The following is a 121826-nucleotide window of genomic DNA, read 5'->3' as shown; positions in this document are numbered from 1 at the left end:
ATGGGCAAACCAATTAAGTAGGGTCCAAACTCAAATTCTTTTCCTTTCATGGCCTACCAAACTTTTCCCTACTTAAAAATCCTTAACATATATCTCATTTTTCTTTTATGTCTGACATTCTCTTTCTCTCTCCACTCATTAAAGCTAGATAGGTCTATGGGATGTGTCTAAACCATCTCTTTCTCTCTCTCTGATTATTTGCATAATGGCACTTGCCACGTGGCTAGTTAGTTTCTTATAAAGGCAATCCATTATTATCCCATCCAGATTGAATAATGGCATGCTCATCCCAAACCGATTTACCAGACATCATACAAACTCACTTTTTGCAGCAACATATGACAATTGGGTGGGTTTGCCAGAAGGCCCAGAACCATTAATGGAGTGAGAATAAAACCCTTTCTTAGATCACTCAGATCTATTACTTGGACAATCATCTAATTTAAATAATTAAGCTCAATGTTGACTCAATATAATTTTTAAAAATTTTAGCACACTCTTTATATTCTGTATAATTATTTTACAATATTTAATTGCCTTTATAATTAAAATCAAGGGTTAATTATCTTTACCCCCTATAGGGATTCGATGACTAATCAATTTCACTTTTAGTTGACCAAAACAAAAGGGTGTATGAGGAATAGTAACTCTGTATGCAGAACTGTTTTCATCAGTGAATCAGGGATTGAACGGTTCAATTGTTTGGTTTGATCTTTCAACTTTCTCAATTAAAGATTAAAAAAAAAAAAAAAACAATATTTCTCATTCGGTCCAACCAGTTCAGCCATTCAAACAGCCCTCGGTTAGAATGTTGAGGGGAAACTGTCGAGTCTAACCACTTGTTTGTTTTTCCGAAAGTGTAATACATATCCCCCACACTTCTAATCTAATTTAGTTAATTAGCTTCGTTCAATTAGTTTAGTTACCTTTGAATCCATTGACAGAGAAATTAATCGATTTTTTTTATAGTGCAAGAAGACACAATCTGATGGATATCATCAATGCTTTGATGACCCAGATTGTTGAAATGTTTGAATCAGCATGCTGGCTTCAAATTGGGTGAGGTCAACATCCAATCTTGATGTGGTCAAACATTTGATTTTTTATATATGTTCAGAACTAGTTGATCATGCTTGGAGATCAATTTTTTATCCCCAAATATTCTTGTTAAATTTATGTTTCTTAGATTTTCATGATTGAACTCACCTTGGAATCTGGATCTCCATCTCTACATCTCTAGCCATTAATGTCCATTTAAACTTGGGATAAACAAATGCTCGTCTTTAGATCATATGAAGGGTATTGAAAGTAACACATAATACCTTCAAAGGATTACTCCCCTAAAAGTAATTAAAACATATCAGTCACTCTCTCTCTCTCTCAACTTTTTGCACATGAAATGCTGTTCAACTAGTAGCATGTGATGGGCAAAGCAGGATTCATGTAACCGACCCCGACCCTACATGATTAAAACAGGGCTTTGAAGAATGGAGTTGTATCACCAATCCAGACCTCCTCCCCTAAAATTAGCTATACTTTGTGGGCCTTTTATTAGGAAATGAACAAATATGCTTTATTATTAAGTAAAATTTGTACATGTCCACTGCTACAGTGACATGTTGTGCTTCATCACTCACCGGTGACTAATGCTTGGTTCAATGATGAAATTTTGGGTTGACGAGTATATATGGAATACAAAATCAAGTCTAAAAAATGTTGTGCAAGCCATAAACCCTCATGGTCTCATGATGTTGGGTCTAGCCTGGTCCAGCTATATATGTACAACTGGGTTTGGATTAAATAGTGTGGTGGCACATCCAGTCTGACTTGGTTCCTAGGTGCATGGAAGCAATTCAATGGTAGAGGCTTTATAAACCCCCCCCCCCCCCCCCCCCCCCTCCTCCAATAAGGGATTTTCTTCTTCTATCATCTTCTTATCCTTGTTCTTATTTTTCGTATTAATTTATAGTCTATTAGAGCTAAATATATCTGATACTTGATTTGTATCCCTACATTTACTATTCAAAAGGCTGTTTTTGGTTTGATAGAAAATAAGAGAAGAACATAAAGTGGGTAGAAAATTCTCAAGGAATTGAATTTGATAACAAATTAAAATCCTCAAGAACTTTTCTGCTTCTCTCTCATTCAACCTAAAAGTCATTTTTTTTCTATTCTATTCTCTCCCAAAACTTGTTACAAAGCTTATTAAGACATATGATGATAGAGCTGATCAAGCAGTTTCTTAATAATAAAAGAGAAGCTCCAAACTATGAAGTTGAAGTTCTGGTAGACTGGTAGAGCCTCTGGCACCATATACAATAAATGAATAAATAAAATAAATTAAGTGGAGAAGCAATTAATCCAAGTTGATGTGGAAAGGTCCATTCATTTTCACAGTTTTTCCTCATGATCAGCATATACAACGTAGACCCTTTAATCTCATTGCCTGTCTAATCAGGGTGGCGGACACCACGCCTTCCCTCGCTTATTTATCACTTTCTTGCTACTTCATATCATCTAATTAAAGTCCTCCTCGTCGTTTTCATGGTCACCATCGCTACCATCAAAAGCTGTTAATTTAACTAAACCTTGTAACCTTGTATGTTATTGAACAGATAAGAGCTCTAACCCTTTTGCATCTCCATTGCTATTTTGTGAAACAGCTTTCAGAGTGATTTGAACTCACCATTTTAAAGAGGGTCCCCTAGGTCTCCATTTATGCTTCTCAAATCAGTCCAACTTTCCTTAAAAACTCAGTCCAACTTGAATCACTAAGCTCCTAACTTTTCTTCTGAATGGGCAATGGTGATTTTGTATTAGCTAGTCGTTAGAATGTTAAGAGAGAGAGAGAGAGAGAGAGAGCGCTTTGCCAATTAACCAGCTGGCATCTTTGCGTCTCTTTTACTTTTTATTATTGTTGGGAGTTGATGTTGGACAATTCAAAGGATCCGTTAGCAGAACAAATTCTTTGAATTGATGGTACATTCATCCTCATCAGACAGCATTTATTGAATGTTTCTCAAGTAACTTCTGTTGTTGAAAGGCTTCATTATTTCAAGAAGAATGCTGCATGCTCGTAAATAACAAGTTTGTGCAAGGATTGTAGAACATGGTGAGACTCATGAAAAGTCTATATATATATATATATATGTATAGATAATTTTGCAAAAAAATAAAAAAAAAAGAAGTAATGAATAAAAAGAGGAAAATGCCAAGCTTGCAATTCCAAGGTCACATTTAGGGATCTTCTCATGTCAATATCATCATTATTGTTGTGAGAAACAAGTTTTGCTGCATGAACACGGTCTATATAACCATGAACAAGTCAATGTTTCGAACACATAGGATTCACATGGGCTCATCACATGTGGATTTCACATGTACACTTGTGATTGGTTGGTTATATATAGGGGTGTCAATTGGATTGGATTTGGTCCAATCCGATCCAGTTCAATGTTTGTCCATTATAAGTGCACAGATCAAATCCAATCCAATGAATATTTTTCGATCATTTTGGGTTGTTTCAATCTAATGCATGGACCATCTAATCTGTTCAAATTCATTTTGATTTAGATTGGTTTCCAGCCAAATCCAGTTCATTGACACTTATATTCTTATCTTATATTAATGGATCAGATATTGGCTTAATCCAATTCAATCCAATCTAAATTTATTACGGACGGACCAGGTCCATTCCAATCTAATAAATATTTTGGACCTGATTGGTACAATCCAATATGTCTTATTGGTCTGTCCAATCCACCCAAATTGATTTTGGACTGGACAGGGTCCAATCCAAAACCAATCCATTGACACCCTTACTTATATAACCCATTTTGCATGCATGTTGTATTCACAGCAGATTCCAGAGCTAAAGCAGACTCATACCTTAAACATTTCATCTTGGTACCATCCGTGAATTTTGATGAATTTTCATTGCTTAGTGTAAATCTTTTAAGGTTGTATTTGGTATCATTGCTCTTTCTACCTGATTCGTTTTGAATTGATCAATACATGAATCCTATTTATCAAGGTCCTGTCAACTTGATCTTCTATCACATTGACGGAGTTTCATCTATGAAATGAAGTATTATCTAAAATTAACATTGGGTGGAGTCAGGAGCGTTCTAATCACTCCATCTGATTGAACCCTACTCTCTAATCTTAATTTTTCTTAGCCACCTAAGTTCACTCTAAAGATCAAATGGATGGGATCTTGTGTGGGCCCAACACTAACTAAACAGTCTACAATGACGTGTTACCATCAATGCTAGTAGAAAAATCCATAAGCTTTGGGAGAAGAAAGAAACATATTCGTGGGCCCCTCTCAGAGTTTTGAAAGTGACCCAGCAAAGCAATGCATTTGCATATTCTAGGGTCTCCTACAATTGAAACCAATACCAGACCAATGAATGAAGCCGATAGTGCAACAATTATAGTTTAACATATTAGCATATAGACACTAGAGATGCCAAGACTTTAATGGGGTTAGGCTGTTATAGGGGCCACAGTGTTTGGGGCCTTTTGCTTGGTTAATTACCTATAATGGGCCACAACTACCTATATGGGCCTAGCCCTTCTTTATCTTCCAAATTCCAATGGGTTGGGTTTGATTCAAGGTTGTAATTTATTTTCATTATTGTTAGAACCTTCTAACAATAATGAAAAGTTGAAAACCCTAACCCTGGTGAAGAGGGGCCCATGCAACACATTGGTGGATATGATATTAACCGAAAAAAAAATCCAAAACGTGCAAAAGAAAACCCTAACCCTAGCAGCTCCTTATAAAAAAAAAGTATTTAGAATATTCTCGATCCTTCAATTATTTAACAGAGAGGCTGAGAATCATCTTACATTAATCAAATAAGAAGAATAGATAGAATTAACCTCTGTTGAAATTTGAAAAAGCAGTGTTTTTCTCCATAGTAGTGGTGACAGCTAAGTCTAAACTCCTAGTATCTCTACGCCCCTATTGATGATGGGAAAGTGATTTTGAGAAGATAAGGATGAAATGACTTAATGAAAACGATTTGTTCCAAATTAGAATTCCATCTTGACAAGAGTTGTTTCTTAATAAGTGCTTAAGCAATTGTTTCTCCAATAAAACCTCCAACAAACGAGTACCCACCCAGATGGAATTCATTCCAATTCAATGTGGGTATTGAGAAGCAGTTTTCAGTGAGCCTGGATCTCTTGCCTACGAGAACCCTATTCATATTTATCACAGTTACATATGGAGAACATCTCATCTTCTACATAATATTATACAAGGGGAGATGTTCTCAATTCACGGGGGGTGGTGTATTATGAATAGGCGTGAGCAGGAGATCCGGAGTCATTTTCAGTGGGATTCGTATCCCATGGTCTCCGGGATTGAGGGAAGCTCATTGGCCTGTTGGCCACGAGGTGTTTCTATCTTTCTATCTTCTCAGCCCTCCCTCGTTAGGTAACAAATTTCTGGTTTTTTCACAAGGTTGGTGGGCAGTGGGCTTCATTCCATGATAATTCTGACCACTACAGTTTCAGGTTTTTTTCGTAATGAGTTTGATGGATAGCATGTCTGGTCTGGGTTGGGTTGTGAATTGTGGAATTTGCCAATTTGTAAGAGAAGGAGGAGGAATATTCTTTAAGCCTTATTCAGATAAAACATTGTTTATTTACCATAGCTCAGAGGAAAATCTTGTTAATTTGAACCATACAATGCTATGTACATTATATATTTAATCCCTTTGTATTCACTTGATAGATCCCATGTATCTCTTTGCCACTTACACATGCAGAGACAAAATAAAAATAAAATAAACAACAAAACCAAAATTCTTTGTTCAGTTAATAATTCTATAAATGGACTTATTTTTCCAAAAACAAATAACCTAATTATAAGTAGTTAAAAGCATATAATTGCCCTGATTTTTCTTGTTGAACACCTTGAATTTTTAAGAACTATATGAACCTTGAAATGGTAAGGCCCACAGTACAAGGAGATTGAATGCAAGATCAGAAACCACTTAATTGGAGTCCTAAGTCTATTCCTCATTATCTGCCTTTATCATTTTCTTCTTTGATTCTCCAAGGCTGTGTTTGGTTTGATAGAAAATAAAAGAAAAATAGAAAATGGAAAAAAAAAAAAGAAAAAAAGCTTCTGTTCTTAAAAGGAATTTTACAATTTTTGTTAAAGAACTTTCCCTCAATTTTCTTCTTATCTCTTACTTTTTATCAAACCAAACATGGCTCAAAAGTAAAGGCTTTTTACTTTTAAAGGCAAGTCGACCCGAAACAAAACTATGGTTCTTCTGTTAATAACACTATTTTCTTGTATTGATATCAGCATTTGAAGGGACAAAACTTGAGAAATGCAAACCTCTCCATACAATAATGCACCTTTAAATGATAGGAGACGTCTAGTCAAGAAAATTATGAGAGAATTCTTAGGCTGAGTTTGGCATGAGTGCAAATACAAATTTGCTCAATACAAAACAGATGGAAGTTAAATGTACTGAGCCGTTTTGTTGTACATTTGTACTGAACAAATTTGCATTTGCACGCTTGCCAAACGCAAAATTTTCACAGCTCAGTCCCAGCCCACTTGCACCTATATAACTCCGCTCAAATACAAATTCTTATAAGTAGGCGATACTAGCTTCAGAATTAGTCTTTACAACTTCTTTTGTTAGTGAAGCCACAAAAGGTTTTCCTTGCAAATTATCTAGCGGGGGTTTAAATTGTGACTATGACAAATCAAATGATCCTTTATGGGCTTCTCTCTTGACGAGTTCATTGATTGTAAAATGCATATGACTATGACCCATTTGGCAAGTTATATCGATTCTTGATGGGCTCAAATTTGCCTTTGTTTCATAAGGCAAAATGTGCCCTTTCAATTGGGTTGAACAGTTATAGGGGCCAGGTTCCTTGATTTGGTTTAATTGAATGGACAAATGCTTAATCTGTTATAGAACAAGTCATTAAGTAGAGGACAAACTCCTTAGGCTATGTTTGGAAATGATGTAAATAGAGTGTAAATCCCGGTTCAGGATAAATTTGCACTCAGGTTCATTTTTGCTTGTGTTTGGCAATATTATATTTATGCATTGACAAATGATAGAAACCACATTTTCCAATGCATATATACATTGATAATAAGATGTAAATGTACATCAAATAAAAAAGAAGTAAATTTGCATTCAAGTGGGCTTTTGATAAAAAAAAAGGTATATGTTTTACTGGAATTCGTCTTTGCATCCATTACAGTTAAAAGTCTGTTAGGTAAGAAGGTAAATTTGTCGATGCAAAATTAACCCAACTTTGAAATATATGTATATGTTTGGCATCGATGCTGCAGATACAGCACCGTTTTTTGAGAAAATGGTGTCTTTTTTTTTGTCTGGAAGCATTGCTGCCAGGTAGGGCGTTTCCTGGAACAAGAACACCTTCCGTTTGGTACCAGTGCTCCATATCTATTTTCAGCACTGGTACCCATTATAGGAAGTCCACGTCACTGCCATATCATATCTTTGTTGGTAGAAACGAACTCCAATATGAAAAAATGTAAAATATGGCGTTGCTCCAAACTACGCCTTCTTGATTTCCAAGGCATGGCTTGGAGCACCATTTTTTATAGAATAACGATTCCAAACATATTAACATTTCCTGAAGCACCATTTTTTTCAACGTAATACTAATGTATCACCGTTTTCTGGAGCAATAGCATCGATACCAAACAAAAGCTATATGAATCGTTTTACACTACATATTTTCATTCACACTTCTTTATATCGTTTCTAAACGCAACCTTAATGGCTGAATGAATTAGAGAGCTGGCCCCCTACTGAATGACAATGACTTGTTTTATAAAAGATAGAGCGACAATCCCCTCAGTTTACCTAAGTTAATTAAGCGGTTATCAATTGTAATGAGCTCCTCAATGCCTGTCACAAATCTTATGTTGGAGCGTTAGAATATTGTACAGACACTATAACGCTACTCGGTTGTAGTGTTGACTTCATAGTGCTCACCACCACATACATGGGTTTGTTCCATTAAGATGGTATTTGGTTAGTTCATGTTGTTTTCACATGGTTTAAACTTTAAAGGTGATCTCTCTCTAGTTATTGAAAAAGGCACTAGAATTTATGCCCTTTGACATCTCACATGAAGCCAAAGTTCCTACAAAATAGCAATTGACCTCCATGTAACGTGTCAAATGCTAGAAATTCTAACAAAGTACTACTCCCTGATAGGTATAACAATATATAGCTATAGGGAGTCACTTATGCTGCCACTCTCCATTGCTTTGGTTTTGTTTTCTCCAAAAACAGTTAGCCACATATTTACCTCTTGGTTATTTCCACACACACAAAATCATCCATAATATCCTATGCATAAGTATCATTATGAATTTTTAAGCTACAAATTAGTAAGCAAGAAACAAAATTTCACAATATATCGATTCGTATTGGCTGATACATTGTTTTTAGGGTTTTTTAAGTGTTGTTTTTAAAAGTTAATAAACATCCTTTAAATTTTGAAAAAGAAAACTAAAAATATAAAGCAAAAGGTTCAAAGTACCGATACTCCTTTCCGCTATCAAAAAGTTATTTTTCCATTCTTGGTCCCGATTCTGAAATTAACCTTCACCCCCATCTCCAATCCTCGTCGAGGATAAAATTTGTCTTCCATCCCCGATCCCTGATAGGGATGGGTTCTCCGCAGGGACCCGAATCCTCAGAATTTTTTTAGATAACATTATTTTTTTGAAAAATAAATTTACTTAAAATAAATAAAAAAACTTAATTATAAATAATATTTTAATATATAAAAAATAATATAATAATATATTTAGTATAAATAACATTTGATATATATATATATATATATATATATATATTCATAGTTAGAGCGAGACGGAGACCTCAATCCTCGTTCTTGATCTCATCGGATTGGAGAAATCGGGTCCCATCGAGGATGGAAAAAATTGCTGTCCCTAATAACTTACTATTAAAAGGACCGATGTTGGTCTGTCTGTCTATCTAGTGTCTTGGGCTTGGAGGGATGGACTTAAACCTATATTATCACCATTATCAGCCTCGAATCATCAAACAATCATCCGTATGAAATGACAACATAAGCTTAAGACACAAGCAGACAAGGATTGGAAGCCCTAACTTTTAGCTCTACATATTCTCCAAATGACCAAGAATGGGCTACACCTAGAGGCAATTATTTTCAGCCCAGCCCATATAAATATTTTGAATCTATTAACGAGTTACGACATTTAAAGAAGGATAATTATAATGTTTTTAAAATCTAAGGCTCAGTTTGGGAAGAGTACATACACTGAAAATATAAGATTTTCAATACACTTTAGAAGTTTTTTCACTGTATTTGTATTTGTACAAATTTAAGGTTCATTTTCTTTTTTTGCCATGTTGATTATTCAAATATTTGAATTTGAGTCGAGGCATTTAAAAAAATATATATATAATAAAAAACAAAATCTAATTGTCTTTTCATATTTTCATTTTTTATAATATAATATATTAGAAATCATAGGCCTAAAAGGCTAAAACAAGCCCGTGCCTGAGCCTAGAGTAGAATTCTTAGTAAGGGTGATAGGCCCAGCCCATCCCATCCCATTATCAACCCTAGTTACTTACACCAGGCAAATGAACCTCAAAATGCCTGAACAATGATATAGATGGTATTTGGTATCGATGTAGCTTTTGGAAGAAATAGTGACAGTTCAGCATTGGAGATGCTTTTAACAAAAAAATGCCTTAAAAGTTATTTGATTAAGCTGTTTATCTGATAAATGGCTTTCTCGAAAATCGTGTAAATCGAATATTAAAAAAACATCAATTTTGACGTTTTTCATTTTTAAGACCGATTTTCATTGTTTGACTTATATGGTGTCTAATGGCACTGAGATGTACAAAAATCATACAAAACATTTAAAACAGATTTTATTTCATTTTTAAAGACAAAATCATACAAAACGATTATCTTATAAACGCCATGATACCAAACAACCTCCTAGTTGATGCCTAGTTTGACAAAATATGTTGATTCCAAAGTAGGGAGATAGAGAGAGGAGCATCTGATTAGTTATTACATGGGCGAGTAAGCCTCAAAAAGTAAATTGGGTCCCACAACAAAAAGGACTGCCAGTTCTGAAGGGTACTCTCCATATGCCCAATTTAATCATAGAAATTTTGGATGGAAGGCTAGAATTAGATACAAAGTCACTATAGAAGATTCCCTTGGAAGACAAGAAATATATTCATAAGTTTGAAAGAGAATTTAGGAATTGTTGCGAGGATTTGTCTTATATAAATTTTTGTGTATCATGGGACTCGTAGGGGCGATATGAATCATAGAAATTGTCTTAGTTTTCCACCCCTTTTTATCGATGCAAATTTCATATAAGTTGTTTTTAAGCAAATTTTGTATTTGCATGGAATGCAAAAATTTGATGGAAATTCAATTTTGCTCTTTCAAAAGATGATAAATTAAGGGGTCGTTTGGCAAGGTTTTTTGAGAAGATCTTTTAATAGTTGTAACAGTTAAAGATGCATTGAGATTTTGCATGAAGACCTGAGTAGTCCTAAACTAGCTTGGCTACTGCATGTCTTTCCATACAAGAATAAAGTGGGAAAGATGCAAAAAACTCCATTTAGAACTTCCCGAAATTAGTCCAAAATGGGTTTTTTACGTCTTTTTAAAATATTGACTTTTGGCCACTAGATCTATTACGAAGCAAAAGGAAAAAGACCGCATAGAAAGACACGCCAAATAAGATCTAAATATTCAAACAAACAGCTGCAAATTTAAATCAAATACAAATTTTGCACCTGGTCAAGATTTGTACTCTAACCAAACGCACCCTAACCATTGGAAATGTCAATTTGTCCTACACCCTTTTATATATTTAGCTTTATCACTGTGGCCCTAAAATCAATAGGTATCCACGAAGGATCAAAATTTTGCATGTATCGACTCGTATCAATTGATACATATCGCATAAATATGGGTTTTTTTTTTGGAGGGTTTTGGCCCATTTCAGAAGGTAGATAAGTCTTATACCGACCTCTCTGACCAAGTTTTTGAGAAAAAATAAAACTAATGTGTATAATTAAAACACCTTATACACCCATTAAAATTTTGAACTTTGATATCAACCGATATACACCGATACATTGCAATAGCTTAAACCTTACTTTACAAATTGCTTGTTCACCACAAATGAAAAAAAAAAATAAATTCAGTACATTTACTCATCCAATAAAAATTAACCCAGTTTATATTGACATCTCTTTATAATGAAATTTGGTTACTTATGTTTCAGCCCATACAATCTTTTGTAGCACCAATCAAACTAGTCTAATTTCTAATGGTGCGACCAATTTTCTTTAATTACCCATCATCATCCATCACCCGCCTACCAAAAAATACTATCCATCACCCATTCGAATTTAGGCTCCCCGTAAATAAACAAGAAAAAAAAAGAGGAGATCGGATCTGCTACTCACACATGGCATCTCACACCGATCTCACAGGTACATCCCACCATATATTGAGAACATCTCCCGTAATTATGTATTATTATTTATGAAAGATATTAGAAGTAGGATGTGCCTGTGAGGTCATTGTGAGGCGCCCTCTGTGAGGAGAGGGTGTGGAGGCAAAGAGTCTAATTTTAATTTTTGGTCGCCAAACGTGCGTTCCCACTATTTCTTTCTCACCCCTCGCGCCTCTCAAGCCATATGTTTGATTTGATCTTGGGAGAGAGCAAACCAAGGAGAATAAAGGAGCCATCTCTGTCTCTGTCTCTCTCCCTCTCCCTCTCTGTTTCTTGACGAGATTGTCTGAGACTGAAAGTCACCGAGGGAGAAACCTTATTTCATAATTCTCTTTGTCGTCCATTTAGTCCATTGTTGCTCTTTGTTCTTCCAAGGTTTCCGTTTGTCTTCTCCCACTTCAGGTATAGGTATATAGGCATAGTCTCATTTCTCTATGCTTCTTGATTTCTTTTACCGTTGCAGTGTTCGTTTTTTTTTTTTCATTTTTTTTATTATAATGCATTGCCACACACTAACTAGTAACTACATTCATATGCGATTTTGTATTCTTTTGAAATTCCATCCACCAATTTTTTTCTTCGTCTTCAGATTTCATCGTTTTCTTAATTGCGGCATTGATTTTTATCAAATTTTTCATGCTGCTCAAATAAAATTTTGTCATTTTCTCCTTGTATGATTGATCGTTTTCTCTGGTTATTTTATTTGTTAATTTTAAACCTCTACATAGTTCGATTCTTTTTCTGACCTCGAACCCCCCACACGCACACCATTTTCTTTAATTTATTCTTTTTTTTTTATTTTATTTCTATTGTCCCTTTTCACCCTCTTCATGTTTCTTTCTGCATAATTTTCCATAGTGACGGCTTCTCTAGCCATCCATCTTGTTCTTTCTCCAATGGACATGTGATTTTAGTTTTCTGGATTAATATGTTGCTAATTTTAGTTGTAGAAATATGTTGTCGTTCCGTTTCTTGTGATAATTTATATTTCATTGATCGGTTTTGAACTTTCTTTTTTGATTCCGGTTTCAAGGATTGTGCTTTATAAATACTCTCATATCACAAGACATGAATTAATCTTGATTTTGTTTCCAGATACTGTTGTTGTTCTATATTCGGCTCCATCTTTTTTCCAGTTCCGAAATTTTATTCTTCATCAATTCCCCAGCGGCCCTCTGCAATCTCTCCTCACTTGAAAATGTTTGCGTTTATGAAAGCACCCGCTAATAAGGTCACTAAGCAGAACTCGGTTGACACAGGATCCAACCCTTTCGATTCTGACTCTGACTGTGACACCAAACAAAGCCTTAAACCTTCAAGAAGAACCTCTTCTGAATCTTCTCTTAATGTCAATGATGGGGATGGAAAAGGATCCTCTTCCTCTTCATATACAGTTACTGCGGCACAAAGAAGCAAATATAAGAATGATTTCCGTGACTCGGGAGGATTAGAGAACCAGAGTGTGCAAGAGCTAGAGAATTATGCTGCATACAAGGCTGAGGAGACTACTAGTGCGGTCAACAATTGCCTGAGAATTGCTGAAGATATCAGAGACGATGCTTCTAGAACTCTGGTCACCTTGCATCAGCAGGGCGAGCAAATTGCAAGGATCCACAACACTGCCGTTGATATTGATCAGGATCTAAGTCGGGCATGTACCCCATACCCTTTACTTGAGTCGTGTTTTATCTTTTTAAATGACAAACAATGGCTTCCTGAACTAATATACTCTGGTTGTGATTATTACATGAGATTTTGTTTACTTATAAGCTGTGTTTGGTTTGAAGGAAAAAGTAGGGAAAGGAAGGGAAAGGCAGGGAAACCTTTACAAACCTTGTATAGGTTTCCTTACATTTCCCTTCCTTTCCCTACTTTTTCCTTCAAACCAAACATGGCCATAATGTTTTTTTATCCAAGGAAAAAAGGAACTATGATTTGAGAAGCAACGCAGTCTTGAAAACCATGCACCTTGATGGAGTATCAGTGGTTTTTCTTTCATTTAGAATGTGAATTTGGAGACTTGTTTAAACCTTAGTGTTATTCTCTTTCTTTTGTCATCTCTGTATCAGGTTAGTTTTAGGAAATTTGACCCTCGTATTTAAGATTCCTATTGCAAAAGCTTTAATAAAATTAGATTTGATGTGTAATGGTTTTGTTGAATTTCGTGTTTTCCTAATACTTTATCATTCATTTTTTTTTATTTGAGTTCTCAATGCCATTTTTTCAATCCAAAACTAAATATGGAAACATTTGGTTTTTAGACTATACCTGTCACAACTTGTTAATATATCTGATATATTAGAAAACTCTCTATTTAGAAAGTAAATGCTTTTTTTGTTTGGAGGGGCTGAGAAATAATCATGCTAATATCTTTTTTTCAATATATATTTTAGACTTTTGAGACAAAACTGATATTTTATTATTAAGGGCATTTTGATAATATAGTTGGTTTTTCCTGTTTTAATTCCATCTTCTGTTAACAAAGTCCCTGTAGTTTCATGGTTAAAGGGCGCCGCGGGGGGGCGAGGGGTGTATATCCATATAAGTTAACAGGTAAGCCTGAAGGGAGGTCCTCCTACAATAAATGTATAGCCAGGTACGACAGAGAAACTATCATGTAGTTAGTGGCCCATACACATATGGGGAAATTTAGAGCCACTGTTTAGTGGGTTGGACCCAAAAAAATCTTCCAAGATCCCCTAGGTTAAGAATCAATTGTATCATATAGTTGTTATATAAAGAAAAAAAAAAAACACAACCATCAGAACTTTTCTGATTGTTCTGTGGACAGCCACCAGGAGAGAGATGCAATGCAGAGTACTGTGCTATCAAGGATATCCAAGTCTGTAAATGAAAAAATCTGGTTTAATATCTTGTTTTACCATCTAACTTTTGCTTGGTGAAGTAGTTGACAACAAATACAAACAATAATGAGGTCAAAATTTTGATTTTGTGAGTGAGATCTTGCTCCTTTGATGCTTAGGCCTGACCCTTCTCACAAATGTGGGTTGCCTGGGAGCATTCAGTTACAGTAATGAATAGATTTTTCTTGTTGATTTCAGGGTGAGAAACTTTTGGGAAGCCTTGGAGGCATGTTCTCTATAACATGGAAGCCAAAGAAGACTCGTGAAATTACAGGACCAGTAGTCACAAAAGGTAAATATCATCTAAGCTTATTGTTGGTCCTTGTTTAGCCATTAGTCATCATCATCAGCGTCAAAGTCTTGTCTGAAAATATGGGGTTGGTTACCAAAAAAAAATATATATGGGGAATGGGGTTGGCTACAGGAATTCTGTTTTGCCATTCTGTTCTGTTCAATGCCATATCCATTAAATATATTTGTTTAGTCAATGGGTTTTCATTTATTTATATATTTGTCCACCGGATTGGTTTGCACATTGCAGATAATCCATCCAAAAAGAAGGCCAGCCACTTGGAGCAAAAGGAGAAGTTAGGGATAAAACCATCAAAGGGAAAGTCAAACTCTGAACCAGCTCCTGAACCCACCACTGCACTAGAGAAAGTTGAGGTTCGTATTTTGTGAGGAGTGAATATTAAATAAAATTTGTAAAATTATTTACTGATGTATCTGTGGTTTGCTGAAAACAGGTAGAGAAGGCAAAACAAGATGATGCGCTCTCGGATTTAAGTAATATTTTGGGTGATCTGAAGGGGATGGCCATTGACATGGGAACTGAGCTCGATAGGTTAGTCCTATTGCTTTTCTTGTTATACCCTCAGTTTTCCGATGCTGTATTTAGGTTGTGGGCCTTATATGCACAAGGGTATTTATAAAGAAGAAACAATAAAATACCATTAAACAATCCTTTGCAGCAAATAATAATAGTAGTAGTAGGACCATGTAGCCCATTCAGGAGCATCAGGGATCTGTATAATTATCAGATCAATTGATGTGTTTACTCATGATTGGATTACGCAGCCCATTGTGCACATCTTGTTTGTAGTAGATCCAGATTAGATTTCTTGTTCTTTTCATTTTGAACCAAGACATTCTCATTCTTTATATTTATGTTTCACTGATCAATGCAGGCAAAATAAAGCTCTAGACCATCTTAATGATGATATAGACGAACTGAATTCCCGGATGAAAAATGCCAACCAGCGTGGGCGTCGTTTGCTTGGAAAGTAGAAGATTGTTTTGTTTTTTTCTTTCCAGGCCTGCTGTCTAACAAGCACATTTACTGAACTTTGTGAACGTCTGCCCCCCATCGGCTTCAATGGTTCCTTCTCTAATGTATTAATGACTGTGGACTTACTGAATCCTAATACCATTTTCCCCCCTCTTCTTGTTTTGTTCTTCTATCTAAAAAGCCTTCTTTGTAAATTGTACAGAGGCTGAAAATATTACATAAATTTACCTTTATTTTGTATTTGGTTACTTGACTTCTTCCTTTGTACACTTTGTATTCAATATTTTGGAGCCAATGAGTAATGTAATGAACACGATAAGTTTCAATTCAAACGGTTTACTCCTCGTTGTTTTTCGAATTTCACCTCCCCGTCATAAAAAAATGAGGCCCATTTGCCTACTGAAAAATCGAATTTCGAGAGAGGGTTCATTACGAATAAAATGATCACATTTATTGAATTTGGGCTGTCAATGGATCAATCAGAACGACCTGGACCTGGACCTGGACCTAGTAATGCACTTGTCACGTCAGGTTATTCACTCCTGCTAAGTGCTATCTTACACGCCTCCCTCCTCTCCGATGGCCAGTAGCAGAATGGATATCAGCCTAAAAACAACAGCTCCAGTTGCTGTACCTGTTGTTCTACTTATAGTTGCATCTCATCCCATCCATCATCTGCCCCTCCTCTTCAACCTTACCACCCACGGACCCTCTCAGTTCCTCCGATCTTCACATCAACTACGACAACACCAGCGGCAACAGCAAAACCAACAAAGACCTGCCCTGAACTTGGCCGTTAGACAAAGACCCCCTCGGCCATAGAAGACATTAAATTATTACAATACCCTACTAAATTTTCTCTATTTTCTTTTTCTTGCCATCACTTACTTTCCATTTCTTCAAATCTAACAAGTCAAAACAACACTAACAAGACATCTACGGAATTCCAACCCCTCCAAATCTTTATCGACTCGGACCATTTTCAATCCCCCAAGCATTACCCAGAAAAAAAAAACAGAAAAGAGCAAATCTATAGTGTCTTCAACTTTCTTGAATAGAAGAGGCAAGGATTTGGGACTGTTCATTTTTTGTCAATGTTTGAATAATTAATAAATTGATGACACTCGAAAGGTATTTGTGTATTTTTCAAATGTCACGTAATGGCTGTTTAATGATAGGTGCTAAATTGGCACATTTTGAATGTTCAGGTACTGAATTGTTGCATTTTAAAATTCAAGAACCAAAGTAGCACTAGGCCAAAGTGCAGGGTACTAATTGAGAATTTTACCTTTAATTTAAGTTATTTGTGGGGCGGCAATCCAATGGTTAGGGATGGGAAACGGTCTATCAGCAGTGAACTGATTCACTTCTTATTGTTCCTAGACAGGCTTTCCAAAGTAGCACTAGGCCAAAGTGCAGGGTACTAATTGAGAATTTTACCTTTAATTTAAGTTATTTGTGGGGTGGCAATCCAATGGTTAGGGATGGGAAACGGTCTATCAGCAGTGAACTGATTCACTTCTTATTGTTCCTAGACAGGCTTTCCATGAAAAGGCAGGAATTTCCTTCACAGCAATTTAGTTCGTCTGCTCTTCAAATAACAGCTCAAAATTCCATTTCCAAGCAGAGGAATCACCAAAAGTGGCATTAGTTAAAATTTGACGGGTGAGTAGAGAAATTTAATGGATAACTTCGGTGACCAAGTTAAAGAGGTCCAGCGCAATTTTGGGAGAGACCAAATCAGCCCCCCACAACATCCCACAACACATCACCGCCGTGTATTGGAAACATCTCCTGATGATAATCCCAAAAATAATAATGTCATCATCAGGAGATGCTCTCAATACACGACCAAAATGTGCTGTGGGATGTTGTGAGGGGCAATCTTGTGGGGGGCTGATTTGAACTCATTTTGGGAATGATGAGGGAGCACAAGTTGAACTTGAAGTGTTCCATCAAATTAGTGACGATGGAGAGAACCAGGAGTACAAATACAAATATGTACAGTGCAAACTGAGCCTGAAGATTTTAAAATTTTGAGAAAATTCCTGATTAGTATCCTATACTTTGGGCCTAGTGTCACTTTGGCCCCTAAACTTTAAAATGTGACAATTCAGTACCCGAACTTTCAAAACATGACAGTCCAGTACCTGCCGTTAACTAGCTGTTAATCAGTCGTTAAGTGACATTTAAAAAAGACACAAATTCCCTTCAAGTGTCATCTAATATTTTTTGTCAACCATCTAGACATTGACAAAAAATTAACAATCTCAAATCCTTGCCTCTTCTATTTAAGAAAGTTGGGATCACCAGAATGCCCATTCCCATGCACTTGTACTAATACAAATAAATTCGCACTGCAACCAAGCACAGCCTTAACAAAGAGAAATGGAGAAGTGCCTGATCCAGATGAATGTGTCTTGTTAGGGATGAATATCAACCCAGACCCTTTGAAAACAACCGGGAGGCTGTGTGGACCCAAATTGGCATTCTTCAACATGACATTGAAGCTTCTGAGATGTCTCTATGCTTAAGCCCTCCCTGTTGCAATAGAAAACAATTGTATAAATGTACAGTCAGGGACCTGACCAGCTTAGAGTCAGGTTCAAAGAAGGTTGAACCTTTTCTTCACATATTCATGAACAATCAAAATATCATGGTAAATTAAAAGAAAGGCATCAATGCTGATTTGCAACAAACAAATACCCGAGGTGGAGCCCATAAAAAAGGGTGGGTCCCCAATGTCACTTATCATTAAGTAATCAACACATGTAATTGTCACATACAACACCTTTATGGCACATCAAGTTCACAATAATTTGGATGGACTACAATGCAAGTTAAAATTTACAATCTCATATTAGCTGTTGATCAGTTACAGTAACTCCCCCATGCATCTTGAGGAAGCGCACCCTTGTTGCAAGCATGTCATATAAGATACCTTGAAAACAGGCTCCAGATTTCTTGTTTTACGAATGAAGAGAAGAAACAAATGCCCAGTGCCCACTTCCATAAAGAAGAAAAGAAGTCGGGTACGTATGAAAGCATACCTCAATCATCTGATTTTATATAAGTTAATATGGCAAGTACTATGGCACTTTTCCGGTTTCTAGCCACCCACCGCAACCAGGAACTTCCTCTTGCTGGTTGGTTCTTCATGCAAAACCACAATATCTTTTACCTTGTCAATCAGCTCCTCCAGCTTGTCCACACCCAAGCTCATGTAATCCAATGATTTCTTGTACCTTTGGCGATATATTTCTTCAAAACAACCTAGGAAGATACGACATGAGTAGCTCACAAGAAGCTCCTGTAGTTCCTGCTTAAATTGTTCAAGATGTTTGTCAATTTCTGGGTCCACCCAGGGGACAGTCTTTCCACTCCTCTCCTCGTGTTCCAACTTTTCATCATCTGAAAGCTCATCTGAAGAGCACCCTACAACAGCATTCACACTAATATCTGGATTATTCTCCTCCTGAGGTCCCTTCCTCTTCTTATCCTTCCTTTCTAGACATGATGATGAATTGGGGCCCAATTTTCCTGCTCGATCAATGGGGTTGTTGAGGTAGACATACTTCCTGTGGCCCTTGCCCTCCACAGTCATTGTATCTGCCATCTTCTTGAGAAGATTCACAAGCTTAAAAGCTCCATACTCTGCCACATACAATGGCCGTCCAAAAATCTTATGGTATTCTGCAGGAACACGGACAAGTGGTAGGCTCCCACCTGACAGTTCAAGCAGCTTTACCAACTGGCCCTTTAGGCCATTCAGATCTCCAGGTTGGACCCAAAATGTTGGTTCATGTGTTTCATTCTGGTCACCACCAATGGGTCCTGCAGAAACACTGTTCAAACCACAAGGGAAACTCTGGGACCTTGATGTGGGGAAGGAGGGCATGCCAATTAAATTACTGTTATATTCAGATAAAGAATGTGAGGTCCTTGAAAAGTCCCCAGAATTAAAACGGTAGAACTGGTTAGCGTTGGACCACACAGTTGATCCACTTTGTGAGATCCCTTTGTACACAATAGCTTCTTCATCAATTTGGCCATCTGCATTGTCACCAAAATGGCAGCCCATAAGATATCCAGAAATGTCAGCCTGTACACGAGACATTAGACCCTTGGGGGGCACGAATCCTTCTCCACGGGCCACACTAGGCCAGTCCCAGACAAACCTTCCAGCATTACTAAGGGCAGATGAGACACCCACTCCAGCAGGAATAACAAGGATAATGGTATATCCACGTTGGCCCAGGATGTGCAATGCAGGAGCAAAATCTACATCTCCTGAGATAAGCATGATTGAAGATGGTGGAGGGTTGTCAAGGGCAAAGAGAAACATGTCAATCAGGATAGCCTTGTCAGCAGCATCTTTTCTTCCATTTGGAACATCTATGAGTTTCACTCCAGTTCTCTGACAGCCCTCTCTAAGCCGCCTGGGGAATGCATTGAAATCTCCATAAGCAGAGAACATTGTAACAGCTCCTTCAAGAACAGGGTGGACACGCAACGCCATTCGTATGTTTCCAGCTACATCTTCAGGACGGACATCACTTGGGACAGGGCAGTTCTCAATGTCCCAGAGGATGGCAATTGAACCCTGTGAAGAGGTCCTGCTTCGGTGGAGGCTTACATTTAAAGTCTGAACTCCGTTGACGTCCAAAGATTCAGAAGACAACACCATTGCAGATGTGTTTGAAGTAGATATCATGGTAGGGTCATAAAAGAATCAAGTTTCCTATACATGATAGAGATATAATATGAGTAATATATAACAAAACAATCACAAAAATAATACAGGAAACAGAACAGAAAGTTCACCAAAATAATACAAACACAGTAAAGAGAATTTCACAATGTAATATACTCTGTGCAGTATTATCAGGTGCCATTTACATAAATGTATGAGAATGAAAAACTAATCCACCCTCTCCCTGGAAAAGTTTTATAATACAGCAATTCGTCAAACAAATTATTCAATATAGGCTTCACAAACTTTGATCAGTGTCAATCATTGACTTCCCTCACCCGCTCCATATTTGCTCCACATTCCCCTCCATCCTCCAATTGTTCTTGCACAAACAAATGAACACAGCACACAATAATAAAAGAAAATAAAATTCAGTAGACTTTGTATAAATCAATCAAACTTATTTGAACCATAAGTCGTCCCAACTATATGGGGTCGGCTATTTAGTTTCTATTTACATGAAGACCCTAAAAAAATCAGGCTTCAATGCTGGCAGTGAAGGTTCTGCTTCTTGATATCTACATAAAATAGGAACAGAAGAAATATACACAGAATATATCTGACATCTTTCTCCTGACAGCAGAACAGGTCAAAGATTCTTTAATTTACTTGATAGGTCAAAAATCAAAACTCTGTTCAGTTCCAAAATGGTTACGATCACTTTTCATCTAGTTTTTGGTGTTGACAAATAAATCCTTTCCCATGTTTATAGGTTGGCACTGCAAGTCCCATTCCTCAATTTCATTCTATTTAAAGCTATGATCTGTAGACATGGATACAAGTGGCATGTTTTAGTCTAGCAATGTAGTGTCAGACACGGAAAACCTGCTAAATTGGAATTGGACACGACATACATGTATTAAGTAGGCGCATATACATGTATGTGTTTCAGGATCCGTTAATATAGAAAAAAAAATTACCTGATAATGTCTTCACATTCTTCCTTTTTGTGGGGTAAATATTGTATGATTAAGTTGTATTTTTTGTGACTATAGGCTATAAGTCTGCACCTCAAAGGTTCTATTTTGCTGAACTATAAGACACCCCAAATTGCATAGAATCATCCTTTAACTGAATAAAATTAAACAGAAGAGTGCCAATTACATGCAATCAACAAAGCTAATCCCCCCAAATGATAAAAGAAAAATGAACCAAAACAAGAATGTCAAGGAGAAGGTAGGATAAAAAAGGTCAAGCTATTCACAACAAGTAAAATGTAAAGTAGCTTAACCTCAAACAATAACTCATCAACACATAACGCAAATTCATACAGATATGAACACATCCATTGAGACGAAATTCTTGGAAAGAACAAAACTTAGTGCAATAAACAATCATCACCAGACCCTAAAAACCTTATTTATTTTCTTCTCTTTTTGACGAGAGAGGGAAAAAAACCTTAAGCGATCGAAGATATTATGATGGGCAATCTCCCAACTCTCGTTGAACCCCAAAATAAGGAAGAACAATATATAGCTTGCAAGAACAAAACTGAGCGAACCCAAGACATAAGAAATGAAAAAGGAAAGAAACAATTATAGAAGGATTCAGCTCCTTAAAATCCATATAAACCGATAAATTATTCGAAATACCTCGGGAACAGAACAAGCCAATAAAATTTAATGAAAAAAACATAAAGTTAGACCATCAAGGCAACAGAAACCAGATGAATTGCACCTCGAGGGTGAGAAGAATCGAGGAAGATCTTACAGAAACTACGAGAATTGTGACTTACCAACAACTAAAGCTGATCGAGCTCCAAATCTTAGCGATCGAAGCTAATGTTGGTGGATTTTCTTTTCTTTTTTCTTCTTTTTTTTTGGGGTTTTCGTTTTTTGGCGAAACAAGACTGTTGTTAACCGTGTGGATCTAGCGGACACCGACCTTAAGATTGACAGAGTATGAAAACGAAATCAAATCTCCTCCGACTCCTCGCCCGCTCCTCTTTTTCAGTTTTTCATCTGTCTAACAGTAAGGGCAGTTTGGTCATTTTGGTAAATGGTTAAAAGGGAAGCAGAGCAGGAGAGAGAGAGAGAGAGAGAGACTCGGAATGGAATGCCGCCAGGTTTTGTTCAGAACTTCTCTCCAGAGGCCAGAGCCCCAGACATCTCATTTGGATTTGGATTTGGATTTGGATATGTTCGTGCGATACGCGTAGCCGGTACACCATACAAGTATCTGGGTTCGGGTCGAATTTCTTAATCCGAATGCTGAGTAGAAATTTGGGTTTGGGTTCGTTGACCCTAACCCGTTTCAAAAATCCAAATCACATCTGCACCATGTCTTCCTTGAGTCCGATCTGCTCCTCACGTAGTCACAGAGCGTGCACCTCACAGCATGTCCTGGCCATACATTGAAAACATCTACTGTACTTGTATTTATTATTCATGAAAGATATTTCCAACATAAAAAGGATGTGGCTATGAGGTCGGTGTTAGAAGCTCTATCTGAGAAACAGATCCCAATTGGTCTCTTTCTGTTTGGTGGATGATGAGTCTTTTTGGATTTTTCTTCTCATCCTACTCAATGGTAATTTTGGGAGGTTAAAGAACCTAAGGCTACGAAGGGATCGGGCCAAATCGGATAGAGGGTAATCCAAGTTTGATTTGTTTATATTGAGATTCAAATCAAATTTAATTTGTCACATTTATATCTAATTAAATTCAGATTTGGATTCCGGTTGCGTTTGGATATTGAATAGCATTGATTAATTAGAGTAAAAATGATCAAAATATTTATATATGATATAATTAATAGGGAAAATTCCTGATAGATACTCTGTACTTTAGGTCGAGTGCTAATTTAGTACTCGTACTTTAAATCATAACAATCTAGTATCCAAACTTTCAATTTGGGACAATTTGGTACCCAAACTTTCAATTTGTGACAATTTGGTACCCGATGCTAGATTTTCGTCAGTTAGAAATTCACGTGCAAATTAAAAATTTCAAAAATACCAAAAATACCCTTTACAAAAAACCCTTCTTATTCCCTTTCCCTAATCCCCGATTGTCTTCGGTCTGGGTTGAACAAACGATGTCTTCAGTTTGGGTTGAACGAACGAAAGAGGAGAAGAGAGTCGACCTTCCTCTTCATTCCTAGCATTTCCATTCCACCCTTCTCTTCAAAATCGGTTGGAGAAACAATAGAGAGGCCGGCGAAGAAAGGTTAGAGAAACGACAGTAAGGCCGACGAAGAGAAGAAAGGTTGGAGAAACGACAAAGGGGGCCCCTCCCTAGTCCCAGCAATCCGACAGCCCCATGGAAGAGGCCTTTGTTCCGGTGTCCACATCCGAACATGACATTCTCAACTTTCTGGAATTTTGATTTTCCGATTGGTGATGTCAAGTTCACTATGAAGGTCACCAGGGCAAAATCTCCGGTCGTGTTCGACCGATCACCGTACCAATAGAAGTAGGGGCAGGATTGGTTATCGGCCTTGCAAGGTTGTGGGGGATCAGGGGAGGAGACCAGCTGACAACGAGGATCATGGCAAGTAACATTCCGGAAGGACGACGATTCCAACGGATTGTATGGGGGGCCATTCTACTCGAAGCAGTCATGGCAGGGAAGACATTGATGTATTGATTGCTTTTTCCCAGCTTCATCTCCATGAGTCATCGATTTGTGTTTGAGGTGGATCTTCATCGTTGGTTTACTGGATGGAGCTTCTACTATCTTATCTCCGCCGTCATCACCATCTTCTTCCTCTAGAATGGTTGCTTCTGTTGGTTTATGCGAAGAAGTCTTTGTCTTTGTGAGACGACACCCTGTATTTTCCGAAGCTGTGACTAAATTGAAGCTTAGGTGATTGGGAAGTTCAATACCAGCAAGAATAGAAGAACCATTGGACTTAAGTCCATGTTGGCTAGAAACGGCGACAACGACACTGAAGCAAATGATAATCAGGATGAAGAAAATCTTGGAAAACACCATGTTCTCTTCTTCTTCGTTTACAGAGCTCCTCCTACATGAAAAGCTTCAAGGGGAAAAAAGTAGACCAGGTAATTAAAACGTAAAATTAATCAAACTCCAATTCAAAGCAGATATTTTTGCAAAGGAAGAAGAAGAACAATAAGAAGAGATGTATCAGTTTACCGAGATTCAATTAGTTTCTTGATAAAGAAACTAATACCCGTACTTTAAATCGTGTACTTTAGGCCATTTCCCAACGGCGCATTCGCCTGACACCACTGGCGTGAGGGAGCTGGTTCTCAACGTCTTTGTAAATGCAAGTATGAACAGTGGTTCCTACTTACATTGCTTGATGGGTAATTTTAATTATTTTATTAAGTCGAAATAGCACTGGGGGTATTTAAGACTTTTTATCCTCTAACCGACGGAAATCTAACATCGGGTACCAAATTGTCTCATATTGAAAGTTCGGATACTAGATTGTCATGATTTAAAGTATGAGTACTAAATTGGCACTCGGCCTAAAGTATAGGGTACCTATAGGGAATTTTCCCTAATTAATAAAATGAACTAAAAATGACTTTAGTATTATATATCATGACAAAATATATTGAAAAAAAATATGTGAAAGCACTTTACTAAAAAGCATAACATTCAAAGTTCAAACTGAATTGGATTATATCAGATTGGATAGGCGTGGAACCATATTTATCCAATTATAATAAGTGGACTGGTAAACCATCACCACCTAAAAAAGAAGAGAGATCGACCACCAGTCCATGGGTTCTACTTGGATAAAAAAACAAAAACAAAAACAAAAACATATTGTTGAACCAGTTTTTTCTTTTCAGTAGCAAAAACTAAAATGCAAGTTGGTTTTGTTAAAAGAAGAAGAAGAAGAAGAAGAAGGATTTATGTTTTTAAAACTATCGAAATGAAGTGTTTTAAAACAAAAACAAATTTTGGAGCAGAGATATTGTATGGTTTATGAAAGATGATGAAAGATCATTAGATGAAAACATATTTTTTTTACAAACCAGACATTTAAGAATACATTGTCTGTTTCAGTTTTTGAAACGAAAAACACATAAAACCAAGAACAAGTTTTTTGTTTTAAGAACCCAATTGTTTTCAAAGCAAATGTATGCTTTTGATTTGTTTTTAAAACTCAACAAGGAAAACAATTCACATTGGAGAACACCCCAAAAGTGGTAAGTGGTAACCAATCAGGTAGGTATCCTCGTCCAGATAAACTGTTCGCTTTTCAGCAAGTTATTTACCTGGGTAAATTTTTCCTGGGAAACACTTACTCAGGTAAGTGCATTTACCCATGTTCTTTTATTTCTTATGTAAATAAGGCAATGACAATTTTAGCTATAAAAATCCATAATTAAAAGGGGTATTTTTGTCCCATTCAAGTGTTGACAACTTTCCCCCTAGGTGGGAAAGTTATTTATCCACCTAAGAGATGGGTAAGTGATACACAGGAAAATAAACTTTCCCTGATCCCCACATAAATCTGATAAAAGAACATGAGATTCTTGGTCAATGGGAACCAAAATCCCATTGACCAACTTCCCCCCTCTCAAAATCCGAAAAAAGAATGCCCCCCAAGAGTCAGGTCTCTTGTGGAACAATTCAACGACTGCTGCAATGATGGGAAGAGAGTAATTTCTTAAGATCCTCATTTTACGATATACATGTTTCATGAAAGTGACCACAGCTTTTCCATTGTATATATATAAAATAACTAATCACAAAGGGTACATATCGTACAGCTTTTTAAGAGAATCTATGATATTCCATACAATACAGCATTTGAATTTTGATGCCCACCGATTCAGTCCCAATTTGACATTCACTGACCAACATGCTCAAATGATCAAGATGGGTCATCCGTCCTCAGTCTTGACAGCAGTCCAACTCCTCTTAAATATGGACTCTTTCCTAGCATGTGAAACGAATCCAATAACATAACCAAGGAAGGCCCCTAGCACCAATATACTTCCTCCTTTGACAAACCATGACAATGTAGACTCTGTCACCTCTTTCCTGCTGCTGCCACCACCATTGAGAACTTGGCCTGTTGCCAAAATCTCAACTGTATCATGCACCTCCCCATCATGGTTTCCAACAAAAGCGAGTATAAGCTTTTCCCTTGTAGCAACAAGCCTAGTGTACCCAAACTGACCTGTTCGATACAAAGACCGATCAGGTTGGGGGTAGATTGGATCATTTGCATGGTCGGGTCTTGGCTCCCAGATGGGTTGCCAATCTTGTCCAGCCATTCCAATCACTGCATGCACCGGTAAACTCTCTGTATCTTTCCCATCTGTGGCTGCACAGGTGAAGTTTTTCATTGGACAGAACCTCTCGTACCTATGGACGTGACCCCATAAAGCAAGGGTCACCTTGTTCTCCACAAACAAAGGTTCCAAGTGTTCAAGCATTCTCATTCTTAATGGTGCATCCCTGACCTCATTACTTGTTGTGTACATGGGACGGTGACCTTGGACAATGACAAAAGGAGTCTTCTTCCGATCAACAGCCTCCAAGTCACTCTTGATGAAGTTGTATTGGTCACTCCCAGGAAGGAAATTGGTCTCTGTTGACATGTAAGTGAAATGTACAACCCCTGCATCAAATGAGTAGTAAAGGTTCCGTGTGGCAGGGGCTTGGGTCCCAGTTGAAAAAGAAGAGTCTCCAGGCATGTTGAATCTAAGGCTGTAAGGGACTCCACATTCACCACCCCCATCTGTCCCATAGATAGACTGAGCCCAGTCAGGTCTCCAGGGCTGTGAGGGCCAATTATATTCATGATTTCCAATGCACACATGATATGGGACCTGAGAGGCAACAGGTTCAATCTGAGTAAAGAATGTATCCCACAGCCATGAGTAACCTCTTGCATAGCTGATATCACCAATGTGGGAAATGAAGGTGGGCTTATCACCAATGGCTTTGATGTTGCGAAGGATCCAATTCATGGTTGATTTGCTTTCATCCTGTGTACGGTAAAAGGTTGAATATGGTGTTGAGGTACCCATATCTCCAAACAAAAAAGCAACTGTCTCGTCTGATTCCCAATCCCGTGAGATAAAACTATGAGTTACACTCCATCCTCCTTCATCACTTCCAACCTATACAATAACAACCAAAATGAGCTTGGGACTATGTTAGAGAATAAAGGATAATCCAACTTGAACCTTTAATCGCATAAAATTAGAAATTGGGAAAATAATCTAGATATCCGTACCTAAGTTTTCCAATTACTAAAATTATTATAAGTTATCCCATTTTTAAAGTTATTAATTACAACTCTGAATAAAGTAGAAAAAAATTCTGCACACTTTATTTTCAAATGTTTGTTACTTTGTTTAAGAGGATGCTCCATGATTATTGAAATACCTAGTTTATCTCCCTAGGTTTGGCAAACCCATTCTAGGTCCAACCCCCTAAGACAGTTTCAACTCTCAAAACTATCTAATGTTAAGATAATTCAACTCTCAAACTCTCTGTATGGGCAGGGGTAAGGCAGTGTACATCTGTCCCTCCCCAGACCCTGCATTGGCAGGGCCTCGTGCTATGGGCTGCCCCTTTTTTTGTATCTTTGAAGGGCTACACAACGGTAGCCCATCTCCCAACCCATAACCCTCCCAACCCAGGTGCAGGCAGGACTCGACCCCAAGTCTCCGCTACAACCAGCAGGGGACCTTACCAACCAGCTGAATGGCACCTTGCATGGGCTGCCCCTTTTTTACTGAGATATGTTAATGTAATTATATATTAATATAACATTATTGATGGAGTAAGGCTAAGTTTGGGAGTGCTTAAAAATAAGCGCTTATTCGAATAAACACTTATTTTGAGCTGGGACCACACCAATAAGCGCTTATTTGCATTTGGGAAATTAGCTCAAATAAGTGCTTATTCCTTATTCCTGGGAATAAGCACTTATTCGAGAAGCCCAAAATTTGGGCTTATTTTTAAGTGTTTATTTCCTTTCTAGCCTGTCTTGGCCCACCACGAAAATACCTATGCTACCCCTTTTTGAAATAAGTGCCTTTTCATCAAACATTCATGAGCACTTACTAGAATAAGCACTTATTTCTCTAATAAAAACTCCCCAAACTTCACCTAAAAGATGGAAATAAGCAGAATCCTAAAGCTTTTCCTCATCTCCTAGACCTAAAGAGAGTTGGAGAAAAAACAATTGCCTCTAAACAAGTTGCCAGAGGTAACTCTCTACCAGGAACTAGCTGAACTTTGGTAGACAGGTAATCTGTAATAACCAAATGGAGTTTCCAATAATCTGGCCCTAAGGGCTGCAATACTTGGTGGAGACATTTGATTTCTCCAAAGCATAAGAAAGATTGGTTATTTTCACTGTGTCATTCTGGCACCTTCTGAGCCTAGTTGACTCTGCCAAGTAATATAGCTAAATCTGCTGATGACTGTCTAGAAATTATTAGTTTCATGTAGTCAACAAAACAATAAGGGAAACTCAAAATTTATGAAGTTTAAAAGGTTGGTACCAACAAATAGACAGGAAACTACTTAGTAGGGCCGTAGACTGTTGCCAATCATGCAGCATTAAATTTGTTTATCGGTTATAAGTTGTTTCATTTGTCTTTCCTAAAAAGAACAAATTAAGAGGAAATTCAGGAAACAGAATTGAACATCACTGAAAATTTTGAGTAAGGTTTATTTGGACCATATTGAAAAACATGAGAACAAGAGTACTAGTAGTAGTAGTAGTAGTAGTAGTAGTAGGAAACTCATTGCTTCAACTGCAATATCAGCCATATTCTAACCGATGGTCTGTTGATGGAGATTAAGAAACTTGCTTGAATGCCTTTTCACCTTTCAATCTGATTCAAGGAGTACAAGGAAGGAAAAACTATTGATTCTACTGCAATATTAGTTGTACTTTAAAGTTAACTGATTAACTCTTGATTGAGATTTGAGAAACTTCCTTATCTCTTAATGATTAGAAAAATTGATAAACTTTCTCAATTACCTTTAAAGCCTTTCATCTAATTCAAATTTGCGTCTGAACTCTGAAGCCTGGCTTTATTTAGATTTCTGATGTTTCATGTTAGTGCTCTCAAACTGTTTCCCTGTACTTAATTATATCCAAGTTAAAAAAAAAAAAACCAGTGATATCTTGAACTGATTATTAAGCAGCCAAGACAATGAATTATGTAAACTAGCTAGTCTGAGACTGATGAGGGCGGATTTGACCCTCCAGTGACATTATGACACCTGGCACCTCGTGACAACTAGGTGCAGCCTCATGACAGCCAGGCAGCTCGCCACAGGCAACTCACCATCATGTAGCCTAGCACCTTATATACAGCTCGGCACTTACAGGCAGCTCGCCACCATGTAGCCTGGCACCTTACAGACAGCTCGGCACTTACAGGCAACTCGCCACCATGCAGCCTGGCACCTTACAGACAGCTCGCTTCCTAGTCAGACTAACCACCGCATGACAACCCCGAGGAGCTCACCACCATACCCCGCATTTTACGGGATTATGACTTGTAACGGCTATATTAGCTCACCTACTCCCCGATTCAGGCAGAGATGGGCAACCTTACCGGTTGGTGGCGTTAACCCCACCTATCACGAAAACAGGTCCCATCACAACGGGAATCCAGGAACTGCTCCACCAAACCGACGAGGACTCCAGTATATAAAGGCCTCACCCCCCCCCAGGGGCGAGGAGGAGAAGGAGATGAGAAGGTAATCTCTGCCCTCTAGCTCTCCCACTCTCTAATATCATCTTCAGCTCACAACTAAGTGCTGACTTAGCCATCGGAGTGACCTCGCCGGGTAAACACCCCGGAGTTCTCTGATTCAGTTCTTGCAGGTTCCTCAGTTCCCGTCGTCTACAAAGATGAGAAGATCATCTCCTGCAGGGAGCAGCCGGGTTGCGCTACACTAGGGAGCTCTACTTCAGCCTCTGAGTCATCGGCCACTTGGGAGCAGATGAAATGACGAGGTACTTAGCCAAAAAATGATACGTGACCAGAATCTGTTACATCATTTGGCGCCGTTTGTGGGAAACGCTACAAAAAGCTAAGTTCTCATCCTACAAAAAGCTAATTCCTCTTCTCCCAGAAACCTAAGTCCTCACTTTTTAGAAACTGGAGCTCTCACTTTATAGTTTCCATTTTTTATGAACTCAAAGACCATGTAGGGAGCTAACAGACTAAGCAGCTCTACCAACTTTACTTTCAATTCAGATAAAACCTCATCAATCCTCTTCGTGAGGTCCCCTCTACAAAGATGAGCTCTTCGTGGCTTCCGCGGGAGTTGGCGGCCAACGGGCTACATGGGCGCCCTTGCTGGTCGAGCCTCCCAAGGCTCCCGTGGGAGCTGGCGACCTAAAGTTAGTAGTGCTGCCCCCGAAGGTCGAGCTCCTAGTAGCTTCTTGTAGGAGTGGGTGACCGGAATTATGAGGCTGATGCAACGCAATCATAGCTCTAAGGCGCCCACCAGGCGGCCTGGCGCGGCTTGACGCGGCCTGGCGACCTGCGCGCGGCCTGGCACATGCGCCGACCTGGTGCGACCTGGCGGCCTGGCCCAGGTGCGAACTGACGAACTGATTAAAGACTTCCTCATCACTTAAGACCCAGTCGCCTCTTTGGCATGGGCAAGCTAAGTCCTAGTCGCCTCTTCGGCATGGACACCTAAGTCCCAGTCGCCTCTTCGGCATGAGCGAGCTAAGTCCCGCCTCTTCGGCATGGGCACCTAAGTCCCAGTCGCCTCTTCGGCATGGGCGAGCTAGTCCCAGTCGCCTCTTCGGCATGGGCGAGCTAGTCCCAGTTGCCTCCTCGGCATGGGCACTTAAGACCCAGTCGCCTTTTCGGCATGGGCGAGCAAGTCCTAGTCGCCTCCTTGGCATGGGCACCTAAGACCCAATCGCCTCTTCGGCATGGGCGAGCAAGTCCCAGTCGCCTCCTTGGCATGGGCACTTAAGACCCAGTCGCCTTCTTGGCATGGGCACTTAAGACCTAGTCGCCTCTTCGGCATGGGCGAGCAAGTCCCAGTCGCCTCCTCGGCATGGGCACTTAAGACCCAGTCGCCTCTTCGGCATGGGCGAGCTAGTCCCAGTCGCCTCTTCGGCATGGGCGAGCTAGTTCTAGTCGCCTCCTCGGCATGGGCACTTAAGACCCAGTCGCCTCTTTGGCATGGGCGAGCTAGTCCCAGTCGCCTCCTCGGCATGGGCACTTAAGACCCAGCCGCCTCTTCGGCATGGCATGGGCGAGCTAGTCCCAGTCGCCTCCTTGGCATGGACACTTAAGACCCAGTCGCCTCTTCGGCATGGGCGAGCAAGTCCCAGTCGCCTCCTTGGCATGGGCACTTAAGACCCAGTCGCCTCTTCGGCATGGACGAACAAGTCCCAGTCGCCTCCTTGGCCTGGAGACTTAAGACCCAGTCGCCTCTTCGGCATGGGCGAGCAAGTCCCAGTCGCCTCCTTGGCATGGACACTTAAGACCCAGTCGCCTCTTCGGCATGGGCGAGCTAGTCCCAGTTGCCTCCTTGGCATGGGCACTTAAGACACAATCGCCTCTTCGGCATGGACAAAATCAACAAAAGTGGACTATAAGTTGCCCCCAGAGCCTAAGGGCTACAGTACCAAACTGGCAGAGACCTCGACACCATATGGGCAGCTTGCTTCCAAGCAGCTCCCAGAGCCTAAGAAACTGAATCAGCGCTTACGATCTCGTCGAATTATGGGCCAAAAGGAGAAATCTACTCCCTTCGCCGAGTTACTTTCAGCTTGGGAGTGGGGGGCAAATGATGAGGGCGGATTTGGTCCTCCAGTGACACTATGACACCTGGCACCTCGTGACAACTAGGTGCAGCCTCATGACAACCAAGCAGCTCACCATCATATAGCCTGGCACCTTACAAGCAACTCGGCACTTACAGGCAGCTTGCCACCATGCAGCACTTATAGGCAGCTCGCCATCATGTAGCCTGGCACCTTACAGACAGCTCAACACTTACAGGCAGCTCGCCACCATGCAGCACTTACAGGCAGCCTGGCACCTTATAGACAACTCGCTTCCTAGTCAGACTGACCACCGCATGACAACCCCGAGGAACTCACCACCGTACCCCGCATTTTACGGGATTATGAGTTGTAACGGCTATATTAGCTCACCTACTCCCCGATTCAGGCGGAGATGGGCAACCTTATCGGTTGGTGGCGTTATCCCCACCTAACACGAAAACAAGTCCCATCACAACGGGAATCCAGGAACTGCTCCACCAAACCCACAAGGACTCCAGTATATAAAGGCCTCACCCCCCCCCCCCCCAGGGGCGAGGAGGAGAAGGAGATGAGAAGGTAATCTCTGCCCTCTAGCTCTCCCACTCTCTAATATCATCTTCAGCTCACAACTAAGTGTTGACTTAGCCATCGGAGTGACCTCGCCGGGTAAACACCCCCGGGTTCTCTGATTCAGTTCTTGCAAATTCCTCAGTTCCCGCCGTCAACAAAGATGAGCAGATCATCTCCTGTAGGAAGATGCCGGGTTGCGCTATACTAGGGAGCTCTACTTCAGCCTCTGAGTCATCGGCCAATTGGGAGCAAACGAGATGACGAGGTACTTAGCCAAAAAATGATATGTGACCAGAATTCGTTACATCAGAAACCAATATCAAGAGAAATGAACCCAGCATACAAAGGGATGAAGCACCTTATAAGAAGATCTTAGTCAACCATTTCATAACAAGATTGGTACATGATCAGAAACTATATTAGAAGAAGGAAATGCTATAGCTCAATTACCAGGAAAAGTAAAAGGTAAAGAGAAGATCGATGACTACAGTCCAGAAAACAGTCTAACCAGATCTTCACTTGTTCCAAGACAACTTAATTAGATTAAGGGAGTAAGAGACGTTAAAAAGTAATTAGGGACGAAAATAAAAGGGTGCAATAGAACACAAATAAGTCTAGAAGACTAGAACTCTTAAACACTGAATACCCAAAGAAAAATGCAAAATTCGGCCAAAGAAGACCTAAAATTTAAAGAAAAAATGTACGTGTGTGTGTGAGAGAGAGAGAGAGAAGAACACAGGAACAACATAAAGAGAAACCAAAATCTTCTTTACCTTGTAATAATACCTCTTTCCACTCTTCAAATTCTTCATAATCCCATCGTGAATAAACCCAGGATCCCTCCATCCGATGCTCTCGTTGGCAGGGGAACCGCACAAATCTGACCGCGTATACGTCCTCACCTCCGTCCCCGCCACCTTACTCAACCGATTTTCTCTTTCCCCATACTTCACATGGTTCTCCTTTCCGTCCGCTGTAATAAACATGACCCTCATTTCATCAACCTTGCTTGTGAACGCCAAATGAATCTGCTCCGGCCCACGACTAGTCTCGAACTCCAATTCCTCGGATTTGGCCAACAGATACTTGGTTCCGGGCAAAGGGTTGTGATCTTGATCGAGGCGTGAGCGATCGACCTCGTCCTCTGTCCATCGGAAGATCCGAAACTCATAATTGGAACGGAGATTGACCAGAGGGAGATCGATGGAGCACGAACCCGACTCCCAATTGCTGCAGGAGGACAAGAAGACGTAGCCGATGAAATTATCGTCAGATGAATCGGGGGGTGAGTAGATACCGAGCCAGTCGAGGGAGGAAGGTGAGTCGACGCCGGTCCATTGAATTCGGACTGAGTCGCCGGATTTGGATAGAGTTTTGGGGCTTAGAAATATGGATACCGACGAAGAAGAAGAAGAAGGATCTGAGAGGAGTGTGGAGATGAATGAGAAGAGAAGGAAGAAACGAAGGAAAGATGAAAGAATCATTGATAAATTTGGTGGGTGGATGATCTCTTCTGGGTGCTGGTATTTCCTTTCTGCATCTTCGGAGGAGGTTTTCGTGAGATGAGGTTTGTGTTGGGAAAGAGACGAAAAGAGGAAGTGACCGACGACTGGGAAGCCGGGCGGGAAGGGTCAAGGGTCCCACCACAACCTTAGCGTACGACAACATAGAAGAATCTCAGTCATTCACTCAGACTCCCAGTTCAAACGATTGGTCCAGATCCCTTGCGTCATTATTTGATCAAAATCAACGGCTACTTTTTATTGTATAACAGATGTCGTTATCGTTGTCGGACAAAAAAAATTGGATAAGTGGCTGCGTGTCATTTGTGAGACCGGATCTGCTCCTCACACAGGCGCCTCACAGGCACGTCCCACCGTACATTGTCAACATCTTCCGTACTTATACTCCCAATGCACAATGTGCCTGTGACGTCGTTGCGAGGCACCCTGTATGAAGAACAGATCTTGATTTGTCATCTGTTATACAGTTATAGAGACCGGATCTGCTCCTCACATTTGGCGCCTCACACGCATGAACATCTGCTGTAATTATTAATTATTATTCATGGAAGATGTTCCTGATGCATGGTGGATGTGCCTGTGAGGCGCCCATTTGTGAAGAGTAAATCCTGTTCCCTCACACATTTATACCGGTTGATGTCATTGAGCAATTTTTAGACGATTCCGAATGAATTCGCACCCCACAAAATACCGCAATCGTGTATTGGTGTTGAGCTTCCGTATATGTGGGGACGTTCGTGGGGTGCCCTTCCTTCCTACGCTGCATAACATCCAAAGATTAAGGTATTGATACGATATTCTCAATACTGGGTGTATCCTATCCCGTATCCATAATCATGGATACAATATACATTACAATTGGATACATATCCTATAAGTCGTGTGTATCGGTTATGCCTCTGTATCGGGTCGTATCGCACCGTATCAGTGGATATGGTCCGATACACATCGATATAGAGGCGTATTCGTGTTTAACTTGACAAAATTGTACATTTAGTACTTTTGGATTGTTTTTCATCTTTAATACAAGTTAAAAAATAATATTATATAAACTAAAATAAATAATTTAAGATTTAGTTTTCTCAAAAAATTTAATAAAAACTACAAATTATAAAAATAATATATTTCATCTACCTTAGATGATTTATATATTTTATTTTACACATAATTATATGCTAAAATGAAAACATAGTTATTATTTGAAAAAAAATAGAGTTATTATATAAAAATACTAAATAAATAAATTTTCCCAACAAAATTAATGAAAAACAGAAAAATATAATTATAAAAACTGAAACAGATAATTTAATATTTAATTTTCCCAAAAATTTGAATGAAAACTAAAAATTAAATCTAATTTAATTTATCTACCTTAAATGATTTATTTGTTTTATTTTACAATTATATGTAAAATAAAAACATTATATGTTAAAAAAGAAAATATATTTATTATTTAAAAAGTTGTTGTTATTTAAATAAAATACTAAATTAATAAATATTTTCAAAAATTAATAAAAATTGAAATTTATAATTATAAAATTGAAAGAGTGATAATTATTGTACAATGTTTGGATGTTCTAGAGTCCTAATATTGTTTATTGTAATATTTCTCTTCATATAACCTATTGAAGTATGCATTTTTCATGTATTTATATCTTATTAAAGATAATTTAGCTTTTGGTTGTATTTATGTGATTTATTTGCATTTCATTAACATATCCAAGCGTTTTTATATTTTTAGTTCATATTCATGCATTTCAAAAACGAATCTGTATTCTTATCTGTATCCAAATTATCCAATACCAATACTTTGATCCTTGAATACATTCCAAAAGTCATTAATAAATAATAATGCATGATACGTATAAGATGAAAAAGGAGAAAAACCGGTTGTTTTGGCTTCCCATTTCGCCACCAGAGTTGCAGAAAAGCTCTCAATCCCAAAGAACATTAATTACTAGTGTTTCCTGACTTTCGTCATTCTTTTCTTTATTCACCGCACGTTGGATTTATGGAAGAAGAGAGGAGGTGCAGAGGCGGTGCTGATGTACATTGATTGACTCAAATCTCCTCTCCATCACTGCACGTTGGATTTACAGAAAAAGAGAGAAAGGTGCAAAGGCAGTGCTGATGTACATCAATTGACTCAAATCGGTTATTGTAATTCAGACTCCTTTCATCAGAAGCCGATCTACTGGTTCAAAGGATTATTTTCTCCCCACCACCGTCCCGGCAAGAAGGACGCAGATTGAGACGGAGGCGAAAATGGAGACTAAGGCAGAGACGGAAACCAGAATGGAGACGGAAAATGGAATACCGAGATGGAGTTGGAGACAGAGAGGAAATGGAAAACGGAGACATTACTTCCTATTTTTTTGAAATTTTCAATGGATTTTATTTTGTAAATTTGAGGAATAATGAAGTGCAAATTAGATATTTTACTTTTTGTCAGTACTTAATTGATGTAACCGTTTTTTGTCACGTACCATTTTTTGTGATGTATAAATTTTTTGGCTAAGTACCTCGTGTTTGACCTGGTGGTGACGTGCCTTGGTGATGAGCTACTTGGTGGCGAACTCCCTGGGGGAGAACTACTTGGTGACGAACTGCCTGGTGATGCTCCCTGGTGGCGAACTGCCTAGGGGCGAATTGCCTGGTGGCGAACTACCTGGTGGCGAACTGCCTGGTAGTGCTCCCTGGTGGCGAACTGCCTGGTGGCGAACTGCCTGGTAGTGCTCCCTGGTGGCGAACTGCCCGGCAGTGCTCCCTGGTGGCGAACTGCCCGGCAGTGCTCCCTGGTGGCGAACTGCCTGATGGCGAACTGCCTGGTGGCGAACTGCCTGGTAGTGCTCCCTGGTGGCGAACTGCCTAGTGGCGAGCTACCTGGTGGTGAACTGCCTGGGGGCGAACTGCCCGGCAGTGCTCCCTGGTGGCGAATTGCCTGATGGCGAACTGCCTGGTGACGAACTGCCTGATGGCAAACTCATCACTTGACTTGCTCCTAGGCGGTCTGCAACTCAGAGGATGGTGGAGCTCCCTGGTGTAGCGCAACCCGACTACCCTCTGCGTGAGGTGATTTTCTCTCCTTTGTAGACGACGAGAGCTGAGGGACCTGCGGGAACTGAATCAGAGGACCCGGGGGTATTTTCCCGGCGGGGACTCTCCGATGCCTAAGTTAGCATTCTGATTACAGAGGGCTTGGAGAGAAATGAGAGAGCTAGAGAGCGGGGGTTACCATACTTTTTTCTCCCCTCTGGCTTTGGGGGTCGGAGTCCTTATATAGTGGTGCCCTCGCGGGTTAGGTGGGTGAAAAGCCTTCAAATGGTAAGACGTCATATCCCGTCAGAACCGGGGTACGGTGATGAACTCCTCGAGGTTGTCAGGCTGGCGCTTGTGCCAGGCGGCCAGGTTGGCGCCTGGGCCAGGTTGTCAGGTCAGCGCCTGTCAGTTGGCGGGTCGGTGTCCGGGCCAGGTTGCCAGGCCGGCGCCTGTGTCTGTCGGCGGGTCGGTGTCCGGGCCAGGTTGCCAGGTCGGCGCCTGTGTTAGCCGGCGGGTCGGTGTCCGGGCCAGGTTGCCAGGCCGGCGCCTGTGTCCGGGTCAGGTTGTCAGGTCGGCGCCTGTGTCCGGGCCAGATTGCCAGGTTGGCGCCTGTGTCCAGGCCAGGTCACTCAGGCCGCGCACAGGTCGCGCGTTGGCCGTGCCAGGCCGCGTGCAGGCTGCCCGTGGGCCACGTGCAGGTCGCGCCAGGCCAGCCAGACCGGTGCCCGGGGGGGAGACCAACTTGGTAAGTTGTTGCCTGGGTGCTTGCCTAGTTGTCACGAGGTGCCACGTGTCGCAATTTCACTGGAGGGCCAAATCTGCCCTTATCATTAATGATAATGTCAATTGTCAAAAACAATAGGGATACTTATTTTTTGGTAAAAAACAGTAGGGGTTCTTTAAACAATATATAATCAGTAAGGATAGAGTTAATCAATTAGCTAAACCATAAAAGTAGTTAAGAAATTTGTCTTTCAAATTATGCAATTGACTGTTATTCTAGAAAAATTGTAATCTTTGGTATAAATATAATGGGTTCTTTGAAGTATTCACAAAGCTTCCCAATTTCCTATCATTCGGTTCGGCATCTTGAAATTGAGGGAAGATATTGGAAAGGAGCTTCTTGTATCGTTTCACGGGTGGTCTGGATTAAGGATGCAAATGGATTAGATCATAGTAGATATCTGAGATCTAGTCCAATTCGAAGATCTAATCGGATCTCACAAATGTTGATTCAAATATGAATCCGTTAAGGATGTTAGATATCTGAGATTCTGAATATGATCTGATCTGATCTGATTCGAATTATGAAAAATTTAATAATTATTAAAAGAAAAAACAAAACATAAAAGTTTATATAAACAAAAATAAAAATATAAGTATTTTTTCAACTATTTTCACCATATATATTAATATATACATGTATTTTCATAAAAAAAAACATTACAAAAGATGCAATATAAACATATTTATAAATAAATATATTAATATATACATATCTTTTTTATAAGTAAATATGTTTGTAAATGCATACACACACATATATAGGTTGGATCAAATAGGGATGATCCAAATTCAATCCGATTTTTCAATCGGATTTGATTATATATGATCCAAAAAATCGAACAAAGGGTTATTCAAATCGAACAAAAATAGGATCGGATCATGATCCAGTCCATTTGCATCCCTACCTTGCTTGCATAAACAAAGGTTGTCGCAGGCTTGAGAACAACTTTCTTTTCTTTTTTTTTTTTTTTGAATGCCTGAAGGCTAATCTCAACAATTAAGTTTCAATTACATCAATAGATAATGTAGATACAAGGAAATCAGGAACTAAAGACCAAGGTTTTTAAAACTGAACCAGTCAAGGGTCTGGTTCCCAGGTCGAATGGTTTGACCGTTCGAACCAAACGGATGGGCCGTTCTTACATAAAAAAATAAATAAATAACGGCCAAACTGTTGGACAGTTCAAACGGTTCGAATGCCCGGGTTAGTGCTGACCAAATTAACGGTTTTTAGAAAATAACGATTCTGGGATAAAACAGAACCAATCACCTGACCTGTTCCCGGTTTTTCCAATCCGGTCCTGTTTTGAAAACTTGGCCATGTTTGAGTACCCAAGCAAGATAAGGCAAACTTGGCCACCTTGTATAACAGTTCTAGATAGAAAAAGTAATTAATAAGTGAGGAAGGTGATTTAAAAAACTCTTGCAACTTGATGAGTGAAGAAACACTCCAAGGAGGGGAAGAAATGTCCTCCAACAAAAGTTGAATAATGAGCTTTGCATCACCTTCCAAAATAACAGGATTAAGTCCCAAAGGATCAGCAAATGGAATGTTTTCCAGTAACGCAGTAGCTTCTAATCTTCTATAGTTATTGCTAATGAATGAAGAGGGATCGCTCGAGCAAAAGGAAAACGTCCATGGTCATCCCTAATAGCAATACCAACTCCCGATTTTACAGTAAAGGTGGCACCATTAAAATTAATTTGACAACCCTAAGTGGAGGTTTCAGCCATCGACGATGAAAATAGGTGCATCCGGTAACTGTGGATTAAATGGTCATTATGAATTTTTTAATTTTTTGCTGGGGAATTATGGGAGTTGATATCCATAATATAGTATCTCCAGTAGGCATTAGCTTTCTGTAAAGGACAGTTGAAGCAAGGTTTAAAATATCGATACGTCCAACACGCTGATAGGGATATATTGGACAATATAAATAGTGTTTTTTAAACTTTTTTTTTATTTTTATTTTCAAAACTGGTTCAGGGAACTGGTTTAAGACCGGTCAGAAACCCGATACACCCCCTTTAGGGACGTATTGGGAAGTCACCAGCACGATAAGTGGCCGATTCGTATTGATACTTTGAACCTTGAGTTGAAGAAAAGGCGAATAGCCGTTTCATATCCATCAGCACAACGTGGGCAGGACAGACGGGTCTTAGGGTCTATATGAGGCAAAGCTTTTTTTAAGACGCACCCTGGTTGGCAAAGCATTATATGCAACAGGCGCCAAATAAATTTGATTTGATACTCCAAAGATCAGTCCAAGAGACTGAATCAGTGATATTCTGAGTCATGGAATGTGAAGGCTGTGAATCAATTAAGAGGCGATAGAAATCTAAACTCCTTTTTACCGAATGTAGAAAACAAATTTACAGCAAAATACCAAAATACTAGAACTAGACAATAAAGCAATCAAAATGAATATCAATTTCCGAGGAATTTCTTTGAACAAGAATTGATTCAAAATGAATTTATATCATCAAAACCTTTATACTTTGGACGTCCTCTTCAATAAACCAATCTCTCAGGTCTCATCCATCGGACAAAGAGAGCTTGCCGCAGATGGGTACAACTACAACCCACCTTGACATCATCCCCATTTTAACAGTCACATGTATCTTGCGAGTTGGTCAATTTCTCATGTTTTACTGCCTCTGTAACTGCTCATCGATACAATGCACTTCCCTCAATTTCCCTTAACAATGTCCGGCAAAGTTTTAATCAATACACCAATAACAATAAAAATATAGAAATACTTGCATACATAGAACTATTTTGCTCTTAAACTCTAAAACTATCATAATTTATTAATTTATCAGGTACCTCTTGTGAAACCAGACAGGAACTGTTTCCTGAAAACACCTATCTCATTATTTCTCAGATCCTTAATGGGTCCATACCTTAATTACTGACTCAATACCAACTGACACTCTTGTCCTTGACCCAAGAAAAAAAAAAAAAAGGTTTTATGCCATTTGACAAATTTCGATCAAGGGTTGTTACTTCTACTCTTGAATAAACTCCTGACGCAAGAGTTAGGCCCCTAATCACTAGGAAGATCAGTTAATCACTATGGTCTATATGGCCCAAAACCAGAAATGCTTACAAATGAGACTACTCATCCAAGAGAGGAGGAGGAGGAGGAGAAGGAAAGATCTGACAAAGAAACTCGTAATTGATTAGTGGCCCTGTTATTAGCAAAAGGTGCTGCCCAAGAAGAACCTCAAGGACAAAACTAAAGCAGCTTCTCCATTTTCCAATTATCAATATCTCTGCACTATTGACCCCTGAAATAGGAATAATTCTTCCCCTTTTAAACAGCTGCATTGCTGAAGATTGCTGCAAATATAGAGATACAGACACTTAAGTGCCAAATTACATGACCAAAGTGAATGGATTACAGAATATTTGTATTTCTTTGAAAATAAATAAAAAGAAAATTTACTAATATAGAAGAAAAAGGTTATAAATTTTCTGTCTATACACAAAATTTGTATAGACAGAACTTCTCCAAGACTGGTATACAAGATTCAGGGACCTGCCACTCCATGTAGCAAGATGGGTTCAGTCAAAATAACTATCCAAGCCATCACTTTTTCTAATCATGAGAAAATTTAGAGGGTTAACTTCAGAGAAAGATTGACTGGGTGGTTAAAATCATGCTTTCCTCTTATTTTATGAACTATGAACTAAAGTCAGAGTGTCAGGACCTAGTTGTGCGGTCCTGACTAACCCTAAGCTCAAATGTACCACATGCACAACATATAGCACAATGTTTGAGAATATAGGAACTCCACTTTTTATCAAAAATTCCAAACAGTTTGAGGATGTGCAACCAAAATTTTCCTTTGCTCTCTGGAATGAATTACTAAATAAAAAGATTGCAAAAAGAAAAAAAAAAAAACATAAAAGGGAACAATATGAAGGTCAAGGAGTTGATGATAGATAACAAAGGAAAAAGTTAAGTGATGACACAAATTCTAACCTGTGGAGACTAGTGCTATGATCCAATGAAAAGAATAAAAGAGAAAGTGAGCAGGGTTCATCATTTGAAACATCCCACCAACAAGATCTCGTATAGAAAGAAAACAACCAATTGAATTTCATAATCATGTCGTGCATACTCTTCCCCAGACTGGTAGAGCTTAACTACACAAAACAGACTGGGGAAGAGTATGCATTAGATGGTTACATTCGGTGTTTTTGCATCAATGCGCTGAACATAAAAGAAATCTCTTCAGCAGGGCCCTGTATATAGGTACGACTATGCTCATATCTATGGCCTAGAAGATCTAAAAGACAAAGCTCAGCAATGGAAACAAACCAATTATAAAGGATGCTGACAAGGTTTCACAATAATGGAAACAAACCCAATATATTTGACTAAAGGGAATTTTTTCCCTCACCTCATAATTCTGTACAATATTTGCAGGTGTAAAATGAATTTCATTGTTGAAAAAGTCATATGGAATCTGCAAAGAGTCAAAGACGAACATCATACGAGTGTATCAAAGGTTTCCTTAATTGCTCAACTTAAAAGTTTGATATACACAAGGTACTATTGTCAAAACAATATAAACATATGCTTTTATCATTTTATTACCAAAGGGCATTGGCATTAAGAGGAATATCCAACAAGAAAAAACCCAAGCAAAAAAAAAAAAAAAACTACGCTGTGTTTAGATTTGTGGGGTAGAAGCAAAAACCATTGCAAACCTTCATAATTAGCAGAAATAAAACTACTAGCCTCCGCCACGGAAATTAGTGTGCACTGAAAGAAAAAGGAAAAAAAAAAAAGGCATGCCTAGAAACAGGCGCAATATAAACATGAGAATTTATAGTGGATTCCATGTTTCCATTTCCATCTCGTGTATCCATTTCATTTGCGGTCCAAACAGACTGAGCTATTCATCAATAATTAGGAAAATAAAAACGAGAAGTTTAAATCAGTGCAATTATAAAATGCATTTCATAAGATATCAATGCTGAAATCAAAGTAATGGCAACAGATTGATCACTACATAAATGGACCCAAATAGTTGAAAATCAATCATCTCTCAAAAAGGAGAGACGTGGCAATAGTTTTTTTTTTGGATAAATAACTGAAATTTCACTAATCAAAAACAAATAAAATAGTGCAACATCCACAACCAAGTTGCCCAATCAGGCAACAAGCCACTGAAAACAGAAATAGAAAACAAATTTACAAATTAATTCCCAGCCCAGGACAAGCCCAAATAAGTTGATCTCTAACAGTCCTGTTTCTACTAATCAATCTGCCAAGGCATTGGCTAGGAACCAAGTTGAACAAGCTGTTTAAACTGTTCCTAAGGATCCAAGCCTTTCTTATCAAAGCTCTGAAGGTCCATGGGATCTCCCCTTGCTTCTTCATCCAAAGAATAATAGCTTGACCCACAGGATGTGAAAAGCTGAGACTGAGTAGAATATTGCCATTATGATCCTTCACAACACCTCCCACACCAGATTGGCCCAGATACCCAAACTACAGCCACCAAAGTTGAATTTTAATCTACCTGCCTCCAGGGCAATCCACTCAACCAACCTTTACTGCTTGCTGATTTGAAAATCAGCAATAATATGCCAGCCTTTCAGGAAATCATTCATGATAACAGACTGGAAAATTAATGTTCAAGGTTCAATAGGCTATTCAGATCATAATTAACTCTATCAGGCACTCTGCATCCAGATTTTTGTCTTTGAAAATTCTGCCATTTCTTCCATGTCATAAACCCAATAAAAATAGTTGCCCTAGAACACTGCAAAAAGATCTTCTTCCTTTATGTATTGCAAGGCCAAATATTTGAGATGAACAAACCCATAATCTCTGATGGAGCCGGTGATTTAAAAGGCATGCCTAGCCACACAGATGAGGTGCATTTTAGGGTATGCGCCTTGCCTAGGTCCCAGGCACAGCATTTTCAAAAGGCACGTGCCTGGTGCACCTGGGCATGCGTCTAGGGCACCTAGTGCTTCAACCCAGGCATGCACCTTTTGAAAATTTGTGCATTTTTTCCTGTTCTTTTTGTGCTTCCATATCAAGGTCTTAAATTCTTAATCCTTATAAAAAGGGTTTTATAACTTTAAGTGTCTTTTAAAAATATCTTTTATTAGAATGAATGAATGAGAAACATAAAAAAACGCCACATTTGCTGCTAATGAAAGATACTTAAGTATCTTTGTTAATGTTGCTCATTCATTCATCCTAATAAAAGATATTTTCAGAAGACCCTTAAAGTTAAAAAAAGCCTTTTTTATAGGGATTAAGAATTTAAGACCCTGATATGGACTTGTTTGAGCTTGCCTCAAGGGGCTTGGTACAAAGGCAACTCATAGAATCAGGAATGCATAATGTTTAACATAACTAGCTATTTGAAGTAATGCAATTGGGAAAAAAATAAAGAAATTAAGAGTTTACATGCTTGAATATGTTTTATATGTTATGCTTGATCTTATCTTTAAATTTTCATTTTAAATATGTTTTACATATTATGTTTATGTATTTTAATTTGAGATAATAGGATTTTTTAAACATTTATTTTAAATTTTAAGTACACATTTTTAATTAATACCGTGTTTAATATTTTACAGTTTTTGAATTTTTAGCATTTTTTGCACCTTGCTTCTAAAAGGCATGTGTGTCGCGCCTCGAGCGCAAAATGGCCCTTGCACTTTTAAAACAGGGGACAGAGCCACCCAACTAATGCCTACCAAAGAGCTGAAATGGTTCCAAATCTTGGCTGCATACTGACAGTGTAAGAGAAGTTCTTTCCAACAGGCAAGCAAAAATAAAAGGCCATGATGGAGAAAGACAGAAACCACCTGACATTTGTAAATATTTCATTGCGCAGCACTAGAAGAAGAAAACAAAGCTATGAAGAATGAACAAGTAAAAAACAGAGATCATATATGTATTTCTAGTTCTGACTCCAAAAATTCCATGAGGCTATGTTTGGTAAAAGTGCAAATGCAGAACCAAAGCAAACTTGCACTACGGTTCAGTTTTGCAGGCATTTGGTAAGAATACATTTTTGCACTAAAAATGAAAGTAAATTTGTCTTTTCAACTGTTCTTGCACTCAAAGTTGGTCAATGTAAAATAAGTTGGCTCCAGCCTTGAGATTCATGTTTGCATGCATCAAAACCAAACAAGACTTCGTAAATTTATGAGTGCAAAAATGAACCAGGTTTGCATCCTTCTATTTGAACAAGTTTGCATTCACATCAGTGCATTCACTTTTTGCACTCTTACCAAACACATAAAACACTGAAAAAATGAGAGGACAAAAATCACCATGCAACCAATGACAAATTCCAGGCCCAAATAAATAGCAATGAGAACAAATAAAGGTATGCAGAAGCTGATCTAAGCACCAATTCGCCAACATCGCCATCATGTAGCCATTAACTCCCTAACCATAGAATACTATATCGTTGGCTTATATGCATCAATGATGACAAACAAAAGAGACCCAAGCAACAAACAAGTTACCTTTAACTTTGAGGAACATTGTCTTGTGCTCCACATGGACTGACCATGGACACCAAGTTTCGATTTTGCTGACCCTATGAAAGAGAATATAAATGACAGGGGCTTTATGCAGTTCAATACAAAGCTTGACTTTAAAGTAAGGTTCTTACCAGAATAGTATTTGTCCCTGGATCCTTTAACCACAAACAAGTATGACTGTCATGCCCAGGACACTCACATTTGGTGCATGTACTAATTCTGCTTGCTGACTGCTCTAATACAGATTTGGGTCTGTTATTACTGGTACGAGATTCATTCCTAATCTTCTCAGTATCTATTGCAGTTATTTGGATTGAACCATGTACCTGACTCCCAGTTGTGTTGTTCCCTTCCTGGTAACTTGCTGTGTCCATGGTTTCAATTTTGGAGGCATTAGCAGCATTTTTCTTTGCATCAAGAATTTTATACCTAGCCTCCTGTAAAGCACTCAATGCTACCCTAAAACTATGGTCAGATGCAACTCCTTCCTCTGCACATTTAATGGCCTCTTGATATAAAATACTGTATTGCAAGTTCTTGGCCTTTTGAGAGTGAGCTTGCATCTCAACAGAAGGCAACATACCCAATCCAACCTCATCTTTGGCACTTCTTGTCCATCGCTTCAGGATATAATGTGCTGGAAGCATAAACACATTTGTTGCTTTGAACACTGCAAGTACATGTCTACAGATGATGCCTTCAGACTCAAACATCTTGCAACTACAACTAGCTCTTTGATCAGAGACATTGAATGCAACGGAATATATCTTATGTTCTTCATCAAATCTTGCTACCCCATATATGCTGGTTTCACCATCCTCCCCACTTTTTTTCACAGCAAGGACAAGAGATTCAAAAATTTCTTCCTGGAATATTGAGAATATTTTTCTTGTATAAATTTCTGCTGCTTGTTTTTCTATAGGCAGTGGAGTCTTTAAAACAGGTTTAGTGTAGAAGGTGTCAAATTCTGCCCTTGCTTCCTTTTCAAACCGATCATCCAATGCCTTCTCATACTGTTCTGCAAAATCTTGTAAAGTAGTTCTTGCATTTACATATCCATCAAAAAGTGAGTTTACATTTCCACTCCGTTGACTTGCAGACATCCCTGCAAAGAATGCATTTCGCAAATAAGTTGGGACCCACTCTTTGCGATCAAAATATAATGACTGAAGCCACTCATTTCCCCTAAGATTATACTTATCAAGCAGTGAATCCCAAGCTAATTCAAACTCTTCAGTCATCTCACTTTTGTTGATGCACTTCTCAAATTCCAATTGGAATGTCTTTGGAAGTGTACTATATATATGCCCCAATTCCTTTGGCATTTTGCTTAGGATGTGCCATTTGCAATATCTGTGGCACGACTCTGGGAAGACTCTTGCAACAGCATTCTTTATAGCCAAATCATGATCAGTTATTATCAAGTCTGGTTGGCGTCCAGACATTGCTTCAAGCCAGGTTTTGAAAAGCCAAACAAATGTGGATTCCGTTTCATCTGCAAGCAATGCACAACCAAACAATACTGATTGTTTGTGATGATTTACCCCAGTGAATGGAGCAAATGGCATTTTATACTGATTCACTTGATAAGTTGTGTCAAAGGCAACCACATCAGAAAAGCAGTTATAGGCAATCCTTGATCTTGTATCAACCCAAAAGACACTGCTTAGACGATCTTCTTCATCAACCTGTATAGCATAAAAGAAGGCAGGATCATTCATTTGCATAATCTTGAAAAAACCAAGTAAACTTTGAGCATCCATCCCAAAGGTGCTAAGCCGTCCCTTTCCAATATAATTATTATGATCGGGTGCAGCAAATCCCATCTTACTAAACCCACCACAATCTTCAGAAAAGACATTAAGAGTACTGCTACTACCCATCAAGGGAGATCCTAGAGTATCAATCAAACTTTTCTTTGGATCATAATCCTGCCGATGAGATCGAAGGAAATGCCGCATTGCTGGAGTAACCAATTCATGATTATGGTTTTTCTCCAATTTTGCTACATACCATTTTCCACTGTCTCGTCTCCTCACAGTCATCAGTGCCTTGCAACCCTCCCTTGTGATTGGTCGGGCCCTCCTCTTTTTCGTGTCATCACTAGAATCTATTTTTCTCACACGTTTCTCACGGCGATAACCTTCTTTAGAACAACAAAATTCTCGAGATATAATAGAATTGTCTTTCTTTGAACGATAGTATGAATTCACACGAATGCTAAAGCCCATCTGCTTAGCATATGCATTGTAGAAGTTTCTAGCATCCTCTTCAGAAGCAAACTCCATATCCAGAGTTGGTTCTATAATCCCACCAACGAGACATTTAGATAATTCGATGTTTATGGAATCTTCTTTCTTTGCATCATCCAGAACCATAGGAACTTCAACATCCTCCACAACACAGCACTCTTCACCTTCATCCTCCAAAGTCACGAATGCATCCACCAACTCTTTACCTTGACCGACAGGCTCTTCTTCCATGTTATTTTGTTTTTCCTGTAAGAATGTCAAAAGGAAGATTGAAGAATCTTAAATATATCATAGCATATATGTATTAATTCTCGCAATAAAATGAAGTAACCAAGCACAAGAATACATGACTAGCATATTGAGAGTTTACTGCACTCTACCAAAATCGTGGTAAAAAACAAATAAAGTAGTTCCTTTTCTTCCAAAATGGTTGGGAGGATTACTGAAACGACATCATTGGATAATTTACCAGATTTTATTTGCGAAGTACAACAAAAAAGGAAACGGCCTTGCTTACACACACGCGCGCGCACACACACAAAGCGCAACAAGAGATTAATAATCGAGTACAAACCTATATTTTAATTCAAAAATGAGTTGATTAGTTGATGAGTACCTATGAGTAGAAAACTGACTGTTGAATGAAAGAAATAAGAAACTGAATCCATTTCTTGTCTCTCCTTCTGAAACAGCTAACAGGGTATCGTCTCAAAGGGGTAATTCAGTATGTTATCTTTTTTACTTAAGCGTGGCACACAGAACAAAAGAAAGAATTTTACTGCCTTTAATAAGTCGGAGCTTAAAGTAACAACTGCTTCACAGTGCGCAAAACCCAGAAAAGAAAATTCTGAAACAATTTGCTAGGGGATATCTGAAATGTCGCAATGTTTTGTACCAATGCCGCAATTCAATCCATCACAAAATGTTGATCAAATGACGATTAGAAAAAAAAAAAAAGAACATTTTAGCTTTACGTAAAACTTCTTTTGGATACAAAATGATGGGAAAAGAAAATATTGTCAATTAATAACATTATCATACCAATGCAGTCCAGAACACTACCATTCCTGATGATTTCTCCATAAATCATTTCAGCCTCGAGGGAGTTCATGCCACCACTGAACTGTATCACATTACCTCCCCATCACCCCCCCCCCCAAAAAAAAAAGTCTGAAAAAAATAAACTTTTATCCATTTGAACGATAGAAAATCAAGCAAAAGATGATAAATTTAAATTTAAGAAAGGACCAATGTGGGTTCTAGTACTGAAATGAAGATGGTGGAAACCCTAAAATTATGGGGTTCTTCCTGTCGACGGGAAACGTCAAACCAGAGAAAAGATTTCAGACAGGTACCTCCTTTTCTTCTCCTCGTCCTTGCAAGCAGTAGTCAGCCTGTGTAAGTGTGTAGGAGAGAGAGAGAGGGGGGGGATTGGAGACGGAGAGGATGAACAAGAAGACGAGGACGATGAGAGGATAGAGAGGAAGCTGTCCTCTTCCCACAGAGCCAAAATACAAAACAGACTCTAGCCGTTCGATGTCTCGGGACAATATTTTCAGTAAAATCCAACGGTCGAATTTATATTCCTAGATAGTATGTAAGATCTATAAGAATATGGACCATATCCTGTAGATAATATAAAATAGCAAGGATTTACGATACTGTACGTATATGAGAAACCAGAAAGAGACTGTTTTTAATTTTTACAATCAAACGGAGTCCGTCCGAAAGTCCGATGTTCGATCCGATTATTTTGGACTTGGGTCTTCCTTTCACACAAACGAATTGGGCTCAATTAAATTTTATGTAATGCTTATATATCTTTACCAAAACAATAAGTATATATATTATACAAATATTGTATATTATAATATAAATATGTAAAATTAATTATATACATATATATTGATAATACCCTTGAATTGTTTGATGAAATATAATATCCATGATCAATAAAGTTTATAATTGATAAACTAATTAATATTACTATGTGTAATCTTTGTACAAGTGAAAGACAATTGTTTTTTCTTTTTTTTTTATTATAATCTTTTGGCTTTTTTTATTTTAAAATTAATGGATTGGACGAGGATTAGCTCCAAAAATCCAATAGGATTCCAATCCAATATGAGATCCTTTATATAGAGTTGCAAGTTGAAACGCATGGGCTTGAGGCCCATCCTAATTCAACCTGAACTATTAACCCTAACCATGACCCAATCCAAAACTTTCGGGGTGGGTAGTAGCTTAGTAGGCTGATTTAAGTTGATCCAACTTTTCTAACTTATGCATATATAGATGGATGTATGTGTAATATGTATGCAATTATGCATCAATAAATATATATACATTCATACATATATACATACATGTATGTATCAAGTTAAGTTAATGAAAGCTTCAACCCTAATTCAACCTGAATTTAAATAGATTTTATACTTTTTAATCCGAATTTCAACCCAATCTAATCTGTTTGGATTGGGTTCAGGCTTGGGTTAACCTGCTCAAGTTGCGGTCTTAGGCTTCACGATTATGGATTGAATTTAGCATGCAGTTTCTAATAATTCAATCCGGATTATTTGACCGGATTTGGTCCTATTGAATCCAGTCCAAATACGAATCTATTATAAATGGATGAGGTCCAATCCAATCCAATGAATATGTTGGACCATTTTAGATCGATCCAATCTATTGTCTGAAACATCTTATGTGTTCAAATTGGTTTTAATTAATATTTGTTCCAATCAACACCTGGTCCCTTAACACCTGTATTCCTATCTTCTATCAATAGATCGGATATTGGTTTAATCTTATCCAATCCAATGTAACTTCATTATAAATAGACGAGGTCCAATCCAATAAATACTACCATTAAACCGGCTTAGTCCAATTCGATATGATTTATTAGTGTTCATCCAACCCGTCCAATTTGATATTGGTGGACTCAAACCAAAACCAGTCCAGTGACACCTCACAACCCTGGCGTTGGCAAGATTCAGTTCTAAATCTCTGCTATAATCAATGGAGACATTACCAACCAACCAACCAGTCAATTTGACATTTCGCGCACACCCCTGACATTTTTAATTCCCACTTATTTACTTAACACTGTAGCATGATAATAGCACATATGAAACTCTTAACACCCGTTTCTACTCTCTTCCAACCATACATTTCGCGCACACTTAGCATGATAATACCAGTCAATTTGACATTTTAGCATGATCATAGAGCAATACACACCATACCATGGGAAATTCTCTGCCAACCCAAAAAAAATGGATGGTTTAGGATTCAGAAGAATGAATGAGTTTAACCAAGCCTTATTCTGTAAACAAATTTGCGATTATGGTCCAGTGAAAAAGGACTGTGGAGGGAGGCAATAAAGGCAAAATATATAAAAAATCAATCCATTTACTCCCTAAAAAAGAAATAAATGGATTCGGGATGGTGGAAAAATGTTCTATAACTATGGGATATCATAAAACCAAATACAGTATGGCAGGTCAAAAATGGGGCACAAGTGTTTATTTCAGATCCATGGGTTCCCTCTCTTATTAATGGCATCTCAAACATAAAACCCGAAACTGCCACTCTTGTAAGGAGTCTAAAGGTGAATGAAATCATCACTATGTCAGGAGAATGGGATAGTAGGAAAATTGAATCAATTTTTCAGGAGGAATGTCACAGTCAAATTCATCAGACCCTAATCTCCCATCAGTTAACCTTCTGATAAAATCATCTGGAAGAGTTCAAAATCGGGTGAGTATGAGGTTAAGACCGGCTATGATTTCTTGTCAAAACAGGCCTCATCTTCGGGATACCAATGGGATTGGAATCTCATATGGAAAAGTAAAATTCCTATGAGATTTCAAATATTCATGTGGAGGGCATGGTGGAATGGAATTCCCACTAAAGACAAATGGCGTGTTATCGCTGAAGATGAGAGAAAATGCTCTCTGTGCAAGACCAAAACAGAAACTTGACAACATGTATTTTTTGAGTGTCCTTATGCTCGAGCAGTATGGCTATCAGCAAATATGGGAATAAACCCAAAACTCATCAAAGGCAAGGAGCTCTATACAATTATACAGGAATGGATGCCTTCTAAACTAAGCTGCCTATGTAAAGAAGAAAAACAGGAATTCCTTGCAAAATTCTTTATAAATATTCAGATTAATATGGGATATGAGAAATGCAGCGGAGCACAAGAAGAAAATCATCAACCCAACATGTTTAATCAATCACACGTGCTAGTACATAGTCCCTAATGAAGCAATACAGTCAACCCACCCATCATTCATGCATTCCCACATCATCTTAGCCGCTCAATTCAAATTGTTTATCGACGGGTCTTTTAACCCTTCATTTGGCATGCCAGGAACAGGAGTTTGGATCATCACAGCAAATGATAAGGAGATCTTCTCAAGCAGTAGAAGGGTCACAGCAGCTATCCCCCTTCAAGCCAAATGGCGGGCCCTCTTACATGGCATTCAATATGCCATAAAGATGAAGAGAGTGGCTATATTTTTTGACTCAGAAAGCGTGGTAAATATTTTACACAAGCATAATATTTTACACCTCTTATCATTTTTTGATATAACTGAAATAGCCCATGTAAATAGAAGTATGAATAGGGCTGTTAGCACCCGATTTTTGCTCGGTATGTCGTTTGAGCCTCCAATTCACCTCAAACACTCGATCAGACCCATCCAACCTCTTCAAAACACCCAAAAACCCAAATTTCACCCTGAGAACCCTCAGATTGTAGGCCCCACCTATTGGATCCGGGAGAGGGGTGTCTAACCCCTTCTCTCTCCCATCTGAGACCTACCCGGACTGGTTTAGCCAGTGTTTTGGGCGTTGGAGTCGCTACAAAAAAAAAAAAAAAAACTCTTTCAAATTATTCCCGGAAGTCCCATCACCTTCATTAACTAAACTGATGGGTGACGACTCCATTTCCAGCCCAAGTGACAAAATGAGCCCGGTTTTTTCGACTCTCACAAGCGCATGAACTTGCTTGCAATGCTTGTAAATATAATATCGTAGTCGAATGTATGAATAGTAAGGGTAGCGTATGTAATGATTTGCTATAAGTAATTGAAGCTTTCTGAGGTTTACAAAAAAAAAAACACCCGTTTCTACTCAAAACAACTACAGTACCAAATACCACGAACACCACGTAAATTAATGAAATCTGCTTCTGTTCTGACTTTTTAAGTGAGAAAATTAATTACTTTGTTTTATTTAATTCAACAAAGTAGGGGTATTCAGTAAACGACTATGATATGAAAACCATATCGTATGGAAAATTCCTTGTAATGCCACATTTGCAGCAATTACTGAATTTACTAATTAATTATTTTATATTATAATTAAAATTTAAAATATTCAAAAAATATATGAATTTTTTTCCAACTCCTCCCCGTTAGCGAAATAGTTATACCCCTCAACGCAATTCAAAACAGGAGAATCCGTCCACCAAAGCTTTCTCTCTTTCAGTCATGGCGATCAAAGCCAAGCTTCCTTTGTGTTTCTTCCTCCTCTCTCTCTCTTCCATTTGTCGGCAGCTTTGTCACTGGCTTACCCACTGAAACCGCAAAGAGAAGGCAGCCGAGAGGAGGAGCAGCAGCAGTAGCGACATAAGAGTAACCCCTACTTCTTCGATGAGCAGAGATTCAACTCCCGATTTAAGCTTCTGAGTGGTCTAAATAACTACTGCTTGGCTGTCCTGGAAGCCGGACCTAACACTTTCCTGATCCCCCATCACCGGGATGCAGATGTTGTTGTCATCGTTGTTAAGGGGAAGGCAACAATCAACTTGGTGCACAATGATAACAGGGAATCCTACAATCTTGAGTGTGGAGATGTAGCTAGGATTCTTGTTGGAACGACGATCTACTTGGTGAACAGAGACGACAACGAAAACCTCTAGATAGTCACACTCTTTAGGATCATCTCAACTCCCGGCCACGTCTCGAAATTCTTTAGCGCCAGCAGCAAAGATGGAGAATCATTCTATACTGCATTTAGCAATGAAATCCTGGAAGCCACTCTAAATACTCCAAAAGACAAACTAAAGAGGATGTTGGGAGAGAAAAGGAAGGGAGTGATGAGGGAGGCGTCAAAGGAACAAATTAAGGCCATGAGCGAGCAGGCTTCTTCATCATCCGAGGGTGGGCGTCGGTGGAGCATACACAAAAGTGAGACGAGGGGCCCGTTCAACCTGTTGAAGAAACACCCCATCTATTCTAATAGCTATGGACAACTCTACAAGGCCCAACCTAACGACTACCAGCAGCTCAAAGACCTTAACGTCTCCGTCATATTTAGCAACATCAGCCAGGGAGCCGGGGCAATGCTAGTTCCCTTGTACAACATGAGGTCGACCAGGATAGCTTTTGTAGTGAAAGGGAGTGGATGGTGTGCCCACACATTTCCAGTCAGAACCAGAGAGGAAGAGAAGGAGAAGGTGGTGGGGTATAGTATGAGAAGACCAGAGAGGAAGAGAAGGAGAAGGTGATGGGGTATAGTATGAGAAGGTCAGTTCCCGTGTGTCTTCAAATACAGGTTTCATGATTCCACTGGAGCATGTGTTCACCGTCGTTGCTTCCGAGAAAGAGAATCTGCAGATAATTGTATTCGGGATAAATGCCCAGGATAACAAGAGGAACTTCATCGCTGGGAAAGAACACAGCGCGAGGAAACAGATGGACAAGGAGGTGAAGGAGCTGGCTTTTGACATGGGAGGAGTCGTTCTTTGTTCCTTGTCCCCTGAAGCAGAAGCAGCGCCACAAACACAATAATGGCGGATGACTGTTCTCCATCTTGGATTCCGCCAGTTTTTAGATAAACTGTAATTTGTAGGATGTAGGAGATAGACCTACTACTACTGTTGCTGCTACTTAGTACGTATTAGAGTCTGGCTAGAGTGAGTAAACATCAACTGTGATCCTTTTTGTAGAAAGAAAACAAATGAGCGAGAGCTTCTGCTTTCTAGTTTTGCTCACCACCTATGAAATAATAATGAAATGAAGGCTCTTTTTGGTAGTTCAAAAAAAAAAAAAAACCGAAACAAGAGAGGAACTTTGTTCGAAAATCGACGACTTCTCAGTTCTTCCGTTCGAAAACAACGACTGTCTTCTTCCCCGTGCTCCTCCATTTTCCGTCCGATTGATTATTCCCCACCGTCTTCTTCCCCATGCTCAAAAAAAGGAGAAGAAGAACTCTGTTCGAAAATCGATGACTTCTCACTTCTTCCGTTCGGAAACAACGACTGTCTTCTTCCCCATGCTCCTCCATTCGTCATCCAGTAGATTGTTCCCCACGGTCATAAAATTATTATCGCTATACCCCTGAACACAACAACAGGAGAAGAACTCTGTTCGAAAATTGACACCTTCTCTATTCCTCCGTTTGAAAACGACGATAGTCTTCTTCCCTGTGCTCCTCCATTAGCCATCCAGTAGATTGCTCCCTACCGTCTTCTTCCCCGTGCTCAAAAAAAAAGGAGAAACGAACTCTGTTCGAAAACGACAACTTCTCTGTTGCTCCCGACTGTCTTCTTCCCCGTGCTCCTTCATTCGTCATCCGGTAGACGACTTCCCTTGCTCCTGACCGTCTTTATTTGTCAGAGGCCCCCTGTACTAGCTGTCCGAGGCAGCTGCTCTTCACCTTCAGAAGTGAGCTTTTCTGGTCATCGTCCACCCCCATCCGCCAAAGCGGCTTCCGGGTGACGTTTAACAGTGAAGATGCTAACGTCTTTCTTATATTGAAATGAATTTCTTTTTTAAAATACAATTTAAATGGTTGTTTTTAAAGCCGGTTATGTATGATAACCCGTATTCACCGAAACAGAGAAGGCGAATGTTGATTGGTCCATCTCATCAATACGATATAGAAAATATACTTTTTTAAAATACAATTTAAATATACGATATAGAAAATATACTTTTTCCATATCATAGATTTTCCCTCAATAAAAACCAAAAAAAACGAACTAAAAAATCCAGTTAATGAACCAATATACATTATTTATTATTTATAACATAATATAGTATCTATATTATATGTTTTTATAATATATATTAAAAATGTAAAAGAACCTACGAACCCAATAGATAAAAAACCAAATTGATCAATTAGTTAATCGATTGGTTTTAGCTCCCGTTTTTTCAAAATTTAGACCATAGGTTAGTTATCAAACTGTGAGCACCCCTACAACAAACTCTTAGCTTGAAATGACCTTAGAAATTTGTTTCCGCTGCAACCTGCAAATAATTTTGATAATCAGTGCATTCAAAACTATTCACAAGTCATGGTCAGAAATCCTTATGTTTTGTATGCTGGAGATCTGCCCTAATAAAGCTCCAGGGTTATCTATGAGTAGCAGTAAAAGCAAACTATTATGCAATAAAGATTCTATCTGCTTGTAATGCTATTTCATTTTCAATATTTCAAAATTTTTAATTGCAACTGTAAATAGGAATGACAATTTCTACCCTATCCACTTATCCAGTGTGGGTATCCGCCCTCTCTGTCTTGATTTTTTTTTCAAAAATTTTTTTTTGTTTAAAAAATGGATTTTGGGGCAGAGATGAGTTTTGAGATTCTATAATCTATATGGATATGGATAGGGTAGGGTATGGTATTAGGCTAAAGCTGACCTTCCCCAATCTGTATATTGTTGGAAGGCATATGAACTTTGTATTAAGTGTTGGATTTAGTAATATTTTGAATTTTAAGTGAAAGACAATTGGTAGTTTATGTGTTTTTACATGTCATGATCAAATAATTATAAAATTTGTTGTTTGTTCATGCTATTTTACTTATTTATTGCTTATATATAACAAGAAATAATAGAAAAATAGATGGGATTTTAAACCCAATCTATTCTACCTTTAAATGTGAGGAGGGTTCTGCATTTTCATATGTGGGGAGGGCTTGATTCTCAAAATCCAACATGCTATGAGTTTTGGGGATGGTACAGGTTAGTAGGTTACAAAGCCCTCCTCATTACCATCCCTAAGGCTGCATTTGAAAACAATGCAAATATGTGCGAGTGAAACGGGTTCATATAAATTGCAAAATTGAGTTAGTTTTGCACTGACAATTTTACCTTCTTACCAAACAATCTTTTAGCTGTAATGGATGCAAACATGAATTTCAATAAAAAAATATGTTTTTTTGTTTTATTTTTATCAAAAACCCACTTGAATGCAAATTTACTTCTTTTTTATTGATGTACTTTTACATCTTATTATCAATGTAAATATGCATTGGTCTATCATTTGTGAATGCATAAATGTAATATTACCAAACACAGGCAAAAGTGAACCATAGTACAAATTTACCCTAAACTGTGATTTACACTCAATTTGCATTGTTTCCAAACGCAGCCTAACTGTAAATCAGAACAATGCAAGTTCTGGTTCACTTTATGTCATTTTACTTTGGTTTAGATTTTATTTTATTTTTATTAACACAGTAATCAAACAAAACCCATGTGAGTTTAAAATAAAAAATAATAATTGCATTCAACTTATTTTTGGCTCCCATACTTTTTGCATTAGTACAAATGCAATTGCGTTGCAAATAAACTTATAAGTCTAAGTAAAAGATGGGAACAACCGAACAGCAAAGGGAAAAAGAGCAAAAAGGAGCATTGTTGTGTATAAGGCTGTGTTTGGGTGGAAAGAAAAGGTCCACCAAATACAGCTAGCCTAAATGAAACAAAGCATGTAGAGTGGGCCAAGTCATTTGGTGAAGGACTATATGACCATTCATTCCTCTTTTGGATTTTCACAAAACATGCATGGTTAAGTGCATTACATCCACATCGGGAATATCACCCCAAATATGGGAGATATTCACAATGTACGGCTGGATGCCGTGCTTTCACGGTGTACGCACCTTTTTTTATAGAAAAAAAAAACTACTTAAGGAGATCCAGGTTTGACAAAGACATCTTATGGCTGAAAAAAAAAGTCAAAAGCTATGTTTTGCGAAGAGATTTGTGACATAAATTAGTTTTGTAGGATAAACTACTTATTATACCTCCCCTCAACCAAATAAAATAAAAAATAAGTACCTAATAATAGAATCTATAAATGCCAAATGTGAAAATATGGGTTCGATTGAGAATGGCCATTTTGTGTGAAAAAAAGTGCCAAAAGTTATGATTGCATACAATCCACCCTTCCCAAGACCCATAACCCATATAGCTGGGATCAACATTGGGTAATGGCCCCTTGATTATAGAATATTAAATTTTCCTTCATTTTGTTAATAACTTTTTCATTTATTTTTTTTTAAGCACGAATTGAATCAGGCAAAAGCATTAGGCTATAGCAAGCAACCACTAATCTCTATCCTGATTTACAATCATAACATCTTTGCCCATCCAATTTAGTGGTATAATCATCCATTTTATTCTTGAATTTGACTTACAAATTTGCCCTTAAAAGTAAACATTACATTTAATGAAATTATTTAAATTCTTTTCATGTTTTTTCACCTGCAGATGCAGTGTTTTGTGCTCTGTGCTTTTCCTACTTCATTTATGGTGGAAAGCTATGAATCTGTTACAGCTCTAAGGTTTCCTAGACAGTTAAAAGGAAACCTTCTTCACAAATCACAATTCACAACAGTAAATAAATAACTTAAAAAAAAAAAAGTGATGAATTGGTTGGAGGTCAGCTTTGGTCTTTAATTAAATCCCTAGAGTTTCTCAATTGTGCACTCCTTGATTGTCTCAACTGTGCACCTCTGATACATCCGATAGATTCAACCACCTCAATAAAAGATACTTACACATTCTAAATTTATGGATATTGAAATGTGTTCTATCCAAGCAAACCTATAATGGTTATAGCTTATGAGGTTGTAGCCTTCTAGTTGGACAGAGGGACAAAAAGCCTCCAAAGTGATGGGCCCCAAATTAACCCAGCCCATTACTTCGAAACTTTGAGACACATTAGGATTAGGGAGTAGGGACACACCTGTTGAAGGTGAAATGCTGAATCAAGTAAAGGGGCTTGTGACTGGACCCAAATCTCCTCTTTAAGCGACGTACTAATAGACCCATTAATTCCAAGACCCCTCAACAATGTACACCGCGTGCATCCTTTGTTCTGACATTAATGGCTTATTAGTTATTACCAGGATCACGGGTCATCCTCCGCCACTTTGGCCCACAGCCATTAACAGTTCTAAACCCAGCCCAGTGAGATAGCAACAAGTGGGCTTCAATTGAACTGGTCGTGTTTAGTGTTCTTCGGTTTCAGGTCAAATATAGAACCAGCATAGGTTTAGTAGGGCCTAGGATTAGGAGGCCTGGCTTCCGCCGGTTGACCCCCCGGCCCCCACTAAGTTGGCAACAAGCGGGGCCGAGGAATTGGTAGCAAGTTGACCCGACCAAAACTTGATCCAGGCTAGATATTGATAACTTGATAAGCGTGAAGCCGTGAACTGTGAAGGGCAATCAGAAATTCAGGCCCACAAACTACTTAGTTGACACGCCATCCCTCGGACCCGGCCCTGTTCGCTTTATGGTCCTTCTGATAGCCGGCGTCTAAGTTTAAGAGTGGGGCCGGGCTATCTTAAGTCCATCTTCACGCACGGCTAATGTGTTTCGGGTGAAAGGGTCCTACTCCTATATCTAGCCATCTATGGGTGTTCATGGTCCGGTCCGGTCTACAGAAAATCTTAGGTTAAATAAAAAAATTAACGTTTGAGATATTTACAGACCAAATCAAACTGTTTCAATACAATAGTCAGATCAGATTAGACTATAAGTCCGGTTTTTAATATGATTTAGGCTATTCTATTAAGCTTAATCCAATTAGAAAGTTCAAATAACATACACATCTATATAAATAATAAATATAATTCAAATATTAAATTAAATTATTTTCAATTTATAAGCGAGTAAGGATAGATACTTACGAGTATAAACCCATGTTAATAATTCGATTTATGATCGGATCTGATTTTTTTTAATTTAAAAAGTCGGACGGAAATCAAAAATAAAAAATTTAAAATTTCTCAACCAGACCAGACTCCAGACTCCGGACTATACCAAACTGCCCGCATCGAAGATCTCCTTAGACGATACCAAGACCAGATGGATGATTACGACCATCCGATCAATCTGGATGGTGGTTAGGATTAATCCCAGATTTCCATAATTTTTCTATTTGTTGCATGTGTACGTGCAAGAATCAGAACTACAGAATGGTCTTAAGTCTTAAGGTTGTGTCAGGGGAGGACGTAGACGGACGGTGTCCTCACTCCTCAGATCGTCAGACGCAGAGAATGAGTAATGACAGCTACCGACGTAAACGTACGGTATAAGGACGCCCCTAATACCACTTGGATTGGAATAAGTGCAACGGGACCCGCAGATACTGTTATCCCACTTCGACGGTTCTGATGGGCAAAATCTTAAATTCTTATGTAAGGCCGGTGGGGTTGGTTATTGTGTGTGTATATATAAACACATGGGCGTAGGTTTAATATTTTCTTGACTAGAGACTAGAGAGAGACAGTGACCGTTGGTTTATTGGCAATTACTACCTGTTCATGAGTCTCTTGCCCTGTGTTAAAAACCACCATCGCCTCCTGTTTCCCTCCCTCTCATCTCCTTCTCCTCTAATTTTCTGTATCTCTTTCGGTCTAGCTTTGACGTTCTCTTTGTCCTCCGCTCAGCCTTTCGTAGTCTCTCTTTCAATCTGAAACGATAACGGCATGAAGAGCTCTCCCTCTTCGACCACCACCTCCGGTGGCCGCCGGGCTCTCTTCTTGATTCTCTCCCTCTTCCTTCTCCTCTCTATAACACCAGTAGTTCACGTCTGCAACGCAGCGTTGCTGGAAGCTCCTTCGACCTACACCTACCACCGCCATCACCATCGGTGTAATTCTGCGTCCTCACACTATTCGTCTCTATGCTTTCAACTCCAAAGACTCCACCGTTACTCACTGCCACCACCTATGCCGCCACCACCACCGCTGGACGATGAAATCGATCCAAGATACGGCGTGGAGAAGCGACTCGTACCCACTGGACCCAACCCCCTTCACAACTGATCACAATCCAATTCCACCCCAGCTGTAGGCCGACTCTATTCATTGACCTCCAAATTTGGCTAGATTTTTCAGTATTTCTATCCATTTGTTGGAATATATATATATGGTGAAGAATATATGTTGCAGTTTTATTATTCTTGTTTGTTTAACAAAGAAGGTAGAAGATCCTTGATGGCTACAGTTCGCAGCGATAGGATCATAGGAGAAGAACTTTGGTAAGAGATGTCAATTCAGTAGAGAACTTAGTTTCCTTCTTCTTCTTCTTCTTGTCTTTTCTTTTTCATTTTGGGTTCTGGGTATTTTTTTTGGGGGGGCCTTTCTGGGAGTTCAAGGGAAGCTCATGGGTTCCATTAAGAATGGCGATCAGATGTGAACGCTCTCATTGCGTAACCCGTGAGAGCACTGCCGTGTTATCACTCATTAAGTGATGATGGAAAAAGCTTACGACTTGTTCTGTTGTCTGGGCTTGCTTTTAGTTTTTTGAGAGCCAATGAATGATAGGACGGAAGGGTTTTCACGGTTACTCAACGAGAGCGTTCCCATCAGAGGTGGTGAGAGGTCATCACACTCCTTCATTAATTCGAAGCTGTTAGTAAAAGGCATGGAGCCATGGACGACGGGTCAGCTTTCTCTGCTCGGGGCAATGTGGTCTTTTCAGTAATGTCGATTGTCATGTCCAACTGCAATCAATATAATCATGTGTATTTTTTTATTTTATTTTTTTGTGTGTGTATTTATGAACATGAATTAATATTCTTGCTTGGCTGAGTTGTTTACTGTTCTGTCTCTCTCTCTCTCTAGTCTCTACTTTTCTTCTGTGGTGTTTGTCATAAATAAAAAGCTATAGAAAAGCAGCTTTGAATCAAAAGGACCCTGACATGATAAATACGGTGATGCTTTTCTTTTCCTTTTCTGTTTTTCAGAAATGTTGCTTCTCATGCTTGCTTGGTGATCATGGTCAGTTCAATTTTCTTTGTTTCTATTAAGTGGGTCTCTCAAAGTTTTTTACAGTCGAATGAATATGGTCAGTAGTTGTTCACTGAGTCAAAGCCCATAATTCACTCTCCCCTCTCGGATATCTCTCTGGTTCGCATATGCATATATGCAACAATTTTAATTAACCTGGCTGGTCCATCGGTCTTCGTCTGCGTTTATTTCTTGATGTAATTGGGCTTTTTAATTATATCAATTTGTTGACAAAATGGAAGCATCAAACAAATTAATGAATCTGAATTCTGGGTAGCGACAGCCGACTCATTCAACTTATCTTTCTGTATGTCAATGTACAATATTATTTATTAATTACAAGGAAGAGAGACGGCCGACGGGGAAATCCTTCCTATCGCTTGCTTCAAATTTTATATATACAAAACAGACGTGATTTTACAAATATTAAATATTAATTCAATTTGATGGTCTGTGTTGATTTACCTTGCTTTGACATGTGGCCATTGAATAATAGCCATCTCCAAAGAGAATGATCTTCTTTACTATAAGAAAACTTCTCACAAGTCCAAATCAAGGAAAATGGTGCATTTAGTGAATGCGTGTCTTCAGACCATACATGGATTCTAAATTTCTAAGATACACAAATTCAACTCTTCTATTCTTCCAAGTTTCAAACAATTTAAGTGAATGGGTGTGAATGTGATGAAAGATACGAACTACCATTAGGCTAGGCTTTAGGCTCCAAAGTCCAAACAAATTAAGACAATAGGTATTATTAAGTAAACCTCAGTGAGCGCTTGCGTTAAGGAAACAGGAGAAGAGGAAGAGAAACTTCCGTGACAGTGCAAGTGCTACCATTACGGAAGACAGTGAAAGCAAGAGCCAGCCATTCCCAGGTCAAATAAACCCAACCATCCAACCAACCACTCCAGGGTACAGGGTCAACCATCATAGAAGAAGAAGAAGAAGAAACCAGGAGCAGGATGGGTTGTGAGCGAGAGAAGCAAAATCAGGTTGGTTAAGTTGACCTTGCAAGCTAACCCATCATCCATCAATGGGTGGTCCCAGGCCCAGCCCCACCTTGCATGGTGTGCCACATCCGCTCGCCTCAACAGGAGTGTTGAAGTGCCTGACATCATGCACAGTATGCAAAGGTCGTTGGAGGGAGTAGTCATAAACAACTCCGCGTGATGACATTATGGATTTATACTTAAAAGGAGCATGTTCAGAGTCAGAGCAACTAACTCAACTAATCCATCTAGGCTCTCTGGGGCAGTACCCCTGTAGGGCTGTGTTAGCCAGAATCCAACCTCAAAAAAGTGGGATAGGGTTGGATCGGGTTGAAGTTCAGGTTGGAATTAGGGTTGAAAAGTATGAAGCTGACTTGACTTTGGGTTGGGTTAAGGCTGATGCCTTGATTAACCTCACACAGCTTCGTATTTATATAATTGTATCTACATATATTTTATAAACAGTTATTTATGTATGTAAGTGCTTATCTTTATATGTATGTCGGCAATTGTTAAAATTTTTCACAAGCATGATAGCTATGTCCTTTTGCATATTATGCTAAAACTGAATTGACCTTGAACTCGAGTCTAGGACATAATTAAGAACATTTGGCAAAAGGAGGTAGAAATGTCAACCAACCGGAGCCCAACTTGAAATCTTTGGGTTGGATTAAGGTTAGGGTTGGGGGTTCCATCACTTGGTTGGTTGACCTCAACCCAACCAAACCTGGCCTAACTTGCACCCCTATTAGAAATCTGCTGATTTCTAAGTAGATGTAGAACAGACCATTACCACCAGATGCATCGTTATGATTCTTGGTTGAATAAGTTCATAATATCAGAACTTAGTATTGCCAATGTTACAGGTAGAGTAGAGGGTTCTTCCCTGGACCCATCAAAGGATGATTCAGAATTTCTCAACAGTACTCTGCTTGAACCAACTTTTAGATGCTTGCTAGATCCATTAGCTAAGCCTAGAAAGACCTCATGCAGTGTTTTTAGCAACAGCAAAGAAGCAAACTCTCCAAATTCAAGCTGAAAATTTTATGGATAAACTACAGCCTACAGGGCAGGCCCAGCAAAGAGCAACCATTGTGCTTGAAAGTACAGAAATGAATCACACTAAGCTTCGAAAACAACATGAAAAATCGCTTACCATGCACTCATGGTCAAATTCTAGATCTTCTCTGAGTCAATGACTAGCTATGTCCATTTCCTATGTGGTTCTGCCAGTTACATTTTAGTTCACAATGAGAGTGTTATGCTGAAAAGATTGCTCAGCTGCCTTTCAACCATTGATGACACGTCTCTTAATTAAGCTATAGAAACCTTTCTTCTAATATTATCCCTAAACCACCAGAAATAGTCCCTGGCCATATTCTTTATCACTGAAACTAGGGGAATCCTTGTGTATGGTTGGATTGGAACTAACAACAATTCCGACTTTACTAACTTCACAATATCACATGGCTATAAAAAAAAAAAAAAACAAATCCAGCAACTAAATTGAGATACACAAACATGTCATAAAACTGTCCTGTTGCTTAATGATCTGCTAACTTTGACCACAGGATGCAACAACAGCCACAGGCATGTAGTGGCGGTATATTAAGTCACCTGATAGTATTAAAAGGCTGTTTGATAACAGCTGGAGTTGCTGAACTGAATGACCTATTGCTTTGTCTTTTAGTGAATAAGAATGTTATGAGCTCCTTAGTGGCTGAAGCTGAAATTGAATTGATTATTATACCCTTGAACAGTTTAATATTTTATAATTTTATCCACAAAAGACAAAGCAATAAGTCATTCAGTTCAGCACTTCAGATGCCACTAAATGGCCTCTCAAAAGTCAAAACTAGATGCTTAATCTTGGATTTATCTTGGAACTCAGATGAGGGTCCTCAATTCAAAATGAATTGGAATGACAAAGATTTCAATACAACCCTATTCCCTTCACAAATGCAAAACATCCACCTTTTGGAAATTCATTTTAAATGCTGGAGCAGTCAACAAGATTATAAAATCTAGCGAGTCCAATAAGAGACCTGAGGTCCTGAGTTACAACTAAAATGTTTAATAGCCAGAGTGCATAGACCCACAATCTCAGCCAAATTCTTAACTCTTAAAACGTTCAAATACTCTCATGCTCTCATTTTATAGGCAATGCCCCTCTCTAATTTCTTTCTCACTATGGATGATTGATCTAAACTATTCGAGGTTGTTAGCTAGGGACATCTCCTAATCATCAATCACAATTCCACCACAATTGGTACTGATATTTTTACTAAAATTTCAATACATGTATCCATTTTAATCCAATTTAGGTTGAAAGTTGAAACATTTCATCTATTGTGCTAGCCTTGCACTGAGCCCATCTTTTGTTTTATCACTCAAAATCATATTATCAGAAAATAACATATGCACCATGAAACCTCCTCGTTTAAATGTCTAGTTAATTCATCCATAGCTAATGAAAGAAGATAAGAACTATGTAGTAACCCTTGGTATAAACCCATTGTAACCAGATACATTCTTGTCTTTCCTTCCAAAATTCTCATATTGGTTGCTGACCCTTTATATAAATCCTTAGTGATATCAATATGCCTACTTGAAGTCCATTGGTTTCTCAACATCCGCTAGATGGCTTCTATAGGGGGTTCTATCATATGCTTTCTAAATTGACAAATACCAAGTATTCTTTGTTCCCTAATTTTCTCCATCAATCTTCTTAGTAGAAATATAACTTCTATGGTTGATCCCCAAACAATCAGTCAATATCTGTAACTTGATTATGGTAAGAAGACAAGTACACCAAAACACAACCTCTCAAACATTTATTCTTAGATGTTGGAACTCCTTTTCTACCTAACTATATGGGTGCTCTTCCAAATCATTCAACCATTGTACTCTATCCATTGTCCTTCTTCGTTGCTTATCACGGATGTGGTAACTTTTTGGCATTACTAACCACAAAAGACTTTGTCTTGTGAATAAACAGGCTATTTCTGATTTCTGAATGAATACATGCATGAGAGAAAGATGGCCATCTTCTTGACTGCAACATTCCTGAAGGCAGCTCTACTACACTAAGCTTATTTTTATTGGTATCAAGATAATGGTGAGAAAAAAAGAACAAAGCACAAACATCTACCCTACCCAGTGAGGACAGAGGCAAAACCTAACCGGAGAGGACCCAAACTACAAAAAATTACTATAGTATACTTGCTTAAGCTTCTTTACCACTCTCTATGGAATCTTGAAGAGTCCAAATATTAGATGGAGTTAATTTGATCATAATGTTAATGTTTCTACTACACAAGAAGGTGGAGTTTTTCTCTCGAGCAGCTTATCTTAATCTGAATTTCCATACTATGACTTATAGAGTAATCTTATATAAACTATAAGAGGCTCAATCCAACAAAACCTAATCCCAACCATTTAGGGTTGGCTACATAAATCCTGCTTCAGAATTCCACTCTTTCAAGAGCCATTTCCTCCATTAATTGCCAATCCTCGTATCTTTTCCAACTGAAGTTCAGCCAAACTCATAACACAACTCAGAAAATCAGTAAAAACATCCGCCCAAGGCTACATCATTAAAACAGGTAAGCTTACAGTACAAATTCTGAAAATATAAGAATTATCGCATAAACTACAAAAGCAGTTTCCTTTCTTCAACAAAATGCAAAACCCACGAGAACCTGCATTTAACACAGCAGCCTTAGCACTAAAAATTCACGAAGCAACAGTAGTAAACCAAATCAAGTAGTGCAAATACCACGGAAAACACTAACAAATAAAAATAGAGTTAAAAGAGAGGCTTAAATTCTCTCAACTATGACTATCGATCAAAATCCTTCGAACTGATGGGTAAAATCCAAGAACCAGGAAGTTGTATATCGTACGCGAGTAGTCCTACAGGACTAAATTACATACTCTGAAACCCAAATGTATAACATTAAATCCTATATTGTTGAGTGAACAAAAAGATGGAACAAAATGTCTTATCATCTGCTTGATGTACCGATCAAAGTTCTTCAGTGATGCTCAATCTCCATGATGCTCTTGACTTTCGGCGCGTACAATGAATAAACAGCAGCCTGTCTCCTTGCTACTTGGAGCTGAGATTTTCCATCAGCAAACGCCGACGAAATCGTTAAAGGATCCCCAAGGTCTCGGTTCTGACGGAAGGCGTCTATCGTTCTCCGTTTGGTGTACTCTCTAATATTGTAATCGGAGAATTCCCGGGCGATTCGTAACAGAGAACGGAAGAGATAGAGAACTTCAGCTCTCGTAGGGGCTGAAGCCGCTGTCGTCATCGCCAAGACAGAGGAATTGTTATGGGAGTATGGGTCCTATGGGTTTCCTAGAGGAAGAACTAATGCAAAAGTAGACCAGAATTTGCACTCAATACATTTGTGCTAGTGCAAATGAAAACGCGCAGCAAACAAACAGAACCTAAACAAAGTTCTTAATTTACGCGGACTTATTTGGTTGGAGCCAGTTATTCAGTAAGCCGCACCGGCAAGCCGAATGCGCATCACATGCTTGTGTGTGGGGAGGAGGATGGAAGGTCCAATGAACTGAAAAAAATCAAACGGTCTACAATTTACATTATCTAATCAGGTGAAATCCACCGGAGATCTCGGTTAATAGAGGGAATCATAAAGGTGTGGGTCCCAATCCATCAGAAGTGCCACATCTAAAGTACAGCTAAGAAGGATGGTTCCTCAACTACTCAATCCCATCTCGTCTCCTCAAAACCGCGCGTAACTGTCTCGGAAAACACAGAAAAAACCAAAAGAAAGAAAAAAAAAGGAAAAAGGAAAAACGAAACTCGGTTTTTCTTTCTTTCTTGTCGGTTGGTTTCGATGGTTTAAATTAAAAACAAATTTCTTTAAAAAAATTCAATTATCTCTGAGTGAGAAGTGAGAACCGAAACTGTAAGGAAGAAAATTGGGGAAGCCGGAAGAACAAAAGAGAAAAAAGCAGATTCAGCAGATCCGACAAATAATTCGTTCGATCCGCTCCTTGTATCTGTTTCTCCGCCCAGAGATTCCAGCTATAATGGCTTCTCCATCGGCGTTTGCTTTACTATGCTTTCTCTCCCTGCTACTCAACGTCACTCACTGCAAAACCCTAAAGAGAGACGGTACTTTCAGATTGTTCTCTTTAATCTCGTTCTGCGGAGTCGTCATTTAGGATAATTGTCTGGTTCTAGTGGCTCATTTGACTGTTCCGTCGAAGGTCTAACGTCTAAGTTTGAGAAACGGTTGTTTCTGTAATGAAGAGTTTGCTGTCTATTTTTTCGTTAATTGGTTCTGATGTTTCATGCTGTTTTATTGTGTTTTAATTTGTTATTTTGGAAGATACTTAAATTTCGAAACTAAGGTTCCTGTGCGTTGTGTGGGATCTTTGAGTCGGGAATTAGATTTGGAGACTAAGGGCTAGTTAATTGATTATTACATTGAAGCCCAAAGCTGGGTAACTATTTGTTGAATGCTTGAATGTACTCTTTAATTGTACTTCATCTGACGTTCACAATTCTATAGAGATTTTTTTTTTATGAATGAATTCTATAGAGATTATTTTTTTTTTTGACGAATGAATTCTATAGAGATTATTGGCTGCATTGGCTTTTATTATCTTTAAAGAGAGATAAATTATAGGAGTTTTATTGTGTATACAATTGAATCCAAAATGACATTTTGGTTGCAGTGAAAGCCTTAAATGAAATCAAAGCATCTCTTGGATGGAGAGTTGTCTACTCCTGGATTGGAGAGGATCCTTGTGGAGATGGCGACCTCCCACCCTGGTCTGGCGTCACATGTTCCACGCAGGGTGGTTATAGGGTTGTAACCGAACTGTAAGCAAAACTCTCTTTCATTCTCTGTATTATGAAAGTGAAGGATTCAACTTCACGAATTCATTTTTGTGGGGAATGTTGGGTATTCTGAACTTGCTTTTTGTGTTACCTCGAAGTTCCTTTTTCTTTGAGTTCTTTATTAAAATATGATGAAATTTATCATTTGGTTTTTTTATATTTATATTTATATTTATAATATATATTATAAATAAATATAAATATATAATAAAAATACTAGAAATACATATAAAATATTATATTATAAATAATAAATAATATAGTATATTATAAATATATATTTATATACTGTATATATTTAACCGCCAGGTTTATATATTGGTTAACTGAAGCCGAACTGGTACCTTTGGTTTTTTGAAAATACTGAACCAATTGGTTTGGTTAACTAGAATTTTTGGTTTTGTCTCGTCGGTTCAGTTTGGCTTTTTGGTTTTTTATGATCACCCCTAATACCAAGGACAAGAATACCGTATTACATGACCAATCTACTGATATGAGTCAGTAATCATCATGAAGGGGATAAGTAAATGAGAAAGAAAATCTGATTTCAAGATTGTGTTTATTAGCTGAGTTTAGACATTTAACATTTGATTCTTACTGTGATCACCTATCCATTGCAGAGAAGTTTATGCAGTTTCAATTGTTGGGCCTTTTCCCGTTGCTGTAACCAATCTGTTGGAACTGACAAGACTGTAAGTATCCTTCATCATACTTGGTTCTTAAAATTTGATTTTGATACTCCATCTCTTCATGTGCTTAGAGATGCCCACTTATGATGTCTTTTAATATTTCCATGCCTTTTGAAGTGTTATTTGATAATTGATTCTGCACGAGTTAGGATACTATGATTTTCATGTTTATTGAGCTCTTTAAATGTATAGTTGTTTGCCTTTTCTTTTAACAACAATGATTTTCACATGAAGTATACTTCTAACTTGAAGAGGACCAACAGTTAAAACTTAAAAAAAGTATATCATCAAATATGGCTTTAAAATTGCCCAAGGAATTTCTTGCTATTAAGTAGTATTCATATATAGCATTGTAACATAGTCTTACTCATCATGCACTCAAAAATACTTAGTAAGAAGTTGTATCTGACAGCTTAGAAGCTGTTTCTTGAAAATATGCTCTTTAAACAAAGTCAAAGAAATGAAAATGCTGAAAAGGAGATTGAAAGACCTGTTGTGCTCATGGCTGGGTGTCTTAAGGGGTACCCTTCATGCTTAAGTGTTCTGACATACACTTTTGAATACAATACTTTTTCAAATAAAATAAAAATAAAAAAGCTTTTTTAACCGTTTATCCTCTTACAACTGGAAGCGCATGTCTTCTGAGAAATCTTATTGTAGAATTCATTGTCTCAACAAGGAAAAAGAACTTATAGAAGTGCAGTCAAGAAATCTAGAGCCATTTAACTCCATAACAACTGATTTATTTCTTCAATAGTTTCTTAACATGTTGATTGTACTTAAATGACAGGGATCTTCATAATAACAAGTTGACTGGGCCAATTTCTCCTCAAATTGGACGGCTGAAAAATCTTAGAATCCTGTAACTTCCTTCCCTGTCTGCCCTATGTTATTCATTTAACGGTTCTCTTTCTCTCTCTCTCTCTCTCTCTTTATGTATGTATGTATGTATGTATGTAATATAGCATTTAACAGTTCTATATTTGTTTCTATTTTATTTATTTATCCAGCTTCTTGGTAGTACGAATTCTTTTATGTCATTTTTGCATTCATGAGGATTGCTTAAAATTTTGTAGAGTAGTCTTTTTGGATTTTGCCCTATTGATATAGAACTAAAGTAGGTTAAGGTTTTCAAAATGGTGAACTAACTAACCAGCCCTTCGTCTCCCATAAAAAAAAATCTATTGTCGTTAGACCTGTTCATGGGCCGGGTCAGCCTGGGTTCGGGCCGGGCTCTGTATATGTATCAACGGAATACACTCGGGCCTAAGCCTGAGCCCGGCCTGACCATTGGGCCTAAGTCTTGAGCCCAAGCCCGGGCCCGGCCAGAAATTTGAAAACATAATTTTTTTCTTTTTTATTCAATAAAAAGTGTTTTATTTATATTAAAAACCTTCAAAACTCAAAAATAATAAACATCTCACTATTACTTGGAAAAAATAGAAGAACAAAGAAAAATATTGTATATATATTTTTTATTAAATAAAATATATTTTTATTATTTAATATATAGTATCAAATCGGGCTCGGGCTTGGGCCAGGCTTTTTTGAGAAAGCCCGAGCCCGAAAAAAAGTCGGGCCCGATGCTTTAAGCCCGAGCCCTAGCCCACGGGCCTAAAATTATGACCACGCCCGACTTAATAACGGGCTGGGCCGGGCTATGGGCCTAAAATTATGACCAAGCCCGAGCCCACAGGTCTAATTGTCGTATACCACAAGAAGACGTGCTTTTTTCTGGAAGGGGAGTGAAGAAGGTACAGAGAGGCATACAGTGACACAGAACCCAATTGTGCAAGCCAAGGTGTTTTGGGGGCTTGGGGATAAAAAGTTTTGAAAGAAATGAACCTAGTGTTCTGAACAAAAGTTGGCTGGTGATTGCTGAAGAGGAAGATTGCATTGGTAGAGGTATTACAGAGGAAATCTCTTCCCCATGAGCAGTTCCTAGAAATAAGCACAAAGAAATGTGACTCCTGGATTTAGAAAGGGATCTGCAAAGGCAGAAGGGTATTAATGAACGGATTGTGTTGGAAAGTAGGTGATGGAAGGAAAATTAGAACTTGGGGGATCCATTTACCTTATAGGCTTACATTCACTGTACCATGGCCTAGCATTCGTACTTCAGAGTTCAGACTCTATCTACCTTGTAATTTGATGCTTGAAGGAGGGTAGTGGAATGACTGACTGCCATCAAGATACTTCTGAGTTGATGTTGCTAAGGAAATGAGGAAAATTCATCTGGGATACAGGGTTTGAGACAGAAGATAGGTGGATGTGGAAACATGAGAGAACCGGAAGGTACTCAGTGAAAAGTGGGTAAAAACTACTTGAAAGGGATAGATTAACTGGGGAGAAGATTTCAGGAACGGTAAAGTGGAAAAAGTTTTGGTGTATCCTGCTTTTGAAGAAAAGCACACAAACCCAGACATGATCATCTTTGGGCACGTCTGTTTTCCAGTAAATGGGGACGGGCAAATTGGTAGGTTCCATGGAAACAAAAGAAACCTGTGTTCGTGTTTTGGTATTAGCGGGTCCCACAGGAAATAATGATTCCCGAGAAGCTTATTTACTTGGGTAAGTAATACCCTCTTGAGACGGGTAATTCACTTTCCCGTCCATGTGGAAATGCTAATACATGATGGGACAATATTGTCTCCTCAATAATGACACTTTTATGGATAAAACTGTTATTGTATAACTTTGTCTAGGAATCAAAAGAACAGTGGTAAGTGCACTTATCCGGGTAAGTGTTTTCCAGGAAACATTTGTCCGAGTAAGCGCATTTACCCAGGTAAATGAATTACTGTTTAATGAACGAGGCCTTTGAGGCAAGCTCGATATCTACCAAGTTTGTGAAGACATGGTCAGTAGAATCCACTGCAGCAAGGAGGGATGAGGTGGGGGTCAAGTTGCAATCTGAGATCGATGAATTGCAATTCTGTATCTTCTGCAATAGGGTGTTCAAGGAAGGAAAGACAGCTGCTTCATGGTTGGGGCTGACATAGGAAGGACCACTTGGGTGGGCTGTGGCAATGCTTGTGGAGTGTCAAAATGCAGAGAGTGAGAGCTATAGATGTCTGGGAAGCAATTCATATGCCTATTTGAAATGACTAGAGAAAAGTAAAAGTTGTTGGAGACTGCCAATAGTTTTAAACTTGATGAAACTCTAGGTTTGTCAAACACTATGGCAAATCTGGTCTATCATTGAGGATGGGAGATGCATGGATACAGACTTGGAGAGTATAGTGTTTGAATACGTCTCAAGAAAGGTCAATTAGGTGGCTCACGGGGTTCTGATGCTGGGGCTACAATCACAAAATTGTATTCATGTAGTTGACCCCATATAGTTGGGACAAGGCTTGGATAATGATGATGATGATGAGCCTCATGAATATATCAAACTCGTAATTTTTTTTTTGAAGATAAAAAAACCAATTAATTATCTACTTTCTTAGCAAAAAAAAAAAGAGAGAAAAAAGAAAAACTAACCAGCCTTGGTGTTGTGGGACTTAATATTTGCTTCTGGACCATTAAGAATGAAATCCATCGTTTTGCAAGAGATTCAACCTGGTACTGTTTCCTTGAATGTTCTCCCCTTGTATGCTTAGAAGCATGGTTTGAGAAATTGAAAACTGACCTGACTGAAGTTAATGCAGAAAACTCATTCGACCTGATACAATCCTAGAACTCAGTGTTCCCTTGTTATCAATTGGCTTTGCTAGGTGACGGGAAAAATGCATGATGTTGCATTCGTGGTTCTTGCATTATGTCATAAAACCATCATCCTGTTCTTGCCACCTGGTGTCTTGGGAGGGATACAGTAGGTGTGGACTTTTGCTTTTTTTTTTGCATGAAGTGGCTTCCCTCAGATTTGTAGATTTTTGCATGTTCTCATGCAACCTCCTAAAATCTCATTATGCAAAGCCATATTTCTCTAAAGCTGTTGACTTTTTCTATCATTCTTCTTGTAGTACTTATTATCTATTGTTCTTTCTTGGTCCTTGTCAGTAATTTAAGGTGGAACAAACTACAAGATGTCATTCCTCCTGAAATTGGTGAACTAAAGAAGCTGACACATCTGTGAGTAATTTCAGCGTCTATTAGGAGTTGGAACTTCTACTTAAGTTGTTCCTCTGTTATATAACCTATTTTTGTATTTTGGGCAGGTATCTGAGCTTCAATAATTTCAAAGGGGAAATTCCTAAGGAGCTTGCAAATCTGCCTGAGCTTCGTTATCTCTATCTTCATGAAAATCGCTTTACAGGACGGGTCCCACCAGAATTGGGCACACTGCAGAATCTTCGGCACTTGTAAAAATCTATCTTATCTTTTCTGTGTTTACCTGAACAGTTTAGATATTCTATTTTCTATCATTATATTTATTGTGCATTACCATTTCTCTACTTAAATTGCTTATCTGTAATATAACTTATCTTTTTTTGGGGGGGTGCAGAGATGTTGGTAATAATCATTTGGTGGGCACCATAAGGGAGCTCATCCACATTGAAGGAAGCTTTCCTGCTCTTCGTAACCTGTATGTTGATTCCTTTTGTATTTGTTTTTGTTTTGTTTGTTTTGATTGATTGATTGTATGCTGATTCCTTTTTAGAATTTAGACCTGTTAATGGGCTGCGTAGCTTGACGGGTCGGCCTGGCCCGGTCCATTCTAAATTGGGCTTGGACTTGAATTTAGGCTCATGGGGTCGGGCTCAAAATATCGGGCCTGTTGTGGGCTTTCTCAAAAAGCCCGGACCAAGCCCGAGCCTGACTTGATAATATATTATATAGCAAAAAATGTATTTTATATAATAAAAATATACATATAATATGTTCTTTCCTTTGTCCCTCTTCTCGTTTTTCATGCCATAGTGAGATGTTTTATTATTTTTGGGTTTTGAGGTATTTTAATATAAATAAATTAAATTTCTATTGAGTAAAAAAAGATTTTTTTTCCAATTTGCTGCCAGCCTTCGGGCTCGGACCTGGGCTTTGGGCTTTATATGAGGACTGGGCTCGGGCTTTGGCCTGACTGTATTCTGTTAATACAGAGATAAAGCCTGGCCTGAATCCAGCCCGGCTTGGTCCGTGAACAGGTCTATTTCCTTTTGATGCATTTGCCATCGTTATTACTAATTGACTGCCTAACATCTTTTAGTTCTGAATTCTAGGTACCTAAATAATAACTTTCTGACGGGAGGAATACCGGCACAGCTTGCGAACTTGACAAACTTGGAAATATTGTAAGTATACTAATTCAACTCAACTCTATCTACTTGGGGTACCTTTTGTATCTCTATTTTAGCAATTTTCCAGTTATCTCGTGATTGGAAAATTAATTTCTTTTTTGGTTACAGGTATTTATCTTACAACAAGATGTCTGGACCAATACCTTCAGGGCTTGCCCATATTCCTCGGTTGACTTACTTGTGAGTCTTTTTATCCACATCAGAATCTACTTAGGTTTCAGAATCAGTTTCTTGTTTGAGAATAAGCAGAAGAAGATATATTACAAGTGACTAGGAAATATACAGCATCAACAATAACAGTCCTTCAATCATGATGTGCTTATTTTTTGATGGAGGTTTTCAGCGAGGCTTGATCAAGAGAACTTAACTGTGGTATCTCATTTGCAATTTGCTGATGATACAATGATTTTGGGAGAGTGTAGGGATGTTCAGGAGGTGAGAGCTCTTGGGGGAATTTTGGAGATAGCGGAAAGAGTGTCAGGTTTGAAGGTTAACTTGGCAAAATGTATCTTGGTAGGTCTACAAATGGGGAAAAGAGAGTTGGAGGAGTGTGCTACGGTGTTGGGTTGTGCAATTATGCATTGGCCTTTGAGGTACCTTGGCCTTCCTCTAGGAGGCAATCCTTGTGATGAGTTCTTTTGGGAGATAATAGTTGAGAAGTTTTTAGGAAAATTAGATAATTGGAAAAAGAATTACCTCTCAATAGGTGGGAGATTCACTTTGATTAAATCAACATTATCCATCCTACCTATCTACCTTTTGTCAGTCTTTAAAGCTTCCATGGAAGTTGTGCAGAAAATTGAAAATAAAATATTAGGGATTTTCTTTGGGATCTGAGAAGTGAGAAGAGAGATCACCTTTTAAATTGGGAGCAAGTTTGCAAAAATAAAGAGAAGGGAGGCTTGGGTATATGGAAGTTGAAGGATAAAAATATGGCTCTTCTAGGTAAATGGTTATGGAGATTCCCTAATGAACCTGAGGCTGAGGCATTGTGGCATGTGGTTATTAAAAGCATTTTTTATTGGAAACGGTAACTTCATTAACACAAATTAGGATACAACTGTTTAAAGCATCTGTGGGCTTCACCTAAAGGGTTGGGATTCTGATCTTGTCAGAGATTCCACTCTAAAAAGTCCATGGAAAGCAATTATGACCTTACTCCAACCTTTTCACGATATATAAGGTACAATGCTATTTCTGGAACTAAGGTGAAGTTTTGGGAAGTCTTCTGGTAAGAAACATCTGCCTTCATTCAAGCTTTTCCAAGAATCTATAACCTCTCTACTCTCAAAAATAAACATATTGCTGACCTAGTAACACATGGTGGAGGGATTTGGGTTTAACAAGAGCCTTGAGAGAGCAAGAAATGGATGAGATGACTTCTTATTTTTGATATTCTCCAACAAATAAGTTTTGATCCTTTAGAGGTGGATGACAGAGTGTGGGAACCTAATACTAATGGTGTTCTCTTGTGCCTCTTTTTTTTTTCCAAATCTTTCAATGTCAATTTTGCAAATTAAACCCATGCCTCCACTTCTAATTATGGTATCTACACATTCACAAGTGGTTAGAACCTCATCAAGAATCTGCCTTCCACAAAAGCCATCTGGGTCAGGGCCGTCAGGTCAACACCTCCTTTAGCACCTTTTTGAGTTTCCTAACTAGAACTTTCGCCAATAGCTTTGTATTGGCTTGGAATGAGACTAACCAGTCTGAAATCTCCAAGTTCGCCAATAGCTTTGTATTGTCGTGTGAATATTGCTGGTTGACAACAATTAGAGAAGGTGATACAATGTGATAATATAAAAGGTGTTATGTAGTGGGTGGTATCTCTAAACAAAAATTTGCAATCTTACATATAACAACCATATATTGATTTTCCAGGTTGGTGTGCTGCCTAGTAATTAGAACCTTCTGGAGGGGATGATTACCATCTCACATGCAGCTATTGTTTGAAGAGCAACGTGCCCCAAAACTGTGATCCTAGAACATAATTCAGGGACAAAGGATCCATGGTTGGGCCCGTTGGGGTAATCACCCCTAAGAAATTTGAACCCAATTCATCCACACACACACAATAAAAGAGCCCATCTTTGGAGTTAAACCACCTCAAGAAACTTGCATATGCTACATGAGTGTGTAGGATTGGTATGGCTGGTAGGGTCCATTGGGTCGGAGATGTGATATGCAACAGTGTATTATCATGTACTACAAATGGCATGGAAACGTGTCTAATAATTATGCACTTATTCTTTGTTGGTGGAATTTCAGGTATTTGGACCACAATCTATTTTCAGGGAGAATTTCAGATGCATTCTACAAACACCCTTTCTTGAAAGAAATGTAAGCTTCCTTTTTAACTTGAAACGGAACAACTGGTGTCCTTTTTAAAACTTAATACATGATAATGATTTTTAATCCGATGTCTGGACGCACAGGTATGTTGAAGGAAATGCATTCCGGCCAGGTGTAAAGCCAATAGGTGTTCACCAGGTCCTTGAACTATCAGACACAGAGTTCTTAGTTTAGCTAAACTATCTTCATATTCTTTATTTGTTTAGGGATGTTTTAGTATTTTTTGTAGCACAAGATTAGGGTTCTTGAATGAAATGGGGAATTTGTTCCTATGTGCTTCTTCAATCTTCATCCTGTCGAAGGACTGCCTTATAAAATATCCTTGGCTGGTCTTGGTGTAGTTAAGAAGAAAAAAGCTGCTTGTATTGTATATTAACTTCATATAAATATAGATGTAGTTCATATTGGAATAACTGAACTTTTCTTGTGCTGGGGGGGATGAAGTGTTCGTGTGAGTCTATCAATGCATAAACGGAATCCTGATTACTACTTCAAAGCGCGTCCAAGTGCTTAACGGTGTGCTTTAAGTTGTAACAAAATCCAGGAGGTTCTTATCTACCTTGAGTCCTGATCTGTTGCATTCTGTCCTGCACTTCCATTCAGCTTGTGTCAGGTTTTTCCGTTATATGTGTGGTTTCATATGATCATATCGCAGCCATTACTATTTGTAAGAAAATATTTATGCATGGTGCTGTTTGGTTTCATTGATCGGTGCTGTTTGTGAGAAAGTATTCCAGATGCATTCGACCAAATAGGATCGGATCTCAGGTCTCCGATTCATTTGCACCCTTATCACCGGTGATGGTCGAATCCTCTTTTTTCCCTCATTCATTCCTTTTTTTCCTTTCTCTCTTTCATTTTCTTTTTTCCTTCTTTTCTTCTTCTTTCTTTCTCAGCAGACAACCACAACCTTTCTCATAAAAACTAAAAGTCTAAAAGATTAATACCAAACAAACATTTGCCCTAAATAAACCACCTAAACCATTAGACCCGGATGGTTGAACCAGTGACTACAGCGGTTCTGTTTTCAGGTCGGTTTTTAAAATCTTGGTTCTGTTTTCAGGTCGGTTTTTAAAATCTTGGTTCTGTTTTCAGGTCGGTTTTTAAAATCTTGGTCATAAATGATGGTTTTTGAGATGGGCCATTTTTTTATTAAAAAAAAGGCAAAGCATTTTTTTTTTGACGTGTTTTGAAAAAACAGCTAACCAAAAGGCATATGCCATGTGTTTTTAGCCGTTTTTTCAAAATCTATATGGCTCCAATTCTCCGAACAAACAGGATTTCCTAGAGATGTGTGTGGCTGCAATTCACGGCGAGTAAAGGGTGGATAAAAAAAGTGAGTAGAAAATTTGGGTTCTTCTCAGAAGTGTTCTATTTTGAGAAAACGGCATCGGAATTAGACATTGTCTTTTAACTCTGTATAACAAATTAAGCACTTAACGTATATAGGTTTTCCAGCGAATTTAATGGTTTATATCATGAATGGCGATGGCTGTTTTTGGGCTTTCTCCAAATCCAGATATCATTTTCAGTACTCAGCTTAATGGGGAGGTGGAGCCCTGTTGTAATGCCATCATACCGCACCACCCAATCCAGATTCACCTTCACTTCCAGCCTTACGAGTGAGAGCCTTTTGTGTCTTGGGGCAAGTAACCTTGTGCTCGCTCGTATCATGTTTCTCGGTGTCGCCATCAACAAAGCATAAAGTATGATGTCGTTGAAGAGCAGCCGCGATTTGAGATTTTTGTTAGCATGGATGGGAGTTGATGCCCGCGATGAAGTAGACCAAGTTGTGGTCGGTTTGGAATGAGCCAATGAGGGAAGATTCAAAAGACAAGGATTTAGAATACTTACTCAAGTCGACAAGTCAAGGAGGTCAAGAGGGGTGTATTCATTTCTTTTCTCTATAAAGATTGTTACAGGAAATCATGAGATCATACATGGAAGATAACCCACAGATGTTAGTAACATTAGTTACAGCCAGTTCGCTTTTTCATGAGATGGTGAATCCGGAGAGAAACCAAAGTCAGCCAGCTTTACTTCTGTATTGGATTCATAAAGTCATACGGGTTTGGTGGCTGTGGGGCTTTGTTTGTTCAAATTTATGATTTATGATCACCATATGATGCTTCGAACTGATCGTGGTTTTTAAAACCGAATTGGTCGGGGTCCGGTTATCGGTTTGAACAGTCTGACCGTTTGACCCGAATGATCGGCCCATTCTGATAAAAAAATAAAAAAATTAAAAAACGGTCAAAACCATTCAAACGATTAATCGACCGATTTAACGGTTTACTGACCAAAATCAACGGTTTGAGAGGAAAAAGCAGTTTTCGGACTGTCCGGTCCGGTTTTGAAAACCATGGAACTGATCACTGGACTGGCATTATCCATCTTCAAGAAAATATTTGATCATACTCCAGGAAAACATTGTTGTATCATGGATCTAACAATAGGAAGCATTGAAATTTATTAATTATTGGTACACTGACTATGTCTCTCGATTACTAATCACATGTTAGGAATGAATAGACTTGCTCCAAAAATTCACTTGGGATTTTAACTCATACCTCTACCACATGAAATGCATAACATGGACTAAGGGTAAAACCTCATTCTGACAATTGTGGGGTTCAAGTCTGAGACTCTAAGATTGCCCATTTCATGCAGGAAAATGCTGCAGTCTGACAAGACCCACCTGTATTAGAGTAATGGGCCTTTGTGAAATAAAATCCATTCACTACAGGAATTCAGCTTGCACTATTTGAATTACAATAGACCTGGAAGTGATTGCCTATTCAACTGACTGAAGATTGCCTCTGTATTTAAGTATTGGATCTTCCCTTGGATATCCTTGTTAGGAGCAGGACCGAGATATATACCAAGCTTTTGACCGAGATCCCATTAAGCCTTCAACCCATGGAAGATAAGTAGTATCTGTATGTCCATTCTTGGAAGGCATATTTCTTTATTTATTTTTTGATCAATCATATTTCTTTATTTAACCCGCATTGCCAAATCTTCCAATCTATTACTTGTGAACTCTCTCTGCAAGTCAAAACTGATCAGGTAAAAAAGGAAGCAGAAGTCAAAACCAAACAATGAGAAGCAGTGGAAACAGCTGAACTCTCTCATTGAGGGGCTTCCTACCATGGTTTTTAAAACCGACCCGGAGAACGAACCGGTCAGGGGTCCGGTTCCCTGGTCGAACGGTTAACCGCCTGGGTCAGCAGTTTGCTGACCAAAATCAATGGTTTTTGGAGAAAATCCGGTTTTGGGGGAAAACGGAACTGGTCACCTGACCAGTTCCCGGTTTTTCCAGTCCGGTTTTGAAAACCATGCTTCCTACCATTAACCTATTTATCAGTCTACCTTGTGGAGGAGCTGGAAGCAACATGTTCCCAACCATATATCAGGATGGGTTTGGGATCTATAACGAATGATTATTAGTGAAAGAGGACTAGAAGCCAGGAAAAGAAGATAAACATTTACTAGTTGAGAAAAGGAGTAAGAATCTGAAAACTTAATTTTTTTTGTAAATAATTTGAAAACTTTATTAACATATATACATAACATAGAAAATGCAAGAATTAGATTACATATATTTTCATAGATAAGGGGCCATTGCTTGGTGCAGTATCTTGGGATAACAAGTTGAGAATGAAGGTTCTAGTCCGAGAGCAGCCGTGTTGTGCAATTGGGTGTTTGGTCCATTTACATTTTATGGTCCACCCCTCCCAAGGTCCCATGGGACCAGCGCATTGTGAAATGGCCTTATATTTTCATAGATAAAATATGATGGATGGAGATGGAAGGATGCAAGACTTAAAAAATAAGCTATATGTCAACTTACCACAGTTCTCAGTGGCATGACAAACACGTAAAGGTGTAAGCACAATGCTTCTGTGGCTTGTGTTTAAAGAACCTTCACAGGTTGAAACTTCAAGCAGTTCTTTTTGAGCTATAATTTTCAACAAAGCAAAATGCTCCACAGTAATGGACCTTGTAAGCAAATTTCTTGCATTTGCTACTCAGTAGCTGAGCTTAAAGGCTTATGGTGATGTTCCATCAGTTGATCAGTTTGGATTGTATTCCAAATGCTTGTTCATCTTCTCCAATAGTTCATGTATCTCATCCATCTGCAGGTGTGCTTTCTCACCTGCAATAAATTCATGAATAAACCCATTTATCTCGATTGAACTGCAACCTGGTGTCTTTTCAATCCCTCTCTTTTTCATCATCATTCTTACTGTTCTGGCATCATTGTAGTTTCCAGCAGCTGCATACATATTTGAAAGTAGAACATAGACCCCACTGTGGCGTTCCAATTGTACAAGTTGCTGTGCTGCAAATTCAGCTAGTTGGGTTTTTCTCTGATTACAGCAAGCACTCAATAATGCCCTCCATGCAATCGCTTTTTCATATGGGCTACTTGAATTAGGGATTCCCTGGATGATTTCCTTTGCTTCTTCAAAAAGCCCAGCCCGACCAAGAAAGTCAATAATGCATCCATAATGTTCACTTTTGGGTTCAATACCATATACTGTACTCATCTTCTTGAACAGATGCAAACCTTCATATGCCATGCCTGAATAGCTACATGCAGTAAAAACAGCAATGAAAGTGATGTCATTTGGTCTGAACCCAGACTTCTCCATCTCTAAGAACAGCTTTAATGCATTTTCTCCATCTCCATGCACTGCCACTCCTGAAATCATTGCATTCCAGCAGATAGTATCTCTTTGTTGCATTCCATCAAACAGTTTTTTGGCTATATCAAGATTTCCACATCTAGCATACATGTCTATAAGAGCAGTGCCCAACCGAATGGTCAATGGTAACCCAATTCGATCCAAGTATCTGTGAATCCATATACCAATATCCAGAGCTCCTAAATGAGCACATGCACAAAGAACACTTACAAAAACGGCCTCATCAGGTTCCAAGTTTGTCAACTGCATCATACGGAACATTTGCAGACCCTCCTTGAAACAATTATTCTGCACATACCCAGAGATAATGGATCCCCAAATTCCTCTATCCTTCATTGGTGCCTCATCAAAGATTAACCGTGCTGTGTCAATGTCCCCTTGTCTTGCATATCCAGATATCATTATGGTCCATGATACTGCAGTTCGGTGAGGGATTTCATCAAATATGCGTGCTGCTGCTTCCATCATACCACAGGCTGAATACATGAGAATCATAGTATTACCAACAAAAATATCAAATAAAAATCCCAGTTTTAAACCATGCACATGGATTTGTTCACCTAGTACAGAGTTTTGTAGGTTCTTGCAGGCCTTCAACATATAAGGAAGTGTATAATTATCAGGGTACAGGCCCTCTTGCAACATCCGTGTGTATACTTTGATGATCTTGATAAGCTCTCCTTTCAGTAGGAAGGCTTTGATCATGGTGTTGCAGATGCACATAGTAGGTTTTTCAATTCGTTCAAATATCTGCAACGCATGATTTAGGCTCCCATAGTGCGGATTAGAGCAGAAGGCCAAAACCCTGCTGAGAGCAAAGTTGTCATTCCCAAGTCCGTTTGTGATTATCTGTGCATGTGCTTGTTTTAGCTGCTTCATATTCGTACATTTCTCTAACAGTACGAGGCATTTTCTACTCTTTGACATGGAAAATTACAATTGGATTCCAGAAGTAGAAGAAACGTGGAAAGGTCAGGATGGACAGAAGCAAACAGAATGGTTTATGCTATTCTGGAACAAGAAACACTGTGAAAAGCATGATTTCATCCCAAGAGACATGACCTTGGGAGCTTAGCTAGCTGTCAGATAATTATCCCCTCCAGGAGACTAAGTTAGCACTTAGCAGTAGTAGGGACGACAATATTTTGCATTGAAAAAAACTCAAATGAGCAAGAATGATGTAAGAGCCACAATCTATCATAAGTCCGAACTTACTTCAAACAAGTGTGGCTCAAGTTTGTAGGCACTCCAGTTCTGTTGACATCTTCACCTAAGAATATAGCAGGTATAGCTTGCCTTTTACTTGGAGCTGTAGTGTAAAAATCCTGCTAGAACCATGTTCAATCTGAATTATACTTCTGAATGTCCAAATTCGAACTCCCCACTACTCCCCCCAATTTCCAACTGATTTTTGAGGTGAAAAAGTAGTGAGAAAGCATGCCGAGAAACTTAATCCCTCTTGAAATGACAGAATAAACATGGAAATCAAATAAATTAAATGCACCCAAATGGAACGAAACCAGAGTTCCAGTTGTTCACAAAAGGGTTCCCATCAAATAGAAAGCGAAGAAGAAAGGGAGGAAAGGATGGCATTGGAAAAATACCAATGCCCCACGTCATATCGAGGTTAAAAGGCATAGCCTTTTCGCAGAATCTAAATGTGTGAAACCATTGGAAAAATACCCCACATAAGAATGAAGCAAGTGTACAAAATCTTTTTTTTGGTAAGGAGTAAGTTACTAAAGACAAAGAAAGATTACACAGATGAAGGGGGAGTCATCCAATTTGCCAGCCACAAAGGTAGGGCTTCTATGTAATAACCACAGTCCCAAAGACCCATTTTTGCAAGATTATGGGTTAACAGATTGGACTCCCGCCTAGCCAAAGAAAAAGAAATGTTCAAGTCTTTACATTCTTCTAGAATATCTTTATGAAAAAAAAAAAGCTTCAAAAGCATAAGATGGATCTTTTGCGATTAGTGCTTGAACCAGGGATTTATTATCACTTTCTATCACAAAAGGACCTTTGTTTAGCAGTTTCCCTAGCTTCACTCCTTGGAGGCAAGCAAATGCTTCTACTTGGGTGCGAGAAATTGCATATGAGTGGCCAAAAGATACACCTTTCAACAGACCCAAATGGCTTCTTGTCGCTACACCAAAACCTGCTTTCCCTTCACACAAAAAGCTGCCATCCACGTTTATCTTCAAGAAGTTTGATTCTGGGGGGTGCCACGAAATGGTTGATTCAATCAACTCAGACACTTGCAAAGTACCTAGCCATTCTTTCAATAAAGTCATCTTCCTCTCCTTCTAGGCTCTGTTGAGATAGATGAGATTTTTGTAAGGGTTAGACAGTTCATTATCAAAACAAATTTGTTCCCACATTTCCAAATAGTCCACAACAAGAGGGCCAAGTAACTTAGGAGCTCTTCTGTTTTGTCTCTCCTTTGACTGCATAGAATTATCCATTCCAGCAACCAAATGGAGAAGTCATTTGGGACATTCTCTGATCTAAGACCCAAAATTGATCCGAACCAGAGAAACTTTGCATGATCGCATTTAAAAAGTGCATGTATAATCGTTTCTAGCTCTTTTTTGTAGAAAGGACAATAAATAGGTTGGGATATCTTCTTGTTGACTAGGTTCACTCTGATTGCAATCGAATTCCATAAACATCTCCAAATGAAATATTTAATTTTAGGATTAGTTTTTAATTTCCACAGCTCCCTCCAGGCTTCTCTGTTTTGATGAAGGCTATTGTTTGGCAGGTGGTTTGAAAGAGGGGTGGGGGAATCAAACCTTTCTCTGCTTGCTATGTAGTAGGCTAACTTGACAGAGAATCTCCCAGAAGATTTTCCTTTCCAGATTAGCCTATCCTCCCAATTTCCTGAAGCCAAAGGATTTTTTTTTTTATTTGATCTTTTATCTCTTTTGTGAAGTTAGCTTCCAAGATGGCAGAGTTCCAACACCTTCTATCTTGATCTATTAGATTTTTGACCCAAAAGGGCCCATTGTTTCTTGGATTAGGCCCCATTAAACAGAAATCTAGCAAACCCTTTAACCAAGTAGGATGCTTTGCCTAGAAATCTAGCAAACCCTTTGATCCAAAACTGACTTGATCCTCGGAATTTACTTCCCAGAAAGCTCATTTTTTCAGAATTTCTCTTCCTAGTAGGATGCTTTGCCATCCCCAAGAGTGTCTGTGTGAGAATTCATCATTTAAAAAGTTCTTCCTTTTAACATATTTTGCCTTGATAACTTGACACCATAGATTATGCTCTTTTGTACAAAATCTCTAAGCCTGTTTGGCTAAAAGAGCTTTGTTGAAGCAATGAGGGTCTTTAAAACCCAATCCACCATCATTTTTGTTTCTACTAATTGTTTCCTAACTGACCGAGTTGATTTTCTTTTTATCCTGAGAGCCCCACCAGAACTTTCTTTGGGCTTTTGCCACAAATAATCTTAGGGATCAAAAAGCAAGATATGGTGTAGTTTGGGATGACAACTACTAGTGGTTTTAGAAGAACTTCCTTTTCTCCATTTGAAAGGAGAAGTCCATGCCATTTAGAAGTTTTGGATTGGATTCTTCCTAGCAGATAATCAAACAACACTTTTTTTGGTCTGTCAATTTCTGTAGGTAGGCCTAGATAGATGTCTGGGTGTTCCACCTTTTTAATATTTAGTCTTCTTGTCATTATCTTTTGCAGTCTTGGGTGAAAATTTATGCTAAAGAAAACCTCAGATTTTGAGAAATTTACCTATTGACCAGAAGACCTTTCATACAACTGAATTGCCTCCACCAGATATTGACTTTCAGATGGTTTTGCCCTCGTGAAGAGGTAGCTGTCATCTGCAAAAAAGAGGTGGGATATTACTGGACAATTCTTGTTTAGTTTCACTCCCGATATTTTCTTCTGAATAACAAGGTGGTGAAGGTATGTAGAGAGTGCTTTAGACACAAACAGGAACAGGTAGGGGGATAAATGGTCTCCTTGCCTAATTCCCCTTTCTGGATGGAAGGATTTCCTTGGAACTCCATTAACAAGGATTTGGTATGACACTGTTGATATGCATTCCATGATCCAATTTACCCATTTGTCCCCAAAACCAATCTTTTTTAGCACCCTCTCTAAGAAACTCCACTATACTCTATCATATGCCTTGCTCATATCTAGTTTAATTGCCATCCAGACTTTTTTCCCTTTGCATTTTTTCATATAGTCAATTATTTCATGGGCAATGAGTATGTTGTCATGAGTTTATTTGCCTGGAATGAAAGCACTTTGATTCCCACTGATAATTTTGTACAGTAAAGTTTTAACTCTATTGACCAGGATCTTTGCTATGATTTTGTAACTGGTATTGTAGAGACTGATTGGTCTGAAATGGCTTGCTTTAGTGGGTTGCTTGACTTTAGGGATTAGAGTTATGAAGGTCCTATTTAATTCTTTATTTAGTTTGTTAGAGTTGAAGAAATCTGAGATGGCCTTGCACAGCTCTAGACCTACAATTTCCCAATTTTTTTTGGAAAAAAATATTATGGAAACCATCAGGTCTCGGAGCTTTAAGGGGAGCCATCTGAAACAAGGCTTCTTTAATTTATTCATCTTCTAGGTTCCTTTCTAGCCACCTACTCTCTTCTTTAGAGATTTTCTTGTTCAGAACCTCCTGGATTTCATCCGGACTCTAAGTGCCTGAAGATGTGAAGATAATTTCAAAATGATTGATTAGGACCTCTTCTACTTGGTTTTCCCCTTCCACCCAAATTCCTGGTTCATTTTCCAAACTTAGGATCTTGTTTCTACTTCTTCTTTTCATTGTTTGGGCATGGAAAAATTATGTATTTTTGTCCCCATGTTGAAGCCAGTTCACTTTGGATTTCTGGCCCTACATTTGTTCCTCCCTAGAGAGCCAAATTTCCAATTCTGCTTCCAAGGTCTTTATTTTATCATCATTTCATTGACTCTCCCTATTCAGCTCAATCTCGAGATTTTTTAATCCTACCAATGTTATTCTGCACATTCCCAAAGACCTCCCAGTTCCAAATCTTCAACAAAAACACAATTGATACCATAGAGTACATACAACTAACAACTAAACACAAGCATCACACCTAATAGCCCTAATTATCAAGCAAACATAACCGAAATAAAATTTGTTTCAGACTTTCAGATTCAGAGAGAGAGAGAAGGGTCAAGGGTGAACCGCAAAATTTGGGACTTAGGCGGAGTTTGAGAGTGCTTATTTGGAGAATAAGTGGTAATTGGTAAAAAAGCACTTATCATGGGGGTAGTATAGGTATTTTTAAAATAATATGGCAGGCCAGTACAGGCTAAAAAAGAAATAAACACTTAAAAATAAGCCTAAATTTTGAACTTCTTAAGTGTTTATTCTAAAAAATAAGCCAACTGAGAGATGGCTCAATTGGTATGTTGGTTGGTTTGTCCTAAACTCCTAGTAGAGATATGGATTCGGTTCCTTCAACTACCAATTTTGGGCATATCACCAAAATACCAAAAAAAAAATGAGAATAAGTATTTATTTGGGCTTATTTCCCAAATACAAACAAGTAATTATTGGTGTGGTTTCAATCCAAAATAAATGCTTATTGGAATAAGTACTCTCAAATTTAGTCTTAGACGGTTAGACCTAACTAGAGTTTATCATTTTTGGCCCGGGCCCTGAAGCCCACATATTCTGGTCCGGCCAGGGCCATGATCACCTCTTATCCAATTACCCGAATTGGAAATATATCCAGATACAATTACAAGGGTCTAGATCCAGATACCTTGCAGCTTGCACCCGGATCATATTTTAGGACCAGCCAAGAATTGGACGAAAAAACAGACTAGGTCGGGACTTGCAAGAGGCAAGGGGCCCCCTTTAATCTGATCCAAACATTAAACAGGTCCAAGCTACTGTGTTTCAAAACCATTTCTATTTTTTAGAATTTACATAGTAGCATTACATATTGGAATCATTATCTTTTTGTAGCTTTAGAGCGGTGCAAATGACAAATCTCCTGGTGGGTCCCGATCTTTTTTCTTAATGTTCTTACAACATGAGATAGCTCCAATTTCCAAGTACCCGGCCGGCCCCACTGATACCAATGTGTGGAGCAGTGGAACCACTTAAGTCATTCAGTTCAGCTATTTCACTCGTAACCAAATGGCCCCCTAAATTTGTCCTCTCTTTTTATTTTTAATATAAAGCATCCGGCTTTTAAGGGTGGATTCGAGTCGAACCAAATCGAATAGTATGAGGTTTGAATTTGGCTTACCAAGATAATACAAGTTGAATTCAATTCGAACTAAAATCTTGAACTCAAATTCAACTCAAGTCAAAACCTTTCTTCATTTCACAAATTCATAATATATTCTCTTACAATTAGGATAATGAGTTTTGAAGAAATTCAAATATTAACTTGATCTAATGGAAGTGTTTATTTCAGAATCATTACTGTAATAAGCTAATGCCCATAAGCCATAATTATTTCAGGAGCAAGCACATGAAGTTGCAGCAGACAATCAAGAAGTGGAGGGGCCAGAACAATTGATGGCTCCTTTAGACTGGTGGCTCAAGATTAATACAGGATGGAGCATTTCCTAAAGAAAGGAGCACTTATATGGAGCATATTATCTCAGTGGAAGCAGAAGAAGCTGAAGCTGCTCTGCACAATTAGGCTTTTACAGAATAATTTAAGCCCTCTGTTATTGAACTGGACAATAACACTGCTCTCAATAGTTCATGAAATGAAGCTCCAGAGAAGGTTTAAATGTGGTGGGGATTCAGTTCAGGTTTCCTAATGCCTTATCCCAACATGCTCTCAATCTTCCTCCTAATACTGTCTCTTCACAGATGGGTTGGTGGGGCCTTGGCCTCAGTAACTACACCAATGATCAACCCCAACAGCTATGAAGGAAAGATGTGTTTCTTTAGAATACAAATATGACACAGATTACAAATTACAAATGCATGTAAGAGAAATGATTTGAAAAGCATGTGCACAGATGTGACCCTCTCTGCTTAAAAAAACATTCTTTCTAACCCTAGTACAGGTGTCCAGTGAGGTTGCATTTGAATGGCTGACAGCTTGGTTGAGCATGCGAGCATGTGGTTTAGAAAGCCCAACATATGGAGCCCATTTGTCACACTAGACCACTAGTGGTCATGAAAACCTGTTATTCCTTTTATAAAGATGGATTCCAGTGGGCTGGGCCTGCCACTATTAACCATTCTAAGGCCTATTCCAATTTAAGGAAAATCAGGGCTTGAATTATTCATGTTTGGCCTGAATTTACACCCCTAATTGAGAGCCTCTGCAATGTGGGGTTCTTAACTACATTGTCATGACTCTTTGCTTCAGCACCCATTATATCTGCAATATAGGCAGTTGGCCAACTCCTGAAACAAATGGTGAATTTTAATAATTTGATTTCTAGACTTTACTTTTACATGTTGGAGTATTAATAAAACCTTTCTTCATTTGATTTTTCTTGTTTTGTAACTTCATTTCATCATGTCATGTAAGCTTTGTCCCAACTATATGGGGTCATGTACATGAATTTTGCTTTTTGTTCAGTGCCATATCCAAGATTGTGGGTGCTTAAACCATTTCATTTTATTTCTATCCTAGTTCTTTTCAGTCTGATTTATCTCTTCTAGCCCTTTCAATTTGTAATATATCATTTTTTCTAGCGAGTGCTGTATGTATGTGACCAAATCATTTCAATCTATTTTCTCTTATTTTATAATTTATTATAATTTTATTGTATTTTTTTGAGAATAAATCAGTTCTCTTCTTGCTTTTTGAAGCTAAAGTGTAATATAAGAAAATTTATCACTTTGGCCGAATTTGGCCTTCTATCCAATCGACCCGAAATGACCAAACTGATTATAGCGATTCTGGTTCCATGATTTTGTCCCAATTAATAATTGGGTCGGTTCCATTTCTTGCCTGCCCCAAACCGATTCACACCCAAAAGCAATAATATTATCGAATATGTATGATGTTTTCTTATAATTTTTATCAAATTTTATGTTTGAAATGTTAAATTTGATAGACATATAAATAAGTTAAAAATATTTAATTTATTAACATATAAATAAGTTAATATTTTCTAATACTTTTATTAATGTTATATTGTCAAAGTTTAAGTTTTAAGTTATTATTTATATAAACAAATATAACTTTCCGTATAACCGGGTCTATTGGATCCAGACCCGATAGACTTGACTATTAGGACTGTTGTGAGTCTCTGATTTTATTCCAATTAAAGTGGTTCTACCTGACCATACCTGACACGTTGACAGCCCTAGGCCTAAACCAAACCGAACAAGTAATGGGTTTCTTTAAAGATGCTTTGCTTGAAGTCAAATAAATATAATAGTAGGATAAAAACATTTTAATCCCTTTAGCAAAGTGTTCTAAATTGACTTTGAGAGTGGTTACCTCCTAATTAGAACCAAATTATGGACACTTTTAATCAGGGGACATTATATACGGGTTTAAGATAGGCCTTCCATTTTCTTCCTATATATCTCCCAAACCCATCATATATAACCCCCCAACCTTGGTGGCAATGGGATTCAACCCCCGGTCTCAGCTACAACTAGCTAGAGATCCTACCAACTGAGCTACTATCAATTGATCTCTGATTTTGACTATTGATTATTGAATGAAATAATACAGAGAAAATCTATGATGCCAGAAAGACATGACACCAAAAAGACTTTGACCAATCAGCCAACCCCCTGGTGAATTTTGATGAAAACCCACTTCATTGGTTACCACATTTGATCGATGTTGGTTGATTGGTTATTAATTTTTCTAGTATCATGTCTTTCTGGCATCATAATCGAACCCCATAATATGACATGACAGAGAAAATGAAAACAAGTGCATACTTCTAAAAGAATGTTTCCTGAATTTGAAAAATTCAACCATTGCCTCTTGTTTTGAATAATTTTCAGTTTTTTAATTTATTTTTATTTTTTATGCTTCATTATATTGAGATTTCATATAGCATAGAAATGATAAAAATAAAACAAAAGGACGCAAACGAGGCTTACTTGTTAGAGAAATGGCTGAACATAATTATTAAAATAATACTGAAGATTATGAAAGCTTGAAAATACTGGGATATATACCATCTATATTAACAGAAATTAGTCCACCCCTGGTTAAATCATGACAAACATTCTATGTTCTATATAATAAGTAAGAGAAGCCAGAGTAAAAGAAGAAACAGTCTATATACTAGAACCAATAGAATCTCCAAGCCTGATGGCTGTGAGCTTGACTACTATTTTTTTAGCCTCCCCCTCAAAGGAAAAAAAAATGCTATTATTATTATTATTATTATTATTATTATTATTCATTCTTTGATGGGATACCCAGATTAGAATTTTTCTCTACAAGCTTAAAGCCCTTACTACCATTGTATTTGCAGCAATGTCACTCAACTCAATTTATAAAAGATGCTCTCTGGGCTCATTGAACTCATTAAGGACTCCAGATGACTAGATCACCTACAGAAATCTGAAATTCTCACATTTATAATCCATATGACCTTATGCAATTGCAGTGCTGTTACTGGAGGCCCTTTGGTGAAGTGATGATGAAGCGAATTTCATGATTCCATCCAATTTACAAAAGCCAACATCTTGCTCTTTCTTGGCCCAGATAGAAATGTAGTTAAGATGTTCAATGAACTCATTGAACTTCAAGTTGGACTTACTCAATGAGCTTCAGTGAAAAATGTAATTCAAGCAATTGGCAAGGTTCCAAAATTGGGACTACCTCAAATCTCATAAACCTTGATTATATATATATATAATTTCCATCAGAGATGCATTGACATCTTCCCTTGTTCCTTTTTTCACATTACAAAATTAGATAGTACATTACAATGGTTGATGATTCTACCTGCAAAGGGTTTTGGGTCTCTGGATTTTGTTGGCACACTGGATGGACTCTTCTCTTTGACATAGCCAACCCTATCCTGTAAGCTTAGAAAAGAACCTGACCATTTATATATTTTAAACCTAGAAACAATTATGAATTAACTACTTCACTAGTGATTGTCTCCTTGTTTAGACTGACAGATATTGGTATTTTCTCACCAACTGATCTAATCCTCATATTTTCACCCATGGTTTACCAATTCTACTATTCTATTCTAGTCTATAAATATAACACTCCCCCACTCCCAGAGTTAGCTTCAAAAGTTTTCATTTTTCAAACTATATATTGTATACATCATCTCCTTCCCCAAACACCACTCTCTCTCTCTCTCTCATAGACACACTTACACAAAGATATATTTATATTATGGTAAACCTATATTTAGTTTAATTGAAAGCACATCCATGATCCATCCTACTTCACTATCCCCAAATCATCTAAGTCATCTAAATTTAGTAGACCCACCTCACCCGGTCATCTTCCACCCTTTCTTCCCAAAGGGCACAGGCCCAATACACGGTTTTGACTCGAAATAATAATAATAATTAACTTATTTTATTTTATTTTTACAAATATATGTATATATATATATATATATATTTTTAAATTTTAGTTGAAGGAGAAAAGTAAAGAAAAAAGAAAGTCGTCAAAATACAACAAAATAAGAGCTCGGATCGGGATCGGCCGATCAGTTGATCAAAAAGTTTTCCAAAGAAAAGAAAGACAAAATAGAACGAAACAAAGCGCATCTTTGCTTGTTCTCTTTCTCTCTCCCTCACGATCCCGGGTTCTCCATGGGAGAGAGAGAAGAACCTAGTTCGATTTTGTCAACGAATCCTTGTGCCTTCAGCTGAAATCGATCAAAACCCGTCCCTGATCTCCAATGCCGGATTCAAAAAGACCCCAAAGATCCAATTGGAGAAATACCCAGAAGAGATCCCCGTCTCTATCGATTTGTTCTCGTTCCAGTGAATCTGATGGTGAATTTCGCGGCTTTTTTTGGGGGATATCTGAACTGGGTTTCTAGGGTTCTCGTTGCCCTGACGACGAGGAGGCGACAGAGACGACGATGCAGCTTCATTTCTCTCCTAGCATGAAAAGCATCACGATCTCGAGCAGCAATGGGTTTCTTGACTTCATGAATATCAAGGTCGCAGCTCGCCACATCTCTTATCGGACTCTCTTCCATTCGATTCTCATCCTTGCCTTTTTGCTTCCCTTCGTCTTCATTCTCACGGCCGTCGTTACTCTTGAAGGTGTTAATAAGTGCTCGTCGCTCGGTGCGTATTATTATTCTCTTTCACTTTATCTATCGTTGCAAGTATTTCATAATTAAATTGAATAAAAATTAGATCTCTTGTAATTTGTATTTCATACTGTTTACCCCATAAGTAGTAGTAGTTGTTTAGTTTGCTTCAAGATTAGATACTTGCATAAATGGGAGCATTGCAGGTATTATCGGGGTTTGATTTGATTGAAATCGGATTTCTTTTGAATTGCTTTGTTTTGATTTGGATTGAGTTCTATAAGGATTTTTTTTTTCGGGGGGGGGGGGGGGAGTTTCTTCCGATTAGTTGAATTTGAAGTCAAGCTCTTTTTGTCCATTGGGCTTCTTCCGATTGGTTTGTCTGAACTCCTTAAGGGTTTTGATTGAATTATTAGGTGACAGAATACTTCCTCGTTGTTGAAGCACCAGTTCGGTGGTGATTTTTAACAATAAAACCTATAACTTGTTGGATATGATCCATGTTAACATGTGCCACTTAAATTCTTAACTTCTTATCATTTTGTATTGAAAAAAGTACTAAAAGAAAGCTAATAATGATGACTTCTGGATATCAAACACATTACATCATTAATTTCACAATGCAATATCACATTTAATGATAGAATTTAATTTTCCACTACAAAATACTGATCAATTCCATTCCGAAAAGTACAAAGACATTTAAAATCATAAATTTTCATATAGCAAGTACACAAACAGATAAACAAAGTCAATAGCATGGAGATCCCAAGAAAACGAGTATTTCAACACACCAAATCATTGTTGGTGGGTTATACATATCTTTGCCTTGAATACTCTAGATTGTGTACAGCATCTCCTTATACAACCATGAAATTATCTCTATTCTCTGATTGTGCTGAAACCTCACCTTTTGAACTTGCTTGGGACCTTGGTTTTAGGTGGACCCTTAAAGATTTTGAGAGTGATGAGGTCCTTTCACTCATTTTTTGTTTGAGAGATGTATTTTTTTTCCCTTCCAAATAGAATAGATTCTCGAGTTTTGGCTCTTGACTTTTGGGCCATTTTTCCTGCTCTTTCTTCAAAAATCTTAATACTGCCATTCCCCCCTCCCTTTCGTGTTAATGCCCTTCAGGATGGTCCTAGTCCCTCTAAGATTAAATCATATTTTTGGGAAGCTATGTGAAGATCATCAGTACCAGATAGATGCTCTAGTGCAGGTGAAAAACTTGGATTCTCCCCCTTCATTTGTGTTCCCTTGCCTTAATTCTGGTGATAATGTTAACCATCTCTTCTTTATTTTCTCCTATATGTTGGTTATTTGAAACCACTTTCTCCATTTTTTTCTGGCTTTTCTTGGTCCCCTGCAGTTGACATTGAGGTCTTCTGTGAAACCAACTTTGCTTCTCTTGGCAGTAAGAGGGCAAAGATTATGTGGAGATCTATCAGAGCCACAGTTCTTTGGAGTGTGTTGACTGAGAGAAATTCTAGAATTTTCACCAATAAGAAGATGGAGGTCAGAGCTATTATTGATCTCAATGCAATGAGGATAGCCCACTGGATTTCAACTAGAGAAGAGTTCAGTGGTGCATCCATGGATGGTATTTTGAGGGGCTGGTAAGTATTTGTTGAATTTGCTTCAAGGAGACAACAACAGGCGGATACTGGACTACCCTGGAACATGGGATGATAAAATTTCATTTTGATGGATTCTCTTCCTTGAGGTGCTTAAGTTTATATTTAGGAAGGAAAAGGCTTTGGCTGCCTACTTGTTCACTTGGGTCCACAGAGCAACTAATAGCCTTGCTGATTTTCTTGCTATAGAAGGTGCATGTGAACAAGTGGGAACTTGTTTGGGGGGTTCCAGGTCGAGGGGTTTTTTATTGCAAATTGGTTCTGTTCTTTATTTATTATTATTTTTTGGCTCAGTCATCTATGAGAGGGTGGGCCTTGGCACAACGGTTGGGCTAGTGTTTTAAAAGCACAAGGCGCAAGGTGAGGCGTGCACCTTTTTAAGGCAAGGTGCAAAAATACAAAAGATTGCTAAAAAATAAAAATAAGTCAGAAAATTCAAAAAATGCCAAAAAATTAAAAAAAAAAGCGAAAATAAAAAATATTAAACATAAATATAAACTTAAAATTTAAAATAATGGTTTAAAAACCTATTATCTAAAATTAAAATACATAAACATAACATGTAAAGCATATTCAAATGAAAATTTAAAAATAAAATCAAACATATACAACATTAGCAAACAAGTCCATGTTAAGGTCAAGTAGCTAATGTGATGTAAAACATATTACATTCCTGATTCTACGAGTCGCCTTTGTGCCATGCCCCTCGAGGCAAGCCCAAACAAGTCCATGTTAAGGTCTTAAATTCTTAATTCTCACACAAAAAATAATGATTTTATAATTTTAATTGCCTTTTAAGAAGATATTTTATTAAGATTAATGAATGAACAACATTAGCAAATAGGGGGTTCTTCGCTCACTCACCAAATCTCCAAGAACCCCCAATTTGCTAATGTTGTTCATTCATTCATCTTAATAAAATGTCTTCTTAAAAGGCAATTAAAATTATAAAATCATTATTTTTGTGTGAGAATTAAGAATTTAAGACCTTAACATGGACTTTTTTGGGCTTGCCTCAAGGGGTGTGGTCGGGGGTCCGGGGGTAGAGCCCTCAGCCCAGCTGCTTGGTTCCAAAAAAGTAAAAAAACATGCAATTTTCAAAAGGCGCATGCCTGGGCCAAGGCGCATCAGGTGCACTAGGCGTGTGCCTTTTGAAAGTGCTGCGCCTAGGACCTGGGGGAGGCGCCTATCCTAAAATGCGCCTTGCCTGTGTGCCTAGGCACGCCTTTAAATCACTGGGTTGGGCTACTCCATCTGTCCCTCCCCAGACCCCACATTGGTGGGAGCCTGCCTCATGCACTGGTTCAGTCATCTATGAGCTGTATTTTTCTTTATCTTCTGGATTGCATTGTTCTTGTTCCTTGCCTTTTGTCTCCTACTATTAGGTAACCTTTTTTCAATACTGCTTAATACAAAATCTATTTGATCTGTTTCAATGATGAAAAACAGCAAATTGAATCCAAGAAAGTATTGCAGTAATGAACAACATACTCAATATATTCTCTCTCTATATATTGTAGCGGAGACTTGGGATTGAATCCCGCCTGCACCTGGGTTGGGGTATGGGCTACCCCTGTTGTGTAGCCATTGTAGCAAAAAAAAAAAAAAGAAAAAAAAAAGATAAAGTGCCTGTCTTTCCCTTCCCTTTGCCTATGAAGGTGCCTCACTTGCATGCAGATATGACATGGTACTAAGGCACTCCTCAGAAAATGTCTTGGCACCTACGCAGGCTGCTGGCACCTAGGTGTTGCCTTGATCTATGAACCTTTTTATTTGTTGGTATTGGCTGTGTTCCATGGCATGGTTCTTATCATGTTTTTCTCATTTCTGGGTCTTTGGTTCTACTAAACTGTTTGATTGCTCTTCATTTACAAATTCTTTTGTTCATTGATATATTTTTTTTGAAAAAAGGAAAAGTATTATATTAATCTGAACAAAACATATACAGAATTTTATGCAATAAGATAGTGAGCAGGGAACAGTATTCTCTTTGTACACCACTATTCTGAATGCATAGATACAGAAAGATTAACTAAAGTCAAAAAAGAGTATATTCTTCCCCAAAAACCTTTCATTACTGTATCTTTAGTATTATATCTTAGTATTATTTTTATTTTCAAATTGACCAAACCACTACTGCTGGTATTACTCCCCATATGATCTTCCCTTTTCTTGGCAGTCCTTTTTGCTGCCAACATGATAGCAAATTAGCAACACCTCAAGTCTTTTGGAAAGCATAGTTGTACCTCAGAAAGTCCCAAATATTTTGCCCATAGCTCCCTCACAAACTTGCAGTGGATAAATAGATGGTCCACCTCTTCAGTGTCTTCACCACACATTTACCTGCTTGGTTCCACCATCATCCCTCTTCTAGCAAGGTTGTCTTCTGTTAAACACTTCCCAAAGAGGCTATCCAAACCAAAAAGCTACTTTGTTTGTTGTTGTTGGTTTCATTTTCAATTTTAGTTTTGATTGTTGGGTTGTAGGTTTCAATTTTAATTTTGATTGTTGGGTTCCTTTTTATGGTGACAACAACTTTTCACTTAATGTTGTTATTCCCTTTAACTGACTGATCCTCAATATTGAGATTATATAATCTTCAAACACTAGTATGCTTAAATTTTTTACTCTTTTAAGTCTAGTATCCCCCTGATTTGTTTGGTTTCATATGGTTATTAATTCTTCGGCTGATTTGGTGGTTCAAAATTTTCCTTTGGTGGGCTGTGGGTTGTCATTGGTTTTTTGAAAGACTTGTTTGTGGTAGATCTTATTGTTGCTATATCATTTAGATAGGTATTGTAAAAATTTGTGTCAATCTAGAAGGAGAACTAGACAGTTTTGGGAAGACTCATCACTTGTGTCTCTTTTTCTTTTAATAATCTTTCTTTCTATATATACTTTCAGAATTTCAATATATATGTATTTATGTAAATATTAAATGTTGCTTATCCTTTCCACAATGCCATTAATACACTATAATCATTTTAACTTTATTCTCTCCTTTAGATTGTTTGGGCAGGAGATTGGGACCAAGGTTTCTTGGTAGGGCAGATGATTCAGTGGTAAATATCTATTTCTTACCATATACTTTTGAGTTTGTGATCAAGTTTGTAGCAACATTCCTGAATCCTGATATAGTAGAAAGTTTTTTATTAAGTTCATAGCAACATACCTAATATAGTGATTGGTTGTGTGCAGAGGCTGGTTAAAGATTTATACAAGATACTAAATCAAGTGAGTTCTGAGGAAATCCCAGCTGACCTCAAGCTTCCGGAATCTTTCAGCGAACTTGTCTCAGAAATGAAGAACAACCAATATGATGCCAAAACATTTGCTATCAAACTAAAGGCAATGGTATGTAATCAAGTTACTGAAGTAACCCTTTAATTGTTAGCAAGAATAGGCTTAATGAAGTGGTTTATGGTTTCAAGTAGAAGTCCAAGGGTTATTACAATCATTAATTAGAAAATTTTCCTTGAAGTGTTCTCGTCTTTAATTAATTTACACAATCTTCAAGAGTTCCCAATTGCTTCCTGAAAACCATACTCTCTTTTCCTTTGAGAGTTGTTGCCTCAGAGAGCCAATTAGTTTGAATTGAGATTTGAAACTGTAGAATTAATACCACGAGAAAATTCCAAAGCTCTAGGGCCTGTTTTGATAACAGTATTGTATTGAATTTGAATCTTCATTGAGATGGTATTGATAACAGAGAGCCAATTAGTTTGAATTGAGATTTGAAACTGTAGAACTAATATGTTATCAGTGGCTAACCACGAGAAAATTCCAAAGCTCTAGGGCCTGTTTTGATAACAGCTCTATTCAACCTTAACCAACATGGTACTGTTTCATTCGTTATCATAGTTTATCAAACCATATAGGAAATTCTAGGCAAAATTGTCTTTTAGATATGATGATTTACCAGTGTTACCTAGAATTGTGTAAGTTGTATATAAAATTAAGGAACCAATCTAGAATTTAATTTTTCTTTTAAAATTCTATTTCCTAGAATAGAATGAAAAGAAAATCCTGGGAAATGGCTGACCTATTTAATTGTTTTGTTAGTTTTGGCTTACATATACAAAAGCTCCTTACTGCATATGCTTCACTCTGGGTTCTTTGAAGGCTTTGCGTTTGCCTCTCTCTCTCCCCTCCCCCTTCTTTACTTGTTTCTTTATTTTGCTACTTTTTTATTCATTTTATTTAGCTTTTCTTTCCTTTATGGCTTATTGGAAGATTTTTTGTCTGCCCAGCATCTAGATGTTCCATAGAATTATGTTAGGACATAGTAATTTTTTTTTTTGTGCATTATGTTTCTTTGATGCACATGTGTGTATTTGTTTCAATTAGAGAATATTTATCTTTGCAGATGGAGAAATTTGACAGGGAAGTCAGAGCATCCAAGTTTGCTGAGCTGATGAATAAACATTTTGCAGCAAGTGCTATTCCAAAAGGCATCCACTGTCTCTCTCTGCGATTGACTGATGAATATTCCTCCAATGCTCATGCACGCAGGCAGTTGCCATCTCCAGAGCTACTCCCCTTGCTCTCTGACAACTCTTACCACCATTTTATCTTGGCATCTGATAACATCCTTGCTGCTTCTGTTGTGGTTGCTTCTACCATCCAGTCCTCACTAAACCCCGAGAAAATAGTCTTCCATGTAATCACTGATAAGAAGACTTATGCGGGTATGCACTCATGGTTTGCACTGAACCCTCTCCCTCCAGCAATTGTTGAGGTGAAAGGTGTTCATCAATTTGACTGGTTAACAAGAGAAAATGTACCTGTTCTAGAAGCTGTAGAGAGTCACCATGGAATCAGAAACTACTACCATGGAAACCATGTTGCTGGGGCCAATCTCAGTGAGACTACTCCACGGATGTTTTATTCAAAATTACAGTCAAGAAGTCCAAAGTACATTTCATTACTCAACCATCTCCGCATCTATCTCCCAGAGGTAATTGGATGAAACATGGATCTTTTTCAAGAAGTTCAAGAACTAGGTTTTGAAGTGATCATAATGAGCTTGGCATTGTCTTAGGAATATTTGATTTAGAACAATCAAATGAAGCCATAAAAAAATAAATAAAAACTAATGCTCATTCCATTGAAGCAATATGGATGTGTTTCCTGCATGGTTCTCATTGCAATTCAGGTTTTGAAATAGGGAACACAAAAGAAATTCAATTTTCCTTCTTGGGTTCATGAGTTCATCTATATTTGGAAAATATGCACCTTGTATAAAGAGGGAAAGAAAAGGAAATAGTAAACATGAAGTGACAATCTTTAATAGTTCAAAACAAGGATTATGAGTTGTACATATACCTTGCTATTCACCTGGGCTGTTTTTGTACATATACCTTGCTATTCACCTGGGCTGTTTTTGTTCATATACCTTGCTGTTTTTGTACATATACCTTGCTATTCACCTCTTTGGATGGTAAGGAGATTTCTATTTCTGTAATAAAATTCAAATTTACTGTTGACTATTCTGTACATACATTATATGTATTTTTATATGCATATGTATATATAAGGAATTAAGGATACCTCTTAAGTACTTTTCTTTGGATTATCAAATACCTCCTTGCATTTACATTAGGGGAGAAGATGATAAATACTGAAAGTGGAGAGCTTATAGAAGGTGTTTGAAAAAGAGGGGCTAAGCTTATAGAATGTGGATTTATGAGTGCCTTCTCTTGCTCCATGTATTTTCCCTTTTCTTTTTCTTTTTATTTTGGGGGTGTGGGGAGGGTTAGTGTATTGCTTCTTGGTTCCTGGCCTAATTCTTAATCTTTTCAAGGCTTTCGGTATTGTTGAGGATATTGTACTTTGCATTTTAATTGTTTCTATAACTCATAGCTTACTTTGTTGTGTATTATGAACAGCTGTTTCCAAACCTTGACAAGGTGGTCTTTTTAGACGATGATGTTGTAATTCAGCGTGACCTGTCAGCACTGTGGGAGATTGACCTAGAAGGCAAGGTTAATGGGGCTGTGCAAACCTGTAAAGGTGAAGATGAGTGGGTAATGTCGAAACGCTTCAAGAACTATTTCAATTTTTCTCATCCCCTCATAGCAAAGAACTTAGATCCTGATGAATGTGCATGGGCATATGGGATGAACATTTTTGATCTACGTGCATGGAGGAAGACAAATATCAGAGAGACATATCATTTCTGGTTGAAGGAGGTAAAGGACAAATTCTATCCTCATCATCATTATTGTTAGCTTCCTTTTTCATCTTTTACTTCTACCCCCATGAAAGAAAGAGGCTTTGGGGGGGGGGTCTGGATTGCCCAGAACATCCTTTTCATGGAGTTGCTGATTTCCCAGTTGTAAGCCATCAACTGGAGTGGCCCAACCCATTTTGTGCCATATGCACAGCATAATGGGATGCCATGATAAGGTCATACATCCTATTTACTCAAGGGTACTGGAAATTGGTGGATTTGAGCGACTTTGATCACTCGCCACTGTTTTATGGAGTCCTTTTATCCTGGATTATTTGAGTTCATTCTGCCTAGTTGACCACATGTATATAAACGGGTTATTTGTTCAGAATCCCTCATAGTTCAGCTACAACTGGGATCATTCACTTGACCAAGCTCTCTTTCTTATCACTGTCATTTCTTCTTGATGCAGAATTTGAAGTCAAACTTAACAATGTGGAAGCTTGGGACATTACCACCTGCTCTGATTGCATTCAAAGGCCATGTTCACCCAATTGACCCTTCTTGGCACATGCTGGGATTGGGTTACCAGAATAATACTGACATTGAGAGTGTGAAGAAGGCTGCAGTTATCCACTACAATGGCCAGTCCAAACCATGGCTAGAGGTTGGCTTTGAACATCTCCGGCCATTTTGGACCAAGTATGTCAACTATTCCAACAATTTTATAAGGAATTGCCACATCTTGGAGTCATAATAGATCAAATGAACAAGTGGGAAACAGAAAGGGAGAGGTGACAGAAAGATTTAACTGGGATGGTGGATTCCCGTTAATTTTGCATCTCCTAATTTTCGTGATATTCATTTAAGGAAAACAAGAAATTTGACCATGCGGGTAATACTCTTGGATTCAGATACTCTGCTGTCCCTCCCACTTCTACAGAGAGGACCTGTATTACTGGTGGTCATGGGAAACATTCTTTCAGTCTGTGACATAGCCATCCATGCTTTATTTTTTGGTCAAAGGACAAATACCAAATCTGTCTCCTGAAGGGCATTCAACATTGCCTTATCCTTTGGCAGGAAGAGCGCTAGATGCGCGCACAGGTAGAATAAGGGTAATAGAATACAAGCAGAATTCCGAAATTGGATGTCAGTTGGATATGCAGATATTTGCAAGAAATGGGAAGACTTGTTCTTTTGTAAGGTACCCCTAGATATCTTTCTTCTATTATATTTTTTCATCCTTTTTTTTAATGGTTGAGTCCCCCCATTTTTTTTGGTTCCATATTCATCATTGTGATTCTTAGAAAGTGGTTCTTGGAGATTTGTGTTACGGATCCCATTTGATTGGGAGTTATTCTTAGGTATTTGTTACGCACGATTCATGAGAATATTGAAATGTGCAGATAATTCTCTCTCTCTCTCTCTCCTTTTGCCAGAAATGGCTTTAATTTAAAAATTTACAGCAAAATGTAGAATGCGGGGGCCCGCCAACGGGTAGGCCATGAAGTTGCTGGAACAATGTTCAGCCCACTTTTGTTGTTGATAGATTCCTTCTGGCTTATGCTGGATGGTCGACTGGGAAATGGGAACTTGACAAATACTGGTCGACCTAATATTCGTTTTTGAAAGCAAATACTGATTACCCAACATTAATCAACCAGGATTATCAGCTCAAAGGAGAAAAGTGCTCGAGGCCTGGAGGTCGACGGATTTTGTCTTCGTCTCGAGGCCTCCAACCTTCGAATAATTTGCTGATTTACTAAGTAGCTGAAATCCCACATTGGGTGCCTACATTCATGTTTCATCTCAACACATTGCTCGTAGGAGAAAACTGACCGAGTCTGGTTGGAGCATCTCAACACATTGCCTTCTCTGTAAATGTGTTTGCTATCCACTTCCCCTTCCATGGGTAACCGCCATGAAATCTTACCCTCAATACCAGAAGCCAAAGAGATGCTAGTAAGCAGCATCCATTATCAGGGGCAAACCCCAAGGTCAGCTACACTCAATTTGTTTAGCCCTGTGAAAAGGCCATCCATTGAGGAATTCTCGCATCTGTGCCTCACAGCATATCCCAATCGTGTATTGAGAACATATTCCAATGACAAATACGGAAACATTCCCTACGGATGTGAGATGTCCCACAGCAAATATCCCAACCGTGTATTGAGAACATTTTCCAATGACAAATAGGGGTGATGTTCAATGTGCATGTGGGAAGCCAATGCGAGCTTATGAGAGCGTTTAGGTCTTGTTTATATCCTTAATGTCGTATACAAATATTGACTGATTGAACCTGACTCTCATCATTGCAGTAGCCACAAAAGGGCACTTCTGAGAGCCTTCTCCTTCCATATATACAAGTTTTCCAGGTGTCTGGAATTACAGCAAAAAGGGCACTTGTAGCAGGCTAGTTGACATGTTGTCCTCAGTCCTCACCTCACCTCGGAGCACTTTTCATTACTTTGCATGCATCATGAAACGAAACGAAATGACATCTTTTTCCTTATGTTTTTCTTTTGGGTTCAGTTAAAACTTATCCATTTTAATTAACTACCTAAACTTCATTTTGTGCAAGATTCCCCCTCAAGTTCAAGTTAAGCAAATATACACCCCAATTGCATTTCATCTGGAAATACCCCTATACACAACATGTTGTAGACATTTATAAATGCCCAAATTTGAACATTTAAAAATGTCTAGGACATCACTTGATTCACACAAGAGCTAAAGAGCATCTTCCATCCATTTTCTCGATAGAATGAGAGCGGAGGTGTTTATTTGCTTGATTTGTGATAGATAGCGAATACATTCTCTTCTCAGAAGAAACACATTCTCATTTTCTTGCTGGTGAGAGTTGTAGTAATGGTCAGTGGTTTTTCTTTGCCAATGCTTACCAAGCTATTTGTAACAGCTGGGGCATGTATCTGAACTCGAGTGGGAATCTTCTCTCATCTTTAAGTGAATGAATTCTATATTTAAAGAAAATATATTTTAGGGGGAATCTAAGACAAAATAATGAAGTTTAGGTGGGTATATATAGAGTTTAACATTTATTTTTCAAAGGGGACATCCCAACTACAATGTCAAATGTGGTTTGGAAAATATTTTCTAGTAATTGTTTCTTCTGCTACTTCTTTTTGATGGCTTGTAATTGTTTCTTCATGACCCCATTTTAGTATTATTATGTGATTGCTTCACCGGAATATAGGACTGACCTTAGAAGAGAGTCAAGTCAATCCACTTGATGTTAAAGACTTAAAGTTGGTTGTAAGGAGATCGGATCTTCTCCTCACACATGGCGCCTCACACCAACCTCACAGGCACATCTTATGGTGCACATGGTGCACTGGGAACATTTTACATACTTATTTGTTATTATTTACGAGAAATGTTCTCAATAAACAGTGGGATGTATCTGTGAATTCGTTGTGAGGCACCCTATGTGAGGAACAGATCCCAATTAGGTTGTAAGGCATTCTTCTTATTGACGAGGCATGGGTTCAAACTGGGAAAGGCAGGTTCTTCAAATACTGCCTAAACCAAAGGGTTGTGCCTCCTTGAAGATTAAAAAACATTATCTCAAGTTGCGCTGGCTTGCACATGAAGCTCTTGCTAATGGGCTGCATGTGCACCCTATCATTAACCTACTTGACTAAGTCTTGCATATAGCCCCTATTAAAGGCTGAAGTTCATCAATAATATAAAAAAAAGAAAAAAAAAAGAGATATACCTTGTAATACAACGTAGATTCAATTTTTTTTTTTTTTTTTGATAAAATTAGATTCAATGGATAGGACTGTGCAGTGTGCACTCGGTTCAGTTGCTCTCTCTCTCTCTCATAACAAGAAATTGCTTTTCGTGAACGTATCAAGAAACTAAGTAAAGAGATTAATTTAAGATGGATTTATCAAATCTTTCATAAAGAAGAAAAGATTACGTTGGAGTTTGGTAAATTTAATAGGGAGAAGAAATCCTCATAATTTGCTTCTCCCATCTCCTAATCCAACTTAATGCGAAAATGCTAAATCACCCTCTTATCGGAATATGAATAATTGAACACGATTCACTATTAATACCAAGTAATTGCCCCATGATTTACTTTATTAATTGATTTATTTATTTTTATGGTAACCGAGGAGTAAACAACTTGTGATTCATTCACCAAAAGACAAAGTAATGAGCCATTCGGTTCAGTCACTTCAGCCGCTAGTAAACGGCCCCACCTCCCTAAGAATCAATCCGTCGTTATTCTGTATATTCCCTATTCGAAAGTTAACAAGAGCAGAACGTACAAAGAATTTTTCCAAAGGAAACAAATCAATAATCCGAATATTTCCATGGTCTTAGGAGATTGGAAGAGAATGAAGGATGGATTCATTGACCACAGATTTCGATGGCTTTGAAGCCTCTAAAGTCGCCTCGTCTCCTGGGATTTTAATCAGCTCTGCTGACTCCAATAAAAGCACCATCTCCTTTCGCTTAGATTTCTGAACCAGAATTAAAATACACAAAAAGAAGAACAGTTTCTGATGCAACTAGACAACCCATGAACGTCTCTCACTATTTGGGGTGCTATTTATATTGTTTCTACGCCAGCCCAGTTGCTGATTTTAGTGGTTTTCAATTTCTTAGAGCACCCAGACGCTGTTTTGGCCTTTTGGGTCTGTTCTTTGCTTTATAATTGTACGACTAGCAGATTAGTTTCAGTAAAGATTTATTTCCTTTTACATACTTCTGCTTTGATTTGTAATATTTGTAGAGGATTTATATCAACATTCCGGCGGATTTTCTTTTTCATTTTGGGTATCAGATGTCGAATTTATGATTTTGGTCGATAATTTAGCTTCTATTTTCTATTGTAACCTCAAGTTTCGGAAGTTTTCTTAAACAACCGGCTAGGTTCTGATTTTTGTGCGGACCCAACTTTAAAATTTCAGTTGAGTGGATTCTGATTTTTCACACTTGACGGAATGCCCAGTTATCATGATCGTGCATTTCATCCATCCTCTTCATTGAATACTCGAATCCTTTGGAGAAGACCCAATTGAAGATCTTCGGTGTTTTTTTTTTTTCGAAAGCTGTAACATCTTCAGAGATGTCTGGGTTGCATGATCAGATAGAGATCAAGTTCCGTTTGACGGACGGGTCAGATATTGGCCCCAAAAGTTATCCTGCTGTTACTAGTGTTGCCACCTTGAAGGAAAGCGTAATTGCTCAGTGGCCTAAAGGTTGGTTTTCTGTGTTTTTACTCTTTGTATAGTCCATCTGGGATGGATATAGTTTTGAAGGGAAGTTATGGTGGAAAACTTTTCTCTTAATCTGCTCTACGTCAGAACTATATTTTAGAGTCTATATTATTATGGTTTTTGTTTTAAGTTTAGGCTGGGCAACTTTTGTTGGGTTTCTGAGAGACAAAAATGGTTAAGATGGTTAATTGGTATGTAACAAAAATGTATTTGTTGAAAATCCAGTTGTATTAGTTTTCTTGCTCTGCATGTCAACTTCCAGATCTGTTAGAGAGGTCATTCATTCTTCTGCAAATTGTCTTTTAGAATAGTCTTTGAAATGTTTGGATGATTTCTTTGACAACTAGAAACCGACCATGTAGAAAATTAAATCATCTGATCTGAAGTTAAAAGAGAATCTTGCATGGTCTAATCAACATCTCATTGTCTTCATTATTAACAAGGTTGGGAATCACCTGTAATAACTCGAGATCTTGGGGAGCTCCTTCCGAAGAGAGAATATGCTGGAAATAATTAACAGCTTCCTGACCCATCTCCTCGTGATTATTAGTCAAAATTCCATGGCTGTTTTTGATTCGGTATATGTAGTTTTTCCGTAATCCAACAAATCAGTACAGCTGAAGGAAGAGGAACCAATTGAGAGTTGAGACCCATAAAGTTATTTGTTGTCATTTAACAGGCTATCCCTAGATTTCCTCATTGATTTCCTATTTGGCTAGGAAGATTCTCCTTTGGCTTTCACCAAATTCGTGAAGATTGTGTTAAACATGAAGTTGTTTTAGAGATAAACACCTGATGGGTAAGCTAATTGAAAGGAGTCCTGATTATTAAGCTCACTCTTTGTGCATAGTCTAAAAGAAAGAGGAAGAGTTGGATTTCAATTGGCTAAGAGATGAACTAGAAGAACCAAGGATTGCAATAAGAGAACATATGCAGGACTCATCAATAATTAGTATTGTTTTGCTTTTCTACTTTTTTTTTGTCATTGTTTATTATCTTACATTTATGCACTTACCAAATCCAGTAGATAACTCTGTCTATTGTTAATGGATTTCAATTGGCTGTCTTCTTCAGCAGAGAAGGAGAATGGTCCGAAGACTGTGAAAGATCTGAAGATAATAAGTGCAGGAAAGATATTGGAGAACAACAGAACACTGAGAGAATGCAAGAGTCCAATATATGGCCTCCCAGGGGGAGTTATAACCATGCACGTTATTGTTCAACATCGTTCAGACAGAATTTCAGGTATACTTCAAGATTTTCTGATGCTCGTGCAAGAAAAAAGACAGAAAAAAACACAACATGCTCCCTAAGCCCCATTTTGTACAGTAGCCCATTGATTTTCTTGACTCCTGCTACACAACCCTCCAAATAGATTAAAGCAAAGGCAAGGCCAACTGAATAAATCTATAAATCTATAGTATCACTTGCACTGGTCTTTGTTTTGAAATTGAAGTTTGGAACTGCTAAACATCTTCTTGTTTAATAAAAGGTCCTCTGTGTAGAATCTGATCAGCCTGATAATTGCCAAATCCTAACTGATGCCAAAAAGATGGCTATGTTTCAGATTAGGTTCTTTTGATAATCCATTATTCATTGAATTTCATTCAATTACTTTTTCCTCTTTACCTCCTAGATTTTTGGTTCTGGGGTTTCTGATTTGGGCTGATCCTTTAATGGAACAGAAAAGAAAGTATCAGACCTTGAAAAACAGAACAAGTGTGGTTGTGTTATTCTATAAGTTGCAGTTTCAGATGGTGGAAGGGAACCTCAAAGTCACAGGCAGGTATGTGGTTTTTATTGGAGTATCCATATCGCTATATCAGGCCTTTAATCTTGTGTGCTAAACATGAAATTTTGTTCTTTGGTTCTCTTTCACGAATAGAGCCGAGTGCTGGAGCTGGTATAAATATCGAAGTTGGTAACCATCATGGAAATCTTGGCAGCTGACGTGAAGTACATCTGATCAAAGCTCATTTTACTATGGGCCCATGCGTTCTCTTTAAGGCTGTTGCCTTCCTGTAAATTTTTAATACATGTAATTTCTTGGAGCCCATTCGACTCTACAATTTATAATTCATATCCCAGGCTTTCTGTTTACCTTATCGGCATGATACTGTCATACTTTTACTCTCCCTGGAATTGGAGAGGGAGAGAGCTAGCGAGATGGGCTAACTTGTTTCACTCATTGAGGAACTGGGTCTGAATCTCAAGAGGATTTCCAAACACACATACACACAATAGGATGTATAAAAAGGAAGGATCCCCAATGGGCAAATTATTTATCTGCAATTAACACACAGTAGGGCCGTAGGGTCTCACTTATGTGGTGTCAAAGTGGGGATCTAGTACAAATATAAGGTGCCAAATGGGGCTCTAAATAACAGAATAATGTGTAAATTGCAGCTCTACTATTTAAGCTAAACGATACCTTATAGATGGAGCTTAGACCACGTGGCAATGGAGCTGGACTTTGTATTTAAAAGTAAAAGAGCCTATCCAAACCAATACGCCCATTGGAGGAATTATTTCTTTTTAGGCTGTTAAGAGAATACAAACTTATTCAGAAACCTCATCTAACAGCTAGACCAACCTGTTCACATGTTGGGTAGGATTCGGGCCTGGCTTTTATCTTTATATTAATCGAACACATTCAGGCCTGAGCCTGGGCCTGATCCAACCATCGAGCTTAGATCTAAGTCTAAAGCTTAGTCCTGAGAAAAAATACTTTCTTTTTTTTACTCAAAACTGATTTATATCCAAAACTACTGAAAGATTTGTCATCTGTGGTGAATTGGATCTCCTGGGTGAAACTTCCGAATGTAGTGGATGCTGAAGTGAATAGTCCCTGAGTAAGTTGTATTGCTTGTGCTTGTTGGAATATCTGGACCTCCCGCCCGCAACAAGCCCAACAGAGATGCACATGCAGCTCCGCCCTTCATTATAATCTTAAGTAACGATCTCAAAAACTGAACTAGAGTTACAGTTGTGCATTAAACTTCCAACTTTGTATCTACAACCTTGGTGCAGGTATGTCAAACAGAAGAATGTGGGTACGCTTGCTTTGTGTGTGAACCGTTTTCTTCCACGTGGGTCAAAATATTATAAGACTGAGAAGCCTGATCAAGGTGCACAACAAAGAGAAGAGCACCACTTAAACCCTAAAGATGGATAATATTCAGAGAGTGATATCGTTTGAAGAACTATACCTGCTGAAAGATCATTTTTTTCTCGGGACAAATAATGCCTTCAGTCGCACTGAAGTTTGATTCATAACCTTGCTAAGTGGATTGTTCTCCATCTTCTCCTCCATAGTTATTTTGAAAGATGCACCAGCAACTTTTGTGTTGTTTACTTCTGATCAAGGTTCAACGTGTTGATATGTATCATAAGTAGTTGATATATTTTTTAGCGTTTAGACAATGGCAAAAGGTGTTAAATACATATGGTCTGAATGGTATTTATTGAAACTTAATGAAAGTATAGCTACTTGTATTGATTGTTGGAATTGCTCAATACTTGGAAAAAAAAGTACCGAGTGTAATGGACACTTTGAACCTTGCTTCTGATTGGGTGTATATGTTAGAAACAAGATGTGTAACACAGACTGATATTATTTGTCTATTTGATGCAACTGTGGGCTGTGGCAATTGAATAATAAATTGCTGGGTATCAAAGGCAATGGACACAATCTAGCTAGTAAGAAATCCATGCTTTGTGACATACAGTTTAAAGATAAGCATCCAGTTAAACCCAACACATATATTACCAACATAAGAAAGAAAATTTGGAAACCAAGTACAGTAAATTCAGAATTAACACAATTGCCATGATCTGCAACTAGAACCATATAATACAATACTCTAGTTATAGAAACTGAAAGGGTTCATGTACAAGATAGTCATACACAAGCTGGGGCCTCAAAGTGGGGGAATGCAACAAAGGCAATGGACAAGGGAGAAATATATATGGGAGATTTTACATCAACAAGAACAGGATCTAGTGGAGGGATGTCTCCATTCTCAGTAAGCTCTAAAGGAGTCCCATTCAAAAGCATTTTCTGGCTCCGGAGATGCCCATCCATTGAGGTTAAATGATATTCCTCTCTCAGAGCTTTGCCATCTGATGTTTTCCTTCCAACCCAGGAAACTGTTTTCTTAAGACCATGCATGAAAGAGCCTCCTTGAGTGATCTTTTCTCCTTCATGAACATTGATATTGACATCATTTTGGACCATGATTTTAAAGTCAGTTTGGTTGCTTAAATTGATCAGGAGAAGGGTTATCCCTGCCTGCAACAGACATTTCCAATAAGTACAGGATCTCTTAAAGGAATAAAAGAATTATGCTCAGCACCCTAAGTTCTTGATTCCTTCATGACACCATATAGACATGACTTACTGTTCATCCATTCAGATTTTAGCAAAAAAATAAAAAAGATCACCCATTCAGTAGAAATCACTTGGATGTCCACAAAATTATCTCAACTAAATGATTTAATTTGAACTAAGAATGTCACTCAGGTGACTGCTTAACTAAACTGACCCGACTCAACCCAACTGATAAGAAGCAAATAGATTTTCCTAGGGATGGGAGTCTTGCAATAAGTGAAAGAGGTTTCAAGTTTAGATCCATAATCAAAACAGCAGAACAACTAAATTGGTTAAATCATAAATGCATCTGTGTTTGCTCAGGTTGAGAAATTTTTGGTTAGAATCCAGGTCAAGGCAGGTTAAAGTTAAGTTTGTGACTATCAATATATCAGGTGACGATCAGATTCAGTCAATAACTAAATTGCATACGAATCTAAATGATGGATCTTACTAATGGAATAAAATTATGGTAGGGTCATCCGTCATCCAGTGACCTTTCCTCATTGATCTGATTAGGAAACCTCCTAGCATATGCACAATTTCTTTTTTTTTTTTTGCATATGCACAATGGCACAAATATTGTTGACATGTATAGCATTCATTTTTTAAGTTAAGTTCATAAGTTGGCTCGAGCATCATCTTTTTTTAGCCAAAAAGTTCTAGGTTTGAGTCTCATGAAAGTATTGCCATTCTATCTTGTTAAGAATTTAGAGTATCCTAACTGCACCTGATTTCTTTCTGACGTTTGACAAGATATTAGAGTAAAATCCATAGACCCAATACTGGTCCTAGTTATAAGGGGTCTTAGGAGAGGTGGACTGGATATGTACCCAAACTTTGGATTTTTTTTTTTTTTGGCACCAAGTGATACACATGGATCAGTTTGGATACAAGAAAATCTAATCTAAACCAGACTCATTGACACCGAATTTAGGTTATACCACCACTTTGGTTAAGCCCTAAACCCAACCCCAACCTGGACTGACTTCCAAGTTGTACCACAAATCCTAACCACTATATGTGGACTATCTACCTAGGGCTGAAGCATGGGGATGGGTAAGAAAAAAATGCAGTTTACAGTTTTGATGGGTAAGAAAACATGTGGTTAACTGACTTCCAAGTTGTACCACAAATCCTAACCACTATATGTGGACTACCTACCTAGAGCTGAAGCATGGGGATGGGTAAGAAAAAATGTGGTTAACAGTTTCAAAGGAAGTCCTAACAAATGCAGCAATATGGACCTGTTGGAGCTCAAGTGCTTCCTTGGAGATTTCTTATGCCAAAATGTTTACTTGACAGAATGGTCTATTCACTTGGATGGAACATGCATATCCAAGTAGAAAAGCTTGGACACAACATAGTCCTCTGATTATGTTTCCATACTTCAGTGATCTTTATAGTACAATTCTTCACATCATTCTCTTATTTTTTTCAAAGTGAATTCTTGGAGAAAATCAAGAAACATGGTATGAACAGACTTACTCTTCCTTTTGAACAATGGGCATAGGCACGTAAAAATGGTGATGCATCACTATGAACAGCAAGGACGCCTTTTCCCATTAGCCGATGCCACAGAAGTGCACTGGTTACAATCAATTCATACAATATAATCATAACCTTGAATTTTTATGCATGTTAATGTGCGCATTTGTGTTTACTCTTAGCCTTAAATCATCTTGCCTGTAATAATCAGGGTTAGGGACAAATGTGGTTGTGTTAAGAAGACCATAGTTTCCGCCAATCAAAGTCTGTCTGCAGTATGCCTTTGTACTGTACTTGGATGCCATTCCAAGCTGATCTAGGTACCTAATTTTCATGGATGAATTTGTGAGAACTCAGTATAGGAAACATGATTAGAAGGATACAAAATCTCCCCTCCAACCCTAAAATGTGATGCAAATGTCTGAAGGATGAAAAGGAGGTGAGAGATCACCAAAAGCTGTTTACAAATGCATTAGACACTAGACGACCACCACTGTTATAAGCCCCACCAGATTCTCCAACCCATGCAGAAGCCCACGGACCATGTTTTTGTATGGTAAGTTGAAGATCGCTGAATGTTCCTGATATCTGACTCAAATAATGAGGATCCAATATCTTTTTCACAAGATTTTGATCAACACCTGAAAAAGAGTCATAAATTACAGATGGAATTGGTCACAGGTTCTTAAAGGAAAAATATGCAATGGAATCAGAAATTTAGGTGAACTCATATTTCGAAAAGAATGATATTAGTTGTCCCTTGTTTTCAGAGTCCAACAATATTATACATACAGGGATCAACAATCTACTGAATGGAAAACCAAATCTGATTGATTCATGTAATGAATGAAGTGCATGTGAGTGTAGGACCTACCTTATGATGAGTCATACCTAGATCACCTAAACTGAAATTTTACCTGATCTAGATGGTCTATCCATATGATATGGATCAACAGTCTCTCTCAAAAAAAGAAAGATGCACCTTTTCAAAGAAGATAGAGGGCATGATCAATAAAATTGATAATTCATAGAGGATAGCTATTATCATCCAAGAGGTGACTGAGGTTGGACATATTTGTGTTACGGAATCGTCATTAAGAAATAAATCAAGGCATTAATTGTGATTAACCGATCATTATTATCTGATTAAAACCAAATAAGTTTATTCACAAATGAATGATTTTAGCTATAACAGATTTATATGAGTTTAAGATTCTTTTTAATCATAATTTCTTTTGGTGCAATTTGGATCTGGAGAGGGTTAGTAACAACGATTAGAAATTTTAAGATTTCTTTTTTAATAATTCTATATTTAACTTAGAATCTATAGGGATATTGGAAACTCTTTATCATATAAAGGGCAGCGTGTGCCTCTAGTTTGATTATTACTTTAAAATTTGAGACTGATCAAAAGAATCATTTTAATTTGTGTTGGTTAACTTAAAAAAGGGTAAACTACCCTTATGTTTTCTGGCAAATGCTTTAACCTCTCTGTAATTTGACCTCTCCAAATTTCTCCTTTGGCATTTCAGAGAAATTATACAAATAGACTCCTGTTAGTTTGACACCAAATAGAACAGACTCAGATCAATGGTAAAGAAAATCAAGGGAGATCTTCAATAAAATTTCTATTAGAAAATACTATTCATAATTTCAAATTGATGGTATAGAAAATATGGCAATTATAAGTACCTCACCCACCTGGACCTAAATTATAGATATGATGTGTCAGGACATTCACAACATCTGACCCAGAGACCTGAAGAAGCTTGGCATACCAATCCTGACTATAAAATCCTCCTGGTGCTAAAAGCATTGGTTTTGTATGAAATTTCTTATATAACTCATTGATAATAGCCTTAAGTTTGATCAAGTCTTTTGCATACTGCTCAGAACTAACACTTGCGCCAACCCCATTTCCACTCAGCTCATTTCCTGATAGAGGGTGAACATGGAGTAAAGGTGACAAAGATATGACAAGAAAACAACATAAAGAAGTATTTACAAAACATACAGTACCAAATTCCCATGAATCAATTTGATATCCCTTTGAAATGGTATATTCCATGAAACTTTGAGCATTACTGGTGTCCCAAGCACCTCCCCAAACACCTCTTCTGATTTCGTGTCGCCCATAAAGTGCATTCAGACCAAATGTCACAATTGCTCTGTAACCATAAGATGCAATTTAGCTAGTACTTAGTTGCAGTCAATATCTTTGTGGTTTCAGCAACCAACTTGTGGTTGTTATCTGACCAAGTTAGAACACATTTAAAGCCACCTAAACTCTAGTGGAAAGGTTGTAGATTTCAAAGGGTAACAGATTTTTAAAACATCTAGTAGTATCTAATTTCAACTAACATAGTGGTGCAGCATGCTTCACAAGAAAGGGAATAAAATGAAGGTCTAGGGTCCAAAACAGATAGTTGGGCTTGATGGATACTCATAGGATTTCCAATACCTTTTTGCCTTGCAAATGTTCACATAAATAAAAAAGAAAAGAAAAAATAGCACTGATGGTGCACTTCTCTTCATTAAACACAGGTTGAAGTAATAATTTTTGATTGTTGCCTTGTTGGTTACAAATTGTAAGAGATAAATGGAAAAAACCATCTCAGTCACCTAATTTCTTAAGTGTTCATTTTCAGCTTATGAATGAACTAGAAAGACAGTGATGAAATATATAAACCAAAAAGCCAAATAGATATGAAAAACCTTACCCTGTTTTACTGAATAAGTGGTTGATCTCGTCCCACCTATTCATTTCTAAACAGCCTGTGGAAAATCCAAACAGCCCATCTGGTTTCTTTTGAAATGGATGACATGGATGCTTCAAAGTCCCTACATTGTACACAACTCGGTCTTGCAAGGAGCCTCCAATTCTTATTCTCAGAGGATTGAAAGCTGTCAAACCACAGAGATCAGTTTCCAAGAGTATTAGATGTCTTGAAGAACTAAATTCATAAGCCACAGGACAATTTATTAGTTAAAATAGATGTATATTCTGGATAAAAAAAACTAAATTAAGAAAAAGCCATCATCACTAATTCACTATTGCTCGAATTAGAAAGAACAGTAATGGAAGCCACAAATCAGCAGTCCAGATGATCTAAATTCAATAATCAAAACCACAAACCTTGAATGGCCTTGGCAAGAAAAGGATGCGACAAGTCCTAGAAGGATAAAACAAAAAATTAGTATTGACTGGAACGTAAAATGGATTTTCTTTCTTTATTAAAGAGACCAGTCGAATTCATACAAGATTTAGAACAGATGATTCTCCCCATGGGCATTGATTGTAGTTGCACTTATCATGAGGCCACCAATCAAGAGTAGCACAAATGAAATTGTGGTCAGTCTCAGCTATTGATTTAGATCCCCGGACTACAATTGTTGCAAGTGCAGACTCTTGAGCGCAAATCCCAGAAAGCGAGACAACCGAGAACAAGAGGAAGAGCTGGAAACCCATTCTTAGACACTACAACAGATTCAGTTCCAATGTAGAATGAATGCACTGCGAAAAAAAAAAAAAGAATCAAAAGATGAACGAGCTCATCTTAACATGTGATACACAAGGTTCCCTGTTAACACAGATAAAAACAAATCTTTCGCAACTTGAGCTTACAAATGGTTAGAAAAAGATAAGTGTGTATGACCCCAGATTCCTTTTTTCACAGGAAATCGTGTCAATCAGTTAAGAAAACAAAATCATAAGCTCCAGTAACATTAAAAACTGAAAAAAGACAAGGCATTCTCAGAGGAAAGAAAAAACTGAAGTGAACGGAAGATGGAATAAAGAAGTGGGTCTTGAAACTTGAGCTATAAACAATTCAGAATAACAGAAATTATGTCCGATTTGGTGCTTTTTTTCCACTAAGCATATATAAACTTTATCCTTTTACCAGTAGAATCAAAGCAAGTAGCTTTACCAATCGAAATACTTTAGTAAAGTTATCGTCGCGTTTCGATAACTCTATACAAATCAAAGGAAGATAAGTGCGCTCTGAAACTTATATTCCAAATCAGCAAAACTTTCGCCATCGGATCTACGGGAAAGGAATAAAGAAAAATGACAAATTCAAAGCTCCTGACAAAAGATAGTTACTTTTAAGAGAAGCCCAAGTGGAAACCAACCTCAATTAACCGTAACTAAGCAACATTGGCGTTCACAGGGCTCATCGAAGTAAACCTGGACTGAGCCTTCTGAAAGATATGAGAGCAGGAAGATGGCATGCTTCTAGTTCTACTACAAAGTAACTTTCCTTTCTCTGTTTGCTTGACCTCTAACACTTTTCATCATCCACCATAGCAACAAAAGGATGGCGTCATGTCATGAGTGAAGCGACAAGAAAGTCGTTTTCGGGGTTATCTGGATTTTTGACCACTAAATGAAGATCGCCATATCCTAAGCCGTGTCTGGTCGGGCACCAAAGAGTAAGTTGTCTTTGTAACGGAAGATAAATGAATACAGATATTCTTGGATACTACTAGAATACAGAAAGATAACATTATAAGAGTGACAGTGAGTGAGTGGTAAATTTGGTGCAACCGACAGACCGAGTTGGTTTTTATCCGAAGATAAGAAGATTCTCTCCTTTTTTACTTTTATAAACAGCACAAGAAGAAATTATCAAATTATGCGGTTCACACTTGCACAATACCTTTACCTCCTCATCAGTAATGGTTAATGTTTTTTTTCTTCTTTTTTTCCATCCAACTGTTCTGGGTTGTTGGGAGGCGGGTAATTTGTTGAGTTGAAGTTTAGCAAGCATCAATCACATACATATTGAAATTGAAGGACTAAGGTTGCTATTAAAGGCTGGTTGGTGTAGACTGTAGAGTACAGACCGGAGCCTGTACTACATGTACATCGAGACTGATTTTTCCATCTATTTAATTCAGAGTTGAATCATTCTGTAGAGTGTTGACCCACTTGTGGCTTGTGGGGATGGTTCGAAACTTATCAGGGTTTTCAGCTCAGGGCTTGACAATGTGACGTGGTGGTCAAAAAAAGAACTGTAAAATTATAGGTAACCCCATTACTTGGGATAAGGTATCATGATGATGATAATGACAATATAAAACACGTGGCATTTTTTTGGAATTGTGTGTTTAAAATACCAGAAAGAAGTAGAACTGTAAAAATGAAAAAATAATAGAAAATGGGTCATAATATTAAGTGATAATCATTTATCTTTCATAAGATAAGTGAAAAATCCTATCTCTTACTAGAAATCGGATTCAGTCGGTGCAAAGCCCATTGTAACGGTCTTTATAGTCACAGAATTAGGGAGATGTTTTCAATGCATGGCTATTCCAACGGGTCTTGCAGTGACTGAAGCTCATCTCTTCCTACAAGGGGTTGTGATATGGGTGCTAGGATCTGCTTCTCACAGATCGTGCTTTTGACCGACTTCATTTCGAGATTGTAAATTTTTATTCATGGGAGATGTTTCTTATACACGGTTGGAACATGCTGTGAGGTCGGTGTGAGGCGCATTCAGTGCTAGGCTGTTCACACTGTTCACATAGCCTTTGAGAATATCTTTTCATGAAGAAAAATATACAAGTACCAAGATATTCCCAATGCACGGTGTAAAAGGCTGTACGAACGGTGTTAGCACTAAGCCGGTTTCAATATTTGCACAACCTTTTATGCCATGCATTAAAATATCTCGATACAATTGTATTTTTTTTATGAGAATATATTCCCAATGCAAGGCTGCAAGGGACTGTGCAAACAAGGTGAGCAGTGAAGCCAATTTTAATTTGGAGCAATGGAGGTGTGGAATCAAATAAGGTTGCAACTTGGGCTAAATTAGACTGAACCCAGTCCAAGAAAGTCATGTTGGGTCTGGCTGAAGTTCGGATTAGGGTTAGGATTTTAAACTATGGACATGCTTAACTTTGGATTAGGTTAGGGTTAGAGGTCTCATCAACCTAATAACCCAAGCCAAATCCAACTTAACTTCATGTTCGCATGCATAAATATTATATAAACATGCATTTATGCCAGTACTTATGCAGATAAACTATGTTCTTTTACACATAATAATGCTAAAATTGAATTAATTTGAATCAGCATTTGGCAAAACAAAGTAAAGAAATCAAAATCAGGCCAAGCCAAACCCAAACCCGATCACAACTGGGGGCTAAACAACTTGGGGTTGGTTAGGATTGACCCCAACCTGATCTAACGTGGCCGCACTTACACCCCTAGAATCAAACCCATCTAACCGTAGGCTCTCTTGTGGTAAGTGTGCATCCTGCTTTGTGCCCACCCCTTTAATCCCCTCTATATAATGTGTAAGTGGGGAAAAAAACAGTCATTGCAATTGAAGTAGGCCAATGACGGGTCAATAGTTGAGTTGGTCACTCGGCATCCCTCCAGATTTTAGATTCAAGCCCCATGTGATTGTGAGTGAATGGTAATAAGAGAGTTCAGATCGGCTCCAAAAGGGGGAGATATTCCCAATGCACCTGTTAAATGTTAACTGGGTATAGCGTAAAAAACAAGCACTAGAGTTTCCTTTAGAATGGTTGGACCGGTTGGTTCAAGTTTATTTCCTTATTATTTTTCATGTTGCACAATAGGTTCCCTAGCAACTTTATTGATAGAACTCTTCGTAGATGCCCCAAGTGTATATGTGATGATGAGAAATTAATTGGCCAATACAACAACTATGTGCTCTCTAGGTAATATATCAACCCCATCTTTTTGCCAGGCCTGGGTTCAAAATTTTGGAATCAGGAGTGCATTTTGGGACATCAGCATCATGACTGGCTTTTGGTGCAGATTCCAAGTTTGCATTTTCTTTTTCTTTCTTTTTTTTTTCTTTTGGAGCGAGAAACTGCTCACTATAACCTACCTTTTTAATTAGGAAGTGTTCATCAATATGGATGATTTTGTTTCTCAAAAACAAAAACAATGGCCACATCACTAAAATTATAAGACTTCTACCACGCACATTCATTCTTAGGTGAGAAAATGCTCACAGAACCTAGGGGGTGTTCACCCATATGCATCAACCGTAACTTATTTCTGAAAATAAAATGCCACTTGCCACATCAGTAAAATTATATTGTTTGTCTCACTAGTGTAAAATATGAGCTGATTAATACAAATAAAAGGAAAATATGAGTCAAAATCAAATTTATCTTTTATGACCTGCATAAAAACAAAGGCAAGTAATAATTGTTGAAAAACTAAATGAAATATAGCAACGGATCAAAATTGGATAACTATTTTTCATTATAGTAACGGATCAAAAAGGGGGAACAAACATCCCCTAACACGTAACCCCCCCAACCCAGGTGTAGGTGGGATTTCATCCCAAGTCTCCCTTACAATCGGCAAAAGACCTTATCAACCAACTGGTTGGCACCTCACAATTCTGGCAATGAATTCTTTCAAGTTGTTGGCATCACAGCTTTAAAGCCCCTAAAAGAGATGCATACATGTATAACAGGCCACATAATCCATCCTAAGTAAGCATAGTGAACATAGAAATGTTCCATACACATGGATGTAACACATTTTTCTCAACATGTTTATGTTTGCAGCACATCAGGAGTCAAAGAAATGTGGTTTTGTATGACTTATCTGCTGCAAACACAGACATGTAAAGCGGGCTCCATAGCCAAACCCCCATACCATCCACTCAGGCGGGTAGGTTGGGTTGGATGATAAAGTAGTTTTAGGTTTGATGAGAATCTGATTTTTAATTTCCATTAATTCCTGCTCTTTTCTTTGCTGTGGTCCATGTTTTGAGAGTGGGCACTAGGTACAAAGAAGCAACCAAATTAAATTGGCCACTTCATTCAATCTAGTTCGACATTAGTCTTGCTTGTACTTAGCCAATGCAAGTTGAACTATTTTTAGCTGAACTTGGTTGGATGGTTCCTACCTTAATTTTCCTTGTCTTTTTCAAAGAACCATATGGTTTTAAATGATAAGGATTCGAGTTGTAAGTTGTAACTTCTGTTACTCATACTCAAGTACCTGAGGGGTGTTCATGAAAAACCAAAAAACTAAAAAATTGACCTAAACCGAACCATGAATACCCCCTAAACTCTAGGAACTCGATATTGGAGAGATTTGAGAAAAGGCTAGCTTCTTAGAGGAAAATTTATCTCTCCTTAGGGGGAGAGTCACTTTGATTATGTCTATCCAACAAGCTAACCTTCCATTTTTTTTTCAGTGTTTAAGATTCCCACAAAAGTCTTTAATAGTGTGGAAAAGTTAATGAGGAAATTTTTGTGGGAGTCAAGAGAGGAGAAGAAAGATCACAAGGTGAGTTGGGAGGTGGTAATTAGATGTAAAAATCTAGGAGGGCTTGTGATTGGGAATATCATGAAAAGAAACATGGCATTTTTTTTCAGTGTTTAAGATTCCCACAAAGGTCTTTAATAGTGTGGAAAAGTTAATGAGGATTTTTTTGTGGGAGCTAGGAGAGGAGAAGAAAGATCACAGGGTGAGTTGGGAGGTAGTAATTAGATGTAAAAAGCTAGGAGGGCTTGTGATTGGGAATATCATGAAAAGAAACATGGCATTTTTTTTCAGTGTTTAAGATTCCCACAAAGGTCTTTAATAGTGTGGAAAAGTTAATGAGGATTTTTTTGTGGGAGCTAGGAGAGGAGAAGAAAGATCACAGGGTGAGTTGGGAGGTAGTAATTAGATGTAAAAAGCTAGGAGGGCTTGGGATTGGGAATATCATGAAAAGAAACATGGCATTTTTTTTCAGTGTTTAAGATTCCCACGAAGGTCTTTAATAGTGTGGAAAAGTTAATGAAGAATTTTTTGTGGGAGCCAGAGAAGAGAAGAAAGATCACAGGCTGAGTTGGGAGGTGGTAATTAGATGTAAAAAGCTAGGAAGGCTTGGGATTGGGAATATCATGAAAAGAAACATGGCATTGTTGGGGAAATGGTTGTGGAGGTTTCCACTGGAAATGGACAAATTGTGGACGAAGATAGTGGCTAGCATACATGGGCTGGAAGAGAACGACTGAGATCTAGGAATTATGGCAAGGGTTACAATTGCTTCTCCTTAGAAAGCCATTCATGATCTGTTTCTAGTTTTCTCCCATTGGATCATGTATGATTTGAACTTTGGTAATCAAATAAAGTTTGGGAAGCAACCTTGGGTTGGGGACTTACCTCTGATGGACCAATTTCCCTCTTTGTATGCTTTGTTAGATTTGAAAAATGAACCCATACCCTCTTTCTTATTTCCTTCAGAATCAACTTCTGGTTTTGGGGTGGAACCTGGGTCTGAGAAGGGCAATTAGGGGTATAGACTTGGGTTGTATTTTGTCTATGCTAACCATCCTTGAACAGTTTTCTTGCTTTGGACCCCTTCCTCCTCTAGTTCTTTTTCTTGTACTTTATTCTTTGAGACTTTAATTCAGCCTCCTGTTCCTCTTGGGTTGTCATTCCCTGTTAAAGAGATTTAGAGTAAGCCCATTCCTCTTAAGGTTGATAGTTTTTGTTGGAAAACTTTCTTGGAAAGAATTAACACGAATGACTTGCTTCAGAGAAAGAGACCCAATTCTTATTTACTTCCTAATAGGTGTTATCTTTGCAAAGTTGATGGGGAAACAAGCTACCACTTTATGGTTACTTGTCCAGTTACTAAAACTGTTTGGGAGTGAGTTTTCTCCCTTTTTGAATGTACTTGAAATCCCCCCATGAGTGTGCAAAGTTTGTTCTCTCCTTCGTTCTTTAGATGGCCTAAGAAAAGAGGAAAGATTATGTGGAAAAGCATTAGGGTAGCAATATGTCGGTCTGTATGGGAAGAGTGAAACTCACAAATCTTTTTAGACAAGGAAAGAACCATGAAAAACTTATTAGAACTGATACACTTAAGGGTAGCTCACTGCTGAAA

At 38.1% G+C, this 121826-nt stretch overlaps 10 protein-coding genes and 1 pseudogene across 30 annotated transcripts; 5 read left to right on the top strand and 6 right to left on the bottom strand.

The window, feature by feature from the left end:
• Positions 1-11764: 11764 nt before the first annotated feature.
• Positions 11765-16062, top strand: LOC104598727 (SNAP25 homologous protein SNAP33-like). Of its 2 annotated transcripts, none has more exons than XM_010260906.2 (6): positions 11765-11980; positions 12674-13229; positions 14641-14734; positions 14984-15108; positions 15189-15286; positions 15630-16062. In XM_010260906.2, the coding sequence occupies exons 2-6, from the start codon at positions 12777-12779 to the stop codon at positions 15727-15729; spliced, it is 870 nt and encodes a 289-aa protein (XP_010259208.1). In that variant the 5' UTR covers positions 11765-11980; positions 12674-12776; the 3' UTR covers positions 15730-16062. The 2 variants fall into 2 exon arrangements, with proteins under 2 accessions (XP_010259208.1, XP_088756213.1); XM_088900087.1 differs by having other exon boundaries at positions 11767-11986.
• Positions 16063-17991: 1929 nt separating this feature from the next.
• On the bottom strand, positions 17992-22530 carry LOC104598721 (uncharacterized). Of its 4 annotated transcripts, XR_735423.3 has the most exons (3): positions 22219-22527; positions 18781-20471; positions 17992-18271 (listed from the first exon to the last, which is right to left on the bottom strand). XR_735423.3 is itself a non-coding variant. In XM_010260903.3 (2 exons), the coding sequence occupies exon 2, from the start codon at positions 20442-20444 to the stop codon at positions 18840-18842; it is 1605 nt and encodes a 534-aa protein (XP_010259205.2). In that variant the 5' UTR covers positions 20445-20471; positions 22219-22530; the 3' UTR covers positions 18434-18839. The 4 variants fall into 4 exon arrangements, 3 of the variants coding, with proteins under 3 accessions (XP_010259205.2, XP_088756212.1, XP_088756211.1); XM_010260903.3 differs by lacking the exon at positions 17992-18271 and having other exon boundaries at positions 18434-20471; positions 22219-22530; XM_088900086.1 differs by lacking the exons at positions 17992-18271; positions 22219-22527 and adding an exon at positions 22076-22195 and having other exon boundaries at positions 18434-20471.
• Positions 22531-26100: 3570 nt separating this feature from the next.
• On the bottom strand, positions 26101-34340 carry LOC104598712 (putative inactive purple acid phosphatase 2). Its single transcript, XM_010260893.2, has 2 exons — positions 33530-34340; positions 26101-27537 (listed from the first exon to the last, which is right to left on the bottom strand). The coding sequence occupies exons 1-2, from the start codon at positions 34238-34240 to the stop codon at positions 26290-26292; spliced, it is 1959 nt and encodes a 652-aa protein (XP_010259195.1). The 5' UTR covers positions 34241-34340; the 3' UTR covers positions 26101-26289.
• Positions 34341-40440: 6100 nt separating this feature from the next.
• LOC104598679 (protein FAR1-RELATED SEQUENCE 5-like) lies at positions 40441-49397 on the bottom strand. 9 transcript variants are annotated; one of them, XM_088899516.1, is made up of 6 exons: positions 48929-49228; positions 45962-48133; positions 45767-45865; positions 45618-45685; positions 42515-42580; positions 40882-41447 (listed from the first exon to the last, which is right to left on the bottom strand). In XM_088899516.1, exons 1-4 carry the CDS (start codon positions 48968-48970, stop codon positions 45620-45622), a joined length of 2379 nt encoding a protein of 792 aa, XP_088755642.1. In that variant the 5' UTR covers positions 48971-49228; the 3' UTR covers positions 40882-41447; positions 42515-42580; positions 45618-45619. The 9 variants fall into 9 exon arrangements, with proteins under 9 accessions (XP_010259169.1, XP_088755640.1, XP_088755642.1 ...); XM_010260887.2 differs by having other exon boundaries at positions 45618-45691; positions 48929-49227; XM_010260867.3 differs by lacking the exon at positions 40882-41447 and adding an exon at positions 40441-40803 and having other exon boundaries at positions 45618-45691; positions 45767-48133; positions 48929-49226.
• Positions 49398-53996: 4599 nt separating this feature from the next.
• Positions 53997-54690, top strand: LOC104603073 (vicilin-like antimicrobial peptides 2-2). Its single transcript, XM_010267012.1, has 2 exons — positions 53997-54369; positions 54455-54690. The coding sequence occupies exons 1-2, from the start codon at positions 53997-53999 to the stop codon at positions 54688-54690; spliced, it is 609 nt and encodes a 202-aa protein (XP_010265314.1).
• An 11654-nt stretch (positions 54691-66344) lies between these two features.
• On the bottom strand, positions 66345-67353 carry LOC104598674 (LYR family of Fe/S cluster biogenesis protein). The gene is made up of 2 exons (XM_088902009.1): positions 66953-67353; positions 66345-66629 (listed from the first exon to the last, which is right to left on the bottom strand). Exon 1 carries the CDS (start codon positions 67245-67247, stop codon positions 66966-66968), a length of 282 nt encoding a protein of 93 aa, XP_088758135.1. The 5' UTR covers positions 67248-67353; the 3' UTR covers positions 66345-66629; positions 66953-66965.
• Positions 67354-67715: 362 nt separating this feature from the next.
• LOC104598666 (uncharacterized) lies at positions 67716-77512 on the top strand. The gene is made up of 11 exons (XM_010260846.2): positions 67716-68080; positions 68647-68794; positions 69433-69504; positions 70292-70363; positions 73507-73578; positions 73665-73808; positions 73952-74032; positions 74667-74738; positions 74853-74924; positions 77016-77087; positions 77183-77512. Exons 1-11 carry the CDS (start codon positions 67996-67998, stop codon positions 77271-77273), a joined length of 981 nt encoding a protein of 326 aa, XP_010259148.1. The 5' UTR covers positions 67716-67995; the 3' UTR covers positions 77274-77512.
• Positions 77513-80895: 3383 nt separating this feature from the next.
• On the bottom strand, positions 80896-83298 carry LOC104598653 (pentatricopeptide repeat-containing protein At2g22410, mitochondrial pseudogene; annotated as a pseudogene). 2 transcript variants are annotated; one of them, XR_016083870.1, is made up of 2 exons: positions 83027-83298; positions 80896-82287 (listed from the first exon to the last, which is right to left on the bottom strand). The product of XR_016083870.1 is annotated as a pentatricopeptide repeat-containing protein At2g22410, mitochondrial pseudogene, transcript variant X2 (transcript). The 2 variants fall into 2 exon arrangements; XR_016083869.1 differs by having other exon boundaries at positions 80896-83234.
• A 9161-nt stretch (positions 83299-92459) lies between these two features.
• Positions 92460-102252, top strand: LOC104598644 (putative galacturonosyltransferase 14). The gene is made up of 6 exons (XM_010260814.3): positions 92460-93057; positions 97665-97720; positions 97857-98012; positions 99025-99615; positions 100547-100849; positions 101303-102252. The coding sequence occupies exons 1-6, from the start codon at positions 92847-92849 to the stop codon at positions 101585-101587; spliced, it is 1602 nt and encodes a 533-aa protein (XP_010259116.1). The 5' UTR covers positions 92460-92846; the 3' UTR covers positions 101588-102252.
• Positions 102253-105056: 2804 nt separating this feature from the next.
• LOC104598629 (membrane-anchored ubiquitin-fold protein 2-like) lies at positions 105057-108185 on the top strand. Of its 5 annotated transcripts, none has more exons than XM_088899656.1 (5): positions 105057-105500; positions 105818-106067; positions 107160-107330; positions 107771-107871; positions 107971-108185. In XM_088899656.1, exons 2-4 carry the CDS (start codon positions 105935-105937, stop codon positions 107824-107826), a joined length of 360 nt encoding a protein of 119 aa, XP_088755782.1. In that variant the 5' UTR covers positions 105057-105500; positions 105818-105934; the 3' UTR covers positions 107827-107871; positions 107971-108185. The 5 variants fall into 5 exon arrangements, with proteins under 5 accessions (XP_088755782.1, XP_088755780.1, XP_088755781.1 ...); XM_088899654.1 differs by having other exon boundaries at positions 105777-106067; XM_088899655.1 differs by having other exon boundaries at positions 105057-105522.
• Positions 108186-109871: 1686 nt separating this feature from the next.
• On the bottom strand, positions 109872-116372 carry LOC104598612 (heparanase-like protein 1). 3 transcript variants are annotated; one of them, XM_010260780.3, is made up of 11 exons: positions 116077-116372; positions 115872-115988; positions 115202-115456; positions 115079-115115; positions 114663-114846; positions 113962-114110; positions 113644-113877; positions 112394-112583; positions 112141-112266; positions 111943-112042; positions 109872-110376 (listed from the first exon to the last, which is right to left on the bottom strand). In XM_010260780.3, exons 3-11 carry the CDS (start codon positions 115409-115411, stop codon positions 109987-109989), a joined length of 1620 nt encoding a protein of 539 aa, XP_010259082.1. In that variant the 5' UTR covers positions 115412-115456; positions 115872-115988; positions 116077-116372; the 3' UTR covers positions 109872-109986. The 3 variants fall into 3 exon arrangements, with proteins under 3 accessions (XP_010259082.1, XP_010259074.1, XP_010259088.1); XM_010260772.3 differs by lacking the exon at positions 115872-115988 and having other exon boundaries at positions 116077-116370; XM_010260786.3 differs by lacking the exons at positions 115872-115988; positions 116077-116372 and adding an exon at positions 115568-115790.
• Positions 116373-121826: the final 5454 nt, after the last annotated feature.

Source organism: Nelumbo nucifera, chromosome 3 (genome assembly GCF_055504915.1).
Source record: "Nelumbo nucifera cultivar China Antique chromosome 3, China Antique-T2T, whole genome shotgun sequence".
Taxonomy (NCBI): domain Eukaryota; kingdom Viridiplantae; phylum Streptophyta; class Magnoliopsida; order Proteales; family Nelumbonaceae; genus Nelumbo; species Nelumbo nucifera.
Note: the sequence above shows the minus strand (reverse complement) of the source record. Positions and strands in the feature narration are given on the sequence as shown.

Bases quoted from the DNA above. Each gene is read 5' to 3' on its own strand.
- LOC104598666 (XM_010260846.2), top strand. From the start codon at position 67,996: ATGGCTTCTCCATCGGCGTTTGCTTTACTATGCTTTCTCTCCCTGCTA. The intron at 68,081-68,646 runs GTACTTTCAGAT...TTTTGGTTGCAG, and splicing joins CAAAACCCTAAAGAGAGACG to TGAAAGCCTTAAATGAAATC. The intron at 74,033-74,666 runs GTATGTTGATTC...TCTGAATTCTAG, and splicing joins TTTCCTGCTCTTCGTAACCT to GTACCTAAATAATAACTTTC.
- LOC104598629 (XM_088899656.1), top strand. From the start codon at position 105,935: ATGTCTGGGTTGCATGATCAGATAGAGATCAAGTTCCGTTTGACGGAC. The intron at 106,068-107,159 runs GTTGGTTTTCTG...TGTCTTCTTCAG, and splicing joins AATTGCTCAGTGGCCTAAAG to CAGAGAAGGAGAATGGTCCG. The intron at 107,331-107,770 runs GTATACTTCAAG...TTAATGGAACAG, and splicing joins TCGTTCAGACAGAATTTCAG to AAAAGAAAGTATCAGACCTT.
- LOC104598679 (XM_010260867.3), bottom strand. From the start codon at position 48,970: ATGGAGAAATCATCAGGAATGGTAGTGTTCTGGACTGCATTG. The intron at 48,134-48,928 runs GTATGATAATGT...ACATTCTTACAG, and splicing joins TAGTGTTCTGGACTGCATTG to GAAAAACAAAATAACATGGA. The intron at 45,692-45,766 runs GTAAGAACCTTA...TCTCTTTCATAG, and splicing joins CAGGGACAAATACTATTCTG to GGTCAGCAAAATCGAAACTT.
- LOC104598712 (XM_010260893.2), bottom strand. From the start codon at position 34,240: ATGATTCTTTCATCTTTCCTTCGTTTCTTCCTTCTCTTCTCATTCATC. The intron at 27,538-33,529 runs GTAAAGAAGATT...GTTATTGTATAG, and splicing joins GAAAGAGGTATTATTACAAG to GTTGGAAGTGATGAAGGAGG.
- LOC104598612 (XM_010260780.3), bottom strand. From the start codon at position 115,411: ATGGGTTTCCAGCTCTTCCTCTTGTTCTCGGTTGTCTCGCTTTCTGGG. The intron at 114,847-115,078 runs GTTTGTGGTTTT...GTGGTTTGACAG, and splicing joins TCTTGCCAAGGCCATTCAAG to CTTTCAATCCTCTGAGAATA. The intron at 114,111-114,662 runs GTAAGGTTTTTC...TTATGGTTACAG, and splicing joins CACTTATTCAGTAAAACAGG to AGCAATTGTGACATTTGGTC.
- LOC104603073 (XM_010267012.1), top strand. From the start codon at position 53,997: ATGAGGGAGGCGTCAAAGGAACAAATTAAGGCCATGAGCGAGCAGGCT. The intron at 54,370-54,454 runs GTATGAGAAGAC...CTTCAAATACAG, and splicing joins GGAGAAGGTGGTGGGGTATA to GTTTCATGATTCCACTGGAG.
- LOC104598721 (XM_010260903.3), bottom strand. From the start codon at position 20,444: ATGATATCTACTTCAAACACATCTGCAATGGTGTTGTCTTCTGAATCT.
- LOC104598674 (XM_088902009.1), bottom strand. From the start codon at position 67,247: ATGACGACAGCGGCTTCAGCCCCTACGAGAGCTGAAGTTCTCTATCTC.
- LOC104598644 (XM_010260814.3), top strand. From the start codon at position 92,847: ATGCAGCTTCATTTCTCTCCTAGCATGAAAAGCATCACGATCTCGAGC. The intron at 97,721-97,856 runs GTAAATATCTAT...GGTTGTGTGCAG, and splicing joins GTAGGGCAGATGATTCAGTG to AGGCTGGTTAAAGATTTATA. The intron at 98,013-99,024 runs GTATGTAATCAA...TTATCTTTGCAG, and splicing joins CTATCAAACTAAAGGCAATG to ATGGAGAAATTTGACAGGGA.
- LOC104598727 (XM_010260906.2), top strand. From the start codon at position 12,777: ATGTTTGCGTTTATGAAAGCACCCGCTAATAAGGTCACTAAGCAGAAC. The intron at 13,230-14,640 runs GCATGTACCCCA...TGTTGATTTCAG, and splicing joins TTGATCAGGATCTAAGTCGG to GGTGAGAAACTTTTGGGAAG. The intron at 15,109-15,188 runs GTTCGTATTTTG...TGCTGAAAACAG, and splicing joins CTGCACTAGAGAAAGTTGAG to GTAGAGAAGGCAAAACAAGA.